The sequence below is a fragment of the Eublepharis macularius genome, chromosome 2, assembly GCF_028583425.1.
Source record: "Eublepharis macularius isolate TG4126 chromosome 2, MPM_Emac_v1.0, whole genome shotgun sequence".
Taxonomy (NCBI): Eukaryota; Metazoa; Chordata; class Lepidosauria; order Squamata; family Eublepharidae; genus Eublepharis; species Eublepharis macularius.
The window spans coordinates 223,783,231-223,927,409 of NC_072791.1; the positions used below are offsets into that span (position 1 = coordinate 223,783,231).

The 144,179-nt window shown below is 45.6% G+C and overlaps 1 protein-coding gene across 1 annotated transcript; it reads right to left on the bottom strand.

Annotated features, from left to right (window-relative positions):
• Positions 1-343: 343 nt before the first annotated feature.
• On the bottom strand, positions 344-59,032 carry NAB1 (NGFI-A binding protein 1). Its single transcript, XM_054972448.1, has 8 exons — positions 58,958-59,032; positions 46,401-47,234; positions 34,462-34,595; positions 31,343-31,394; positions 14,838-14,954; positions 7,697-7,838; positions 6,333-6,482; positions 344-4,260 (listed from the first exon to the last, which is right to left on the bottom strand). The coding sequence occupies exons 2-8, from the start codon at positions 47,217-47,219 to the stop codon at positions 4,169-4,171; spliced, it is 1,506 nt and encodes a 501-aa protein (XP_054828423.1). The 5' UTR covers positions 47,220-47,234; positions 58,958-59,032; the 3' UTR covers positions 344-4,168.
• Positions 59,033-144,179: the final 85,147 nt, after the last annotated feature.

Here is a 144,179-nt window from a genome sequence, read left to right on the forward strand (position 1 = left end):
AGACAATAAGCATGCCTGTATTGCCAATCAATATTTCTCTTTATTAACAGCTTTGCAGAAAAAACTTTTAATACCTGCAGTAGTAATCTACTAAGATCTGAGGTTTAAATAAATTACAATTTAAGAGCCTCGTACGTTCCAAAATGCTATGACCAGGGCTTTTTTTCAGGGGGAGCACGGGGGAACGGAGTTCCAGAACCTCTTGAAAATGGTCACATGGCCGGTGGCCCCGCTCCCTGATCTCCAGACCGAGGGGAGTTGAGATTGCCCTCCACGCCGCTGCGGCACGGAGGGCGATCTCAACTCCCCTCTGTCTGGAGATCAGGGGGCGGGGCCACCAGCCATGTGACCATTTTCTCTGAGGGCAACCCACTGAGTTCCACCACCTCTTTTCCCAGAAAAAAAGCCCTGGCTATGACATTTTCTGTCACAGTTTATAGGGGGGAATCCAACCACACATACCAGAAGTGCCTGCTATCCATGACGAGTTCTAACACGTCGTCACAATTTTGTCTGAATAGGGAAAAGTGCATATTTTCTAGCTCCGGAACGGCAAACTCATACCCTGAAAAATGCAGCATTCAGTTCGTGCATATCAGACCTTGAAAAGAGGCATGTTCCCCTATTTTGACAAATGGTGACTATACACAAGGATGGATTCCTCCAAAACGTAACATCGGAAAAGGCCCGATTTCCTCCACTCAGCTGTGCAAGACAAGAGAGAGAGGCGTTTGTATGCATCTCCACAACAAAATTGTTCTTTGTGTGTAAAGATAAATACAGCAGAGAGAAGTCCACCCGATAAAGCTAGGTTAGAAGGCTTATTCCTGACAGAAAGGCTTTTCACTTGTGAAAAGATTGGAGGGAACTTCCAAATAGTGCCCCTTTGTGCTTTCTAAGGCAGGCCAGTTGGGTGGAAGTCTGTACTTCAAGCCCTTCTGTACACTGAGATCATCTCTTAATTCTCCAACAGTGTATTTCCAGTAGGTACAGAGGGCCCTTAGCAGCTTCCGCTTGCTATGACAGTTTTTTAAAAAATTATATTCAAACTAAAAAGAGTTCTAAAAAAGAAGCCTGCTTATTGGGATTGAAATGGTTCACTGGACTAGTTTTAAAAAAAAAATCAAGTACCATAGTACTTACCACAGAGCTGAGTAAGGTCATTTACAACAGAAAATAAAAAAATAGATTTAATTTACAACTACATTACATTGGCCTTTATATAAAACAAGATGTTATGTCCTATGGCTAGTGAGATGCACAAACTTTGTAATTATTGTCATGTTTAATGAAACAACTCAGATACCAAACAGCCCGAGGAGACAAGGAAATACGCCCATGTTATTTAGCTCACAAAACAACAAAATGAGCTGCTTCAAGCTCCACGTTCACCTTTTTCTGACCCAGCACATTGCAGATTTTGCTCCTTAAAACACTTTTCTTCACCAGTGAAATGGTACAATGTAATTCAAGAATCAAGATTTTTTGAAGACCAAAACATTCATAGTATTAAAAAAATGTACTGATGTTTGTACTATAAAGCTTTCTTCTAAAAATCAAATGATACAGTTATTAAATACATTTTACGGTGATCCCAGACTGACTGTGTGAACATTTCACCTCACACTATGCCAACATGTTTCAATATGGCACATGGAATGACTTCAGTAATCACTAGTATATGAAGCAAAACTTTCAGATATGAAGAAACATGCCCTGCGTTGGCAGATTTAACAAGAACCGGGGGGAATTACTATTACCCTCTCTGAAAGTACTGTAGGCAAATTCAGATTTTATAAACTTAAGGCATAGACACCTCTTTGAATGGCAGTAATGCAACCACACACTTTAAGTGATGTTGATGTAAGAACATGCAGACAATGCAATGAAATACTGAAGAGGTAAAAATCCTAAAATGTCTGCTACAAGCCAGCCACTGAACTGTAGACAAAATGGCATCCGGAAGAATGAATCATTAAAAAAAAAAAATACCCACAACCCAAAGTCTCCCTATAAAATAAATAATGTTCGTACAAAAGGAAAACATTTTCAATATGTTGTATGCAAGTATACGGTTAAAGGGACTGAACATTGCTAGTTACTCATCTACAAGTAACGTATTCATCTTCTCATTCTGTTGTTTCAAAACTGTTCTCATGCCAGAGAGACGGTACAATTCTTAACAAATGACATGTGAACTCCATACTGTCCTTCTACCCAGGGCTTTTTTTCAGCTGGAAAGCGGTGGAACGGAGTTCCAGCACCTCTTGAAAATGGTCACATGGCCGGTGGCCCCACCCCGATCTCCAGACAGAGGGGAGTTTAGATTGCCCTCCGCACTGCTGCACGGAGGGCAATCTAAACTCCTCTCTGTCTGGAGATCAGGGGGCGGGGCCACTGGCCATGTGACTATTTTTGCTGGAGGCGATTTAAACTTTTAAAAACTCCCCCCCTTGTTCCACCCAAAGTGACGTCATTGTGTGGTTCTGAGAGCCGAAACAGACGTGACGAGAAACCTAGGTTCAACTCATGTCTCTTTACCTCAAGGTTTGTCGGGAAGTGTAGGCGTCCTTGCAGCTTAAAGTTTAGCATTTACAGAGCAGCAGGGAGGGAAGTGCAGGCGTGGGGCGCCTTTCCTTCCGCTCTCGAGGTGCATCGCGGCATTTTCCCTTCCCCGCTTACATGGAGTATCGCTTCATCTCCCCCCCCCTCACCCGGCCTGGCCCCTGCAGAGCGACGCCTGGCTGCCCCGGGAGAGCAGGGAGGAAAGGCGCCCAGAGCATCTCCCCCCTCGCTCGCCTGGCCCCTGCCCAAAGCCACATGGCCCAGAGCTGCATAGCCCGGCGTGCTCTGCCTTTACCCCGATCGCACGGACCGTCGCTCCACCCACCCCTTGCCCAGCCCCCGGAGAGCAACAGCGAGCTATGCAGCTCCGAGCCACGCGGCTTCAGGTGGGGGCCAGGTAAGGGGAGGGGAGATGCAGCAATGCTCTGGGCGCCTTTCCTCCTGCTCTCCCCGTGCAGCCTGGCGTTGCTCTGCAGGGGCTGGGCAAAGGCATCACTGCATCTTCCCCCTCGCTCACCTGGCCGCCACCTGAAGCCGCGTGGCTCGGAGCTGCATAAACTTTAAGCTGCAAGGACGCCTACACTTCCCGACAAACCTTGAGGTAAAAGAACCTGAGTTGAACCTAGGTTTCTCGTCACGTCTGTTTTGGCTCTGAGTTCCACCACTGAGTTCCACCACCTCTTTTCCTGGAAAAAAAGCCCTGCTTCTACCTCTTCTGTTTTGTCTTTTAAACATAGTAGTAATGCAGCTAGGAAGTGCTCCAAAATGTTGCCAGCATTTCAGTATCAGCTCTGCCAGCCAAAGTCATGATATCTATGAGGCCGATGTGTGTGTGTCTGTCTTTTTCTCATGTCTGAAGTGTACAGTGTAAAACCTTCCCCCCCCCCGTGGGGGGCCCCTGCTAAAAAGTCCCTAAATAGATGACGGAAATACAGTGTAAATAAATATATTACAGAGGTGCTTACATTACTAAGCATCAAAAGTGCCTGTTATAATACAGCCTGCTTTTTGCAAATGATCTATTCCCTGTAACGTTTTATGTAATTGCTTTTTTCGCTTGTAAAAAATAAACATCGCAAACTCTCTGCTGAAGTGTATTATATCGGATTTTGTGTGTGTCCCCCCCACCGCTTCCTTTCCTCACTCCTTTAACTAAGGATTTTTTAAAAAAAAATTCAGACTCCTAACTATCATATCTATGTTTCATACGTTTAAAGTAGACATTGAAATTTCAAGTAAAAATAATGGCAGCCACATCTACTGGACTTAGAACACATCCTGACACCTAGATATCTTTTTTTTTTAACGTTGATAAGTTATACAAATACATAATACATTCTTAAATAACAAAGGCCCACAATATTAATTTGTGACCCTTCCCAACATTACGAAGCCACTTTTCCGGAATGTTTGCACCCTCTCCCCACCGCAGACCGGTGGTCTTGTCAGTTCCCTGGTGCTGTTGGGGCATCCCAGCTCTTCGGCTTTGGCTATGAAATCTCTTATTTCAATGAGGCAACACTGGTTTATTAAGGCTTGTCTTGTTTCTCCATCGAAGCTTTATTCTTAAATAAAACACACTTTTTTTCCTCCCAAAATATGGCTATCTTGTGTCTTCTGGCTCTGTCTTTATGACTTTCCTTTCGAGGTTGCTGAACGCTGAGTGAGGGAAATCTTTCAAGATACCAAGGCCTTCTGCAATTAAAAAAAAAATCAAAGGCTTTAAAGAAATGGCTTGTACTAAATTACAGTCCTCTATTACACTAACTGTACTAAATGGGGTGGTGGGTACCTGCCCCAGTCCTACCAAGCGACTGAACAAACTTCATTTATTTATTAAAACATTTAATGATGGTTGTTGTGGATTTTCCGAGCTGTATTGCCGTGGTCTTGGCATTGTAGTTCCTGACGTTTCGCCAGCAGCTGTGACTGGCATCTTCAGAGGTGTCACACCGAAAGACTTAGGGATCATTCAGTGTCAAACTCATTTAACCTCCCCTTTTCATTTTGGCTCAAGTTTGAACCCTTGCTCCAATGTCAGAAGCCTCCCTCCACCGAAAGAAAGAAAGAAAGAAAGAAAGAAAGAAAGAAAGAAAGAAAGAAAGAAAGAAAGAGAGGGAGGGAGGGAGGGAGGGAGGGAGGGAGGGAGGGAAGGGCCACTTGGAGGAAGAGCCATTCAAGTTGGAGGAAGGCTCTTTAGGGCTAGATGAAGGCTACTTGGAAAGGGTGGAGGGATGGGGGAGAGGTTTTTATCTTGGAATTTTTAAACCATTTGTAAACCACTTTGAACGATGTGGAAAGGTGGGGCATAAATGCTTTAATAAAGAAATAACCACGCTGGCAAGTTTGGACTGGCCTTTTACTGGGGTAGTTCCTGGTGGTGGCCCCTGCAGCGCAGAAGGGCAGCTCAGCTTGGACCCAGGCCGGAGTAATCAGGCATGAGGGTGCAGAGCTGGTCCACTGGGGGCCACTTCAGATCACCTGTTTTAATGTCCCTGTCCACCCCAGTTAACGGGCAGCAACATGACAGATGGCTCCATGCTCAGGAGACTCCCCAGGGGACTGGCCAGACATCTAGATCACCGCCATCATCCGACACGCATCATGAAGCAGAGGGCCACGGCTAATCCAGCTGGTTCTTCTTGCACAGACTCCGCATTCAGACGAACTACGGCAGAACTCTGATAATGGGGGTTGCCCTGTTTCACCAGCTCTGGCTTCCAGCGGGCTGAAGACCAAGCCATGACTCAGTCTCTTAACATCATGCACAGAGGGGTAAAGGAATCGCAAGATGTTAAGCTGCTGTTCCTTGAAGCTGTTATGAATCATAGGCTGCCTCGTTTTGCATGTGATGTAAGGCAGGTCCCCTGAAGACTTGTGTGCTCCAAGCAGGGCTTTTTTTCAGCAGGAATGCAGTGGAACGGAGTTCCGGAACCTCTTGAAAATGGTCACGTGGCTGGTGGCCCCGCCCCCTGATCTCCAGACAGAGCGGAATTGAGATTGCCTTCCGCGCCGCCAAGTGGCATGGAGGGCAATCTCAACTCCGCTCTGTCTGGAGATCAGGGGGCGGGGCCACCAGCCACGTGACCATTTTCTCCAAGGGCAACCCACTGAGTTCCACCACCTCTTTTCCCAGAAAAAAAGCCCTGGTTGTAAGATTCCTGTTTCTATTCGTTGAATGAGTCTGCAAGATCCTCCCCCAACTCCCCGCCCCCAGCCAATGCAGCACTTGGGCAATTTTCTGCATAAGATTTTAGAAGAAACGGGAATCGGTTGGCATAGGCTGGTAAAACGTTTGCGTGGATTAGCCACACACGTACGGAGAACTATCAAAGGGCTGTTTCTCGAGATTAATGTTTAGGAGGCTGCCAGGTACCTTGACCCCTATTAAAAGTTTGCCCGTGATTATTCATCCGCAGGGCTGTAAACTTCAAGGCTGCCTGCAAGTACTTCTGAGCGGTCATAACAGTAACGAATACAAGGAGCAATTCCGTGGGCATGCTGGGTGACGTGGATGCTTCCCACATAAACTCTCTACCTGGGATGACTAACGCTGCTGTGGGATGTAACCATGCAACCTGGGCAGTCACACACAACCAGCCTTCGCATCAATCCCTGACACAATGCAAAGCCTGACCAGGTTTTTCAGGGGCTCGTGATGCATCTAATAATTCCCTACAAATCGGAGCTGTTAATAGGAAAGCGTCTCAGGAACTGAGTCTTCTCCTGAGGGAAAAAAATGCTCAGGCGAAGAAATGGATCCTTACCTGAAGACTGTGACTTTGCCTCCCCGCTGGAGTACAGCCGACTCAAGTCACTGCAGAGGGGCTTCGCCACGTGAGGCTCCCCGTCTAACGCAATGTGCGGCATCAGCCTGTTGGGCAGGCCTGACATGCGGAGATTTAAAGGCCTTTCGCCTGGAAAAGACGAACGCTCAGGTTATTTATCCCAAGTAGAGAGCCGGGGCTGCTCTACCTACTCAAGACACAAGTCCAATTTATCTCAGCAGCAGAGACGGCGTCGCTCCTGGGGCTGCTCTCACCTCCCCTAAACTCTACCTACGTGGATCTGGTGGCCTGATTCATTCCATACCACATCTGCAGTGGCTGCGTGACTCAGTAAGCCACTGTAGGCATGGTCCAGACCTAGCACAGAAACTGACAGGGGCAGTGATGTCAACAGACCTGGAGAAAAAAAGTCCTGTCCTTAGGGCTTATATTGGAATACGGAAGCTGAAGCTTTTCATGGCATGGAGGTAATTAACATTCCGTTAAGCCTGTATTAAAAGCGTCAGGATGTTTGTTTCCCTCCAGGCAGTTAGTAAGACTATAGACACGTGGGCGAAGATTTCACAGATGACCTCATCGAAGTGGTAATGTCCACACGAGTGGCCGTTCCCACACCATTTCACCATCTTAGAATCTGGCCATTCTAGTTTCAGAGGACTGTCCTAATGGTGACAGCTACATGGGCCACACGTATGCAAGTCACTTTTCATTCTCATTATAGAGAGAAACTCAAGAGTCCAATAAGTCATGTTGGACTTATTCCATGCCACTATAGCATAAATCCAGAGGAGTCAGCCATGTTAGTCTGTAGTAGCGAAACAGTAAAGAGTCCAGTAGGACTTTTAAGATGCATCTGATGAAGAGAACTGTGATTCTCGAAAGCTTATGCTACAATAAAGTTGGTTAGTCTTAAAGGTGCTACTGGACTCCTTGCTATTTCACTGCAGCATAAAAAAGGTAAAGGTAGTCCCCTGTGCAAGCACCGAGTCATTACTGACCCACGGGGGGGGGATGTCACATCACGTTTTCTTGGCAGATTTTTTACGGGGTGGTTTGCCATCGCCTTCCCCAGTCATCTACACTTCACCACCAGGAAACTGGGTACTCATTTTACCGATCTCCAAAGGATGGAAGGCTGAGTCAACCTTGAGCCGGCTACCTGAACCCGGCTTCCACCAGGATCAAACTCAGGTCGTGTGAGCAGAGCTTGGGCTGCAGTACTGCTGCTTACCACTCTGCGCCACGGGGCTCTTTTTACTACAGCATAAATACCACAAATTGAAATAACAAATTGCAAAAATCATGTTGGATGAAAGCGAACACAGGGAGAGAAATAGCCGTACCTTGCCCGTCTGCATGGTCAGATATCAAGCCATTGGGACTGTGCTCTTCGGAACTTTGCCTGTAAAGTCCCGTTGAAAGGCGTCTCTCCAAACTCGCTTGGGTGCAGAGGAATTCCATCTGCTTGGCCATCACCTTTTCGGGCTGAAACAAAAGCAAGCGCAAGAGTTATGCCCATGCGACTGCTCTGAATACTGAAGGCTGCTTTCAAAACTTCCCAATGCAAAGGACAGCGGGCAACACAGACAGGCCACGGCATGACGAGGAGGCATGGAAATGGAATTTCGCAGGCAATAGTGAAAGAAATAAATGAGAATCAGAGAGTCAGCATAAATAAGGATCAGTGATCAGCTATCATATAATTTACCACGTCAATGTGCACAGGTGTCAGAAGAAAAAAACCTTCTAGACCGGGCTTTTTTTCTGGGAAAAGAGGTGGTGGAACTCAGTGGGTTGCCCTTGGAGAAAATGGTCACATGGCTGGTGGCCCCGCCCCCTGATCTCCAGACAGAAGGGAGTTGAGATTGAGGAAACATGACCTCTACTATTCCTTAGCATACTTATAAGTTATGATACCGGTTGGTACATTAATATGATCATCGTCACTAAGCAGTAACCAAACCTGGAAAAATTTTGTTTAACAGAGCTTTTCCCTATATATCTTTGTCACATAACAGCCACTCAAATAACCGAATAATGAATACTGAACCATGTAACAGGAGGTGTACTTTTCTGATTGTTGTATGTAATATTCTACGTTGTTAATTTGTTATTGTTGTTTTAAAAAATTACTGAAAATGTTGAATAAAAAAAGGGCATTTCCATAAACAATGCCATACGGTAAATGAACGCAAGTTTACAAGACACAGTGTTAGCAGGAATCCAATACAGAGTTGGAGAAATGCTGAAACATAAGAATAAGCAATTCTAGGGCTGACATTAGACAACAACAAGCATAGGAGCACATATTTAAAGCAACAGAGAGTACATAAGGCAACACAGTGGTGAAGTCTATGGTCCCTAACTCATTAGTGAAGCTTCTCTTTGAGACCACCTCCTTACAGTACAAAAGCCTTTTTGAATAATTCAGTTTTGCATCGTTTGCGGAAAGCCAGGAGGGTGGGGGCTCTCCTGACCTCCTCAGGCAGGCCATTCCACAAGGTAGGGGCCACCACAGAGAAGACCCGTGTACAGGCTGCAGTTGATTTCTCCCATGTTTAGGCTGGTACCTGCAGGACTCTACATGACTTGGGGGCCAGAGTGGAGTCAAATCAGCCAGTCTTTCTTTGCTGTATCCATATCTATATTGTATCAGTTCCCTCTGGTCCTTCGTGTCCAGCCAAAAGATAGCTTTCCACGAATTCGTCCTTGCATGTATCCAAAAGCACCCTGCAGGATGGCCTGGACATTTTGGAAAAGCGATTCCGCCCAAGCCCAAGCATACTAATTTTGGGGAAACATTGCAAAATGCTCCACTTTTACGAGGACCTTTAATTACCTTGAGCGGTCTTCAGTTTACCTACACTTTCATGTGGAAGGGATTTACTAAATGTTGTACTTAGGTGTACATAATTAAATTCTAATTTTGACATGAGTGGAGGGTTAGAGCAAAAAAGCAGGAGACAGGTTTTTGCCTCTCCCTCCAGATAGGGTGATCAACCTCAAGGTGGGCCTTGGAGATCTCCCGGAATTGCAACTGATCCCTAGACTACAGAGATCAGTTTCCCTGGAGGAAATTGAAGCTTCGGAAGGTGGACTCCACGGCACTGCATTACCACTGAACTCTGGCTTCCCCAGGCACTGCTCCCCAAATCTCCAGGAATTTCCCAAAGAGGAATTGGCAACCCTACCCCCAAGCCAGTTTGGTGTAGTGGTTAAGTGCAATGGGACTGTCATCTGGAGAACCAGGTTTGATACCCCACTCCTCCGCTTGAAGCCAGCTGGGGGACTTTGGGTCAGTCTCAGCTCCCTCAGCCCCACCTACCTCACAGGGTGATTATTGCTGTGGGGATAATAACATACTTTGTAAAGCGCTGAGTGGGTGTTAAGTTGTCCTGAAGGCCGGTATATAAATCGAATGTTGTTGTTGTTGTTATCTGCTACAGGGTACTTAACCTCCCCAACATATGCCTAGAGCCCTTAAAGCGGGGGCAAGGTAGTTTAGGGTGGAGAAATGACAGGCTAAGCTTCTGCAGCTTCTAACTCTAAGCTGCCTTTCCAAAAGTTGCTCCCTCTTTTATAATGCTGCCCTCAGGTTTTAGTCACACACACCTGTGCGCAATGTTTAATCTGGAGCTAAGCTGGGAACAACTATATGAAGTTCTGGTCTCCCCATCTCAAAGAGAATATGGTGAAGCCAGAGAAAGTTCTGTATGAGCCCAGGGACGACAGCATTTTTCTGGTTAAGCACAAGCAGATGGGACTTGGTTGTTCAGATTCTGAACCGATTGCCATTCACCCAAATGGACTCAAAAGGATCCACCCAGGAGGCACAGCCACTGCGCAGCTCCAGCTATCACACTCGTTGACTTTGGCCCTGAGTGAGTCGAACACCTGGAACCAGCCCTAGCCCAGACTGTTACAACATTGTACTGTGTTGGTTTTAAGTTCTATTTTTGCATTAATATTGTAAGTTGTTTGGAGTTCCCAGGCGGGGAGAAAACGAGGGTAGAAATGCCTAAATGACTGAATAAAGTCAGAAGACAGGGTAGGTCTCTTGGAATGCATCGCAACAGGGACAGCTTGAGGTTCTCTGATACCAGGTCACCAAGATCAGATGGACCTGCTACAGAGCGAGGGAAGCAGGCCAGTTTGGTGACAGCAAATAAACAGCTTGACAGAAACACAAATATGGAAGAGAAGAGTCAACGAAAGGAAAGGAAGTTCTCCTGCTGTGAAAACACACAGGGCTAAGGGAATCGCTTGTTTACACAGTCTCTGCCGCCTCCCTCTCTTTTTTACTTTGTTGGCTTAAACAAGCACATTCCAAGTACTGCTTTGCAAATATCAAATCTCTTTACAAACATGCAGAAATATTTTGGGACCCAGCAATGCAAGAACGCACTGAATATTCTGTTTTGTTCAAAGTGCAAAGACCGCGCATCAGGAACAAAGCTGATTTTCGCTAAAAGGGAGAACAAAACGAACTATGCAGTAACAATAGAGCCTATATACAGAACTATGTCGAAATTATTAAGACCTTTTGAAGTCTTACTGAAATATATGTGAAATATATGAAATATATACATGTAAATATTTCAAGAGCAACAAGAACATCTGCTTCAAAAAACCCCCACAAATCCAATTATGCCAAGATTTCACTCAGATTTATTTTTGGAAACTGCACTCTCCAAGTTTTTTTTTTTTAAATCCCAACAATCTGCCATTCTGAAAAGTGTAGGATGACAGTATACTTGTGTGGAATAATGGTGTGAAAAAAATGTCTAGAAAAAGAACAAGGCTTTATCCACTAGAACAGAAAAACAATTATCAAGGCAAAGCAACCTGAGAGAGGTTGGTATAAATCACCAGGGTCAAGAAAATTCTGAACTCTGAATATGATCAACTTCTCATTACTGCCAACAAAGTATATTTTGAGAATGATAAAAAGGGGGGGGGGAATACCTTCCGGAAAAAAGCCTGTTTAAATGACCCTTGTAATATTTAAGGAAAATGAGAAAGAAAACATTAATTTACAATCAGCGTTTAGGAAAGTGTTTCTAGTTCCTAAGCACCACTGAAAGCCAAATTTTTACACGCCAGCCTTATGTTAGGTAGGGGGAGGAATTAATTTTTTTCCAGCTCACAGATTTTCCAAGCCTTGTGTTAAGTAATTAAATGTGGATCCTCTTCACACACTAGTCTTCAGGTGGACACGTAAGATATTCTGAAGGTACACTTAAGAAATATAAATGTAATGAGTGCAACGCACATCATTTGACAATGTGTGAATAGTACTCGTATCTTCATTAGGAAACCCAGGTCTGCAATGGGTGAAAGAGCTCTGTGATTGCGCTTTAATACATCTAATAATAAACGGGCTAGCACCTGTGAGGATGACGAACACGGCAAAAACAGATTCCTTTTCTACAGAAACCAAGGAGCTCCGCGGGTATGTAGAAAAAGATGACTTTTTAAAATGAACCAAACGGAAGAAGACAACAGCAAATGAAGTCTGGATGCTCCAGAAAGGACACAGAGACAAAAGAGTATAAATTAAAAGAAAAAAATGGGGGTGGGATGAGTTGGAGAGGAGAAATCAAAACTCAATGGGAAGATTTTAGCAGATGCAGTAGGATTTTGAAACTGCTGCCCCTTCCCACAACTCCTCACGGGTCCCCACCTTGTAAGCAATAAATGTAGAGCTTGTCTTTCTATAATGAGGTGTCGTGTTTTAGAGATAGTAGCACGTGTTTATCTAGCATATTCAAATGTTCTCCCTGAAAGGACCCCAAAGTAGCTAACAATACACAGAGAAAAAACTAAAGAAGAAAGGGAGAGGAATCTTCCAGTGATAAAGCAGGTTTCCACTTTCCAGGGGCACATCTTCTGCCCAGCTCTAGGGTAAGAGCCGAAAGACAAGAGCCCTTCGGCTCTTGCTCTTGGACTCATACCTCCAGGCACGTCCTTTGCATATAATCTTGTTTCTCGTAACAGGACAGTAGTAAGGATTATCGAGAACTTATGTGAAGTGGTCTGAAGAACATCTAAAAGGCTTTACATAAATGACAAGTGCTATTATCATTATATCTCTACTCCACAGCCGTCTGCACAGGGGTTAAAGTGTCAAACTAGGATCTAGGAGATTCGGGTTCGAATCCCTGCTCTACTACAGAAGCTCACTGGGTGACCTTGGGCCTGTCATACTCTCTCAGCCTAACCGAACTCACAGGTAGATCAAGATGGGTAGCAGGGTTAGTCTGTCTGTAGCAGAAGAAAAGAGCAAGGTGAGCTGTGGCACACGAAAGCTCATACTCTAGTGAGTTAATCTTATAGGTGCTACGGGACTCTTTGCTAATTCACTGGGGTTTTGTGAGGATGGAGGAGAGGAGAATGTAAGCCACTTTGGGTCCCACTTGGGGAGAAAGGCAGGATATAAATGAATAAGTAAATAAATATCCACCTTTGTATTTCTACAAAGGAGGGCCCAGTGACATCAAAAAACAAAAAGCAAGAATCAGAGCAGCAGCAAATGAACAGTTACTCTGAGGTGCCGCAAAGCGAGTTTCCACAGGCTGCATACGCACCCCGTATATCTTGCAAGGAAGATCCCGGATCACCAACAATCAAGGTAAAGCTACGAAAATATTCCCTAGCTGTTTCAAAAGTTAACATCCACATTCGGTCAGGATGAACTCACAGCTATGTCAGAAAGACCTTTCAAAAGGCAGACGTTCAGAAATATTTCCTTTAAGGAAAACTTTGTTTGATAACGAAGCCTTCTGGGAGGATATGTGGCCTTTTTAGGTGTGAACTAAGAGTCTCTCTATACGAGACATCTGACACATGAAGAGTATGTGTGAAGAGATGCAATGTTAGCTGGGAAGGGTAGTTTAAAAAGACAGATCTGGCAGCAGGGCAAAGGCTTTGCTAGACACTGGGGCTTGTGTGAAGGGGCTGTAGAATGCCAGAAGGGAAACTTCAGCCCATTATAACCTCTCCAGGTCCAAGCCTGGCTCTGGAAGGCAGCTCCAGCCCATTACCATTCCTTGGGGCCCTCTGGTTGTGATCCCACACAGTTTTAGACAGGAGAGGTGAAATTGACAGAGCCTTTGGGGAGGCGAAGATGAAATTGACAAACCCTCTGAGGAGCGATGTCCATCCGCTCTGTCTTTTTAAACTATGCTTCCCGGCTAACATTGTTTCTCCCTACACTTCACAAACACGCACCAAGCCATCTTGTGTAGAAAGACTCTAAGCTTCCACTGAATACTAATGCACCTCCAATGACAGGAAAGAAGCTATTGCGCTACTCACTTCACATATACAAGGTCCAACACCCGGCTGCTCTACAGATGAAGCATTATAACTAGCAGGGGTGAGAAAATTTTTTGCCTAAAATCTTGGGAGAGCTGCTGCCAGTAAAAGCAGACAAAGGTGTGCTACACACAGCCCGACAGAGCTGGACTCAATAAAAGACAGAGATATATATAACAAGGTCATTATAAAGAGTGTTGACACTTGCATGTGCTACAAAGTCAATTCCCCGTTCAGAACAGTGGAAACGATGCTACAGTTTTTTTATATCTAAAAGGCTGTATTTGTGGGATACAATGTTAACTGAATGGTTTTGGAAGGCTTCAAATCAACTTTAAGAAAATGTATGTATTTGTTTAACTAAAAAATTTATACCCTGCTTCTCTGCCTGAAGCAGCTAACAAATTAAAACGTACGTAATAATATCACATCAAAAAACCATTAACGCCAACAAAAACATCATTAAAATAATTCAAACCAAAGCTAAAATACATACAAAAACAACCATTAAAACATAGAGCAGGAAGGATGGATCAATGGGGGAACAGGAAATGGAAGAGAAAAGTCTTCACCCAAAAGTCTTTTTAAGCTTTCACCCAAAACTAATTCTGAACAAGTGTACTGCAGAACAAAATGCAAAAATGCCAAACGGATCTTGTCCCCCCATGAGAACAACATGTAAACCGGCATGCCGTCTACACGTGGCTAAACATGTAATTGAGCTCAAGTCTTCTGCTATACTTAGGATGTGCAGGAATTGCTCTGTGTTGCTTCCATGTTTTAATGACAGACATTGTCTTTGATTGTTGTCGGAAATGCACGTCATAAAGAATTCTAATGCCTGCTGTTTTATTTACTTCCTTGCCCTCCAGATGTTGATGCTGAAAAACAAAATTATTCCTTGCTTCCGTCACTGGATGCATATATGTCTCTTTAAAAAAAACCCTCTTAAATCTCCACTGGCCTACCACCAAATGAAATCAGTGCTGTAGCAATTCATAGCCATTGCAGGAGTTGCTCGCCCACATTCAAAGCGGCATCATTACTGCCAGGTCAGAACAACCTCTTAAACTGTGGGAGAGAGCGGCGCAGAGGACAGCAAAATGGAGGGGGGGAGATGGTGGGATTCCAAAAGAAAGCCTATTATAAAGCACATTGTCTGTTTACCTGTGAACCAAGCACTGCCAGGTCTTCGCATTTCCCCTTTGACAACGCCTGCTGAATTTTGACTGAATCCTGCTGATAAAAGCTCTGGACTGCGTCCTGGAAATCGGAGAAGCCATCCTGTAACCATGCAAAGGGGGAAGAGGTGGAAGCGTTACAACTTACACAGTCATTGAACTAAAACCCTTTTCAGAGTCGAAGATCATCACCACAGCCAACAGATGGGAGAAAATATCATTCTTCAGATTCTGTCCACAGAAGCTTAATTTCCAAACCAGGGCACAGGATTTTAATTGAGAGGGGGGAAAGATGCAAGTGTGGTTTTTTCTAGCTGCACTGTGTTTTTTCAGTAATTTTAATAATGGTTATTCATGAGTAGGGGTGTGTGCTTCGGGTTTCCAGTTCAGGTTTTCAACCCAAATTGGGCCCAATTTGGAATGATTCAGTTCTTCCAAATCGACCCCAGCATTGCCGAGCTGATTCGGAAATACCAAAGCAAAGCTTTCCGAAGTGCTTCGGAACACTTCGGGTAGAGTGGCAGCAGCTGCAACACTTTTCTTGCTGTTCACTACAACCCCCTCCTCCCCGCTTTCATCGGGGGGGGAAAGGCAGCGGGAAGCTTGTAAACAGCAAGAAAAGTGAAGCATTGAGCTTCCTGAAGCGGGAAACCTGAAGCAGAAAAACTGAATCTTTTGGGGTGCACATGAGATCTGTCTGCTACAGTTTAAAAACCAAAGGGATCAGGCGTGCTAACACTTCCAGGTAGGGCCTGAAGATCTCCTGGAATTACAACTGATCTGTACACTACAGTTCCACTGGAGAAAATGGCTGATCTGAAGGGTGGATTCTTCTGAGGTCTCACCCCTCCCCAAGTTCCACTCTCCGCAGTTCCATCCCCATATCTCCAGGAATTTCCCAGTGCAGAACTGGCAATCCTAACAGGGACTGATGAGTGGCAATGGAGTACTTTCATTACTGAATAGCTTTCAAACGCAGCACCTGCGGCTGTATTCTGTGGCAGAAATGCCTCAAAACACAACCATATCAGAAGGGCCACATTGCAAACTGACACCACTGAAGAGAAATTTCTGCAATGCATCCCATCCAAGTAAAGGCCGTAAGAAATAAACGGAACTGAAAACGATGCTAATTGAGATTCCACGCCTCTGCTCCTACCAGCACAGCTTCCTCGAAAATCCCAGTTACTGTCAAGTTACTTCAAGAAGCATCCTTTTAAACATGTAGGCCAGTCGGTGCCGTGCGAGGAGAGATCTGACTATTGCATAGTGCTGTACTAGGTCACTGTTCTTTCAGCCTTGCCTTCCTCACAGGGTTGTGAGAACTTTGGAGAGAAGGGCAGATAAGTATGAGCTAAGGACCATCAAGACAACAGACAGAAGAGAAGCAGCGAGTAGGTTGGAAGATGGGAAAAGCTAAAATTAAATCACTAAACTATTTTCACAAGATGGTTGGCATGTATATGTCCAAAGGACAAGGAGGGCTACCCCCGTGGTATACAATAATACACACGGTTATATACGATAGGTAAACATTTTAGAATAATTTTAAAATATAATAAAGTGCAAAAGTGCAAAGTGCTGAATACAATAAATAACAGTATCAAAAAGTCGTATATGAATAAATACGTCAATCACTATGAACGATGACGGCCAAGACATACAGTAGCAATAAATACGATCCTATTTACAATGTATATTCCTCAAAGATACAAGGTAACAATGTAACTAAATCCTTCACCTGCAGAGAATAGTATGACAAAGAACTCAGGTAAGTGACTAATTCATGTAAGAAGTCCTATTAATCTTTATAATTTCTTGTTTTATAGGTCACCCTCAGGTCCAAGAAAAGCTGGAAGAATCAAAGACGGCCCCGACAGGCTGCTAGCGGGTGGCCCGTTTGGCAGAGCTTCCTCAGGCAGCTGCAGTCTATCTGATAATGAAAGTGCAATATATACAAAATATTGCAATATCCATATATCAAATAAAATAAAATGAAAATGTTGACAACCGGCCTTAGAATAACTTACATTCAATCAGACAGTAACCAGCATGGACATCATCTCTCAAAGGTGCAACGGATAATGCCCGTAACTGACCCTGCAAATCACATGCATTAAGTACAAAAAACACAACCAGCTCATTAAGCCCTTAAAATGACCAATCACGTGCATGCTATATAGAGTGCAAAGATTATCACAAAAAACGTGGTCACGTTCTTGGTTTAAACCCCGGGGTTCCATAGTGCCCAAATCAAAAACCCAAAACACAGCACAGAAAATCTCAACTCTCTTTCATTCTTGTGATGTTGCTGGAAATGCCCAATCAGAGGTTGAGCAAAAAAGTAATCATATATGACTTTTTGATTCTGTTATTTACCGTATTCAGCACTTTGCGCTTTATTATATATAAAAATTATTCTAAAACGTTTACCTATTGTATATAATGGTGTGTATTATTGTATACCACAGGGGTAGCCCTCCTTGTCCTTACTGATTAGACCGTGGTAGCTTCTCTTGTGTTGTTTGACGTATATGTCCAAAGACAGTAGCTTTTCCTCCATGCAGGAGCCACCTTTCAGGAAAAATCAAGAGTGTAATATCTATGCTTCTGAATACGAACATGGAATAGGCCTACACAGAACGGTAACGTGTGTTTATTTGCCTCTTCAAATTAAGTCAAATGTGAGATGTAAGTGAAGCAACAGTGACTGCATGACTCAAGCTATCTATATTGTACTGAACTCATTCCACTGAAGACTTCATCACTCCATGGGCAGAACAGGTGTGAGGGTACGGAATGTTCATTAACATTCCAGCTGCACACAGAATAAAGCTATCAGAATGTGTGCAGTTCATTGCTTGATAGAGAAGGAGAACCATACCATCGTGGCTGATTCTGGGGAAAGGAATGTTATTGGGGAGCAAGCTAAGGTCTGGGAAAAGATCCCAGGCAATATGGAACTTAGGAGGCCGGGAGAAGGAACATTTTCAGGCAGTCATCGAACTTTGCTTCCTTGTCTGTCATATTCTATATTTATTAAGCTATTTTTACTCCATTCTCAGGATCCAAAGCACCCACAACGCAGCTTACAACAATAGAATAAGTGAGAACACATTATACCAGAAACACACACATTTAGAACCAACCCCCGCCCCCACAGATGCAAACAGTCAGAACAGATGACCATCCAAGAGAGAGACAGGGCGATCCACAACAAATTACCAAGCACCCACTTGAACGGCACACTCTTGGCCCACTCCAAAATCAAACAAAAACAGCAAGGATATGTAAAGAAGGGAGCACCACTGTTTCAGCACCACCACCGAAAAGGCCCTGCTCCTCACAGCCAAGCACTGAACTTCAGAGGTCCAGGGTACACAACCCAGGGCCCTCTCTGGATGAAGGTTTGGGTGTTACACCAAGACATCAGCAACTGTGGTCAGATCTGACTTCTCCAGGAAAGCCACTGCTGGCACGTCACCCCAAGGTGGTCCAAGACTCTCTTGGCCCCAGCTGCCATCTGGGTATCCAAGAGGGATGCTGGATCCAAAAAGATGTCTAAGCCACGCACAGGAAGCATTGAGCCACTTTCAGGAGCAACGGAACACGCAGATTCTGCAGTTCTTTTGCTGCAAATACTGAGCCCAACAGGAAGTTTTCCCTTTTGTTGCCAAATATCGGGAGCTGTCTAGGATGGCAGAAACAAGGACGTCGCCATTTTCAGACTGCTAGAATCCAAAAAGACAAAATGCAAGAGTCCTAAACAGAAGCACCCTACTAGTAGCAACACCCAATGTAAGCCTTTGGCCTTCCAACCTGAAGCCTAGAAAATTAATACTGCAGAGAAGCTTCCTAAAGTCTGTTGTACGAAGATGGGGAGAATGCCTTGGGTGGCCGGATTTGGGTATTGGGCAGTTTACTCCTCAACGCACCGCACTGCACAGCCAAGCACCCTGCAAGAATACCACCACGGCTATTAGAAGCAGCTCCAGAACTCGCTTTAACCTCGTTTTTTTAAAAAAAGGGCACTTCTTTCCAACTTTTCCCTAAATTGCCGTTTAAGAGAAAAACGGATTCACAGGTAGTTCTTCAGGGGGAGGGAAGCAAAAGGATAAAGCTCTTCTGTCAGGCTACAAGCCTCACCCCCTGCCTCCATGTGGCCTGCTCTGGGGAAGCGGCGGGGGGGGGGGGATCTCACACATACAAATGTTGAGCTTCCTTCCAACTTGGCTGTTCTTAAAGCGATTTCTTAGAGCAGATGTTCCCAGTCCCACAGGCCCTTTCTTCCCCTTCACCAACTCTTCTCCTACACGAACACCAGATTGAAATGCTTCTGTTCTTTTGATCTGCAGGGAATGAAAGAGAGAGAGAAATCCCACACTCTTTCTTTTCAACCGGGCTTGGCAGTGGCGTAGGTGGGCTCATACCCCCTTCTCTCTTCCTTCCCCCCTCTCATCCCACCCTACCTAGTACTGAGCCTCTTCCCCTTCAATTCCCCCTTCCTCCCACGAAGCCTTTCAAACTCTGCCCTCTGAGAATTCCCCCCACCTCTGTATTTTAAGTTGCCATTCACCTGCTTCTAGTCCACAGGAGGGCTGTAACGTCCCCCCCCCCCGCCCGCACCACCCCACACTTCCTCCTCCTGGCTGTCAACACTATATTTGGAAAGGAAACCTCTTCGAGCACACAAGGTCACAACGGCTGACGATGACAAGAGATGCTCGAGAAGCCACCGGCCCGCTCTGCTTTCTACAGCTTTGGCAATGCAAAAAAACCTCTCGGCATGTTTGCCACTGACTCATCAGAGGTGACAGCACAAAGGGGGAGACACCCACACCAAGTCCACAGCCAGGCCCTCCGGGGAACAAGGAGGCTGGTTTGACGAAGGACGACGGCAGCTCTTTGTCGGTGACGCTGCCAGTGGGAAGGCGAGGACGGACTTCACAGCAGTTCATACATATTTGCTCCCCGGCTGACTTCGAGTTCGCTGCATTCTTTTTGCCACCCACTCGACTCCCATAGCCTGTCATTTTCCAGGAATTCCCCCCTTCCCCTGTATGCTTCCCTCCCACGTCTTACCCACCCACTCCATCAACTGAAGGGGAAGGTTGCATGGGAGGGGGAAGCAAAAGGCTTTCACAGGTAATTGGATGTAATTTCTGATTCCCCCCCACCCCCTTCTTTGTATTGCCCATGCAAAACGCAGTGCTCCTGCAGAGGAGACGTTCAGAACAGTGGTTAGCTGGAACCAGGCAGTCGGTAGGTTTGCCCACACGGCTCTGTTGAGGTGCCTCAATCTTGACATTTTTTCTTTAAAAAAAAAAACACCCTCCTATTATACTGAAAAATCATTTCGTGCCTAAGGCAGTAGTCATTTCTACCTGTGAAAAGGAGGTGTTAAATGCCTGAAAAGATCAAAACTGGCAGTGTTTTACACCCACTGCCAGGGAAGGGTGGAGGACTGACATGGGGCAGGAGAAAGTCAAGACAGGTTTGCACGCGTTGGATGATGCACTTTCAGTGCACCTGAGTGGTTGTTTGCAACTGGATTTTCCTGCATGAAACAGGAAAATTCACTTGCAAACAACTGTTAAAGTGCGTTGAAAGTATATTGTTCAAGGTGTGTGAAAACAGCCACTAGTGGCAGGCTGGGCTCAGTCCTACCTTAATGAAAATAAATGGCACCGAGGGGAGGTGGGAGGAGGAACTTAACAGATTTCCAGAGACACAACAGGACACCTAAGCCAACTCTTACACAAGGATGCTCAAGAGGAGCGAGATGCAATGTTAGCTGAGAAGCATAGTTTAAGAAGAAAGAGCCTGAGATCATTCCTCAGAGGGTTTGTTAAGTTCATCTTTGCCTCCCCAAAGCGGAGGTGAAATTGACAGAGCCTTGGGGGAGGCGAGGATGAAATGAACAAACCCTCTAAGGAGCGAACTCCATGGGCTCTCCGAAGGCTCTGTCAATTTCACCTCTCTACATGAGGGTAGTTTAAAGACAGAGCTGGCAGAGATCATATTCGCTTCCCCTGAGGCGAAGGTGAACTTAACAAACCCTGTGAGGTGCGATCTCTCCCGGCCCAGTCTTTTTAAACTACTCTCCCTGACTAACACTGCATCTCCCTACACTCGAGTGACCCTGTGTTAGATGTCTTGTGTAGAGAAGACTCTCAGAGAGCCATTTACATTTTCTAAAACATTTATTTCAACATTTGTAGGACTATTTATTTCTTTACTTCATTTGTAGCCTGCCTTTCTCATGGAGACTCAAGGCAGATGCTACTACAACGTACAAAAGAAAAGAAAAAAAGGAACAAACCTGAAATAACCACAAAAACGTTTCCCTTCAAGGTCTGCACAGTCATCAAAATATTCCCCATTACTCTTCTCAAGATTTCTGAAGCTTTTTTATTTTTTAAAAAGGTATTTTTATTATTAACGCGAATGGCAGCGTTTACAAACTAGGTCCCATCAAAATGTATGTACAGAGCAGCTTTGTCATGGAGCATATTGCTCCAAAAGGTAACAAAAACGCAGACCGTTCCATAACAAAATTAACCAACTAGTTACTAAACAAATTAGCTTTTGCACAGTGAGTCAATTTTATCATTAAAAACTATTTTCTTTCTTTTTTTTAAGTCACAATCCAAATACCCAGAAAATACCTCGTGTCTACCCATACCCCTAGCGCAAATGTTATAGCCCTATACACCTAGTTTTAACTCCTAAAGGGAAAGCTAGATTAAACAAAGGTAAAGGTAGAATAATTAATAGACCCAGGGCTTATTTTGAGGGGGAATGCGAAGGAACGCAGTTCCCTAAAAAGGTCACGTGACAGGTGGCCCCGCCCACCTGACTCTCGGCCATTTTGGGCCCGTTTTGGCCTGGATTGGGGCCAAAACGGCCCAGATAGGGCCTCTGACGGGTGGTGGCTCACTCTCCCACTCAGCAGCGGCCTGATCCTGACCATTTTGGGCCCCTTTTTGGCCATTTTCAGCCCCCTTTTTGTCATTTTGGGCCCAATTTTGGCCCTGAATGGCCAGGATTGGGTCCAAAACAGCCAGGATAGGTGATGTCAGGGGGTGTGGCATCTGCAAATCAGTTATGCTAATAACACACTTCTGGTGATGTCAAGGGCCGTGGCATATGCTAATAAGTTGTGCTAAGGAGTTATGCTAATGAGTTCCTCCAGCTCTTTTTCTACAAAATGACCCCTGGATAGACCTAATATAACATACCCTCTAACATCTAGCTCTACTTAGTATTATTATTCTTCAGGCCCTATAAATATAATTTTCTCAATTTAAAACAAAAGCATATCTCTATTCCAGAGCTTGGATGGTAAAATATCTTTCTGTGACTAAGTTTGAATCATAGGAGCCCAGATGTTATCAAATTCATGATACTTTCTTTCTGAGAAAGGGTTTGCCAAATTCACTCTGATTTTGGACATCACAAAATATTTCCATATTCAAGTATACCAAGATTGGATATTTAAAGATGAATCGTGTTTCCAGTTTGCTGATATTACGCTCCTAGCTATAGATAACAGTATTGAAAACTATTTCCCATACCCTAGGAGACCTTACAGAAGGAGGGCTAGATTTCTTCCACTTAGCAGCCACGCATACCACAACAGATGTGAGCAAACTAAATATTACTTCAAAAACCTGACTTCTCTACAGGTGCTTTCATACATTTAGTTCAACAATCAGCTGACGTCCCACCATATCATTAACTAGAGTTTGTTCAAATATTCCTCCTCTGGATTCCCCCGTCAACCACCAAATTTCTTCCTTGTACTGATTTCCTACTAATCCTCCCAGTAACCCCAGCCTCGCTGCCTCTCTAATTCTCTTTCAGGTTCTTCCAGTCACGACTCTTTCTCAGTGACGTCCTCAGGCTGTTCCTACCACTAAACTACCCCTTCACATTGTCATCCCATCATCAATCTCCGATCAGTGCACTCTCAAAATATACCACTAAGCCCATTTTCTGGGGTTTCTTTTACAACATTTATGGTCCTCACCTTTCTCAAAAAAGACTCAAGGCACTCCTCCAATAAACAAAACTTCTCAGAACTGCTCCCAGCAAGCAGTATCTTCCTATTTTCTGTTTTCCTTCTGGACACAACACAGCCTCCTCAGGCCCTCCACAATCTCTCCTATTTCTCCACAGGTCCTCTTCCTACAGTTTAGGATTCCTACTCAGTAGAGCTTGAAAAATCTTTCTTCAGGGCAAATTTACCAGAGATGCTGGAAGGCATAGAGTGCTTTCCCCCACTGTGTAATGAAATGTGTTTTTAAATGTAATTAATATATTTAATGCAGGGCTTTTTTTCAGCTGGAACGCAGTGGAATGGAGTTCTGGCACCTCTTGAAAATGGTCACGTGGCCAGTGGCCCCGCCCCCTGATCTCCAGAGGGGAGTTTAGATTGCCCTCAGCGCAGAGGGCAATCTAAACTCCCCTCTGTCTGGAGGTAAGGGGGCGGGGCCACCGGCCATGTGACCATTTTCACCGAGGACGATTTAAACACTAAAAAACTCCCCCCTTGTTCCAGCTGACCCAAAGTGACGTCATTGTGCGGTCCTGAGTTCTACCACCTCTTTTCCTAGAAAAGAAGCCCTGATTTAATGGATGTTAATGTGTTTTTTACTGTTGTTACCTGCCCTGAGCCTGCATGCGGGGAGAGTGGGTTACAAATTTAATGAAATAAATAAATAAATAAAGCATGCACACAGCTTGCCTTCAGTCACACAATGAAGATCCTTGCTCTGTGGTGGCAGCTGCAAGATTTTTTTAAAAAACCTGCTCAGCCAATCAGATCTCCAATAGCCAATCAGAAACCCTACTGGGCAAAAGCCCCACCGATGTCAGGTCCAGAATGCTTTCTTGTGTACCTTTGCTTAACCGACTCCATTTTTAATCCTTTCAGTGTTTAAGTGCTTTCTTCACAGGTGCCAAGGTTCCCAGGCAGCTATCTCACAGAAAAGGATTGTTTTGGCTACCGATGTTCCACCAAGAACCGGCCTTGAAGAACTTTCGCTTTCCTAGCTTCAAAGGGATTTGTTTTGAGAACTATGGGGGGATCTGCTGGGATCTGTTACTTTGTGCCTCATGCTTTGCCTATCATTGGTAACAATGCATATGTACCATCCTGAATATTGTATTCAGGCCAGTGGACTATAATGAACTATTTCTTCAGTAAAAACCTTTTGGAAACAATGGACTGTTGTCTGATTGCAGAAGGTAGTCTGGAGTAAGGACATTATCTAGCCACAGCTCTGACAACCGAGTCCTGCCAAATTTCTAAAAACATGTGGCCAGTGCCAGGAAAGGTGTTGGCATGTGACATGATGCCCACGGGAATCACACTGGGGACCCCATCCTACTCCAACATTCGCACTATCACATAGGGTTCCCAGGTGCCCACCACTGGTGGGCAAACTCCTGGGGATATGCCCCCTTGCCCGGTGATCATCCAGCAATCGGTGGGAGGTAGCAAGCCCTCCAGAGGTTGCCCACCTTTGACAGAACATGTGCTGTGCACGCGCCCCTTGGGGGCGTGGCGACATCACTTCTGGAATTGATTCACTGCACTGGCCCTGGGAGTGTTCTTGCACTTTGTCTGGGACCAATTTGGGCCCCAAATGGACCAAATCAGCCCTGTGTGGAGCGCAGGAGCACTTGTGTGGCTGGCACAATGATGTCACTTCTGGAAGTGATGCCACTGCACTGGCCTCAGAGCATACGCATGCAAAAAGACCGTGTGCATGACACGAGGTAAGTGCCAGGTGCCCTCCCCTCCCCAGTGGGAGGGGAGAGGGACCTGGCAACCCTACCACCACATCACACATGACACTGGTGTATTGTGGAACATTTCCTTCAAAAGCTAATTTTTTTCTGCAATGCACGGTCCCGTAAGAAAGTACAGGAATTTTTGCACTATACATCAGTCATCTCTCACCCAACTGCAATTCAGAAACCTGACTGCATGCAGAACTCTGCCCCTCAACTCAAACTTTGTGTCCGGGGTCTGAGGCACAGCCCCCGGCCTCAACAGGAGGAAGCAGGGGGAGGCAGCCAGGAGACAGCAGTCCTGCCACCTGAGCCGGCAGCCAGGGCCAGAACCTGCCTACACCAGAGGAGAGGGGCAAAGGGCCAAGGCCCCAGAGGGCTAGAGGGGGCAGGGAGAGGCCAGCTAGTCCCACCCTCCAGGGGGAGGAGAGGGGGCTAAGCAGGACAGAGGGAGATGGCAGAGGCAGGAAAAACAGGGACCCAGCAGCAGCCCAAACAGAGCCCTTACCAGCCAAGGAGGAGAAGCAGCCACAGCAGCTCAGAGCCACGCCCTAGCCTCCACCTCAGCTTGAAGACAGCAACCTGGCTCAGGAGATGCTCAGAACCCAGCCCCTCCAGGTGGAGCTGCTGAAGGCATTCTGTGGGAAGAGCTGGGCAGCCAGCCAAGGGGCCACAGCTGGGCCTATCTTCAGTAATCAGCTCAGCCAGAGAGGCCTGGCAGCCAGCCAACATGACACAGCTGTTGCTGATCCAGGCAGCCCAGCCAGCTACCCCAGCTGCAGCAGCTTGAGACAGCCCAGGCCAATGCTGGGAGGCCAAGGAGGGGTGTGGCCTGGCAGGCAGAACCTGCAAGGAGGGCGGGGTGGTGAGAGAAAGCCCTGTAAAAGCTGGCTGGGAAGAGCTCTGGGGTGGTGGGTTTGAGTAGGAGTGATGGAGTGGAGCACAGCGAGAGCAAAGGTGAGGAGGAGAGTGGATGAAGGAGGAGGAGATGGCAGAGACCAAGGGGAGTGAGTGGCACAGGTTGAGCGGGCCAGCGAGTGGAGTGAGAGGGAGTCTGGGTGATGTATACCGCCCCTCCATCCACAGAGCAGGGTCCCGCAGAATCCCTGGCCCCCCTTTGACATCAGGAGCAGACCGCCCAGTGGTGGCCGCGGCAAGCCCTGACACTCTGTTATCGACAATGCGCCTCGAGAAGCTGACCTTATACCAGCAACCTTTTGGTCCACCAATGCAGAGCTCTTCTGGTGTCAGGCGTGGTTTTCCAGTAGCAACATTGAGGCGGCCCTTTCAACTGAAGGTGCCAAGCACTGACTCTGGGACTTCTTGCAATGTTAACCATGCATACATCCCTACTGATTTATGTTCCTGCCTAATAACAACTCCAAAGACATTTTCATGGGAACAGAACCAAAATATTCAGAAAGGAGGGAGACAAAATGTATCTAAACCCAGGGCTTTTTTTCAGCAGGAACGTGGTGGAAAGGAGTTCTGGAACCTCTTGAAAATGGTCACATGGCTGGTGGCCCTGCCCCCTGATCTCTGGAGATCAGGGGGTGGGGCCACCAGCCATGTGACCATTTTCTCCGAGGGCAACCCACTGAGTTCCACCACCTCTTTTCCCAGAAAAAAAGCCCTGTCTAAACCTTATTTATTCCCAAGTATTCATGTACTAAAAAAAATATATTAATTTCCTTCCAGAGATTGGTGCCGGAATTACTGAAGGAGAGAGAAGTATGTTTCAACAACAATTACAAAAGAAGACCAGCTGCCTGCCCCCAGGAGCCTGAAAAAAAAATGAAAAGTGTATGTATTTGGATCTATTTCAACAAGCATAAATAATTATAAGCTGTTGAAAAATACCAGTAGGTCAAAACGCATCTGGCAAATGTTCTGTAGCAACATACTTGTAGCTAATCAAAACTTGAGATTCTGGTATAGCAAATGCAAACGGGAGATTACTGGAAACAAGTCTGAGATTTAAGACAAAAAGAAAAACATGCTTGGGAAGATGAGTATATTTTATGAATTTTTAAACTTATTTTATTCATTTACCAGACATCTTATATCTTAACTCTTTTAGTGCACAAATACCATCAAAAGAACTATATCACAATTTAATAGCACTACCTCCTGGCTAATATTTCTCTAAGGGCATAAAATAACAGAGTCTTCTAAAAACTACTCCCCCGCACTCAAATGCTCTTAACCAGACCGCTGAGTATTTTCCAAATCTTACTTTATTTAAGGACATTTTTAGTTCACTGTTCAGGATTCTCCCACCCTCCCAAAAAAATGACTGAAGGCAGGTATGAAGAATTAATCAATTACACAAAAGCACACCTTCCCTTAATAATAACCTGCACTGCAAAAGGAAATGTTGCATCAGAACAGACCACGTTGTAAAATGTTAACTCAACTGGACAAAACCCAACTGACAAAACACACACACACACACACACACACACACACAATGCTGGTTGCAGAAGCACTATTAACTAATCTATACACAGGCTTCTACAAAAGGTTTCCAAATATTTAACAATAATTCCATACACAATTGCTGTCTATAAGTGAAAGGTTCAAATGTTAATAAGTTTAGAAGGTCCTCAATCCACTTAATTATGGGAAAAGGGCTTTTGTCTTTCCAGTGCTGTAATATAAGTCTTTTAGCAACTGTAAGGGCACATAGGGTCCATTTCTGCAGACAAAATAGATAAGATTCCAAAGACAAGCAAATAGTGTAAGTACATTAACAGTACATTAACATCCTCAAAAATAAATGAGTATTCTAAAACAAAATTAATACGAGTAAAGACTTCCTTCCAAAAGGACTAAATGCAGGGCTTTTTTTCTGGGAAAAGAGGTGGTGGAACTCAGTGGGTTGTCCTCGGAGAAAATGGTCACATGCGGCGTGGCATGGAGGGCAAGCTAAACTCCCCTCTGTCTGGAGGTCAGTGGGCGGGGCCACTGGCCATGTGACCATTTTCAAGAGGTTCTGGAACTCCGTTCCACCGCATTCCAGCTGAAAAAAAGCCCTGACTAAATGACTGAACTTGTCTAATGCATATGCTTAAGAGATGCATCTTATTTCAAAGGCAGATCTTAACGTGCCATGTGGTTGTGGGGACCTGCTGTTAAGAGTAAAAATCTCACTGCATGTGAACAGGCCGCTTGGATACGCCTAAAGTAGCTGTCCAGATCCCAGAGTGTATGAGCAGCTGGACAATAGAGTCAACTTTTCTTGAAGACTTCTTAAAAAGCTCACAGGAATACTTTAGAGGGGTCCCCAACGTGGTGCCCCAGGGCATCATGGTGCCCGCTGATGCCTTTCCTAGTGCTCACAAAGTGGTTTTAGGAAGTGGCGGAGGCCAAGTGGGGCTGTTGCACAGCAGGGCTTCTGATTGGCTACTGGAGATCTGATCGGCTGAGCAGATTTTTTAAAAAAACTGCTTTGGGCAGCAGCTGCCAACACAGCACACAGATTTTCACTTTGTGACAAGGTAAGCTGTGCATATATATTTTTAAACAACATGTTCATTTTAAAAGACATCCTGTTAAGCAGAGTTTCTGCTTGAATGATGAAGAGTTACTGTTAAGAGTTAACACGCAACCCAACTCCCTGACATTTTGTGATTGTCTCCATCTTCTGCCTTGCTGTGGTTGTGCCCAACACCCTGTGTGAGAACTCCAAAGGTGCCCACAGCCTCCAAAAGGCAGAGGCCCCCTGCTTTAGATATATGGTATCTCATTGATATAGACCTGGCGTGTCTAACAGTACACTTAATCCCATTCAATCCTCAAAATAATTTTCAAAGAAAATATCTACTGTTATTTGTGCAGACTGTTTTGTCGTCTCACTAAGAATTTACTAAGCAACTCCTAAGCCCCAAATTCCCTATTACACTAGTTAAAAGATAGCCATCAAAGACTTCTGCGCTACGGAATGCTAGTACTACAGAAAAGTTCTCCATAAGCTTCCTATGTTTAGTCACCCTCTTTGAAGTCAAGGGGGGGAAACGTCTGAATTCCAGGAAATTATTCCCTAACTGCACCAAGGTCCATGAGACGGGAAAGAACTCTCCCAAGAAGTACTTTCTGTGTGTTGCTGCATATGCTTAGGAAGATCTGAACAAAGAAACACAGTCCACAGGGTTATATGAAAAGAGTGAGATCGTTTCGACCACACACCAAACAAAACAAAATAGTTTGTGTTAGGTCCCATAATGCTCCAGCGAGGAACAAAACTTCCACCCAAGAAACCATTTAATTTGACACGACATGAAAAAACAGCTGTTGATGAGATATAAGTCCTCAAAGCAAATCAGTTGAGTAAAAGACCAGAAATTCATTAACATGGGACTCGTTTATTTTTATGGAACGGACCCTCAAGAGAATCCTAATGACAAATATATCAGACATAATAGCTGCTTTACTAATTTCATTTCTGACAAATCCCAGACAGGAAGCACGCCATATCTGATACAGCCAAAATAATGAAAGATCTTGCAGGGGTCTATTTCACAAAACCTTACACCGCAATACATTTCTTTTGTCTTTAAGACTCTTTGTTATTCCTAAGGAATATACCCAAGAGAAGGAATACTCCATTGCAAAGTGAAACGTTGACATTCAAAGTGACAGTTTCTTCCTAAGCCTTGTGCTTTGCCCTTAATTGTCTGGATATATCAACATTAACAGTGCAATCCTAAGCAGAGTTACTCCAGTCTAAGCCTGTTAAAATCAATGGGTTTAGACTGGCGTAACTCTGCTTAAGATTGGACCGTTAAGTCAATTTCCCTATTTCATAGAATCATAGAATCATAGAGTTGGAAGGGGCCATACAGACCATCTAGTCCAACCCCCTGCCCAGTGCAGGATCAGCCTAAAGCATCTCTGACAAGTATTCATCCAGCCTCTTCTTGAAAACCGCCAGTGAAGGGGAGCTCACCACCTCCCTAGGCAGCTGATTCCACTTTTGAACTACTCTGACGGTGAAAAAGTTTTTCCTAATATCCAGTCGGTACCTTTGTGCATGTAGTTTTAGCCCATTGCTTCGTGTCCTACCCTCTGCTGCCAACTGAAACAGCTCCCTGCTCTCCTCCAAATGACAGCCTTTCAAATATTTAAAGAGAGCAATCATGTCCCCCATTAACCTCCTCTTCTCCAAACTAAACATTCCCAAGGCCCTCAGCCTTTCCTCGTAGGGCTCAGTCTCCAGACCCCTGATCATCCTCGTCGCTCTCCTCTGCACCCTCTCGATTTTGTCCACATCCTTTTTGAAGTGAGGCCTCCAGAACTGCACACAGTACTCCAGGTGTGGCCTGACCAAGGCAGTACAGAGAGGGGCTATGACCTCCTGCGATTTCGATGCTATGGCCCCTTTGATACAACCCAGGATTGAATTAGCCTTTTTTGCCACCGCATCACACTGACTGCTCATATTCAGTTTACAGTCCACTCTTACCCCAAGATCCCTTTCACACATACTACTGCCCAGAAGTGTATCCCCCATCCAGTATTTGTGCTTCTCATTTTTGTGGCCCAGATGTAATACTGTGCACTTGTCTTTGTTGAATTGCATCCTATTCATAGCTGCCCACTTCTCCAGAGTATTCAGGTCTTGTTGAATTTTAATTCTGTCTTCTTGGGTGTTTGCTACCCCTCCCGATTTGGTATCATCAGCAAATTTAATGAGCAGCCCTTCCACTCCTTCATCCAGATCATTGATAAAAATATTGAAAAGTACCGGGCCCAAAACCGAGCCCTGCGGCACCCCACTGGACACCTCCCTCCAATTTGATGAAACGCCGTTGACCACCACTCTTTGAGTGCGGTCCTCCAACCAGTTTCCTATCCACCGAACTGTCCTATAGTCTACTCCACAGTCTTCCAATTTGCCCATCAGAATGTCATGGGGGACCTTATCAAAAGCTTTACTGAAATCCAGATAAATCACATCAACAGAGTTTGCAGGGCCGAATCCACACTTACCGGCACAGCGCTAAGCAGGCAGAGTGAGAGCGTCTTTCTGGCACGATTTATGACGTCACCGCACCATGATGCTACTCTCGTGGCGCGATGGCGTCATAAAACGCGCCAGAAAGACGCTCTCACTCCGCCTGCTTAGTGCTGTGCTGGGTAAGTGTGGATTCGGCCCTGGTTAATTGTAATATTTAATGTTTTTAAATGTTTTTAAATGTATTATTTAATGTTTTTAAATGTTTTTAATGATGTTTGTATTTGTTATCCGCCCTGAGCCTGCGAAAATGGGGAGGGAAGAATATAAATATAATAAATTAAATTAAATTAAAATTAAATTAAATTTTTAAGAGTTACAGGGCAAACTGTATAGAGAAACTGAGCATCATGTGGTTACAGTGTGGTGTAGTAGTTACGGGAGTTGGTCTAAGATCTGGGAGATTCCAGGTTCAAATCCCCACTACGCCATGGAAGTTCACTGGATGACCATGGGCCAATTAGACCTTCTCAGCTTTTGACTTGGGTTTCCAAGAAGCCTTTGACTCCACTGCTGTTCTAATGCTCCTACTGTTAGGCTCTCCAAATGCATGATATTTTAAGGGTTACGGGAAGGGTGGGAATTGAAGGGAATAAAGCCATTCTTCAAATTATGCTTTAACAGTTACAATGCCAGTCAAATTTTGCAACAGAGAAAAAGTTAAAACACAATACCTCTAGCTTAATTCTCTTTGGGGACAGCTCATCCCTTTCTCCACATTTCGACCTAGAAGATAAAAACATATATACATATTTACTTCAGTTACGGACACTGTTCAGGAACACTATTTTGAAAAATCTTCATTTCAACAAGTTCAGTAACCAAAATTCCTCGTTGAACTCGATTTATCTGACCGCCAAATTATGTCATCTGCAGAAACAGAAGGCTTTGCCCTTGCTGGACTGTACCAGCCTGCAATGATTTGAAGTTAAGTGTGTGTGTTTCTTTAAATACTTGAAGTGTTGCAGAAGAAGAAGGGGTGTGCGTGAAAGAGAGGGATGAGTGAACGAGGTGCCTGGTTGATGACTGAGAGTGTGGGTGGAGCTAAGAAGTGTGTGAGTCAGGAGTTAACCGTCAAACTGTCAGGAGTTAAGAGACTCCAATTTGAATCCAAAATAGACTTCGAAGAGACTTCCAATTTGAATCTTCCAAGAGACTTCCAATTTGAATTCAAAATAGTGCTGTGAAAGGCATTGGGATTCTTGTGGGGAAATAAAATACTCATAGGCTGATTCCGCATACGTTGGATAACGCACTTCCAATCCTCTTTAGAGATCATTTGGAACTGAGTTTTTTGTGTGTGAACCAAAAAATCCACATCCAAACGATAGCTAAAGTGCACTGAAAGTGCATTATCCAATGTGTGCGGAATCAGCCATAGAGGGCATACTGAGTATCAGAGAGAGTCAGATCTTGATATTGGGAGAGAGAGATGAATAAGCTAACAGAAATCTGAGTGAAAGGAAAGAGAAGAGATTGTGACACCTAAGTCAGAAGAGTAACATACCCAGTTTTATTTTCTGAAGAAAAATTATCCAACATCCTGAAACCAATACGCTTCATGTACTACTAAATGTTTATTTGGGGTTTTTTTTTGTTCACCTCAGAGTGATATGAGATTTCTATTTATCAGTCTCAACCTCAGGCCCACAAAGTCCCAATGAAGGAGCCTTAATGCTTGGACACAATATTCAGGGGGAAATTGGTTAACCAGATTTGAACAGAATTCCAGGCGGCAGCATTACCCACCCAGAGGGTGAAATAACGAGGCACCAAATAAGGCACCAAATAAGGCACCAAATTTAACCACACGATAAAAAGGGAGTCGTGACACAACCCAATGAAAGAACCTGCATGTCTGAACGCTCCTCCCTGCAAAAACTTCCTCTGCATAGAAAACCAGCAAGTTATGAGAGAGGATTCTTTTTTGGGACCCATTCTGATGAATCAAAGTTATCTGTAACAACGGTGAGATCAGGGCAGCAAAAACTGAGAGCAAAGGGTACAAAACTCTTGAGATCCGGGTTGCTCGAAGGCCTTGGATTGCAGGCCTGGTTTCCTCCTGGGAGAGAGAGACAGTACAGTGAAGGGGCCCCAATGATTTTGAGGACGAAACTTTCAGGAAAAAAGGAAGGAAGTATTTCTTCACACTCATGGAACAAGTGTCACGGGTTTCAGTGATGGCCAACAGCACAAATATCTTTAAATTGGGGAGGCCGGACTTGAATGTGCCCAATACACTTGCTTCATGACGTATGGCACTGATGTCTGCAAAGATGAACCGCTTGAAAAGGGGGAGAACGGTTGTGCATATCATATATATTTACAGCCATAACAAAGGTTACATGGTAGATATAATGAGAAAGCCCAAGTATTTCTGCTTCCTCACAACCCCCTGGGCTGTATTAAGGTCTATGCAGGGCTTTTTTTCTGAGGAAAGAGGTGGGGAAACTCAACCAGGGCAACTCCCGGGAGGAGGTGGTGCACCTCTCAATAAATGCGTGTGATTGCACCATGCACGCACTCCCAGGACTGGACGATGACATCATTTCCAGGAATTGATGTCATCACACAGGCGTGGCTGCCCAGGGAGTGCTCCTGTGCTCTATGGGGGGGGGGGTTCCAATTCAGCCAGGAATGGGCCGCTCCACCACGGGGGAGCACTCCCTCGCCCGGTAGTGGCCAGATCTGGTCCATCCCAGGACCAAATTGGGCCAAAATGGGCCCAAAACAGCCTGGATCAACCTGGAACAGGCTGTTGCCACACAGGAGAGCACACACCCGCAGGGCAGCAGCCCGAACCTGGCTGTTTAAGGTCCGATCTGGGCCGCTCTGGGCCCAAATTGGGCCAAAACAGGCCAGAAACAGTCCATGCTGCCACATGGGAGAGCATTCCCCCACCGGGCAGCGGCCCGACCCTGGCCATTTGAAGCCTGATCCTGGCCATTTTTGGCCTAAATTGGGCCCAAAATGGGCAAAAGGGGCCCAAAATGACCAGGATTGGGCAGCTGCCCAGGGGGGGAGTGTTCCCCCACTTGGCAGAGGCCCAATCTTGGCTGTTTTTGGTCCAATCCTGGCAATTTTGGGCCCCTTTTGGCCATTTTGCCAAAAGGGGCTCAAAATGGCCAAGATTAGGCCGCTGCCAGTGTTCTCCCGCCCAGCAGAGACCCAATCCTGGCCATTTCTGGCCCAATCCTGGCCATTTTGGGCCCTAAATGGCTCCAAAATGGCCGACATGGCCTGGATCAGGCCTGAAATGGTCTGGAATGGGCTGCTGCAAAACAGGGGAACCCTCCCCAGCCTGGCACTGGCCTAATCCTGGCCATTTCAGCCCCAATCCAGGCTGTTTTGGGTCCTAAATGGGCCTGGAACAGGCTGCTGCCAGGCAGAGGAACCCTCCCCCGGACATCACCGGCCCGATGCTGGCCGTTTCGGTGCTGATCCTGGCTGTTTTTGCCCGAAATGGCCCGGATCAGGGCCAAAACGGCCTGGATTGGGTTGCTGCCAGGTGGCCCAATCCAGGCTGTTTTGGGCCCGATCTGGACCCAAAACAGGCCATTTTTTAAAATACCCACGTGACTGGTGGGTATTAAATACGTGACCCATGTATTTCAAATAGCTGCCAGAACACCGTTCCCGGGTGTTACAGCTCAAAAAAAGCCCTGGGTCTATGTACAAACCAGGCCTCTGAAAAAAAGACTTGACTAAGCAATAAAAGCAAAAAAAAATACTTCACACTAATACTTCACACTAAACTCATGAAAATGAGTAGATTGCTAAAAACGTAGCTTACTTGGTGGTCCGGTAGGTATACTTGTACGTAACTTCTCGAGAGATCTGCCGTGCCAGTGCAAAAAGCTCATCCCTCCGTGTCAGCAAGGCGTTATCTTTCATACACAACTGGGCAGCTGCTTCGTTTACGGTGAGCTAGAAACAGGAGACAAAGTTTGGTTGCATTTAGCATTATCAATCCTGGCCAAAAATAAAATCTAAATGGCTGGAAGAAGCAACACAAACAGCGCTGCTGGAAATGTAGGTGGAAATGAGGAGAATTTTTCTTATGCCCCAGCACGTTTGATACTGTTACATGCCAGAGTTATCGTACCAAACATTTTTAATAAAAAGACATATGTATGTATGTATACAAAAACAAGTCCTATTTCAAATTATCTTTATGCCCAGATTCCCTCTGAAACGTGCCAGTACTGAGCAGTAGCTGTTAACCAGAGGTTTTGCCTAGAAACAAAGGTTACTTTTTAAAAATGTCCTGTGCATAGGGAAAAAGAGCATAGTTGTCTACACATGGCAGATTAACTTGTATTAAAATCATCCTGAATACTGGGAGATGTCAAATGTACCCCTTTATGCTGAAATCTTCAAAAACGAACAAGGAAAGCGTCATAAAAACTTTTTCTCTTGTGCAGCCAGTAGTCCAGGAATGTAACGGTTAGAGAGATGGACTAGGATCTAGCAGACCTAGGTTCGAATCCCCACTCGGCCAGAGAAGCTCGCTGGGTGACCTTGGGCCAGTCGCGTGCACTCAGACTAACCTACCTCACAGGGCTGTTGTAATGATTACCTGGAGAAGAGGGGAACTATATAAGCTGCTTTGAATCTCCATTGGAGAGAAGGGCAGGGTACAAATTAATAACAACAACAATAACAACAATAATAAAGATAGAAAGACAGACAGATCGATTGATCCCAGGTTCTGTGTATTATACCTCCCACCCTACAGAACAGAGTCCCTGAAGAGATGGGGGGGGGGGTGTCACCTCTATAAATTTTAAGGAGGTACTGCAAGGCCATTTTGCTCACTGGGGCTTTTAATAGGATGCAGGCTGCCGGGAAGGGAGGGGTTACTAGGGGTTTAACTGTCATTTATATGTTCTAAATTTGGGTTTGTGAGCTGCCTATTTATTTATTTAGAAAAATTGTATGCCTCCTCTCCAGGAAAACAGCCTGAGGTGACTCACAAAATAGAACATGATAAAACAGCAGTGTAGGATCCGTAAGAAAATCCAGCATTAAAAATCCAGTATAAGCATAGAGCCAGAAAAGAAAGATGGGATATACATTATTTTATTAAATAACTAAAAATATTTGCAACTGCAGATTTTTCCCAGTTTTCTTTCCCCCATAAAAAAGGGGAAAGCTCGGGGAAAATTGAAATACAAACATTTATTTTCCTAAACTTCTCTTACTCCTTTAACTCATAACATGCATCATTTATAACTTACTTTGCATATAAACTTGTACTATTTGTCATATTATAGAATTAAAAATATAAATGCTTTGTTTTGTCCAAGCCAAACTGCAAATACCAAATACTTGAGAGAAAGCTGCGAACTGCTGCTGCATAACCCTATGATACTTTAGCAAGTTTCTTAATTTATGCCATCTGATAGGCAAAAAAAAAAACCTGTTGAAATTTGAAAACAAATATTGTACTAAACTAAAAAATTGAGAGAAAACTTCTTAGTCTCAACATGCAACACCGAAAACATTGAATTGTTCAACCATGTATTACAAACACATTATAGCGTATTAATCGCTGCCCCAAACTGTTTACATTTAAACAATCCTTGAAAAATACATTGTCTATGTCTGTGCTATCTTATGCAGTGGAAAACAGCAAGAGATCAGTATCACCTATAAGTCTAACAACATTTGTGGTAGGGTATGAGCTTCCACGAGTCACAGCTCACTTCTTCGGATACAGCTAGAATGGGAGTCCATCTGTCCTTCTGTCTTGGTGAGTGGAGTGATCTCAGATGTGCTACCTTATATTCTCATAGCCTAGTGTGATCCCATCTGCAGATACTTAAATCCGTGGATCGGGGCCACAATGACACAAAACAGATACTTCTATAAATTTGGGGGAAACCCTCCCCGATTTACAGAAAAAATTGAAAATTTAAAAAAATACACTGGGGTGGGGGTAGGGGGGTTAAAGTTAGACAATACAGCTGCCACCAGGCAGCCTGGCCATGGCACTATGGCCAGGAGAGCTGGATGCAGTAAGGAGGCGGCAGGAGAGCTGGGCAGGCAGTGGGGCAAGCTGGAAGCCACTACCGCCACAGCAGCAACGCTGAGTGCAGCCAGGCCTGGGGGGGGGGTCACTGCTATGGCGAAGCTGCAGGTGGTTGAGCTTTCAGAGGAGCCGCCACATCAGCAACAAAAACAGGGGCGGGGGGCCACAGACGGACGGAATCCCCGCCCCCGGCAATTCTTCCAGGTTCCTGCTTGTACATATCTAATGTTGTAGATAATGGCTTATGTAAACATTTCCACATTACACATTTGAGTAAAACCTTGTCTTAAATATTTTATTTATTTTATTTTTAACCCACCCTCCCTGCAAGCGGGCTCAGGGCGAGGTATATCATTGATTAAAATACAACTTAAAATCAATCATAAAAACAGATAAAATACTGTGCCCCTTTTGGGGCAACCAGCGTCAGCGGACTATCCATACCCCTTGTAGAGGGAGACTAGTGGAAGGCTTAGCAATGATGGGCTAAAATTAGCCTCCACCATATGCCTGGCGGAACATCTCTGTCTTACAGGCCCGCCTAAATGATACAAGATCCCAGCGGGCCCAAGTGTCCTCAGACAGAGAGTTCCACCAGGTTGGGGCCAGGACCGAAAAGACCCTGGCCCTGGTAGAGGCCAGCCGAGCCTCCCTAGGGCCAGGGACCACCAGTAGATGTTTTCCGGTTGAACGAAGTGCTCTCTGGGGCACATACAGGGAGAGACGGTCCCTTAGGTATGCTGGTCCCCTTGAACTGGATCCGGAATTCTACTGGAGCCAGTGAAGCTGCTGCAAGATAGGCGTAATGTGTGTCCTACACAAAGCTCCAGTTAGGACACGCGCAGCAGCATTCTGGACCCGTTGAAGTCTCTGGATCAAGCCCAAGGGCAGCCCTGCGTAGAGTGAGTTACAGTAGTCTAACCTGGAGGTGATCGTTGCATGGATCACTATTGTTAGGTCCTGGGCCGAGAGGTAGGGCTCCAGTTGCTGGGTCTGCCGAAGGTGGGAAAAGGCCGCCCAAGCTACGAGGAATCCAGAATCACGCCCAAACTCCTAACCGATGGTACGGGCACAAGTGGTGCCCCCCCCCAAAGGTCAGGAGAAGGATTCCTGCCTCCGACAGTCCATGGCCCAAGTACAGGACCTCTGTCTTCACGAGATTCCACTTCAGCCTGCTGTGTTCTACCCACCCAGACTTGGCCTCCAGGGCTCTCAACAGGGTGTCAGGGGCAGAATCAGGTCGGCCTCCCATCAACAGATACAACTGGGTGTCATCTGCATACCCTTTTCAATCATTGCAAAAGAGAAAATATTCCGTAAGAGTGTTTTTCCAGAGCTTTTCTCAAATGTATCAAGTTGGGGAAAATGTCAAAATGTCAAACAACTACAGGGAAGAACAGTTTCATTTCGGGCCTTCATATCTCTATGAAGCAAGAACTGGACTCATCACACACACACACAAACACATGAAGCTGCCTTATACTGAACCAGACTATCAGTCCATCAAAGTCAGTACTATCGACTCAGACCAGCAGTGGCTCTCCAGGGCCTTGGGTGCAGCTCTTTCACATCGCCTGCTGTGTACTGCATGCCGTCAAGTCACTTCCAACTCATGGTGACCCTATGAATGAACGACCTCCAACATGTCCTATCACTGAAAGCCTGGCACAGGTCTTACATACTGAAGGCCATGACTTCCTTTATCAAGTCCATCCACCTCACATTCGGTCTTCTTTTCCTGTTGCCTTCAACTTCATAACCTACTACCTGATCCATTGAAACTGGACATGCCCGGAATAGAACCTGGGACCTTCTGCATGTCAAGCAGATGCTCTACCACTGAACCACACTGTGTTCTGTGGGTATGTAATGGAAAGGATGGATGTATGACATGTTATTACAGTAACAGCTTTGTTATCCGGCACTTGATTATCCAGAATGCTCATTTAAATAGCATCACCCAGAGGGCAACCTCCTTCCCTTGCTGTAGCATAGTGGTTAAGTGGTGGAGCTGTGAACCAGCACTCTGCTAGTTTGACTCCCACTACTTCCACGTTGCACTAATCTGTCCAGAAGGGCGGTATATAAGCACATTGTTACTATTATTATTATTTCCCTCAGCCACCACAGCCCTGTAGCTTGGGTTGCACATCCCCCCCCCCCGGCAAACGTAATTTCTCCAGCTATTGCTGGTCTTCTGACAGTCAGCAATAGCAGCTGACGTCATCTTGGATGCTTCCTTCCCTCCTCAACCTGTCTCGTGCTGTCAGGAGCTGGCTTCAGCAGAGAGGATCCGGGTAACTGGCCTCCTCGGCTGCCTGGTATGTAGGATGGCTCTGCAACTCCACCAGAAGGGGAAGGGTCCCGCCAGATGTGGGGGCTGTTGCTATGGCGTTCCAGATGGGGAAGGGTTTCGGGGACTTGACCACTATGGATTACTCAGAGTAGGGGGCAAGACAGAGCAATAAACCTGCACATTCAACACATCTGATTAACTGGCAGTCCCCAAATTCCCTATGACTACTAGACAACAAAACATGAACTGTTTCATTGTTTTTATAAAAAACATTCCTACCCTTTTGTTTGGCACAAATTTATCCCAAAGAGGCTTACAATACCTAGAAAAACACCAGTACAAAACACTCTAAAATGACATAGCAATAAACCTACAGTTGGAAATTAAAACACATCAAAAGTTTACGGAGCCAACAAACCATTCTCAAAGCAAGTAGATTCCAGATAAAATAAATACATGGAGAGCCATCCTAAAAGTTGTCAAGAAAAGCACAGGGTAAACTTGGGGGTGGGGTGGGGGTGATACCTTGGTATCACCACCCAAGACACTGTCATATGTTGCCACCAACTGAAAGGATGGCACATTAAACAGAGCGTTGCAACACAATTTCCTTTGCAAACTTCCCTAGAAATAAACATTTAAAACAGTGGGATTTCGCTCATAATGAATACTGCTAGAATCAGATCGCCAGGTGTAGAACAGCAGATAAAAACCTCTTTCGGCATCATTTATGGCAAAGGGTTGTCAGTTTTTGGAAAAGAAGGGCCAAACTACACACTATGTTTATGTTTTCCCCCAGATCCTCCCCGAGTTGGCACAATCACATGCGCTTGCCGGTTCTCTGCTGGGAACTCAACTCCCAAACATGTAGGGCCTGATTCATATCAGAACCATGGCACACACAAAGGGGTTTCAGCTCCCCCCACCCACACTGTTTCCCTGACCTGTAGCAACCGCATGGACAAGAGTACTGTAGGTTACTGTTATAGCTGGCAGAGGAAAATTGCCCAGCCACAGTTCATAAGTAGAGATGGGCACAGACCAGAAAAAAACGAACCATGCGGTTCATGGTTTGTCGCATTTCATGAACTACGAACTTTCACGAACCTGCCCCAGTTCGCAAACCAGTTCGTTTGGTTCGTGAAAACGTCACTTCCAGGTCAGTAAACCACCACTTCCGAGTCAGCAGAAGGTCACTTCTGGGTCAGCAGATGGTCTGCAGGAAGTCCATCCCGTTGCCTAGGAAAAGGATTGATCAGCACCAGCCTGTCTGCAGTGACAAACCAAAACACAAACCAAATGAACCAGTCGAAAGTTTGTGGCAGTTCGTCAGATATGGGCTCTGACGAATGGCCAGTTTGCAAACCGTGAACCAGCCTGGTTCGTCACAAACTTTGGTTCGTATTTCAGCCTATTCACAAGGTGGGCTGCAGGAAAGATTCTCTTTTTAAAAATCAAGTCATATATTTACTTTTGACCCAGTTGCCTGAGTTTTAAAAGGGTTCATAATACTAGGTGTTAGTATCGGTAATGGTTTTGAACAAAATACAAAAATGGATGTGCGTGCACATAGAATCCTAGGGTTGGAAGGGACCTCCAGCGCCATCTAGTCCAACTCCCTGCACAAAGCAGAAAGTTCACAACTACCCCCCACATTCCCAGTGACCCCTGCTCCAGGCCCAGAATCCATCCATCCATCCTCCCACCAACCCATCTAGTACTGCTCATACGGCTATTGCCTTAAACAGAAATTAAAATGGGAAGCACCTTACAATGTCATTTCTCTGGTGTTTAATTATTGCCCCTATATATTTTTCTGCAGAAAGAGTAACGGAATCATTTGTATCTGATAATAACCATGTCATCCCGAAGATGGCAAAACATGTGCGTGAGTGTTAAGGTATTTATCCCAAACTATGCAGACTGCTCACATTTCCTTCTTGGCCTCTTCGAAATCTTGAGCCTCTTTCATTATCAAACCCATGAAAAGCAGATTGTATTGCCAGATAACAGGGTGGATAAAAATCAATGATTTTTTTAAAAAAATCAAAAAAATCAGATTTTTTTAATTTAAATTGGATTTTTTTGATTTAAATCGGATTTTTTTTAAATAAAATGCTTTTTGAGGAAAATATATTACCATCCAAAAGTTATTCCATCATGAAATAAAGATTAGTTTTTAATTATGTAGAATAAGGCTGTATATGTTTAATTGTTTTGGTAAATAAATTCCATTAATCCATTCACAATGTCATGCTCTTCCAGAGGTTTTTGTAAGATTATTGGGCAGTTTCTCTGCCTACAAGATATTATCACAGATGCTTGGTTTTGCAGTTCTCAAAACTGAATTTGTGTCAGCTCAGCAGAGATCACATGCCTCTTCTTCACAGCAAAAATGTTATAACATGAACAGAGTTGAGAAAAAGACCTTAATCCTATTGTTCTACAAACCTATGAAGACAGAATCAACCCCTCCAGTGCTAAGTTTCAAGAAGTTCAGTGAATAGAAACAGTATTTTTCTGATTGTTTGGAGTGGAATAGATCTGCACAAGAAGAAACTTAAGTGTGAGGAGGGAGGGGCAAGCAGTACAAAATGAAAGTGAAACTTTTTGAGCACAATACTGCACAAGTCTTTGGATCTTTTGTGTGTATGACCTGAGGTTTATCACATTCTTTCCTTGGAGGAAAAAACCTGTAATGGCAGCAGGCCGTAAAAGAGACCCAGTTTGGGAATACTTTAATGAAGTTCCTTTACCTATCGGTAAGGCAGGCATCTACTTGCATATTAAAGTTATACCAGCAAGAATTAGTCTTTATGTAGAAAACTATGATTTAAATCAAGCCTTAATGACTAGTGATTTAAATCGTGATTTAAATCGTGATTTAAACGTTTGATTTAAATCAAATCCACCCTGCCAGATAAATTGTACTGCTTCCGTTTCCTGTGCTTTGGATCTCATATCTCTCCGTAATGGAAGGAAGGGCTTCATGTATTTTACATCCTGCTAAAACTAGTACTACACTTGATTAAAATCCATTCATTTCACTGATTTATTGAGCTTGTATATTCAGATGTAGGACTAGAACACAGTCCAGCCTACCTGGGGGACCAGTTGCATTGTATCTTACAACACAGTAAGTTATATGGTTTAACTCCCCATTTATGAAAGATAAATATATATTATAAAAAGGGCTGTGTATGTCAACCTCTTCTTGGCTGACAAAATGGTACCCCTGATCAGGGAAAAGGGCAAGGCACCCAATTTCAATATTACCGAAGAGACAGCCAATGATAGACAAGCATGAATAATCCTATCCAGGGTTTTTTTTCTGGGAAAAGAGGGGGTAGAACTCAGTGGGTTGCCAGCACAGGGGGCAACTCTTGGCAGGAGGTGATGCCCCTGGTACCACATGTGCATGTGCAAAGTGCGTGCATGCTCCCAGGACCAATGATGTCACTTTGGGTCAGCTGGAACAAGGGGGGAGTTTTAAAAAGTTTAAATCGCCCTCGGCAAAAATGGTCACATGGCTGGTGGCCCCCTGATCTCCAGACAGAGGGGAGTTTAGATTGCCCTCCATGCCTCCCAGGGAGGTGAGGAGAACAGTTTAAGGTGCTTTGGGTCCACACTGGGGAGAAAGGCAGGGTATAAATGAAGTAAAATAAAACAAATAAATGGTGGTGGGGAGGCTGTACTCTGTGGTACTGATCTGAATTCTGGCACGACATGTGCAGGAACTGAGCACCTGTAGCACACTTCTGACGGTTACATGGTGCGGCGTTCTGATCCCAGTTCACACAACAGGAGGTTTGCTGGAGCTCGTGCAGCTTGCAGGCTGCATATCGCACACCCTCCGATGTAGGCTTATTGGCAAGAGCCGGAGACTGTCTTGCCATCTTTCCTGATCGGGCAGGAAGCTGACTTTTACAGGAATATAGACAAGCTGAAATAAGTCTTCATGGCATTCGCCACAAAACCAGATTCTTTTATCAGCTAGCTGCAAAGTGCAGGTTTTTAATAGGTAGTATCAGTAAAATGTGTCCTTTACTTGGAAAACACCCCCCAACCCACTTTTTCTATTGTAAAATAGATCTCATTTGCCTGTTAGCGATGATAGGAGCAGGGCTTTTTTTCAGCTGGAATGCGGTGGAACGGAGTTCCAGAACCTCTTGAAAATGGTCACATGGCTGGTGGCCCCGCCCCCTGATCTCCAGACAGAGGGGAGTTGAGATTGCCCTCCGCGCCACTGGAGGGAAGTCACTACCTCACCTCCTCGATGCCTTTCTGCCTCATTGGCGCCACCTCACCTTGCCTCCACTGCTCCACCACTGGTTTTCACAGGAGGGAAAGATGGTGGCTGCCATCTTTCAGCATTCCTGAGGCAGGATAGCATCGCTACATGCTGGAAGGGGAAGAAATGGGGGAGAAAAAGTCTGATAGCAGGCAGCGACTGCATAACGTGTCGTTGTATTTGCTCTCTGCCTGCCCCACAGCATTTAAGGCCTTGCTATGCCCAAATGCCTTGGAAACAGCCAAAAAGCAAGAGCCTGAGGGTCAGAGACACCAGCTGGCAGTATTGTAAGTTGCTTTGGGTCCCCGCTCAGGAGAAAAGCAGCCTATAAATAAATAAATAAATAAATGGAAAGCAGGAAGCCCCATATTAGAGGGGGAACAGCCACACGATACTGTGCTCATTTTGAGCCCTTTAAACCGGAGGGGGAAATGAACCTGTTTTACACTGGCTCAAAGTGTAATCCGCACAGAGGTTGTGGGGGGAGCGTATGGGCAAAGACTCCCCTCCACTGCCACGATGATGGTGGCACGGGGCAGCTTGCACCCGTGTGCCATCCTCCGCTGTTTCTAGCCCATTAAAGGGCTTTCCCCCCCCCCTTTTCCCTGCCAACCTATGCCACGGTGTTAGAGCAGAGTTTGATTGGGAAATGGAAAGTGAGGGGAGGGGGCTTGGAGTCCTGATCCAACTGCCACCATGTCTGAGTTTCTGTACAGACACAGTGAGATGAAAAGGGGAGGAACAGAGGGTGAGGGCATGAAAGCCCTTCTCATGCCACTTGCTGCTGCTGTTGTGGCAAGGGTGCCTTTTTGCTCTCCCCATGGGGAAGCACCCTTCCCCGGACAGTGGCTAGCAGCCTAGAATGGACTGTGAGCTGCCAGAACATAGCATGAAATGGAAGAACAAGAACCGATTTTTAAAAAAAAATTAACCGGACTAAAGATATAGCCAAGGGCTATGAATACCTCTCTCTCATGAAATCTGATGGAAGAAATAAAGGTTTAAATCACTTCGAGGTTTGATCTAAGGGTAAAGCTCACGCAAGTGTCTGTGGGAACCTGGTTCTGTTCGTTCCAAGTCCGCATCATGGGAGGTAAACTGTATTGTACATGCAATCATGTTCGTTTTTTAAAAAAGAGAACAACTTTAAGTAATTTAAATATCCACAGACTAACAAGTCTGAGCCTAAATTTGAAATCTTATTTCCATGGGAAACAACTGTATTTCCCAACTACATAACCTGGTTTTGGTCATAGTTTGTGACTGCAAAAAGTAGCACCCCTGAAATGTTGACTCCTCTGCCGCTTAAAAATTCACTGTACTGACGGTACAACAACAACATCATTCAATTTATATACTGCCCTTCAGGACAACTTCATGCCCACTCAGAGCGGTTTACAAAGTATGTTATTATTATCCCCACAACAAACATCCTGTGAGGGGGGTGGGGCTGAGAGAGCTCCGAGAAGCTGTGAGTGAGCCAAAGTCACCCAGCTGGCTTCAAACGGAGGAGTGGAGAATCAAACCTGGCTCTCCAGATTAGAGTCCTGCTCTCTTAACCACTACACCAAACTGGCTCTCTCTAGCAAGCCAAGCATCCTTTATTATTTAGTGATTATCTTTCAAGCATCTGAATTGGCTAAATTTATATTAGTTATACGATGCAAGGCCAGTAATTCCTCGAAAAACGCCTATCTAAAGCACTCTTTTAAAACCCCATGAGTTTTAATTTATTGTATTACCCATGTTGGATATTATAAGAGTACTCTTCATGTAAGAAGTAACTAATCAGTAACTACTGATCAGGAAGTAACTACTCTCCATGTAAGAAGTAACTAATTACAAGAGGTTATAAACATCTTGTAATTTAATGGGTTGTATTCTGTTTCATTGTTATCTGTTATTAGCACTGAGTTCTTGTGTTTTGTAAAAACTTTAAAAAATTAAAAATAAAACCCCACGAGTATGCCCGGACTTTAAAAAGAAAAAAAGTTATCAGCTAGGCTTTGTCATTTTAAATTCATCCAAGCACACCCGTTTACAACCACATCAGGCCACACTGCCACAGAGATTTCAGCACACTTAAATCTTCAAAAGGTTTCGCATGTATTTCCCCCATTCTTCTTGCATTTTTCAAAAGGAGATCTTTAACTGGTGTTCTCCCAGCTGCAAGTGAAAATAAAATCGATACTGCAAAACTGCTCAAGGAAATAAATGCTAGTGGATCCAAAAAGCTTTTTTGAGAATCAAGGGATCTGCAAGCACAAAAGCCACACGGGAGGGAGACTATAGCATGGAAGCAAATTGGGTGAGATGAATGAAAAAGATCTGGATCCACCCCTACGTCTTTGCATGGCCAGTGTCCAGCTGAAATACTTCAAGAAGGCCAATACAGCCATGTCCACTCCATGGCATGGTCATCTTTAGTCTAGATTTAAAAGCTACAAAGCAAGGTATTTCTATACATGAAGCATGAATGTCCACATTCAGCGGTAACTATACTGACAGACATTGCTGCCCCTTTCCTTACAAAACAATTTGTTTTTTACTTGGGCTCTGTGATCAAGAATAATTACAATATCCTGGGAGAACTTTGGCCAAATGCAAAGAGATCAACCCAAACAAGAAAACTGCAGAGTTGAAATAAAGCAACTGATCTTCCCCAATTAAGCAGTTTCAAGAAACATTGTTTAATACACTGCCGATATCGAACAGAGGTTTAGCAGGAGCATTCACCTAGTTGTCTATTATGCACAAAACGGGGGGAAAGAGGTAGGAACCGAAAAAGAACCGAAAAGATTAGCCCAGAGAAGCTTACTCCGAACATCTCATTTTAACTGCCATTTTATTTATGTAGCCTGCTTTCCAGAAAGAAGGTATCTGGTGATTCACATGTCAGATGATGCATCTTTGAAAACTGCACAAGTACAAATAATCTGTAAAAAGACTTTCTGACTGGAGAATGGTTATTGCTCTGACAACCTAGGGCAGTGCTGACTTAAACACCTAGAAAAACTGTGATCTGTTGAGGGTGGGGGAGAGAAAAACAACCTCTGACAACTAAACGGAATATGAACGGAGAAAAACCGACCCTCGCTTGCATCATTTTACCTCATGAAGGGTGAGATGTTTGCCGTCTTTTCTTTTCGAGTCAAACCTGCCATAGATGGCACTGTACTTCCTGATTTCCTCCTCTTTGTGAGGGTCCTCGTCGCTCATATCAAAAATGTGACCAACCATCTTGGCCAGTTTCTTATTTATTTTCAGGAGTTCTTTCACTTCATTCAAGTCACTTTTGGGGAGTGTGGGGACCAGACGCTCAACACAGTCAGTAACCGACAGAGCTGCTGCTGTGTCCAAGGTTTCAGAGTTTTCCTTTGGTGAGGCTGGAGAGCCAATGTCAGCAGGGGAAAGGCTATGTTCACTCTCGGTCGCGTGGTGGCCTTGCCACAATCTCTGTTCGCTGCTGCTCTGCAGTGGCAGAGTCCCCAAGCCGTCAGATTTTCCTGCCCCCACACTCTGAACGCATGTTGTACCGGCACACTTTGGAATCTTCAAGTGAGGCTCACGTGTATTACTGTTCCTTTCGTAACTATTGCATGATATTCCCAACCAAGCGGGAGATCCTTCCGGTACCTTATATATTGGAATGCTACTGACCGGTAAGGAAGTAAGAGGCTGGTTAAAAAGGCCTGGATTCGTGACCCAGTCTCTCAAAGCCTTCTGAAGTCTTCGGACGTGAAGAGGTTTGCTAGCCATGCCGACAAGGGCCATGATTTCGAGAAACTCCTCCTCTCCCGCCTCGCATAACTGCTGAACATCATCTCCTCCCTGCTGAATAAAGGCATCAAAGTAGAACAAGAGATTGGCTTTCTGCAGTATTCGATAGAGCTGGAGTTCTCCAAGAGTTCTGGGTAACGCTGTGGCCATTGTGAAGGGAACACCCTGAGAGAGCAGAAAGAGAGTAACAAAAATGAGTATTAATTTACAGGAGTGTGTCTGATGACACTGTTTATTCCTTAAATTCATTGGGGTTTGATGAGGGGAAAACTCATTCACAAACAGGCAATTTTTCTTTGGGTCAAGAAGCCAGCCCCAAAATTTAGGAGTCATCTTTTAACTTCAGAGTTTTGTATTTTAAAGATTTGCCAGGGCTTTTTTTTCAGCGGGAACGCGGTGGAACGGAGTTCTGGAACCTCTTTAAAATGGTCACATGGCTGGTGGTCCCGCCCCCTAATCTCCAGACAGAGGGGAGTTTAGATTGTCCTCTGTGCCGCGTGCAGAGGGCAATCTAAAGGGGGGGGACCCCAGCCATGTGACCATTTTCTCTGAGGGCGATTTAAACTTTAAAAAACTCCCCCCTTGTTCCAGCTGACCCAAAGTGATGCCATTGTGCGGTCTTGAGTTCCACCACCTCTTTTCCCGAAAACAAAGCCCTGCTAATTATTGCTATCACAAAACCTACACCTATCCTCATTTTGCCATTTCACATAATTTTATTAATTTGGAGACCAAAATATGGCAGTATAAATCACCACATTAAAAATGTTAATCTAACCTCATCTCCAAATTGTCATAATGTCATTGATGCTTTTTTTAAAAAATGCTGCCAAATAGCACAATTGGTTAAGAAATGATTGAGATTGCCACTTCCGAATTGCGTACAATTAAAGTTTACATGTCAGTAAGCAATGACAAGAACGTTATGAACATTTATATTTACAGCATACCACAAAACATATCCTGTCACAAAACAATCACCAAGACAGACTACAACAAAAATCACTGTTAAAAATGTTGGTGCCATGATGAAAATTCTTAGTGCTATGGCAACCTGGTTCCTGGGATTTATTGAGCCCCGCTAATGCATGACTTCAATAATTATGGGAGTATATATAATGCAGGGAACTAGACAGGGTTCCAGAAACTGAAGTTCAAAAACCATCAACTCATTGGCAAAGTCCCGGTACCTCAATATAGCTCCCCCTCACAAAATAATTTGCTTTAGAGGAGCAAATAATTATGGCCAGGGTTTTTTTTCAGTGGGAACGCGGTGGAGCTGAGTTCCGGAACCTCTTGAAAATACTCAGCAATAGTGCGTGAAAATAACATTATTTCAAAGAATCCCATGTGTTTCTTCCTCATTTCCCTCTTGAGAGTTCCGCCACCTCTTTTCCCAGAAAAAAAACCCTGATTATGGCCGACTGGTGTCATGTCTTGGTTATGTTATGACCATTCTTACTGGAGGCAGAACAACGTTTAGCCTGAGAGCCGAAGATCTCTTCTCAATCTCATCAGCCGTCGTCCGCTGCTAACGGGAAAGTTTTTGTCCTCATGCAAACAACATGCAGAAAAACACTACAAAGGGAAAACAAACACTTTGTACAGCCTTTGAACCAACTTTTGTCTCCTCTACCGAGCCCAATCCAACTCCAGTAGCTTAGACGTGGTATCAATGGAGGGGGAATTCTGTTGATCTCCAAACACCACAGCCATACCTTGAAAGAGCCTTTCTCTACATACATCCTTTTGCAAACTTATCCAACCACTCTCTGAGTCAAAGGGTCAGCTACTGTATTTACACGAAAGGAAGACCAGGTCTTTTTCCCCCAGTGCGCCATCAAGAAAGGCACGAGGATCATCTTAAATTCATACAAAAGTTACAGATATGTGCAGGAATTTGTATATGACATGGGTTATCTTACATTCACGGTCCTATTCCCTTTGGGTAAATACCATATCTGGTTAACTGCGATGTATATTGCTCAGTTTTATGCCCTTGTACATTCACATTCATTTACAGGACTGGAAGAACAGTTATTCCTTCCATGTCTGTGGTCTTTAGCAGATATATTTACCTTCTAGCGATGAGGCAGATGAAAAATTACAAAATAACCATTCCAATGGATTCCATACTCCATTTTAATATATTCAAAGAGAAAAAAATGTGTTAAAAGGACATCACTAACTTCGTCTAGGCAGTTTTCTGCTAACATCAGGCCTCTAGCGTTGCGAATTTGCTACTGTTTAAATAGGAGCCTGTGTGACAACTGATGTTTCCATGACTTCTGTATAATCAAGCTCACTTAAATATTGGCAAAAGAGTTCATTAACCGTTCAACAATTTAAAATTCCAAAACAGCACAAGATGGTGGAAAACTTCAGAAATCCCTCAAGCTACACAGCTTTGCAGTTTGTGATCTTTAACAGCTAACAGTATTTTTAAGCAATATGTGCTTATGTGACGGTTAAGTTCTGCACTTCCCCAGAACATTAAATGGTTAAACCTAGAAATGTTTTACACAACGATACATAGCTGCAAGCTGGTCAAACAAACCTTCAGCAAAATATTAAAAAGCAAGCCAGAACCCCCCCTCAAGCAACACCATCTAGATATGCTAATACGTTTGATTAAAAAGACATGAGAAAATTAAATTAAGCTCAATGTGTTAACCGTAGAGTTGTAAAAACCAGAGTTGAAAAATCTACCCTACCATATCTGACAGCGTACAGACGACATCCAATTTCACATCAAGCTTGGCTACCACAGAGTTCACAAGTCTTCAATAAAGATAATCTCCCAGCAGAAATTCAGAGCTCATCAGTTAATTTCCCATTTATGAAATAAAGCTTAAAAAATAAATAAAAGTCAACTACTTCTGAATCGGATATTTATATCCAGGGCTTTTTTTCAGCTGGAATACGGTGGAATGGAGTTCCGGAACCTCTTGAAAATGGTCACATGGCCGGTGGCCCCGCCCCCTGATCTCCAGACAGAGGGGAGTTCAGATTGCCCTCCGGGCAATCTCAACTCCCCTCTGTCTGGAGATCACAGGGCGGGGCCACCAGCCATGTGACCATTTTCTCCGAGGGCAACCCACTGAGTTCCACCACCTCTTTTCCCAGAAAAATAGCCCTGTTTATATCCAAAAATAGAGTAAATAATGGGAAGCTCTACATTGCCAGGGAACAGAATTACAACTTTTTTTCTAAGATCTAATTCTTGCCTCTTTGGCAGGAAAATGGACAGCATACAGTGCTGGACTACTGTCAGTTGTACTGTTAGAGGGCACAAAGTTTAGCTTTCAGAGAGACATTCACTGAAAACTGGCCAACATTACTTAGCAGTAAATCCCACAAAATAAGTAGGACTTGCTTCTGAGAAAACATTAACATGATGATGAGATTTTCTCCCAAGAAAACATGCATATGGAAACAGGATGGACAGCCACAACCCAGCCAAAATTAAACAACATATTTATTTACTTTCTTATTTATAGCCCGCATCTCTCAACGCAGATTACAAAATGTAGGGGGGGAAATCAGACAGCACAAAACATCCAGTAAGAATACAATAGTTTCAGGATTACAGAAATTAGGAAATGGAGCAAAGAGAAAACTGTCTAAGGCAAGACATCTCATAAATAAAAGAGGAGAGATTACAATGCCACAGGCCAGTGTCGTAAAAGCAATATGGTACATACAAGAAATTCTGCAAGAGATCACAATCTTATTACCTTATAAAAGAATCCTTTGGGACTGTTTCATTATACTGCAATTCAGACCTCTTTATACAAATTCCCTCCTGAATATTTCTGTTTGCACATTCTGAAGAATGATAGAAGTACGGAGCCTTCCTGACCTGCCCAGAAAGGGTCATTCCACAAGGTAGGGGCCATCAGAGAATGCCTCTCCCTATAGGAACTCCTTCTCCTAACCCCACTGGGGTTGTCTTCCACGTTCTCTCTGCAAAGAGTGGAAACTGCAAAGAGAGGGACCTTTTCTTTGGGGCCTTTGAAAAGGCATTTGCTACTGGAGAAACTACTAAGTATTTTTAAATTATTGGCATCATTCTGTTGTCGTGAACATTATTACTGAATTATTTTTGCACTTCTTGTGTTTCCTTTTGTTTTGGCATACTGCCTTAAGTGTATGGAAAACTATGGGATATAACTGTTTTAAATAAACAAAATCTATTTTGATGGGAGAGATTTAAGCATGTGCTTAACTTTCTGCTGAGATTAATGGTGGTTTTTTAAAAAAAAAAACAGAGCTGATTAAACCATGCCGTAAGCTGTTTTTGTGACTAAATGGATTGGTTTATTAGCTATAGATATGCACTCTATCTGCTATTTTGCCAAGAGCTGAGACTCACAAATGGCCGGCTTTCCAAAACCCATCACCTTCTTTCAGATTGTAAGAGGTCTGCTCCAACTCAGTTTCTAACAGGACTTTTTTTCAGTGGGAACGCGGTGGAACAGCGTTCTGGCACCTCTTAAAAATGGTCACATGGCTGGTGGCCCCGCCCCCTGATCTCCAGACAGAGGGGAGTTTAGATTGCCCTCTGTGCTGCCGAGCGGCGCGGAGGGCAATCTAAACTCCCCTCTGTCTGGAGATCAGGGGGCGGGGCCACCGGCCATGTGACCATTTTCACCAAGGGCAATTTAAATTTTTAAAAACTCCCCCCTTGTTCCAGCTGACCCAATGTGGCGTTATTGTGCGGTCTTGAGTTCCACCACCTCTTTTCCCCCCAAAAAAGCCCTTGTTTCTAACATCACAAATGCCTTTTTCTGATTCTCAAAAACTGAAAAAAGGATCACTTCCCTTTTTTTAAAAACAGCCTAATGTAGACATTAACTCCAATTTACAATTCTGACAACTGATGGACTCCTTCACTTACCAGCTACATTTGACAGAAAGGTCCCACAGCCCAGGAAGGCAATAGTTTACGACTGGAACAGGGACTCTGGGAGGTGACAGGTAGCTCCATGCTAGGCCTGAAGTCATCATGGTTGCCTCAGAGCTGATGGCACTTCAAGTATGTCAAGGAAGACACAATGCCAAGATCCCTTGCATGTGAATACATCAGTTTCCCAGGTTATCTCTGGGTTGAGAAATCCCTGGATATTCTGGGGTGAAGCCTGGGGAGGGCAGGGTTTGTGGAGGGGTATACCTCAGGTGGGGTATACCTCAGGTGGGGTACCTCAGGAGGGGCATACCTCAGGTTTGTGGAGGGGTATACCTCAGCAGGGTATAATGTCATATTGTCCACCCGCCATTTTCTCCCAGGGAACTAATGTCTGTAGCCTGGAGATCAGTTGTAATTCTGGGAGCTCTCCCAGCCCCACCTGGAGGTTGGCAACGCTACTTATCATATACGGGGCTGAATTGTTATTGAGGACCCTATGGAGAACTATTTACCTCTGACTCAGAAAAAAAAATCCCTCTTGCCAGCATTCACACACACAAAAGCAGGCATCTTTCAGCATCTCTTATTCCCCTGCCTGTTCTAAACAGCAGGATATTTGAAATAAGCCCATCAGAACCAACCATTCAACGGACTCTCCCTTCAGGCCCAAAAAACTGTTCCTTGGCACTCGCTGTGGTCCTTGAGGCTGCACTGTCTGGTTCATGCCCTCCTCCTTCGTCTGCAATCTTTAAAATCTTTTGGAGTTAACGCCAGTGACAACTGGCAAGTGAATACGACTCCTGTGGAGCTGTTAAGTCTCCTGGCGCTGGTCTAACGGAACATGACAGTTTAACGCCTCGTCGCCCTCCCAGATTTTGTGGCCTTCCTACTGCTCTGATCCCTTCGAACCAGATACTCCCCTTCACGGCCAGCTGCTGTTCTTCTACTCAAAGCAGAAACACTCCCTCCAAAACTGAGAGAAGATGACTGGAAAGGCAGGACAGGGGAGAACAAGCCGAAGCCGCCTGAAGTGTAAAGGAAAGATGGCCGACAAGCAGCTCAGGCGGTGGAGCGCCGCAGAGATCTAATGGAAGAGGAGAGAGAGCCACAACTTTCAAAGGACTGGGTGAACACCACCCACCGCATCCACCTCTGACAGCAAAACAAAGGCCTTGTTCAAATATCCCAGAGGCCACAACATGGCTGCTATAAATCATAGAATCCTAGAGTTGGAAGGGGCCTTACATACCATCTGGTCTAACTCCCTGGCCAATGCTGGACCAGCCCAAAACATCCCGGACAAGCGTTCATCCAGCCGCTCCTTGAAGACTGCCGATGAGGGGGAACCTACCACACCCCTAGGCAGCCAATACCACTGCTGAACTACTCTTCACATGTTTTTCCTAATGTTTAGCCAGTACCTTCCCTCCTATAGTTTAAACCCGTTGTTTCAAGTTTTATCCTCGGTTGCCAACAGAAAGAGCTCCCTTTCCTCTTCTAAGTGACGGCCTTTTAAATACTTAGAGAGGAATCATGTCTCCCCTCAACCTCTTCTTCTCCAAACTGAACATTCCCAGTCTTTCCTTGTAGGGCTTGGTCTCCAGGCCCCTGGTCATCCTGGTTGCTCTCCACTGCACCGTTCCAACTTGCCCACATCCTTTTTAAAGTGAGGCCTTCAGAACTGCACACAATACTCCCGGTGGGGCCTGACCAAGGCAGTATAAAGTGGGATAATGACATCCTGTGATTTGGATACTATGCCTACAGGGAGCGCTGCTCACCTGGAGGTGGAAACGAAAAGGGGAAATTCAGATTTTCCAACACAACACCTTGACCTGTGCGGCAGAAAGTGAATATTCCATGCAGCAGCGCATTACTAGCTTCCTACATGTAGAGCAGCCTCTATGAATACTGGGTTTAATGCGATAACTGCACAAATGAGGGGCCATGAGCTAAGTAAAGGATGGTTTGCACATGCATGCGCTTGTCTGAATAATTTATTCCCGTAGGGCACTTCCTGGGTAGGGTGAAAGAAAGATTAGGAACAGTGACACTGCTTCACGTAATAATGAATGCAGCAACTATCAGACCCCAGGGAGAGTTTCTTTTTAATCAATTCTCGCATAATGCTCATCAACAGAAGCTGTTCATACATTCAGCTGTGAGACATCCCATGTCAAATAATGCAGAGATGAAAATCAGTATGTTAACCAAGCAAAGTATTTTCTCTTCCACTGTGATTTTATTCTGATTTAGAGACCAGCAAGATTTTCATATTATAAGCTTTGGAGAGTCACAGCTCACCTTCTTCAGACACAAGTAGATGGGAGCTTTGACTCTCAAAAGTCAAAGTAGCTCCACTCCCCCCACCCTCCACTAGCCCTTAACCTGCTTTTTAAACTGTCTCAAAAAGCTTGAAAAAAAGAAAGACAAGCTTGGCATGTCTACAAGGGAGCAAGCTTGGAATGAGGCACTGACTTTTCACGCAAGAGATTTTTCGGCCAGCTAGGAAGCACCATTAGAAGAACAGATGTACGGGACCCAACTAGGGTTGCCAGTCTCCAGGTGGTGGCTGGAGATCTCCCGAAATTACAACTGATCTCCAGGCCACAGAGATCGGTTCCTCTGGAGAAAATGGCTGCTTTGGAGGGTAGACTTTATGGCATTATACCCCATTGAAGCCCCCTCCCCTCCCCAAACTCCACTCTTTTCAGGCTCCACCCCCAAAATCTCCAGGAATTTCCCAACCTGGACCTGGCACCTCTAGGCCCAACCCACTGTATTGTGAGCATGCTCACATTCTTACTTTGGCTGGTACACAACCCTTTAGTAGTAATAAAAAAAGTAATCGGGCGGCGAGGGGGGAGTTGGTAGAGTTCTTAAACTGGGACTTTCCAGGCACCTCAATATTTTGAAGAAAGCTAATATTTTTCCATTGAAGGAATGGCCAAGGGCACCGCATAGTTCCCTCCCTCATTCCTCACAGCTTCAGCTCAGTAAATTTTTACTTCATTTATACCTCACCTTCATCCCCAATGCTTACATCATTCTCCTCTCTCTCGTTCCCCCCACCCCCCACCCGACAAACCCTGTGAGGTAGGTTAGGCTAAGAGATTTTGTAAGTGGCCCAAGGTCACCCAGCAGGCTTCCACGGCAGAGCGAGGAATCAAACCGGGGTCACCCAGATCCTAGTCTGTCGCTCGAGCCACTACACCAAACTAATTCTCAGTAAGAGCAACCCAGAATGACTTCTCCATCACAAAAACAGTTTGTTCGGACCCTACAAGATTGTTCTAAGAACTACCATGCAACATAAATCCTTTGACTTACTAAGCGAATTATTCTTAGCTGTGCTAAAGCAAGGATCTTCTTTTTATTTTATTCCACTCACCCTGGTCAAAATCAAGATGGAAAATCTTAAAAGTCTCCAATTTTCTCCATCTGAGATGAAGGGAATTGAAGGCTGTGCGTGAAGGTTACAGGGAGGAGGCTTTTCGCTGTGATGTGGCTCCACGTGGGCGAAGTACTAGAGAGAAGTCTCAGCGTGGGTTGCAAGGGTGGGATGTATATGCATTAACCAGTTATTGCCCAGATTCTGGGAGGAGGACAAGCGCATGAAGGACAAAGATGTTCCTCTAAATAGGCGGCACATGAAATTCCAAACCCTCTGAATTTTGCAGGGTGTCTTCAACTGGCATACACACCACATCTTCATCTCCCTCAATTAAGGCTAAGATGAAACATCAGCCTTTACTGTGATTTAGGGGGAATACTTCTGTATCATTACAACTGGGACATTTTCTCATCAGCATTTATCTTTTCCTAAATTAAGCTGTAATGTGGATTTCCACAGGGGAAAGGAAAGTAGGTGAAGAACCCATTTAAAGGTTTTTCCCATGTTTGCATTGCTAATCCCCTCCCCCCCACCCCCCACCCCAAATTCCATTTTAATTTGGCCAAGTTCTCTCTCGTTCCTCTTCCATTCAGACAAACACACACATTTGCTGGAAGCTCAGGGGCATGAAGTAATATCAAAAGACACAATCCAAGAGCAGCAACTCCAGTATCACATGCAACAGCAGGTTAAGTTAGGAAGTTAGCACAACGGAAACAAAATGTAAGGGCTTAGCATCAGTATTTTTCCTAGTTCTACTTGAAGAGCAAGAGAGTGCACATCAAAAGCTTTTAACTGTGAATGCTGTTATGCAGTGGTAACTTTCATGCTCCGATACCAATGGGACTCGATATAGCCAAGTCATCTATAGAGCGCACCTGGAGTATTTAGGGGTGAATGGGAATTGAAGTCTAATATTGTCTGCAGTATCCTTTGATGCTACCTCAGAACCTGTAGAGCACTGTCATTTTCACAAAAATAAATAGCACATATGTAAAGAAAGGACGTCAGTAACTTTTCTGACCGCTTTAATGTCTTTAAAAGATCACTTTAAAATTATTGGATACAGAGTTAATCTGCTAACGTGCTCACTACATCAGCCCCAACACTTGATTACATATTTTAAAGACTTTACATCCTTTAATATTCCAGTGTTAAATATGTAAATATATGGTTATTTTTGATAGAGCTGTACGATTTGTTTAACTATTAAATAGACTGCTGACATCCTGACGCTAAATCCACTTGCTCAGATGTCAGTGCCCGCTTTAACAGTAATTAAAACCATATTAATGTCAGTCACACTTACTTTGAAGTAAGAATCGCTCAAATTGATGTGATAGTCCCCAATTTAGAATCGGGGTGAAAGCAAATCATGTCACTTCTGTGCAAAAACAGTAATGTGACCACCACGCACAGCTTTTTATTTAGGTCTTTTTGCTTAAAGGTTTACGTACCACATGGCAGGAGGCAGCACTAATTTTTTTGTCAAACTATGCAATTAATTCTGGTGAGGAAAGCTGTTTAAACCTTTAAAGCTTTTAGACTGTAGATGTTACAACTTGAAGTTATCAAGACAACCCATTAATTTTTCTAAATTATATTTTGAAAGCACACCTTGAGTACAAAGGTGGGGATCAAAGTCTAATATTATGTGCTCTATAATTTGGTATGATCTGGGTGAAGACTCCTCTCAACATTTAAAAATATTTAGGGCACCTGAATGATCAATTACAGTCTAAAGATCATTACAGAGGAGACGAAAGATCGCCAACCTCTCCTTCCTCTTCCGGAAAATTAGCCTATTTAGAGCTCTACTGAAATCAGTAAGGAAAACACCCCTTATATCATTCACATTTTACTGAAATGCAATGATGTAATAGAAATAAGATCACCGATTCTTTTACAATCCTACATCTTTTTTTACAGTGGGTGGGGGGAGGGAGAGAAGAATCCTTTCAAAATATCGAGCTGTCTTTGATTTTCAATGAGGGCGTGACTGTGAAGAATGCAGAGCAGTTATTGTGCACATGGGTGTGTATGCTTGCATGTTAAAAACGTAGGCAAGGAAAAGGTGTTTAAAAGGGATCACTTGAAGGATGTTAAAAGTTGCCCTGAGATCTCCCTGAGTAGCACTGGGCACGTTGCGAAAAACAAAGGCGATCTACAGCAACTTCCCAGTATCTTTTAAACGAAGCCTATAATTGCAGCATGACTGGGGGAATCCAGCAGGTAAGCAACTGCAGGGGAAACTCGGTAACGCTCCCACTCAGGACAGGGGTTGGATTCTGACATTTATTTTATTTATTATAGGCCACCTTTCTCACCTAGACTCAAGGCGGATTACACAGCGCAAGTCAATACGATCGCCAACTGGGATAGAGGGCGGAGAATACAATAGAGCATGCACCGCAGTAACTGGAAAAGAAGCACAAATCCAAATGCAGACGCAGAAATGCAACCTCCTGGCCCCCAACTCTGCATGAGGGCAACGCAGGGAGGGCTCGGGCCTTTCCTCCCACGCGCTCACACGCCCCCTTTCCCCTCCCCGTTTCTGCGCACCGGATTTCTCGGGGAATCGCCCGCCCACCCACGCAGCCGCCCTCGCCTTCCGGCAAGCCCCAGCCGCGGGAATGAAGGGCCCCGCAGCCGCTCTGCAACCACACACACACACACACACACACACGCTTTAACCCTCTGCGTGCAACTCTCGGTCGCGCAGCCTCCGCACACCGAAGCAAAACAAGGAAGAATGCACACGTGCATATCACACACGGGTTTGCACGAGCCTCTACGCGCACGCACCCTGCGGGATGTTCACCCGCGGCTGCAACACGTCGGAATGCATCGCTGCCCCCGGGTTTTGCAACTCCGGCTAGGGTTTAGAACGACAGGGTGGAAAGATAGCAACCGCGGAGGTCGAGACCCCCACACGCCCGATGCAATCCTAAACGGAGCGACTCCAGTCTAAGCCCGCTGATGCCAATGGGCTTAGACTGGCGCAACTCTTTTTAGGATTGCACTGGCCGTTTAGTCCTTAACCGAACACGGCTTCTGCAGAGGGAGAGCGAAACTTCCCTGCCCCGAGATTGGCGAGCTGCTTACTCCAGAGGAACCCCATCCCCGCCCCCCAAGAGGACTGCTTACTCCAGAGGAACCTCCTTTCACGTCCCGAGGCAGACGCCTGAAAAAACCTGCTTACTCCGGGGAGTTTCGGGAGTTGCCCTGGAGAGATTCGAGAATCCAGCGGCGCTTTCGAGATCATTTCGAGGGTCCGCGCTCCGATTCTCGAAAACCGAGAAACCCTCCTGCTCCCGAAGGTGCAACCGGACGCGACGCTTACTCCAGAGCAACCCTACCCGCCCCGCCAGCAAGACGCCGGAAAAGTCCACCGCTTGCTCCAGAGCAGCCCCGTCCCCTCTCCGGAAAGGAGCCAAGGGCGCCGCCGACGCATCTGCTGCTGGGCTCCGGCAAGGGAGACGCGCTTGCTCGCGAGTAACACGCACGCACGCCCGGAGAAGGGGCGCGCCGCGGGCGCCGGGAAGGACATCGGCGCCTCCCCGCGCGGCCCCCGGCCCCGCTTACCTCCGTGCCGGCGCCGCTCCCGCTGCGCGCCCGCCGGGCTCCAGGCAGCCGCTGCCCGAAGTTGTGGCCGGGCGCCCCTGCAGCCGCGTCCACCCCCGAGCCCGGCTCCGGCTCCTCCGGCTCCGGCAGCGGCAGGGCGGGCGCAGCCTCCTCCCCTCCCTCCGCCGCCGCCTCCCTCCGCCGCCGCCCGCGCACCCCGGCCCCCTCCCGCGCCCCGTCACATGGGGAGGCTCCGCGCCCGCGTGACGCACAGCCGGGCGGGGGTGGCTCGGCCGGACGCCGCCTGGAAGGCCGCCCGCCTGCTGCACGGCCCGGCCCGGCCGGAGGAGGAGCCCCGGGCAGCCGCCCGCCCTGGCTCCCGAGGACACCCCGCGGAGCCTGACCGGCCTGCCTGCCTGCCTTGGAGGGACTCTACTGAGAATTGCACTTGGAGCAACTCTGTTTAGGACTGCGCTGCCTCCATTGATTTGAGTGGGCTTAGACTGGGGCAACTCTGTTTAGGACTGCACTGCCTCTGTTGCTTTCAGTGGGCTTAAGTTGGGGCAACTGTTCAGGACTGCACTGCCTCCATTGCTTTCAGTGGGCTTAGACTGGGGCAACTCTGTTTAGGACTGCACTGCCTCTGTTGATTTGAGTGGGCTTAAGTTGGGGCAACTCTGTTTAGGACTGCACTGCCAACCTCTGCTTTAGCTGTGGAGGGTCAGAAATTGTACTGGGGAAGAGTTGGAAAACTTTTGTTAAAGTTGGTCTTTGATTTTAATGCTTTCACGTTGTGCATTTTTCTGTCCTCTTGTTTTCATCCCTAGTCCAACTTCTTTTCCCCTCGTTCTGATTTCACCTCTTTGGACATTCCACCACCTTCCTTCCTGTCCCAGTTCCGGAATTCCTCCTCTCCGGATTGCAACTGAAAACGTTTCTCAGACAAAAGCAAAACACGGATCTGGAAACCAGACCTCCTTCAGAAGACGAGATGCTATCCAGCTCAATTAGGCAGTCTCTAATAGGTCCCTAGTGAAGCAAGTATTAAAGAATGCATTTATTGTTTTGCACGAGCAACAGTGTGCTCTTGATTGCAGTAAACATTGTGTGAATAATGCATTTTTAAAACCTTTTAAACCATGTAGGCTCATTCTCTCTGGGGAACGGCTGTACTTGCATTTAAACCAAATTATTCCAGCGGGTTCCATTGAGATGCGTAGTGTGATGTCGAGACAGCAGTTAAGCCATCATGGCGTCCCAGTGGTTCAGTGCGGCTTTCTCCCAGGTAGATGTGTATCAGAAGCATGTTTGCATAAAAATGACTTCAGGATCCAACCTGCTTGCTTAGTAGCCTGAGTTAATTGAAAGTAAAACTTCCAAGTGTGAATAACTGACTTAATTTTTTACAAATTTTCTTCATTTATTTTCTGACTTTCTCTCCTAAGGGAACCCAAAACAGTTTACAGCATTCTCCTCCGTTTACTTTCACAACAACCCTGCAGAGTAGGTCGGGCTGAGACAGATCGAATGACCCAAGGTCGCCCAGCAAGCACAGCAGGGAATCGGACCAGGGTGCCCCAGATCCTAATTCGACTCTAACCTGTACATGATTTCCTGGATCCTAGTCCAAACTCTAACCACTACCCCACACCGGCTCTCAGGAGTTCTGTGGACTCTTTATTGTGACATAGGATTTGGAAGGTGCATCCAAGCAGAGAAGTTGATAGGTACAGCTGGATATAAAGGTATGTTCAAAATTAATTAATCGTTTTATATTATTAATTACTTCAACCGGTATGTCAGATTGCAGTCTGGGAGATCTGCCACATAGCTGCCACATTCTGTCCCTGGCTATCCTGCCTCACAGGATTGTTGTGAAGATAAAACAGAAGAGCCCAGAACGATGTAGATCACCTTGAATTCTTCGAAGGAAAGGCAGGATGTTCAATATGCTAAAAAAAAATCGAGGAAAGTACAAGCTGGCCTTGTAACCCCTTTTTCCTTTTGCTTTTCTGCTCAATTGTCCTCTTCCCCCATCTGTTTTTTTTTCCATTTGGGAAAAGAACCTGGTATCAGTCCCTTGCCCAAAGGTTTTTTTCTCCCTCCCCCCTCCCTCTCCCCCCCCCCTCTCTCACACACACACACCACCACCACCCCTCGTGGTTAGAAGAAGCAGAAATTTCTACCACTCATTCTCGGGATGTTAAGCTTTCCTTACCTGCAAGCGCTTTAGCACAAATGGAGTTCCATACCAATCTCAGAACAGAGATACACAGTGCAATCCTAAGCAGAGTTACTCCAGGCTAAGGCCATTGTTCAATGAGCGTAGACTGGAGTCACTCTGCTTAGGATTGCGCTGTTATTGTGGTAGCCAGGAACATGTTCAAAACTGGCTCATCCGAGAGGGATGTTTCAGGATCTTTTAACATGCTTCTTGAAGTCCTTGTGGGAGGAGGGGCACGGCAGTGGCACATCTTTGCAGAATGCAAACTATATTTGAAAAACATCTGTGCAGAATGCAAAGTGTTCGCATTGGTTAAAGTGTCGGCAGACTACGATTTGCCAGACACATGTTCAAATCTCTCCTTGTCCATGGAAGCTTGCTGAATGACTTTGGGCCAGTCATGTTCATTCTCAGTCCAGCCTACCTCACACAGTTGCTGTTGTAGTAAAGATAAAATAGAGGAGATTGATGTAAGTTGCTTTGGGTCCCCACTGGGAGAAAGATAGGGTATAAAGGATCGAAAGAATTATGTATATGCGGGGGGGGGGGGATGTTTCTGGGAAAAGAGGTGGTGGAACTCAGGACCGCACAATGACGTCACTTGGGGTCAGCTGGAACAAGGGGGGCAGTTTTTTAAAGTTTAAATTGCCCTCGACGAAAATGCTCACATAGCCGGTGGCCCCGCCCCCTGATCTCCAGACAGAGGGAAGTTTAGATTGCCCTCTGTGCCGCTCAGTGACGCGGAGGGCAATCTAAGCTCCCCTCTGTCTGGAGATCAGGGGGTGGGGCCACCGGCCATGTGACCATTTTCAAGAGGTGGTGGAACTCTGTTCCACCGCGTTCTAGCTGAAAAAAAGCCCTGTGTATATGAAACTGGGGAAAAAATGTTAATATTTATAATCTAGTTTCCTCCCCAGAATCAAACGCTGGGTTGCAGATTTTTAAAAAATCATTGCACAAATTCCAGATGATCAAATCAAACGCCACCGTGATCACCCCAGTGGTTCATCATGCATCTTGCGCCGATATTTGCAAAGGCCTGCAGAGTTAAAGAACACTTTTATTCTTTTTCCAAAGGCCAATAACATTAAGGGTGGACAACTTATTTTGAACACAATAGGCCAATAACATTAGGGGTGGACATCTTATTTAGAGATACACAATAGTGTCTGTCTAATATCGCCTTGATATTAGAGATACACTTTATTTGTATGTAGCCTTTTTTGTCCACTGTGCTTGCATCTCTCTGAATATATACTCACACCCCCTTCTCTGGAGTACATTTTATCCTGCCTCATTTTATCCTCACATCAACCCTGCAAGGTGGATTCGGTGGAGAGAATCTGATCACCCAGGGATACTCGTTCAGTTTCATAGCAGGGGGAGGATTTGAACTCAAGTCTCCAAGATCATAGTCCAGCACCCTAAGTACTACACAATGCTGGCGCTACATTCCTTGTTCCCTGCAACTGATAATCTCTTGCTGAAGAAAGTTTGCACTAGAACAGGAACAGTGAAATCCTAAGAAGGGTTACTCCAGTCTAAGCCTATTGAAATCAATGGGTTTAGAGTGGAGTAACTTTATTTAGGATTTCACTGCAAAAGTGCAATAGACTGGGCAATAGACCCCATTAAACAGCTCTCAGTCTGATCTTGAGTAGACCTGCGTAAAGTTTGTCTCTAAATCAGAAAGGACCAACCTCATGTTCAGAGATCTCACATGGTGCACCTTTTCCTGGATTGCAGATTCTAAAGCGGAAATGCTTGTTTGAGAGATGTCCCAGATTAGAACTGCCAAACCTGTGGGAAACTTACAGGGCAGGGGAAAACGGTCTGAACGAAAATAGTCTTGCGTACAGATTCCCATGAAGTGTGTGGCAATAAGACTCTGTCGCGATTTGATGTGGCCTATAAACCCTAAAGGAATCAACATGTTCACGGAAGTCAGTTTTGCTAACCTGCTTCAAATCAATGCATTATCCCCCTTACACTCCGCCCCCCCCCAGCTCTCAATACTTATTTAAAACTATTTCCTTTATTATGACTTTGGGAGGGGAGACTGTGAACTACCTGTGTCCACTGATCACAGAATCACCGTCATCCCAGAGAGAATTCCTCTAGGTAGGACCCAGAATGCCTTGTTGTGACATATTCCACCATATCACACAACACAGAGATAACCATATCCCTCTATTTTTATAAGACAGAGCGGCAACCACTAATTGATCGGGAAGGAAGTGAAGTGGAGGCTGTTTGTGTGGGGCTGGTCGGCCCCCTTTCCCTGTTGGGGCCAGTATTCAGCCTACATGCGGATCAAATGCAGGAAAAGAAAACCGTGAGCGCCATGGAGGGTGAGGTTTTGTTTAAAAATCTAATAACTGGTCCCAGTTCTTGGCTATTCGTTTTTGAAATCCACCTTTCTCAAGGCAGACTGTAAAGGAAAATAATAAATGAAGAAATAAAAAATAAAACAGAACTAGCTTCTTTAGGTGATGATAGCAGTTCAAATGGCGATTACGTTCATGTCAAAGTTCTCCATAGCCCTGTTTACAAGGGAGGGAGGGAAAACGTGATGCGGAGACACCGTTTTTGGCCCTAGATTATAAGAAGTGATTCCCATTTAGGAACCATACTTAAGTTTCTTCCTCTTGCGCTGTTATTTCTTTTGTTACAAGGGCTTATATTTTTTCAGTACTAAATGCCTGGCTTTGGAAAAATAAATTCACAATGGCTGTTTCCTTTGTAGTTAGTATCATTATCAATAATAATAATAATAATAATGTTATTGTCCACCTTTCTCGCTGAGACTCAAGGTGGATTACGCAGTGTGAGATTAGTACAGTCAATATCAAGGGCATTTCCGTAAACAATGCCATTGGGTAAATAAACAAGTTTACAAAGAAATGCTGAAACAACAATCAGTTCTAGGACTAACATTAAACAACATGAAGCACAGGTAGCACATAGTAGCACATATCTAAAGCAACAGATAGTGCATAATGCAACATAGTGGTGAAGTTTATGGTCCCTAACTTACTAGCAAAGCATCTGAGACCCCCCTCCCGATAATACAGCCCTCCTGAGTAAAAAAGCCTTTTTGAATAATTTTGCATCGTTTGCGGAAAGCCAGGAGAATGGGGACTCTCCTGACCTCAGGCAGGCCGTTCCACAGGGTAGGGGCCACCACAGAGAAAGCCCATGTACGGGCTGCTGTTGATTTCACACATGCACAGAGTGGCACCTGCAGGAGACCCTGTTCAGATGAGTGACACTGGCATGGAAGAACATAGGCAGGGAGGCGGACACAGAATCACAGAGTTGGAAGGGGCCATACAGACCTTCTAGTCCACCCCCCTGCCCAATGCAGGATGAGCCTAAAGCATCTCTGACAAGTATTCATCCAGCTTCTTCTTGAAAACTGCCAGTGTAGGGGCGCTCACCACCTCCCTAGGCAGCTGATTCCACTTTTGAACTACTCTGACTGTGAAAAAGTTCTTCCTAATATCCAGCCGGTACCTTTCTGCATGTAATTTAAGACCATTGCTTCGCGTCCTACCCTCTGCTGTCAACTGCAACAGCTCCTTGCCCTCCTCCAAATGACAGCCTTTCAAACATTTAAAGAGAGCAATCATGTCCCCCCTCAATCTCCTCTTCTCCAAACTAAACATTCCCAAGACCCTCAGCCTTTCCTCGTAGGGCTCAGTCTCCAGACCCCTGATCATTCTCATTGCTCTCTTCTACACCCTCTCAATTTTGACCACATCCTTTTTGTAGTGAGGCTTCCAGAACTGCACACAGTACTCCAGGTGCGGCCTGACCAAGGCAGTATAAAGAGGGACTATGACCTGCGATTTCAGTGCAATGGCCCTTTTGATACAACCCAAGTTTGCCTTTTTTGCTACCGCATCACACTGACTGCTCGTATTTAGTTTACAGTCCACTCTTACCCCAAGATCTCTTTCGCATACACTACTACCCAGAAATGTATCCCCCATCTAGTATTTATGCTTCACATTTTTGTGGCCCAGATGTAATACTGTGCACTTATCTATGTTGAATTGCATCCTGTTCACAACCGCCCACTTCTCCAGAGTATTCAGGTCTTGTTGAATTTTAATTCTATCTTCTTGGGTGTTTGCCACTCCTCCCAATTTGGTATCATCAGCAAATTTAATGAGTAGCCTGTTTACCGTTTACGTTATAGGTATGCCAGACCAAAGTCATGAAGAGCTTTGGATGTGGTAACCAATACCTTGAACTGAGCACAGTAACTGATAGGTCGCCAACAGAGTGACTGGAGGATGGCGGTGATGTTCATGCTCCTGCTCGCTCCTGATAACAGTCAAGCCACAGCGTTTTGCACCAATTGGAGTCTCCTAGTTAACTTAGATGGCAGGCCAATGTATAGTGCATTACAATAGTCAAGTCTTGGTGTTACCATAGCATGGATCCAGGTGGCCAGGTCGGCCAGCTCGAGGTAAGAGGCTATCTTCCAAGTTAGGGTGGGGTTGTAGAAAGTATTTTTTGCAGCTGCCTTAACTTGTTTTTCTAGTAGTAGCACTGGATCCAGTATAACCCCTAGGCTCTTAACTGTGTCTGCAAGGGTCAGACGAACTCCATCGAAAGTGGGGAGTACAATGTCCTGCAAGATCTCTGCCTTTCCAACATGCATCACTTCCATCTTGTCTGGGTTCAATTTCAATGAACAACACAAATGTCTCTCCCCTCCGCCCCCAATTCACGGCATTCCATTTTCTTAATTCTGAACCCCGAAGCTGCAGCTCTACAAAACGTACAAGAAGGGTCTGCAGAAAGGCCGTGGGCATCTGGGCCACAGAACCTACAAGTGGGAACGAGCAGGAATGCAGTTCCGGCAAGTCCCCAAAGAGGTCACATGTCAGGTGGCCCTGCCCACCTGACTCTCAGCCATTTAGGGCCCGTTTCAGCCTGGATTGGGGCTGAAACGGCCCGGATTGGGCCCCTGACGGGTGGTGGATCAGCAGCAGCCCGATCATGACCATTTTGTGTCCCTTTTCAGCCCCTTTTTGCCATTTTGGGCCCAATTTCGGCTCTGAATGGCCAGAATTGGGTCCAAAACTGCCAGGATAGGTGATGTCAGGGGGTGTGGCATATGAAAATCAGTTATGCTAATTTTAACAGGCTTTTGCCTCGTTACTTCCAGAAGGTAAGAAATACAAAACCGGTAAGATAGCTTGTGGCATTAAATCATTTTTTTTAAATGAAGGAATGTGCAGGCTTCTGAGACACAGAGAACTCTGCATCACGTAGACTATAACGTTGCCCAATATACTGGCACAATGAAAATAAGGGTCTTTTAAGGTAACTGATTACTGCTGTTGTTGCCCAGTTGGTGCCAGGAATTGAGAAATATAAAATAGGCTAAATGGTGTATGCTGCTAAAAGAGGGAGTGGCAATGAAGTATTATGATTATTGTCATTTGACAGAATTATTAGTTCATCAGTATGGAGTTTCATAGTATTATATAAAAGCCAAGCTGTATTGGTGACAACTCACCTTTTATTCTGGTGTGCCTCCAGAGGGCGCCGTCATGGCGGGAAGCCCAGGTGAGGCAGCCCATCCCTTCAGAGGGCACGCCAGGGCGGGAAGGCCAGGTAAGGTGGCCCATCCCTCCACAGGGCGCTCCATTTTAAAAAAAAAATTTAAAAAATGGGCTTGGTTGCTAGTATAAGAATAAAGGTCAGCTGCCCCAAGAAGCATACAATATAAACTAACATAAAGGCCAAGGGAAGGGTGGGAGATGAAGGAGGGGGAAGCCAGGGGAAGAATGCTTGTTCATTCTGTTCACAGGCACTGAAACTTCGGTTTTAAGGATAAAGGTGGGGTTGGGCCAAAGCATTCACAAGGAATGTGGGTTTCAGGAAGCGTGAAAGGTGGGTGGCATCGTGTGGGAGTTCTGGGAGGTAGTTCCAGGCCGGAGGGCCAAACAGCAGAGGGAGAGGCCTCCTTCACGGAGGGAGCAGGAGATCCATTGTGGAATCTGGGTTGCCTATAGGTTGGGGAATCTGTGGAGATTGGGGGGCTGGTGAGGGTGAGGTTTGTGGAGGGGCCTCAGCAGTGATGTGATACCCTCCCAATTTGCTGTTTTCCTCAGGGAAAGAGCTTTCTGTAGTCTAGAAATCAGTTCTGGGAGCTCTCCAGGCCCCACCTAGAGGTTGGCAACCCTAGGTGGAGCTGAGGCAGACATCTTGGGCAGGTATGTTTCAGGATATGAGAATGGGGGGCAACTGAGGCGAGGCCATGAAGGCCTTGGAAGATAAAGGTAAAATTTACTTCAGTTCCAGGATGGGTCAGGAAACCAAAGGTAGAATCTGAGGAGGGACATCATATGGTCAGGCGAATGATTTTGGAGGTAGAGTGCTAGAGAGTCTGGTACTCAAAGAGATGGATCCAACCAGCTTTTCCAAATGACGAAAAAAGCCGGAGGGGGTTCTCTATTGGCGCCCCCCCCCCCCATGCAGGGGTTATGGGACCTGCATGCATGGATAAAAGCAAAGAGAGACAGGCTGTAGTAGTAGTAGTAATAACAACTGTGCTTATATACTGTTCTTCTAGACAGATTAGTGCCTCACCCAGAGCTGTGAACAAGTTAGTGTTATTATTATCCCCACAATACAGCCGGGTAGCTGGGGCAGAGAGGAGGGGCTTACCCGAGGCCACCTACTGAGCTCATGGCAGTAGTGGGATTCGAACCAGTAGAGTGCTGATTCGCAGCCGAACCACTTAATCACTGCTACTGTAAGGAGGGGGAATAGGGTAAGATGGCACCCCAAAAGCCAGTTAGCTCTAACCCAAAGATGGTGAAGAGTGCCTTCAAGTCATAGCTGACTTATGACAACCCTGGCAGACTAACAGAGGTGATTTGCCATTGCCTACCTCTTCAACCCTGGTTTTCATTGGAGGTCTCCCATCCAATTACTAACCAAGGCTGACCCTGCTTAGCTTCTGAAACTTGAAAAGATTGGGTTTTCCTGGGCTATCCAGGAGCAATAAAGCAATTTAGCAGGGAACAAAAAACATCAGTCATGAAACAATTTTCAAGCTAGAGGCAGGCAATGAAAACAATTTAAAAGGATAAGATAGCCCTTCAGCTAAAAAACCTGAGAAAAGAGAAACACGTTGACCTGGCACCTGAAGGACAAAGGCGCCAAACGATCCGCAGTGGGGAAACCGTTACTGAGGCGAGGTGCCACCACTGAAAGCGCGCTGTCTCTTCTAGACATCTGCTCCACTTCTGCAAGTAGAGCAAGACATCGTCTGTACATATGAGGCAATGAAAGCCCTGAGATTTGGCAAGGTCACCGAAGGATAGTCTGTATAGAGAAAATTGAAGAGGGCCAAGGATATATTCCTGCGGATAGCCAACGGACAGAATGTAAGCAGAGGAAGTGCTTCCCCCTGTGGAAATACTGGCGAGGCTGATAGAAAGGGATCCAAAGATGGAAGCCTTGAGACCTACAATGTTGTGGGAGGTGTGCTGTGGGAGAATGATTAACTGTATCAGAGGCCACAGAGGGGTCATACCAGTTCTACCAAAATTGGGTAGTTTGCCTAATGATGGTTGGCTTTGTTGTTGTGACACCTGGGGATTTCTGATGAAACAGCCGTGACCCATGTTGGGAAATCTTGATACGGAGCCGGGGTCACCCGTTGATAGGTCTTGGTCTTCGGGAACCCAACAGCTGTCCTAGAAAGTGTCAGCAGTATCTCCCCAGGAAGGGTGTTCAGTTCCCATGAGAAAATGTTGTAATGTGCTGCCCTGCGAAGCCACAAAGATGTTCACAGGGCTGCCTGCTCTCCTCCCACTCAAAACGTTTTTGCACGTACCTTCAGGCGCTACACTAATGATAATTACAGTTGTGAAATATCCTTACAGTCATCAATCCATGGAACTTTCATCTTCAGTGCAAACCACCTTTCAAGAGACAAGAGCGTCCAGCAGAGCAGAGAGGGACATAGACGTTTTGGCTGAAAATCCCCAGGCAAAGCTCTTTCCTACCAGAACATTTAGTTTTGTCCCTTGGACAGCTGTGATTATTAAGGCATTTTCAAAAACGGAGAATTTGACAATCCCTCATCGGAGCTTAGTCCAAGAACTTTTTTTGCTTTGTAAATTGAAATGTTGCCTCCCCCTTAACAGTGTCTTATCAAATGTGGAGCAGCATAAAAATTACACATTAAGTGATTAAGAGTTGACGGGGTCATTTTTTAATTCCAGTAATTTAATCATCCTACAATTTGAGTTCTATATGAGTTACTCCGAACTCGGCCGTTCTCCCAGCTTCTAGGGCATTGTCATGAGCATCAAGTGGATTCTCTGCTTCAGCTCTAGGCAGGGGTCCAAAAAGTGGATCCATCGTGAAGTACAGGCAACCGCTCTTTCTCTCTCTCTCCCTCTGTTTCTCTCTGTCTGTCTCTGTCTCTCTCTAAAAAAGCCCTGATCTTGGCTTCATCAGGGTGTCTCTAGGCCATAACCACCCCAACCTGGATGGCTCAGGCTAGCCCAATCTTGTCAGATCTTGGAAACTAAGCAGCGTCAGCTCCAGTTAGTACTTAGATGGGAGACCACCAAAGAAGACCAGGATTTATATGCAGAGGCAGTCAGTGGCACACAAGCTCTGTTAGCCTCTTGCCTTGAAAACCTTAAGGAGTTGTTATAAGTCAGCTGCAATTGGACAGCACTTTACTTACAGAGGCAGTAACCAGGATTGCCTCTATGGTAGGGTCAGCCCTACAAAACAGAAAATGCAGAAGGAAATAGTTGTTTTGGGGGAAACAACATTGATACAAGATTTCCCTGGCACGTTGGCATTTTATATAGGACTGGATTTTGTGTGTCACAGAGCCCCGTGGTGCAGAGTGGTAAGCGGCAGTACTGCAGCCCAACCTCTGCTCACACGACCTGAGTTCGATCCTGGTGGAAGCTGGGTTCAGGTAGCTGGCTCGAGGATGACTCAGCCTTCCATCCTTCCGAGGTCGGTAAAATGAGTACTCAGTTTCCCAGGGGCAAAGTGTAGATGACTGGGGAAGGCTATGGCAAACCACCCTGTAAAAAGGCTGCCAAGAAAACGTGATGCGACGTCCCCCCATGGGTCAGTAATGACTCGGTGCTATTTGGATGGTCCAGATTTTTACATGCAACTTCCACATACTGCCACAAGAATATCCAGATTTGAAGTTGGGCCCAAATACTGGATTCTCCTGACATATCTCCATCCCATGCCCAAAACCATTGAGTTGTACATATGCCCAATGACAGTGGGCTGGGCAAGGCATCAGACATCCTCTTTCGCTCTACCCAAACTGCCTTTGCCCTTGGCAATTAGACAGTCAGGACCTCTGACTCGGAACAAGGACATTACAGAGGTGGTGAATCAAACCACCACCATTACCAACTGCTCTTTCATGGCAGCTTCTTGGGGGTTCTAGAATGTAGAGGGCGCCGTACACCACACAGGCTCATCCATCAGCCGGAAGGGAAGAGACTGGTGTCACCTCCATGTTCTTATCTTGGACTCAGTGGTAGCAGTGCAAGTCCAGGAGTTGATTAGTACATCTGTCTTGGAGTGGCACAGTGTGTTGAAGCTGCCGTATTGTCAGAACACTCTGACCGCAATCCATATCAGGCTGCCCCTGTACCTACTTTAAAGGATAATGAAAGATAGTGATAAATCTCAGTCCCCTGTGGGAGATTTCTTGTTGACTGTTGTCTGGTTTGGCCCCATGTCTGCCTGCCTGCCTCTCTCTCTCTCTCATTTTTGATTGCTGCATTCATATGTTATGTGGGTCTCTCTAGATGAGCAGGTTTTTAAAGAGTTGGGTCTGGGTTCCCCAGCAACTGTGGGAAATGGCTGTTAAAAAATAAAGTATAGCCTCAAAATGCCACCATGAGGGGAGAAAGGCTCCTGCCTCCCCCCTCAAGCAGCTTTCCAAAATAGAGAGGGGGGGTCCTCTGTTTCTTCTGCTCCACATGGAGTGTTCTGTGCACGTGAGCAGTAAAAACAAGGAAAGACCCTCCCCTATTATGCTATTATGACCCAGGGAAATGGCTTGAGGGGAAGTCAAGAGATTGTCCCCTGCGGTGGCATTCTGAGGCAATTCGGACTGTCCTTTATTTTTCAACAGCCATTCCTCACAGTTGCTCTGTGACTGTGGGGAACCCAAGTTGGGTCTGGGGAACCTGGACTCAATTCTTTAAAAATCTGTATGTCTAGAGAGACTCTTCGAGAAGACAGAAAAGGCTGCCTAGTGTTTGCTAGGGTGGAGAAATGGTCTTTATTACCTTCACCCCACTTCAACTGTAGGACTACTTCTGGATACAAGCAAAAAAAATTATCTTTGTTTCTCCCCCCCCCCCCGAGACAATGCTGCTTATTGCAGGGCCGGATCGACGGGGGAGGTAGGGGGGTAGTCTGCCCCCAGCGCCGCCAAAGATGGGGAGCCAGGTGCAGCTGCCAACCCCAGGAGCGGGCGGGCGGCAGGACAGGTGAAAGGCAGTGCGGGTGGCTGAGAGGCAACCCACGCCATTCGCCTGCCCCACAGGAAAGGGGACGCATGGCAAGCTGGCCACCCCGTCCTGCGGGGCAGGCGAATGGCGTGGGCGGCCTCCCAGCCACTTGCGCTTGCCGCCGCCAGCTCCACAGCACGCTGGGACAGCCGGCTTGTCGCAGGGCGGCACGCACTGCCCTGCATGGTGATGTCATGGATGTGATGTCATCACGCAGTGCCAGGAGTGCGCGCGCGCGCGCGCACGCGCAAGTAGCCGGTCCTCGGTTGCCCTGGGCGCCAGCAACCGTAGATCCGGCCCTGCTTATTGCTGGGGGCAGGGAGTATACATTTCAGCCCCTTGGCCTCAATCCTGTGGCCGTTTCTACACATCCTTATACGGACGGCCCACGCACGGGATGCTAGCAGCTTTCCCCCATAATTCCAGATGTCTCTGTTTGCAAAATGGTTATAGGCTGCTTGGTTTCCAGTTTTTTGGTGCCTTTTCTGGGACCACACTTTCCCTGGTCTTTTCTTTTGCCACGGGCTGACGGAGCGCTTCTTCTGCATTCTTGGGCATGTGAATGGTTAAAGCACTCTGAGGAATTGTCTGATCACAGCCCAGCTCCTCCTGCAAAGCTCTCAGCATGTGATCGCGCATGTGCAGAGCAAAAAAGAGATTTGAAAGGGAGGCTGGCGATGATGACGAAAGTGCCCGACCTCCCCTCCCAAACCACTTTTTCTAAGAACTGTGGAGGCTGTCCTGTGATCTCAAAGCGCAAGGTAAGTGCTTTTGAGGAGTGTGTGTGGAGGCTGAGTTTTCGGAGCGACTCAGCAAAACACACACAAAAAGCGGGCAAAGGGCAGGAATGACCGGCTGCGTGGAAAGAGCCTGTATGCCAATGCACGCAAACAGAATATTTAACTCTGTGCCTAGCAGGTGCAACTCAACATTGTATATCTATGCTGTAAACTGCCCCGAGCACTAAACATAGTGGAAAGGTGATATAGAAGTCAAATAAATAAAATAAAAAACTGCTTGGGCAAACAGGAGTGACTGCATGGATAAAGGAACTTATAGAACTCCCCTGAGTTCTATAAGCTTGAAGCCAGAAAGCCAGACAACAGTTTAATATACAAATCTGAAGATTTCCAAATATTACTGCTTTCCCCCAACAAGTGGGTCCTTTTGATTCATTTGTGGAATACTCATGGCTATTCAACTTATTCTAGAGAATAAAATGGAATGCATTGTGTTAGAGGCATCATTTTCCAAGGATATAAATACTTGATACTTTCATCCCACTGACTCTTCTTGCAAACAGATTTTGAACCAGTATGAAACCCTGCAAATCCTGGGAACAGTGGGTGGAGTTTACATACTACTTTCCAGTCCTGAAAAAAAGAACTGCCTTCAGCCTCCAGATGTGTCCCCCATGGTACACTGAACAAACAGCCCATAGTTCCGCAGCATTTTCTCTCTCCTCAGTGCAGCGCTTCATTGTAATTCTTGGAACAGGGTTATAGAGACAGCACCTCTCTCTCATATACACATAGAGGTGGGAGGCTGTTCTTCTGATTAATGACTTTTTGGAGAGTTGAAATTGACTAATTATTATGGTATATATTGAATATAAATTACTTTTGAATTGTAAGTTTATTAATTTACGACCAGCTATTCCCACTCTGTCTCACCTGATCCCCCTCCCTGCAGCAGCCCCCTCCCCAAGTAGAGTCCAGCCATGTGGGTTCCACAATCCCTGGCATAGCTTTTTCTTGGGGGGGGGGGGCTCTCTTCTCTCTTTTGCTCGTGGAAAAGTTGGTAGGATCCTACCCTTACAGTGCAATTCCGAACAGAGTTATTACCTATTGAAATCAATGGGCTTAGACTGGAGTAACTCTGCTCAGGATTGCACTGTTAGTATTCCAAGTAGGTTTATTCGTTTCATTAAGATAATTCTTGAATTAATGGTGAATAGAACAAGCCTCCCAAGAAGTGGCATATAAATCTTCTAAAGAAATAAATATCTGGGAAAATATTCTTACAGTGCAATTGTAAGGACACTTTCCTGACTGCAAGCCCCATTGAATAGGCTTGAGTAGATCCACACTGTTCGGAATTGTCAACTGCTGTAAAATCATGAATATTTATTCTATAACGAGAGAGATCAAGGAAAAATGGATAATTTTGAACAATCGAGAACATCAGAAAAATAAACAGAGAAGGACTGGAGGAAATGCTTAAAATATAAACTTGATAACAGAACAAGAACTGAAGTTGAGAGAATTAGATCTGAGTAACTAATAAGAATGCGTTTCTTAAAATTTGATTCTGAGATACGTTGTGCTCAGGGCTTTTTTTTCTAGGGAAAGAAGTGGTGGAACTCAGTGGGTTGCCCTCGGAGGAAATGGTCACATGGCTGGTGGCCCCGCCCCCTGATCTCCAGACAGAGGGGAGTTTAGACTGCCCTTTGCACCGCTCAGCGGCGCGGAGGGCAATCTAAACTCTCCTCTGTCTGGCGATCAGGGGGCGGGGCCACCGGCCATGTGACCATTTCCAAGAGGTGCCGGAACTCCGTTCCACCGCGTTCCAGCTGAAAAAAAGCCCTGGTTTAACATAGTGTAATTTGTTTTCTTGTTTATGCATTGTATGTTGTTTTTAAAGTTAATAAAAAGTTTTTTTTTAAAAAAGCCCTGGTAGCGCTTCTGTGTAAGAAAAAAGTCAACTATTTGGATGCTCATAATTGGTAAAACTATAGAGTTTCTGGTGATTCCTAGGGAGGACTAACATCACGTCCAAGCTTTCCCTGGAAATGACACCACACTATCTGCCCAATGGCCATTTAAAAAATTTTTCTCCCACTGCTGCTTGGTGCTGGAGGCATGGAATCCTCCACCTCTTGTCATGTCTGAACCCCATCCATGCCAATGTTAACACTGAACCAATGTTTAATGCTGTACCTTAATGTCATTTTGCAAATGCTCTATCACTTTTGTTTCTCCAGCATCCTGAGAACACAGCTGGCTTATCTCCTTCCTTTGAAGCTCCCAGAAGCGACCTTGCACTGTCTGAAATGTTAGTTTAATCTTATGCCTTATGTCCTGTCTAGGCTGATGTATAAACCCTGGAAGAAATTCCCAGGACATTTCCCACGCAAACCTGTGGTTTAGTTGGGAGGGGGGGAATGATTGGGTATGTACTTTCTTCAAGTTTCTATTCCTGTCAAGGAACATGTACTGCTTAGATGCTCTCTGGCTTCTGAGTAACCCTATGGACATATATATGGAAATGATTTGATTTCTGAATAAAACCATTTAACCAAGAGCTTGGACTTCTTGTTGCGATGGTACAGGGATCTGTCTGCCATATCCTGTCACCTCATAGTCTGACACCTCTAGACTTGGCAACCTTGCCAATTGGGGAGGAGTTTGGTGTACAACATGTGAGGGGCATAAGCAGCCCCCCCCCTGAGGGAAAGTAGCGAAATATTAGTTCTAATGAAGCATCGTGTTGTGAAGGTTCGTCTGAATGTGAGGAAAGGCTGAGAAACTTCCTAGGTGCTAAGTTAAGATGACACAGGATATACAAAGTGGACAAAAATCTAGTTTAAAAGGGCTCTTTTTATGTGGTCTGGGGACTTTGGGGATGAATCACCACAATTTTAACAACAGAGATATGAGCTGTGGTTTGAATCGTGATCCATTCTGAATTGCCTCTTCTCCTAGTTGCTTTTTAACTTTGTTTTTATTGCATTCCCCCTCCCCTTTTTAATTTATAACGCGTATGTAGGCAACGGTACAATGCCCACACAGCAACGCTTGATGGTTTATCAGTAAATTGAAAACGACAACTAAATATTTAAGAAAAGAAAATGGCAGTAGGCGGTTTTTAACACGATTCTGGGATGGTTTTCTTTTGTATTTTGTGCACAGTGTTTGTATGAAAGCACCGCTACCTCAAGGAGAGGGGGGGAACTAAGCATCAACGAAGAGAAACAAAGTAATACGCCTCGAGTGATTTAGCTGCACACGAAATCCATGAAATTAAAGGGAAATCGGTCGCAAGAAGTGATCAGGAAGGAGAAGTCTGTGAACAAGATCCAGAGGCAGCGTCAACTCGGCTGCAGTGCCAACACAACAGCTGGTACAGCTCCCTGTGGAGATTCTTGAAGTACATCTCCCACGACAAGCTCCTCAGCTTCTTTGACAGCCAACAGAAGAGGAGGAGGAAGAGGAGGAGGAGGAGAAGGATATGGCACTCGAGAAGTATAGAGTGCCTCTCCCCCTCAGCACAGTCTGTTTCGTTCAGCGAGCTTACTGCTGCTTAGCAGATAAGGTCACAACACGAACAGAATTATTACTTTAGAAGTGTATGTTTAACCATATTTTCTGAAGAGAGGACTCATCTGTGTGAAGAAAACATTCTAAGCTGTTTGCTTTTAATACTGTGGGACGGCGATTCTTTGCCTAGGCACACAGTGCGCTTAACTTAGCATTTCTATAATAGTCCCAAAGGAGCCGAGATATTTTGCCATTGATACAAGGAACTTAATAAATGATGGAGGCCGCTGGAGAGTTTACAGTCTAAAATGGCAACCCTATCCAGCTGTAGCAACTATCACAGAGAGCCCAGGACGAATGCCATAGCTTTTTCCGACTTATTTTATGCCTACTATTACCAATGAGTAACTCCAGGGCTTTTTTTCAGCAGGAACGCAGTGGAACGGAGTTCCAGAACCTCTTGAAAATGGTCACATGGCTGGAGGCCCCGCCCCCTGATCTCCAGACAGAGGGGAGTTCAGATTGCCCTCGAGGGCAATCTCAACTCCCCTCTGTCTGGAGATCAGGGGGCGAGGCCACCAGCCATGTGACCATTTTCTCCGAGGGCAATCCACTGAGTTCCACCACCTCTTTTCCCAGAAAAAAAGCCCTGAGTAACTCCCATTTAACTCTGTAGATACTGAGAGAGTCACAAAAAAGGTCTGGAAACTTTTGACCCACTAAACAGAACCCAGCCCAACAGCTGTGTGTTACAGTTTGCCAGGTGCTTGATAAACTTTAAAGTCTAGGGGCTTACCTGGGACTGCAGAATCAAGAGGGTAGTCAAGCACCTAGCAGGCCCTAAAACAGAGCCTGTGGGCTGTTAGGCTTGCCAACCTCCAGGTGGGACCTGGAGACATCCCAGAATGATAACTGTTCTTCAGATGATAGAAATCAGTTCCCCTGGCAAGAATCAGGGATGCTCAAAAGTCTGATGCAAAGATGGTTGCACCAGCACGGAAGCAGTGTTTAAGGGTCCTAGGGATGATATATTGCTGGAGAGAACAGGCTTGTGGGACTTTATGTGATCAGGATAGTTTGGCTGCCTTTCTTTGGCATTTTCAACTAAATCACGCAGACTCAATATGGCTTTTAACAGATGTAACGCTGTAGTGGAGGCCGCTGAAAGTAGGTGCAAAATTAAACACCTTCACATGGTTTGAATATGGAATAAGAGTTCCTCGGATCCCAATGACTGCAGCTTGTGTGAGCAGGGCTTCAGCTGAACCAGAGGGCGATCGAGAACCCCAACAAAATTTCTCAGTTGCTCGAGATGAAATTATGTTTGCAGAATTCAAATGTATTTGTACAATGGCCTTCATGGGTATAATCTATTCTGGTTACAAAATGTGGGAGTGTGTTTTAATGACATTTTGCATCATTGGTGAAGAAATCCCTCCTCTGCTCCTAAACATATGGTGCTACATTACACTGAAGTCAGCCCGGGGTTCTTCTAGCACGGCCTAGTCTTCTCTGACGTGGGGCTCTCCAGCCGTATCCAGCAGCTGCAACTGGAGATTGATTAAGTGGAGGGGGCAGGAAATTAAGTGGGGATTTTCTACATGTAAAGCATGAGCTCTTCTATGGAGCTGTGCCCCTTTCTGCTTCCATTATTGCAAATGAATGACTGAGAGCCAAGCTACAAGTGACGCCTGACACTGGTTGGACACTTGTCAGCTTCCCACAAATGTAGGCATCTATTTAATTGAAGTTTATAGAGCAGCAGTCTATGGGAGGGAAAATGTGGTCAGGAGGGGAGTGCAGGCGTCAGACTCTTACCGCTGGGTGTGTGGGGAGGGGGTTCTGTAAACTTCAATTAAATGGTGAGCCAAGCTGCAAGACCAGGACGCCTACATTTCCCATCAAAACTTGAGGTAAGCTGACAAGTGTCCAACCTGTGTAAGGCGTCACTTGTAGCTTGGCTCTGAGGATTCAATCACAGGACCAGAAACTGTCATTGCACAGAAATCAAGTGCACTTTACCACGGCCATTACAGGAAATAATTGTTTCCACTCCCCTCTTTCCACACTGAATAATGCTTGAGGGCTTTTTCTGCTTCTTAGTCAAGAATCTGAGGGACCTAGTGGGGGAGGGGAGATCACCCACTTTCACTCTCTGCCCCCCCATACCAGTTACCTGGCTGGCAGAGGGAAAGGTATGGGAACGGGCCTCCCAGGTGCGCTTCCCGAGCGGCGCAACAACATCACTTACTGGGAGTAACATCGTTGCGCCGCCCGGAGAGCACTCCTGCACTTTGCAGCAGGCTGATTTGGGCCCCAAGCGGCCCATTTGGGGCCCAGATCAGCCCATGCCGGTCATTTCCTGGGAGTGCGTATGTGATGGGAGAGGCAAAAAGGTAACTACCGGGTTCCCCCCTCCCCCACTAATGCTAGGAGGGTAAGGGGACCTGACAATCCTAGATGAGGGACAAGTGACATTAGCAGAGGAAAAGAGCAAGAGTCCAGTAGCACCTATAAGACAACAAAATTAGTGGTAGGGTGTGAGCTTTCATGAGCCACAGCTCACTTCTTCAGACAGCTAGATACAAGTGAAGGCTTTTTGAGGTTTTTTTAAAATTGTTAATGGCACTGATAACTGATTTTTAAAAAAACAGCATGCCCTCCACAGGTGCAGCAGGGAAAATGGTGGCTGTGAGGGCAATTGCAGAGGAGCAGGGGGTGGGGGAACAGAGCCAGTGTGCTTGGGCCTTTTCTCCCTCCCCACAGGGTGACTGAACACACAGACAGGTCATCTCCTGAGGGCTCTTGTGACACAACACTTGGCATTTGCTAGCTGCAGCTGTGTCCTTTAAAGAGTTGCCCACCCACCAGTTGTTCTTCAAAGACCTAATGGTCATCTGGCTGGTGGTTCCACACACAGGGTGAGGAGCTGCCGGATGGGCCAGAAACTCTTCAGAGGTCTCCGCCGGCCTCTCACGGAGCTGGTTGTGCCCCATGAGGGCTAGTCAATGAAAGGAAGCCATAGGATAAAGCTCTTAAAAGGCTGGTGGGAGGTGGACTTACCCCCTGTGGCTCTCAGACCCATGAGGAACAACGCTACGGCACAGGAGGCAAAGTAGGGTGGGTCATAACCCCACCTCTCTGCAGGGCCGTATTATTCATAAGGCTGACTAGGCTGAAGCCTAGGGGACCCAAAATACCTGAAAATCTAGGGGCACAGCCATGGGTTGATGTGGCCCTGCCTCTCTGAGTCTGGAGCCGGAGGAAGGGCAACTGTATGGTGCCTAGCTGTGGCCCACAATGGCCCAGGATCACGACCCTGTCACTGACCAGACAGCCGATATATTATCTTTGATTCAGACTTACACAGTAGAGAAAAGTGCAGGACAGTCACGCCCTCCAGAGAAATATACAAAAACAAGTTTTAAAGAAGCAAAACTGTTAATTTATTCCTTATGACATAATACATGAGCAGGACTGATTAGAACCAAATGAAGCGCCACAAAGGTCGCTGAAAACCTCCCACACACTCTGCCAACCCGCTTCAGTTCTGACCCACAGCAACCTTCTAGCCACTTTCGGGTCCCGCGCTTGCATGGAAATAGGCAGCGGTTCAATTGGGTTGTAAGAATAACAAATGAGAAGGGTCAAAGGGGCCTGCCAAATGAACGGTAGATGTCTGAGAAGGAAAACAAGGAATGGGGGTTTCGATTTTTTTCAAGAACAGAACGAACACTGTTGAATGCCACTTTAGATGCCCTTGAGGGATGCTTCGTATCATCCTCGCTAAAAATATTTATTTGTTGGATTCCTTGATTGGCAAAAACACAGGGTAGCAACCGAGAAGGAGAGGGAAACTGGTTTGACTGACGGCGAGTATGTCTCTGTACCCTAGCTGTGGGTGTTTGGCTTAGCAAGCAGTCATTGCGATCTCGCCAATACCCTGAGGTGATTTTTTAGTTTGTAACTTTAATCTTTCCAGGTGTCTCTCTCCCTGTGTGTGGGGAAGAAGGACAGGCTGTGATGGAAGCTCTGGAGCCCTTACCTGTCTGTTTCCATTCGGTGTGTGTACAGTATGTTTTATGTACGCTAGAGATAAGACCTAATACTAACAGTTGTGGTTCAAACATTACCATCCTATGCAAAATTACATTCTTCTGAGCCCATTGGCTACCGTGGACTTGGAAAGACGTAACTTTGCTTAGGATGGCACTGTTGGAGCTATAAGCACGCAACGTCCTTCCATATGGAATGCAGAGAAACAGCCTCCAAAATCCAGTAGGGTAATGCTATAAACCCTAATCTCTTATGGGGAACCTGAAGCAGACAGGATTAGAGATGGGCACAAACAGCAACACGAACCCAAAAAACCCACAAACAGCCCGCTGTTCGTGAGGCCCCATTCTAAACGAACAGATGGTCATTGCAAGCCTCCTTTGTTGCTGTTCGTCAAGCCAGACAGTCTGGCACCTGCAATCAATTCCCTTGGCAACTTAGGCAGGGATTGTCTGAACTCTGTCTGAAATCCTGCTGTTGCCCTGGAAACCCCAATCGAAGCCCAATTTAGCTTGATAGGCAGGTCTTCCTTTCAAGTGTGGAGCTCCAAATTTGTTACAACAAGGGAGCAAAGAGCAGGGGGGAGGGGGGCTCCCAGCTCTGGTTTTGCAGCCAGTGGACAGGGAGAGACAGTTCCTGTTGGCATTTTGATAGAGTGCATAGGGGCTTGAATTTTCTTTGTGTGTGGTGGGATAGGGATCTACCCCTTCAGGTTCCAGGGCTGCTGCCAGGCTCTGGGCCAAGCTATTATTTATTATTGGTACCTTTCCTGCTGCCTGCTCAGTTAAGGGTTCTGGGAGTGGTGCGGTAGGGATCTACCCCTTCAAGTTCCAGGGCTGCTGCCAAGCTATTATTTATTATTGGTACCTTTCCTGGTGCCTGCTCAGGTCAGGCTTCTGGGAGTGGTGCAGTAGGGATCTTGACTTGGATGATGGCTGGAGGAGAGCCTGCTGGCCCCCACGAACAGCCAACCACGAACATGTTCCTGAACAGGGCCATGTTCGTGGTTGTTCGTGAGTCCCTGTTCGTGGATGGCAACGAACAACGAACATTATGTTTGGGGTTTTTTTCTGTTTGTGCTCATCTCTAGACAGGATTGGTCGTCAAGCAGGGCAGCCCTTCCCATTGAGCCTTCCCTCCTACCAAGTGCCCTAAGAGGCTGTCCGTCTGGCATGCAGGGAGAGTGGAATATAAGTTTAATAAAATAAAATAAATAAACAAAGGGATGAGAAAGCAGCCCTCTGCACTGTCAGGCTGGTTATCAGAAGTGGCTTGTCAGTGGTGCCGTCATGTCTTCTCTGTTGGAAATACGCCTTGCGTACAGAGAAGGCAGAAGACACAGAATACCTGCAGGGGGCAACAAATCGGACACTTAGATAGCAAAATAAGATCCTTCTTTCTTCCTCTCTTCTGTGCTTCTTGTCTCCAGGTTGGTATTCTTAGGCTACTTCCTGCTTCCTCCCAGAACTCTCTCCCAGTTTAGTAAGGTAGTTAGCATCTATTCTATTTCTCCACTTTCTATCAGAGTTGTAGTTCCTGAATAAACTCTCTTCATTCACTCATTAATCAGATTCAGGATCATTCCTAAGACATACCAAAGCCTACATTCTCACCAAGATGGACAACTGACACTGCTCGCTGAGATGGCCATACTGCAGTCCCTCCGTTACTGCTGGCCTTCTGGAGCTCTCTCTGCCTGTCTTAGTTGGGGCTCGGTCCCCAGGGGTGCTAGTGTTGTACTTACAAGCCAAAGGAGGTGGAGAGATGCTGCTGCTCTTCCTCCAAGTTGCCTGTTTGGAGGAGTAGACCCTGACTCCAGAAAACACGACTTGTATGCAGTTCTGTACCCCTGAAATTGTCACCATTCACGATTTGACTCGACAATGCTCTTTGAAGGAAATGAGACGACTGCATTTACAACCAGAGTTGTGTCACCTCACCTCTTAGGTAAATCTGCCAACTAGATTACTGAATTAGTAGTATATTATCACTAATATACCACTATGTGGTATATTATTAGTGGTATATTATTATATATTATCCACTAAGTGGTATATATTAGTGGTATATTATTAGTGGTATATGATCGAATTCTGCTACATGGCCATTCTCTGGTTTGTATTTAACTATCTCTGCTGTCAGATCCTAAACATGTTGACTTGGAAATAAACTGTATCAATCTGGGATGACTTTAATTCTCTTTAAGCTTTTCAAGAGTCAGAATGCAAAAGTGCAGCATATTTCAGAAGTGCTCATTAATCCTGATCCCATTCAGGCTTACTCCCAAATAATGCCATGGGCTAGATCCTACAGGATTTCAGCCCACTATCCAACATCTCCTGTCCTGTGATATAAGGTTCAAATTTCAATACTTTCATCCTTAACTGTGTTTGGCCTTGGTTTATGCATTTGGCATACACGTTGAGAGTATCACTGCTTCCAAGAGAGTGGGAATCCATAATGCTTTTCAAACAGCTTGATATCTTTGAGGAGTCATAGCGGCAGATTTGCAAAGATATCTAATATATTCCAGGGTCCTATTGTAAGTAATAATGAGAAGGTGGCTTACGTTCCAGCATCTTCTCCTTTTCCTATGTTTTCAGCGTAGGCTGTGGTCATATCAGGAAGTTCCTCCCCCTCTTTACAGCTGGTATTGCCACCTGTCTTATCTTATTCCAGCGTTCCATGCCCACTTCTGAAAAACAGCAGAGGATCTGTAATAACAATGACAAGTGGGAAAGAAACTGGAGACCAGGGAGTCAAATTTAATGGCCTTGCATATTTCCCCCTCCGTTTTCTTCTCTTGCGAGGTATTATTTTGGATAGTTTTGTAACACAGTTTCCTTGACTCTTTTAAGAACTTGAATAACTGTTCAAAAATGCAGCTGCTCTCTTGTTACCTGTACAAAGCTGAGAGTTCTTAATAAAGACCACCTGAATCAAATTGACTTGATGAATTAATGAAAGGTCATACCCTTCTAGATAGTCATACCCTTCGTTTGAAAGTCAAGATTTTGAAGGACGTTCCATTTCTAGTCCGGAAACGGCGTTTTAAATATAAAAAGTTTGCAGCTCTTCTGAGGGACCATGGAATAAAGTACAAATGGTTATTCCCGGAAGGAATATGGTTCAGATATAAAGATCAGGCCTATAAGATATTATCAGAAGATCAACTAAAGGATTTTGAGAATAAAAACCCAGAACTCTGCTGCACCGAGAACGAAGAAAAGGAGGAGCCGAAGGGGGGGGGGGAGGAGGAGGAGAGCACCGCAACAGCGGTTGCACAGAGAGAACTGCGTCCGGGACCTAGAAGGGGGAGGAAAGTTTAATTAGAATTTGAAATGTTTATTCTCTGTATGATTAACCACTCCATCATTATCCTATGGAGCTATTTTTGTATTATGACAGTATGAAGGGAAACATTGAAGTGTAGTGTTTAGTGTTTGTAGTTCATTCCCCCCCCTTTTTTTCTTTTTTTTCTTTTTCCACCCCCCTTTGTCCCTTCCCTCTCCCCTTTCCTTGTGATAGTCTTGTGTAGTGCTGTGTAGTGTTTTGTAGTTATGAAAAATAAAAAAAATTATTAAAAAAAATAGATAGTCATACCCTTCTATGAATAAAATAAATAATAAAAAACAAAAAAAAGATAGTCAATTTTTTTAAAAGAAAGGCACATTACAGAAGAGAAGAGTGGAAAAGATAAGACAGAAAGGAGGAAAACAAGCTTGCATTAAAATGCAAATTCACCCATCTTTTTGAGTGATAAAGTGTGTGCCCCGATGAAACTAGTAGCAGAGTTCAACACAGAAATATTTCACTTCCATCTGTCAGCTGTGCATTGCATGCTGAAGGTGTGTGTTTGTGAAAGTTTTGAAGATCACCTGGGAGATATGTTGAAGCAGCCCAGCTGGAACAGGTAAATCCCACTGTGATCAATTAAACCCCTCATGAGTAAATTTGCATAGATGCATTTTAGTGAAGAACCCATCAAGAACTCAGTATTTGTGGTGAAGAACCCCTTATTTTCTTAAATAATCTTTCCTGCATGGACTAGGCAAATCCCATTACAGCAGCGAGATATATTGACCCTTCCTGACATAGTTGTAATTAGGATTGCTAGCACTGCCTCGGCAAATGGTAGATTTTAAGGGTGTCCGGGGCAGGTACAGTTTGGGGAGAATGTGACATCACTTCCAGGTAATGCTCTAAGAAATTGTACTCATCTCTATGGTAAGACATGGGGAAATTCATAGAATTGCTTACACTTGGTTTCAACAGTTTTTCAGCTCTGTATTGGATTTCTGCTGGTTTTTAAATCTTTGCAAATCAGCATGTATATACTCCTTACTGTGTGCAAATATACGGCTGCTGCAATTAAATGTCACTTGTTTTTAATGAATATTGAACATCAATAACTTTTTAGTCACATTGCTGTCTTTTTCTGGTCAGACAGCCTATTGGCTTTAAGACCTAGGCTGTTTTCACACGTTCCGGGAGTTTGGTGTGATGTTCCGTGGGTGGTAAATGGCCCTAGATGGGATGAGATATACTCCTTACATGTTTATTGAGTTATCTTTGAAATCGACTGTACTGACTCACCGTGTAGTCTGCCTTGAGACTCAGGTGAGAAAGGCAGAGTATAAATAACGTGAATAGATAGATAGATAGATAGATAGATAGATAGATAGATAGATAGATAGATAGATAGATAGATAGATAGATAGATAGATAGATAGATAGATAGATAGATAGATAGATAGATAGATGCAGGGCTTTTTTTCAGTGGGAACGCGGTGGAACTGAGTTCCGGAACCTCTTGAAAATGGTCATATGGCCAGTGGCCCCCACCCCCTGATCTCCAGACAGAGGGGAGTTTAGATTGCCCTTCATGCCGCTGGCGGGGCCACTGGCCATGTGACCATTTTCTCCTAAGGCAACCCACCTCTTTTCCCAGAAAAAAAGCCCTGGATAAATGGAATTGTACAACATCACTGAGGTCATTTTTTTCCTCTTGCTCTTCAATTTCTCAAGGTCAGGGGACTGGGCCAAGAGGATTACCCGCTGTGCGGTGGCAAAAGGCAAGCCTGTGCATAGCTGAATATCAATACTTTATAGAATCTTCTCTTTATTTAATTGGTTATGTGCGAATTCAGTCTTCTGGAGCAATATATATATTTTTTATAGAGTAGCTTTGTTACTCACAGAGGTCCTACTTCAGTGACCCCCGAAGTGGTACCTAGTGGTGCCATGGTATGCTCTGATATGCTTCACGGCACCCTCTTTTTCCCAAAGCAAAGAGTTTTGCCACTGGAGTAGAAGGTGCTTTAGGCCTTTGTGTGTGCAGGGAACAACCTTTTGGGAACAACTGCCCCCCATCATAGGAGGATGTTTGGCTTGGACTTCCTAACATTTTATGGAACCTCCCAACTTTATGTGATTGGACCCATCTCTCATGGATGGCTACTTTTTGATTGGATGAAACTGTCTTGGGCAGCCTTTTTGTGACTGGTTCCTATCCTCCATTTTGTTGTGGTGCCCACAGACTGTCCTTAAAATTCTCAACATACCCACAGGCTCAAAAAGGGCTGAGGATGGGGGAACCCATGTACTGGCCTGTCGATATAATGTATTCACGTGTGTATTTGTGTGAAATTGGACTGTCTCCAATAGGAAAGGCAGAAATGATCAGTATTGCATTTAGAGGCAAAAAGTGATGTTGCAACCGGTAAATAAATCATTATGTAGACTCCAGAAACCTAATTAAAGGATTCCGTGTTTGGACCGTTAGCAGAGTCTATCGTTTGGCATAGGAAGCATGATTATAGGTGGTTGTGAGCTCGTTCTGCTGGCTGGTGGGTGTGCAGGAGAGAAAATAACAAATCATATACTTGCCTTATATTTAGAAAAGAAATAAGAGTTCTTTATTGTAGGAACGCCATACTCTGATAAAGGAGGAGAGACAGATCCTAACTACCTATCTAGTCTAAGGATGGACATGGATGCTAGGACAAGTCCTGCATCCATGCTGCCAAGATGGAGGGAGGAGAAGGAAATAGGTGTTGCCTGCAACAAAACCAGGAAGAGAAAAGGTGAGAGGGAGGAAGTTAGAAAATCCTGAGAATAGCAATCTACATATCAAAGGATAGTCAGAGAAGTGTAAACACAGTGCCTTGGCCTGTCTATCTTTCTAACTCTGGTTTGTCCCCCTTTGAAACCTGTGGAAAGGGACAGCGATGAATCCTCCTCTTCCAACAGCAACTGCCTCCATAACTGTTCTTTTCTTTAGAGTACAGGCCTAATTCTTCAGTTGATTTCTTTCGGTAAAGAATATTCAGAACATAACACTATCAAAGCATCCCCTGAAGTCTTACAGCATTCTGTTCCTCCCAAACTGGATGTCACAGACCTCTGAATCAGAGAGGGATTAGCAAGCCATTGACAACTCTTGGGCTAAATCCAGCCTCAGTGGATCCATTGCTTCTGTACGACACCCCCAAACTCAAAAGGGGATGGAGTTGATGGCCAGCTGCAGCAAGAGGAATTGGCTGGTGCAAGCTATTGTGCCAGGGCAAGCACCTGACTAAAATGTCCTTTGGGAATGGCACTCTTCCTCCCACCAGATCCAGTCTGGTGTAGTGGTTAAGAGCGGCAGGACTCTAACCTGGAGAACCGGGTTTGATTCCCCACTCCTCTGCTTGAAGCCAGCTGGGTGACCTTGGCTCAGTCACAGCTCTCTCAGAGCTGTCTCAGCCCCACCCACCTCACAGGGTGATTGTCATGAGGATAATAATAACACACTTTGTAAACCGGTCTGAGTGGGCGTTAAGTTGTCCTGAAGGGCGGTATATAAATCGATTGTTATGATGTTATTATTTCACACGGGGGGAAAAGTGTAATTTTTATGAAAATGGATTCATGGGATGACAAAGAGCAATCCAAATGAATTAGTCATTTCCATGAAATCTGGTGCTGTGCCCATCACAAACATTTTTCAAAATACTAAGTTTATTAAATACATTCCCCTCTATCGTGCAGGTCACGCAAGTATCCTTGTCTTGTAGGGTTGGAAGGGAAGGGGAGTACGTGAGTTTTCTTACTGAATAAATGTGTGTGTAAAGTGCCATCAAGCCACAACTGACTTACGGCAACTTCAGCAAGGGGCTTTGAAGGCAAGTGAGGTGGTTTGCTATTGCCTTCCTCTGCAGAGTCTTCCAAGTACCGACCCTGCTCAGCTTCTGACAAAATCACACTATACCATGCCACCTTCCCTCCCACCCAATAAATATATAGGAACAGGGCTTTTTTTCAGCAGGAACGCGGTGGAACGGAGTTCTGGAACCTCTTGAAAGTGGTCACATGGCTGGTGGCCCCGCCCCCTGATCTCCAGACAGTGGGGAGTTTAGATTGCCCTCCGCACCACCCGCATGGAGGGCAATCTAAACTCCCCTCTGTCTGGAGATCAGGGGGCGGGGCCACCAGCCATGTGACCATTTTCTCCAAGGGCAACCCACTGAGTTCCACCACCTCTTTTCCCAGAAAAAAGCCCTGTATAGGAATAAATGTAAATGTGCATAAAGAAAAAACCTCCCGGAAGACAAGAAATCAACAACAAAAGATAAATAAAATATAATCTAGACAAGACAGAAGCAGAATGACTTGTATGAAAGGCTCTCATGGCCTTTTCTTTCATGCCCTGGGTAATGCTGATCGCCACTTTGGGGTCAGGAAGGAATTCTCCTCCAGGCTACATTGGCTGGGGATCCTGGAGGTCTTTTGCTTTCCTCTGGGAGACAGTTGCGAATATCCTGCATTCCGTAGGGGGTTGGACTAGATGACCCTTAGGGTCCCTTCCAGCTCTATGTTTCTTTGAAAGTGATGCACTTTAAAAGATGGGACAAATTATGATTTGGGCCATTTCCACAGACATTATCTGCCCTGGGTTCAATGCTGATTGGAAGCGGGGGATGGGGGGTCTTGCTTCACTGAAGCATCACAGTACATTTTAGAAATGAAAGCTGGGGATTCAGAGACCCTGTTGCACATATTGTTATCATATGACATTTATGTAAAAATATTCAATTACCAGCTTGGAACAGAAGCCTGAAAAAGGTTCAATGGCCATGGGGAGGGAAATGGCTACTGCTGGGGGTCTGAGCCATTTGGATGCTGTGGTTAAGAGCGGCAGGACTCGAATCTGGAGAACCGGGTTTGATTCTCCCTTCCCTTGAAGCCAGCTGGGTGACCTTGGGTCAGTTACGGCTCTCTCAGCCCCACCCACCTCACAGGGTGATTGTCATGGGAATAATAACAACATACTTTGCAAATCACTCTGAGTGGGCGTTAAGTTGTCCTAAAGGGTGGTATATAAATTGAATGTTGTTGTTGTTGTTAAACTTCAGGGAAATCTTCCGTGTGGAAGCCTCATTGCTGCTGCGCAATGGGAAACTACATACACCTGTCCCTGTGTGGAAACCACAGGGATATTTCTTGTATTGACAAGAAATGTAATAAAGGATGGAATTAACTAGGCAGGTTTATGTCCCCCCCTCAATTTTTTCTTCATATGCATGAGTAAAAATTGATTCCACAATACAGCACCCACTTCTGCATTTTTTGATCTATGAAGAAGTTTTAGGAGATGAGTTAACTTTCCATTTGAAGATACTGCCCAAATATTTAGATATTCTTCAGTTTTCCAAAAATGGCCCACAGTGCCTTCCAGTCTTGGGCAATTGTCAATCTATCCACCAAGAAGATTTGTGATTTATGAAAAAATGTCACTAACTCCTTCGAGAAAAGGACCAATGCTGCTGATTTAGTGGTTAGTTTAATTAGTATAATTTTACAGTGTTCCCTAAAAACTTATTGGTCAACCACACCATATATGATTGATTATATGAATCAATCACGCTTCATCCTCTCTAGCAAAGAGAGAATGTACTCTTAGATATTCTCAAGTTTTTCCTAGGCTTGCCATTTGCCCAAAATCAGCAGGCAAATTCCCACGGATACTTCCCCAACTCCACTGGTGGTCGCTCCTGAGCAGCAAGGTGAGATTTGGGAGAAGGACATCAAAGACACATTGATGATATCACTACTGACTGGGGCACAGAAGTGATGTCAGTGATATACTCTAGGAATCTTCCCAATCTTTGTGGTTTTTGAGAGAAAGAGTGAAAAAATCCTAGCGTGTCAGACAGTGATGTCACTTCTGGGTTGTAGCTGGAAGGGACATTGACTCATTACCGACGTCCTTTTCCCCTCCCCCCACCAGGGCTTTTTTCTGGGGAAAGAGGTGGTGGAACTCAGGACCGCACAATGACGTCACTTTGGGTCAGCTGGAACAAGGGGGGGAGTTTTTTAAAGTTTAAATTGCCCTTGGCGAATAGTCACATGGTCGGTGGCCCCGCCCCCTGATCTCCAGACAGAGGGGAGTTTAGATTGCCCTCCACACTGCTGGAGCATGGCGTGGAGGGCAATTTAAACTCCCCTCTGGAGATCCGGGGGCGGAGCCACCGGCCATGTGACCATTTTAAAGAGGTGCTGGAACTCCATTCCACCGTGTTCCAGCTGAAAAAAAGCCCTGCCCCCCCACCCAAAGTCTACTAGTGCAGTTGTCATGCAGACAGATGTCATCTTTGTATTCATTTAAATTGTATTAATTTAAAGTACTTTCTTCAGTAGAAGCTCATATTGAGTACATTGGTGACACAACCCACAAGGACTTCCATTCCGCCTGTTGAATATCCAGAGAGAGTTCAGTTTCTTGTATGGAATGAAATGTGCTTGCAACTATAAAGTAAGTGTCTAAATCTATACGGTATACTGAGGAAGCAATCTTCTAGGGGCTGCCGGTAGCTCTGAGAGACAAGCTACAAGTGACGCCTGACACAGGTTGGACACGTGTCAGCTTCCTTCAAGTTTTGATGGAAAATGTAGGCATCCTGGTCTTGCAGCTGTAATGGAGAGCCAAGCTGTAAAACCAGGACACCTACATTTCCCATCAAAACTTGAGGGAAGCTGACAAGTGTCCAACCTGTGTGAGGCGTCACTTGTAGCTTGGCTCTGAGTATTTGTTTTTCAGTCCCAGTAAGAGGCCGTTTGTCTTGTTCTACAATAGTTGGATTAGAAAGAAATGTTTTTGAAGAAGAAAAATTAAACCATTTGATTTTGTAGAACGTGTGGTTGGCTAGTTCCAGGATGATTTGAAGGGAAGAAATCTCTTAATCCACACCGCCCACACAGCTCTCATGTACCAAATCGTCTGAATTTATCTTTGTCAAAGAAAACAAGTGTTCAAATAAAGAAATCCTCGGAGACAGAGAAGCAGAAGGTACATCAGGTTAAAAAAATATGTAATTATATCAATAATATTCCAGGATTGCCACTGAGATCTCTGCTTCATCTTCTGAAGCAGAGGTTTTTTTCCAGCAGGAACGCGGTGGAACGGAGTTCCGGAACCTCTTGAAAATGGTCACATGGCTGGTGGCCCCGCCCCCTGATCTCCAGACAGAGGGGAGCTTAGATTGCCCTCCGCGCCACTGAGCGGCGCAGAGGGCAATCTAAACTCCCCTCTGTCTGGAGATCAGGGGGTGTGGCCACCGGCCATGCATAGGTGTAAACTACGGGGGGGCTGAGGGGCTCGAGCCCCCCTGGATTTGGCCAGAAGGGGCTGAGTCCCTCCCCAGGCAGCCAGTGAACTACATGGGGGCTAAGGGGCTCAAGACCCCTCAGATCTCACATGAGGGTCTCAGTTACAATAGCTGATGAAGCACAGGATTGTCCACCCTTCCTGTTATATCATATTATAATTTCTATGATTCTTTGGGGCTTTGTTCCTGTTTTTTGCTTGTATGTATTAGTGTGTTTATTAAGAATTTATCATTTTTAAAGGTATTGTGGTTTGTATAAACGATTTACAAATAAATGTTACAGAAGAATTAAGAGACTCTGATAGAAGATATTTGATTTTGAAAATCAGGCTCCTGGAAGGCAAGATTTACACACTAGCAACAATATATGCCCCAAATAATGCAAGAGAAAGATTTTATGAAAATGTTTTCCAATCCATTTTCAATTTTCAAGAAGATAATGATCTTCGGAGACATGAATGGGGTAATGGATCTAAGAAAAAGATAGGTGTGTGGGCGGGGGGGGGGGGGGACAAAGAAGGCAAACTTCCCCAAAATGTGATCTCTCCGCTCCTGTCAAGAAACTATTTTTTTAAGTAATATCTTAAATTAGTATATGATGGCTTCAGTGGGTTAAACGTCTAAAAGATTTTTGATCCTACAAAGGGAACACAAAGCTTACAAACTATCAACCAAGCTTGTGTCTCTTTTACATTGTGGGCGACTGAAGCAGTTTACATAAATAAAAGGACCAGAGAGCCTGTGAGATTTTGGCAGCCATAAATCCAGAGAGCATTTACCTCAGAAGTCTCTCCCCTCTCTTCATTTCCTCCCATCTTCTCCAAAATGTGTTTAATTATACGGAAATGTTACAACTGGAAGATGCTTGTAGGATCAAAAATCTGAATATTGGAGACTATACTTTCTTTTCTGACAGACACCAAACACATTAAATATCCAGCACATTGATATGTGCTGGATATAAAAAACATGAATTATTTATATTGTTTGTTATATTATGTTTACTCTTTTTCTTTTGACATCATTATAATTGTGCTATTTTTTATTTGCTTTTTTCTGTTCTGCTTATATTTATAAAAATAAATTTTATATAAAAAAGAATTTATACACTGCCTTAAAATACCTTTGACTATGACACACTAATTAGCTTAGTCCTTAAACCTTGGCTGGCTCCACCCATTTTCAATGTAGCAACAGTCAGATTGCAAGACCTCTGTTGGATATAAGTGCAATATAAGTGCATGGCTACAATTTACATTCAGGGAACGTTAGAAGATTCCACTTCTAATGCTGTCCCATTCCTCAGGTTTCAGAGGGGGATAAACCAGAGAGTTAGAAAGATAGACAGGTCAGAGCATCTGTTTACTGTTTATTTCTTTACTGCCCTTTGATGTGTAGATTACTACTCAGGAGTAGAGATGGGCACGAACCGAAATACGACCCCAAAAAAGCTGGTTCGGGGTTCGTGAACCAGGATTCATGGAAGCTCCTTTCCACGGAACTTCCATGAACTGTATGCTGGTTTGTTGGGTTGTATTTACAGGGGCAGTATTTCCCCAGTTAAATGGCCATTTAAACTGCCCCTTTAAGGGCCCTGCTGCAGCAGGTGTCCCCCCCCCCACCGCCTGCTAGCTGATAGTTTAAAGTTTAAACTGCCCAAATCCCAGCAGCCTTCCTGCCCTTCAAATGGCTGATGCAGCCATTTGAGGGGTAGGGAAGCAAAAAATGGCCTCCCTGCCCCTCAAATGGCTGCCGTGGCATTTGAGGGCCATTTGAGGTGCAAGAAGGCTGTTTTCAGCCTCCTCCGTCGCCCTGCAGGCCCCCAGAGAGGTGGAGGGGGCCGAAAACGGCCTTCCTGCCCCTCCTGGGAGGAGAGGAAGGATGCTGCACTGCAGGATAAGGTAAGTGTGGGGCTGGGCTGGGGCTGGGGGGGTAGGAGGGCTGGGGTTTGGGCAGTTTAAAGGGCAGGTCCCTTTAAACTATCAGCTGGCAGGCTGCGGAGGGGGGATCCCTCCTGCCAGCTGATAGTTTAAAGGGACCTGCTGCTTGCAAGGCAGGAAAGGGCCCTTTAAACTGTTAAATGCCCCTTTCCCTGCCGCTGTTAAGGCCAGAAAGGGGCATTTAAACCCCACGAACCACGAAGTGGTTCATAACTGGTCCAGTTCCATGGTTCGTGGTTCGTGAAACCCACGAATCACGAACCTGCTGGTTCGTTGGGGTTTTTTTGTTCCATGTCCATGTCTACTCATGAGGACTTCCTCCTCAGAACAGATCTGTAGGTAGGAAGCTCTCTTCACTTTCCTATCAAAGGATGGAGTTTCTATAATAAAGAACTCTGACTTCTTTTTTAAAACTAACATTTTTCTAAAACTGCTTCCCTTTTAAAACTTATACACTCACACGAGCCAGCACGCTCCAGCCACCCATCATCATGTTTTCTCTGCAGTCAATGCTACTCTGTTAAGGACCAGTTTCTATTCCTTTTAATAGGGAAAAAAGTGAGCATCTATTTTACTTTCCAGTAACGTTATCATTACATTGTATTTTGGAAGTGGAACACTGGGAAAGCGTAGGCCTTATGTTTCCTTGTTGAAATAGCTTTGTTTGCGGCTTTTTTTTTTTTTGCTGGGTGTGGGAGAACAATTAGTTTTTTTCATGGTAATGTATGGGGGGTGGGCTGCTTCAGCCACTCCTAAACTACTCTTTCAATTTCCATTCCATGTTTAAATGGAGAGGTGGTATCTATTGCAGAAAAGGACAATTCCTAAAAATGAGTGCTGTGTCTCTGAAGCAATAAGAAACCCTATCTGCATGAACAAGATTGGAAGAGGGGGGTGGGGGTGCAGATCAGAGGCCTTTTCAAAATTTCCTTTTGCCCTGTGTCCAGGCTGTGATTTGGTTAATAATGTCTTTTAAGGTGGAGTTTAAGCAGTGTGCTAAGAAAACAAGGTATATAAAGTCCTAGGTAGTATAACTGTGAGTTTTCTTTGGGGTCATGACTAGCGCTGTTCTGAATTGCCTCAAAATGTGCTTGTATTCACTTATAGGATATGAGTTTGAAGTGAGAAGATGGGAGTTTGCTACTACTTTGCACTCTGTACACTGCTCAGAAATCGAGTACATGGCAACTGTTTTGTATTCTGCCCTGGTTCAAACTTCAACTATGCATTTACCAAACGAAGGCATCTGCAATGCCATAATTTAGTAAATTTCAGTACTAAGTCACCCTTATGAATAAGGCAGAATCAAGACTCCTGTAAATGAACGTCCAGGAAAACTTAAAAAATGTTCCCTTACAGGCTTTTCTGTGTTGCTTTTCTTAGTGTCAAATTTATGACCATTAGTTTGTCCTATACACATGGTATATATAATTATAGATCATAAAAGGACTATCCTAAAAGTGAATTTCAAGAACAGGACACAGCAGGAGATTGCTGAGATACCACTATAACCACTGACCAACTCTCACATTTTCCTAGGTTTGGCCCAGCTCAGGGGCATTGTTAGGGGGGTCCCCAAGGGTGCCTGGGTCCCCCTAAATTTGTGCGGACCCCCTCCTTAAATCTCCCATGGCCCCGCCTCCATAGATGGTGGCAATGAAAGCCCCTCCCTGTGATGTCATTGGCTCCTCCCTGTAATGTCACTGGCATAGCAATACCTCTGGCCCAGCCCCAGCCCCCCCCCCGGGAAATTGGAAAGTCTACGCCCCTGTGGCCATGTGACCATTTTCTCCGAGGGCAACCCACTGAGTTCCACCACCTCTTTTCCCAGAAAAAAAGCCCTGTTCTGAAGTGTGTAAGAAATAAAACATTTGATGGAGCTGAAAAACATCATAATAATGCCACATATCTTATCTTGGATTGGAGGAATTTCCTCTAGCCTATGGAGTCTTCCTCCAACTTAAGTGGCTCTTCTATTGAAGGAAGACACTTAGTTTTGAGGAGCTTATTCCAGACTTTGCTCACTAGAGTTGTAGGAGACACGCCAATATCAAATGTCCAGTGCGCTCCTAAGAAGAGTTACTCCAGTCTAAACCCTTTGAAGCCAATGGGCTTAGACGGGAGTACTCTGTTTAGGATTGCATTGTTAGTTCTCCCAGCCTTTCATTCCAATAAAATTGTACAGATTCTAGATTTTCTTATCTAGCTGCATAAAAATGCAGAAGATTTGTTTACATTTTCTGATCATGTAAGCAAGCCCTTAGAAGTCGTTAAACAGAAATGGGAAGATTAAATCATAGAACTGTGTATGGTCAACGAAGAAGAAACTGATTTAGTAAAAGGAAGTGGAGATACGTGAAACGGGGTGGTGATAACTTTTGCTATAACCAAATGAAAATGTACCAACCGCAAAAACTGGGAACATATTAAAGGGAGAAGTACTGAGCAGCTCTTGTTTACTAAGATACAAACGTACTCTGAATAGCTGCATTTGAAAAAATATTTATTTTCTTGCAAAAGGTAGAATTCTGTAGAGTAGTGAGGCCAAACTGTTTCTTCATACTTGTAGATTGTTTGCAAAAAATGTAACTGAAAGATGAGAGACTACCCACGGAAATTTCACAGACCACCATTAAGGGTATAGTAAAAATGTTATCCCCCTTCCCTTAGACACTTGCTAGCAAAGACTTGAAGTGGTCAAATGGGCCTATTCAGCAAATTCATGGTAAAGAGAACAAAGGTTACCCAAGAAACAGCTTTGAGGTTATATCGGGTGGGCGAAATAATATAGACAACCAGCATTACAAAAAAGGGGGAAGCATTGACTAAAACAAGCCTGCTTTACTCCATCTTACAAAGTTATCATTGTTGTTTGTTTTGTTGTGCCTTTTGTTCTCTTTCCATTGGATTTTTTAGAAAATGAAAATAAGTCGTCAAATACTCTCAAGCAGGGTTATTGTTGGAAAGGGACTGTTTCAGCTGTCTATCAGCTGTTAGTGGGAGTTTGTGTCTTTCCCATGGCATTGCGAAGACAGCGAAAAATCACTCTGGGCAAATGTTTTGAGTTTGCTTTAATATTGGAATTGGATCCATAACCCATTGATTTGGAGTTTTTTCCGCTCCACAACTATCAAACTTCAGTGGTGAATTGCTATTGTCTCTGCAGAGGCAGCAAGGGATAAATCAATAAGCGTTCCACATGTATTCAGATGTACGTGAATCCATCCAGACAGCATTCTTTGAGGTACAATAAAGCCAGAACACAAAGGCATTTTGTATTGACAGATTCTACTGCTTAGAAATGGAGTCTGAACTCTTTCGTTTGTTTTTCTGTCTTGCAAGTTTGGAGACACCTGCCAAACTTATTTTTGCTTATGCGAGTTTGACTAAAATCTGATAGGGTAATTCATCAGCAGAGGAGCTGGACTCCTGTATTAACGGACAATGGCACTGAAAGGAAGTAGACTGTAAACAAGTTTTAGACACACACGTCCAAGGCATGAGAGTCACAAAGAGGGGTGAGATAGTAAGCAAGACGGACTTAAGCCACAGAGGTGAGAGGGATTTTTTTAAAGATGTGGGCATGATTTGTGCTCAGGCTCATGATCCTGTGCTGTCACATTTTACATCTAGAAGAAATTTTTCCTAAATCAGAAAGTCTCATATTCCTATCGGATTCACAGAGTCTCTCTACATAAGACATTTGACATGTGAAGGACACCTATCAAGAGATGCAATGGTAGCCAGGAAGGGTAGTTTAAAAAGACAGAGCTGGCGGCAGGGCAGAGGCTTTGCTATACATTGGAGCTGTGTGAAGGGACTATGAATTGCTAGAAGGGAAACTTCTGCCCATTATAACCTCTCCAGGTCCAAGCCTGGCTCTGGAAGGCAGCTCCAGCTCATTTCCATTCCTGGCTGCCCTCTGGTTGCGATCCTGCACAGTTTAGACTGGAGAAGTGAAATTGACAGAGCCAGAGATGAAATTGACAAACCCTCTGATAAGCTGTCTCCTCCAGCTCTGTTTTTTAAAACTATGCTTTCCGGCTAATGTTGCTTCTTCCTACACTTCATGAACAAGTGCTGAGGCGTCTTGTGTAGAGAGACTCATAGTGTGGGACTAAAGAAACTTCTTTTCAAATCCCACCTCAGTCATGAACCTCATCAAATGACCTTTCCTCTCCGCCTCACTAACTGTACAATTTCTTATGAAAATCAAATAGGATGACACCTATTTTTCCTGCACTGAGTACCTTGAAGAAAAGATGTGTTTCCGCTGTAATTTAATATTATTCAGAATAAAACAGATTATATTTTCTCTACATGAGACATTTTACACAAGGACGCTCAATGTAGGGAGACGCAATGTTAGCCGGGAAGCATAGTCTACACAAGCCAGTGGAGATTGCTCCTCAGAGGGTTTGTTAATTTCATCTTCGCCTCCCCAAAGGGGAGGTGAAATTGACAGAGCCTTCCTGGAGGCGAAGATGAAATTAACAAACCCTCTGAGGAGCAATCTTTGCTGGCTCTGTAGAGGGGGTGAAATTGACAAAGCCTTTGGCTCTGTCTTTTTAAACTACACTTCCTGGCTAACATTGCGTCTCCCTGGACTTGAGCATTCTTGTGTAAGATGTTTCATGTAGAGAGAGTCTTAGTTTGTTCGGTTCACACTCAGCAGTTGTGAACGCCTGCTGAACCAGCTTGTATCAGATTTCTTCAAAATTGCACATGTGCAAAGAGGCTGCTGGTTCAAACATCTGCAGCCATTAGCATCACTAAGGACTACTTAGTCGAACACTGAAAGATAGGATTCATTGAAACACAGCATTTATAGATGACTGATTTATTTGATTTGTGAGTAATCTAATCGTCTATTTAAACAATTGTCTGCTGAGCAGAATAGAGCCATTATGCAGCAAGGAAGGGGAAGTAGTAGACTTCCATCGGGCTGTGAGAGAACTTGCATGCACGGACAGCCAACTGCACTGTACTGTGCGGTTAGTAAGAAATACAGTGAAACAAATGGTCAACCCTAAAACAGATCAACAAACTAACAAAATGATAGTTGAAAAATCAGGATTCTCTTTACAACTGGTGAACAGGGCACAAACCAAAGCAGCACATGTTTGAGCATCCCTATAGCCTACATGTCCTGAAGGAATTAATTCTAAGATAATTTAGGTGGGTAGCAATATTGGTCTGCAGTAAAACAGCATTAGAACAGCTCTGACTCTTGAAAGCTTACACTCTGAAAATCTTGTTGGTTTCTAAGGTGCCACTGGACTTGTATCTTGCAAATTGTAAGATAGAATATTTTTTAAAAGTTTATTTCAGAAAACACTTGTAAGTAAAAGAGGCAAGTAAGTTGTATTTATTTACTTCACTTATATCCCACCTTCTCCCTGATGGGAACCCAAAGTGGATTTTTCTACTCCCGTCCATCTTATCCTCACAACAACCCTGTGAGGTAGATTAGGCTGAGAGTATGTAACTGGCCCAAGGTTACCCAACAAGCTTCCATGGCAGAGTGGAAATTCACACCTGAGTCTCCTGGGTCATAGACTGACACTCCAATTGCCACACCGCATTGCTTTCAGTTATTATTGTCAGTTCTAGGAACGGCAGTCCATGGCAGATAGACCCCCAAGCCCCTCACAGCAAGCTCTCCAGTGCATTGGTTGAAAGACTTTTATTTAGAGATCCATTAAGATCATAGGTACATCCATAGATGGGAAAGTTGGCAGGAATGATTATACAGGCAAAAGCACTATTGATATAGGGAGCATCTTTTCCCCCCTCCCCTTGAGCAGTTTGCATTTAGGCGCAAAAACCTACAAAGTTACATGAGAACACAATAGCTTTGTCTAGGCAAGATTACAAAGAAATCGAAGTCTCTTCCTCTCCCCTGTGAAATGGTTACATTCTTGTTTTGCAGCTGCAAGGTCAACAGACAGCCTACAGTTTAAAGATAACAGGCTGAGCCCATATCTTTGTGAAAAGCATTAACAGCAAAGCACTTTCGGTTTTAGACAGGCTCACTTTGGTATGAACTTACTATATGAATGCAATGCAACAGTATTAACGTGGCATGAGATCAGAACATCAGAGAACACATAAATGGCACGGATGGGTGCATACATGACAATTATACAATTAACCACTTGATATGCTAGGACAGAAAGAGGTCAGCATTGCTATCCTGCTATTTTTTCCTTCCGGGACGTTCTTCCTACACATTCTTTTTTTAATTAGTTGGGTCCAGGTCCAGTTTGGGTTCCCTGAAGATACAACAGCAGCTGTGGGGAATGGCTTTTAAAAAATAAAGGAGATGGGGGGTGGAGCCTGGGGAGGGCGGGGTTTGGAGAGGGGAGGGGCCTCAGTTGCGTATAATGCCATAGAATCCACCTTCCAAGGCAGCCATTTTCTCCAGGGGAACTGATCTCTGCCACCTGGAGATCAGTTGTGATTCCAGGAGATCTCCAGCTACCACCTGGAGACGGCCAACCCTAAAAGGAGAGCCCAAATGAGCTCAGATCACTGCAAGAAACTCCTGCCTTTCCTTCATGACATTTCTTCTCTGTGTGTGTGTGTGGGTTGGGGGGGGAGGCGTATTTCCCCATGGTGCTTCATGTGGACTGTGGGGAAATGGCTGCTGAGGGGCGGGAGCAGGAGTCCTTCCTCTCCACTCCCCACCATGGTGGCATTCTAAGCAGAGACGTCAAGTTGAAACTTATTAAAAACCTCAGTTAACAAGCTAGAATGCAGACTAACTCAACCCTTGCCCAGGATGCTCCAGCTGCCAGGTCATAATATATGGGTCCATCTGACAGGACATATCAACACACCATTCCCTCGGTGTCTTCCCTGCTCTGTCTCATTGCAATCCTAAGCAGAGTCATACCTTTCTAAATCCACTGAAGGGAGCAACTCTTTTTAGGACCACACTGTCTGTCATCACTACTGCTTCCAAATAGCTTCATCTCAGGTCCAAACACCACAGCCTAACCTTTGAGGGGGTGTTGTTCGAGAACACAGTGTGTCATGCTGCTATATATATCAGAATTTAATTGTTAGATGTACTGGAGAGGAACAGCCCAAATGGCCTCTGTAAAAAATGCCGTAAAGAAAATATCACCCATGAGTCTTGATGTTAAACAAACCAAAAAAAACACCATCTTTCAATCATACGAAGAGTATAGCATTTTTAAAATCACGGAGATAGTGGCTGTCAGGTGCTTAGCACCTGACACCTACCACACACATGTGCACACACACACTGTTATGATTGTTGTCTAATGCTTTAAGTTATGGTTAAATGCTAAGGCTATCCTTTGCTTGAACTACAGATGTTACTTGCCTTGTCTTTCGGACCTGCGATGTGAAACTGTGCAAGGGAGTTGTTTATTCCTGCCCTATCTGAATTGCGCCAGGGGCCTCTCTCCCTTTAATCTGGGAACATTTTAACCTGCACAACCTTGGGAAACCTGCTGTTTTCCCACATAGATGCTTTCTAGCTGAGCCTAGATGACATTAGACTTGTGGGGGGGGGCGCAGAGGTTAAAAGTTGGTTGCTTTGGAAGTCTATATATCTTTGATGTTTGTGTGTAACCATTATTCCTGACAAAGATGCAGTAAGATCCTGACACTAGAGTGCAGGACTCTAATCTGGAGAGCCGGGTTTGATTCCCTACTCCTCTGCTTGAAGCCAAGTGGGTGACCTTGGGTCAGTCACAGCTCTCTTAGAGCTCTCTCAGCCCCACCCAGCTCATAGGGTATTTGTTGTGGGGATAATAATAACACACTTTGTAAACTGCTCTGTGGGCATTAAGTTGTCCTGAAGGGCGGTATATAAATCTAATGTTATTGTTATTATTATTATTATCAGTAAAGTTCTTCCACTGTCTGAGTGAAGTCTTTTGAGAGTTACTTGGCAGACTTTCATAGTGGCTAAGGGAAGACCACATCTTTTTAGGTGCTATTTTAAAATAAAGCAGAATTAACTATTAGGCTAAAATACTCCAGAATAAGGTCTAAATTAGGCCTGTATACCATATTTAAGAGTTGCCAGTTAGCAGCAAAAGAGGGAAATAACTCCCCCCAGCCTTTTGCACACAAAAATGGTGGAGCGGGGTGGGGGGACAAGAGTCTGTCCCCCTCAGGCTCTTCCTTGTGGCTGTCTCTTTACCCCTTCATTCCTTTGGTTCATCCTCTTTCCATTCCAGTCTAAATCTTGTGCCTTCCCACTTCTATGCCCACTCCTTGATACCCAACATGGCTTAGAGGGCCAGGCTAGGATCTGAGAGACCTGGTTTGAACCTCTGCTCTGCTATGGAAGCTTGGTGGGTGACCTTAGGCTAGTCACAACAAACTCGCAGCCTAACCTGCCTCACAGCATTGTTGAGAAGATGAAATGGAGGAGGGGAGAATGATGAAAGCCCCTTTGGGTCCCTACTGGGGAGAAAGGCAGGGTATAAATGAAGCAAATAAATAACTGCAGCTCAGTGAGTTGTAACCAGAGGTGGTTCTGCTTGTCCAGGGCTTTTTTTCAGGGGGAACGTGGGGGAACAGAGTTCCGGAACCTCTTGAAAATGGTCACATGGCTGGTGGCCCCGCCCCCTGATCTCCAGACAGACGGGAGTTGAGTTTGCCCTCCACGCCGCTGAGCGGCGCGGAGGGCAATCTCAACTCCCCTCTGTCTGGAGATCAGGGGGTGGGGCCACCAGCCATGTGACCATTTTCTCCGAGGGCAACCCCCTGAGTTCCACCACTTCTTTTCCCAGAAAAAAAGCCCTGTTCTTGTCTATCTGTTGCATTCCAGTCTATTAGAGATGAACCCTTTTTCTGGTCCCTCTGACTGATAAAGAATTGTTTCCATTTTGTACCAATTTTTGACTCATTGTTACCTTTGAAAATTTTCTTTATTTAAACTATAAACTATACACCGTAACATAATAAACAATAAACATATAGAATAAGAAAAAAAACAGTTCTAAACATGACACACTAACAATACATATATCTATATAATTAAAAGGAAAAGGGAAAAGAAAAAAAAACACCACCTAGATTACACTACAGGTTGAGTTCCAATTTTCTCTGCAACAAGTATATATCATCTCTAGAGTCACATTCTAGGTTAGTCACAAAACCCCTCTTTTTTCTATTGTTCATGTTTCTTAATTCATAAATGCGGATGTCATCAAATCCTTGTTATCCATTTCATGCAAAAAGTCTATTAACGGTTTCCATTCAGTCAAGAAGTTAACTAATGTCCTTTCTCTAATCAATGCAGTAAGTTTTGCCATTGACGCAAACTCCAAAACTTTTGTCAACCATTCCTCCACTGTAGGCAATGTTGTAGTTTTCCACTTTTGTGTATAAAGTACTCTTGACACTGTAATAAAGTATAAAAACAGTGTTCCAATGCTTTTTTCCAATTGGCTGTCCGTTATTCCCAACAGAAAAGTCTCTGGTTTCAGCTGAAGTTTAATCTTCAAAATCTTCTGAATCGATGATTGTATCTGCAACCAAAAACCCGTTGCTTTCTTACATGTCCACCACATATGGAAAAATGTCCCTTCTTGTTTGGCACATTTCCAACATACATTTGACGCCCCCTTATACATTCTAGCCAATTTTTCAGGAGTCATATACCAATGATACATCATTTTGTAAACATTTTCTTTAATACTGGAGCTTAATGTAAATTTCAGCCCCCTTGTCCACATCTTTTCCCATGGCCCGATTAATATATCATGTCCACAATTTTTCGCCCATTTAATCATACATTCTTTTACTTGCTCTTCTTCTGCCTCAAACCTCAACAAAAGTTGATACATTTTAGAAATAACATGTTCATCATTTGTACAAAGGGCTATTTCAAATTCAGTTTTAGATTTCTCAAAATCATAATGACTCTCGAATTTTTGACTCATTGTTAATGACTAAGAAACGCCTTAGATAATCTAGTATACCATTCTAGAATCTTTTGGTTGTAAAAATGTGGACCTTAATTCCTGCAAAATCCACGTTTAATCTGGTCAGTCAACCATTTAACATTCAGTCAGCAGCACGGATGATTAAATTAATCTCTTACTTCCTTCCCTTTATTTTTTTTAAATGTCCCATGTACTTACTTAGACTGAAGGCAGTTTTTGCATTATCTTTGCAGTAGGAGTGTTTGTGAACCTTGACTGTTTTTGACTGTGCCTATTCAGTGAAAAGTTGGATCAAAGTCCTTTCATTTTAAAATGTCTCTTTTCTTTAATTTATTTTCATAATAATGATTGTTATATGGTGGGAGGAAAACCCCAGTAATATTATTGATAAAAACCTGATAAAGCTTGAATGACGAACTATGACTGACACTTCAACCTCAGTAGATGGAATGCTCATGAACATTCTGTTGGAGCCAACAGGAACTTCAGCTCAGCCAATAGAAGCCTGAGGTTTTGTTACTTCCCACATCTGATTGCCAAATATAACGATTTGGACTTGGAATGCTGGGTAAACCTTGATACCCCCAAAGTGCAGTTTCTGGTCTACTGATACCTCTTGTCATATATGGCCCCTGCATATCTGCCATGAATGTATATGGGTCCTGCGCCTCTGGCTTCTGAGAGTGTGCAAAGTTCTTTCTTATTCCATGCCAAGGGGTTATCTTACAAATGCTTACTTTCACCTTCTCGCTCCGCTGAGCCAGTGTCCTTGACAGCCAGCCGAAGCTGGCTCGTGGTGTGCTCCTCCTGAGAACCAAAGATAAGTTCCTCTTTCTCACTGTCTGTTCTAAAACAATGTTTCACTACAACCCCCCCCCCTTTAATGGTCCTCTGTCCGAAGGCGGGAAGATTCCCTATAACTAACATTGGTAGCCCCACATTCGTGACTTCTGCCAATTTCCAACTGTCAGTGCACCTTGTATTGAATGGATCTCTAATAAAGTTACTTCAACTGGAACACTTGTGTGTTAACTGTGGAGAACTTGGGGACCTAACTGCCAGGGACTGACACCTCTGATTATAAGCTGGGCTCCATCTGAAAAAAATGGGTGTGACAGAATCTGTAACAAAGACTTAAAAGTGTTTATTCTAGCTTTTGTCTATCATTATTAGCTCTTTTGTGAGTAAAATGACGGTTGTTTTCCACCCAGCCAGCTCCACAGTGGGATTCGGCAGTTTCCTCTTTTCTTATGAACTTCATATCTTCCACCCACAGAATGCCCACTGGAAAATGTTCTTAAGCAGAGTTAGAAAAACAATAAAGAACTCAGAAACACCGCCATCGAGTGGCTTCATTCCAAAACAACAGAGTATCGACTATGACGGAGCATTCAAGTAGCTCATGAAAGACTTTGCACTAACCTATTATGTTGAACAGACTTGCAGGCTCTTTGCAAGCTCTCAGCTTTCCCATGCCAGAGATGACTCGTATCTCTTTATCTAGCTTAGCTGTATTCCAGATGATTCATGTTGCACATTGCACAATCAGCCATATTCTGGAAACCTATAATAGAAATATCCACAGTTATTAGACAACCTATTTCATGTCTGATCTGTCCACGCTCACTCAGACAGGCTCTCGTAACCCCTTCTGTGTTCAGAAAAACAGGAAGCACTTGGCCAAACCGATGAAAACGATAAGACATCGATATGATCTTTCGTATCAGGATTGCTATCAAACTGCTTCATTACTGTTGTATTCTTCCCCTCCCCCCGTATTTTTAATTACCTCCTATGTGTCAATTGTGGGCTACTGTTGTTGTGATCACAGATACCAATCTCTCAACACTAGGGTGATTGTGGTATTTGTAGATCTTGTCCACTGCCTTCCTTCCGATATCGGAACCCTCGGTAGAATGCAGCACAAATTTGTATAAATATTCATCTTCCACCACTAGTGAAAAATACAAGGAATAATAATTACTTCTTAGTATTCAAAGACACCTTGGTTACATGGATCCAGGTCCAACCCATCATAAAGGGATATTTTAAATATTTCCAGCTAATGGCTGGTTACCAATAGTCCCTTTTGCACACGATGCTTGAGCGGATGGTACCATCCCAGTTCTAGATGTTTGTTCTGTTACTATAACCTGTCTTGAATGTCAATCGGGATAGAAGGAAAACATGCAGTTCTTTAAAAATAAATAGACAAACTGGATTCTCCCCTCCCTGCTGGCTGCTGCGGTCGGTTGGGAGGAGGATAAAAGAACCCACGCCCAACCCCGTAGCTCCCTCCTTCAGGATCAAAGGGTTACATCAGATGCTTTCTAAAACAGCATCAGAACTGGTGGAGGTGTCTTCTGGACATGATCTCCCTATAAAGAAGCTGATGTACAGATGTGGAGGGTAAGCAAGGCCAGGACCGTCAGCATTCAGTTTTCTCAAGCAATCTGTTAATGCAAACAAGTATGGCATAATGAGCCGCACGTTGAGAAGTCCCTGCTTCAAATTTTATCTCCACCATACACTCAGTGGGTGGCCTTCAAGGTGCTCAGCATTGCCCCAGCACACCTGCGTGCAGCAATATAGGGAGAAACTACTGGCTTGTTTCTGAGGCAAATTGTTACTAAGACCATTTTTGTGAAGCACTTGTATTTTATACAGCATATACCACTTTCCCTAAATATTGGTCACTACATAATAATAATAACAACAACAGCATTTGCTTTATATACTGCCCTTCAGGGCAACTTAACACCCACTCAGAGTGGTTTACAAGGTGTGTTATAATTATCCTCAGGACAATCACCCTGTGAGGTGACAGTCTGACAGGTGGGGCTGAGAGAGGTCTGAGAGAGCTGTGACTGATCCAAGGTCACCCAGCTGGCTTCAAGTGGAGGAGTGGGGAATCAAACCTGGCTCTCCAGGTTAGATTCCTGCTGCTCTTAACCACTACACCAAACTGGCTCTCATATATACATTTATTACATTCACATATATGTAACATTCAACATGGTATGGAGATTTCAAGCAATCTACCGCAGAAAATGCTGGGCCTTTTTGCAAATGACATTAAGAACACCTTCATTTCTTTTAATGTTATGATAAAAAATGGATACCATCTCATTATTATGATCAGGGCTTTTTTTCAGCTGGAACGCGGTGGAACAGAGTTCCAGAACCTCTTGAAAATGGTCACATGGCTGGCGGCCCCGCCCCCTGATCTCCAGACACAGGGGAGTTTAGATTGTCCTCCGCGCCACCAAGCAGCACAGAGGGCAATCTAAACTCCCCTCTGTCTGGAGATCAGGGGGCGGGGCCACCAGCCATGTGACCATTTTCTCCGAGGGCAACCCACTGAGTTCCACCACCTCTTTTCCCAGAAAAAAAGCCCTGATTATGATGATTGATGAAGAAAGATCAGTGCAGATGGGACTTTACTCAACGAAGAGAACCCAGCCTCAAGCATGGGCACCGGGTGGATGCTTAAATTGGTGATGCACCAGAAAGCTTTCTGCCATGCTGACGCTCAGAACCAAAGAAAATGTGGAGTTCTTCAGGAGCAGCCACGTTCTGTTCACTGGGCTACAACCAATGAGAGATGGCTTTGAAGTTCAGGCGAGGACTCGATGCTGACTATGGGAAGCAGTGTAGAAATACTAGAGTTACTCCCATCTTTATAACTGGGTTATGTGAGTATGGAAAATTGCTGATTTCTATGTATCTTCTTGATTCGTAATTTCTGTTTTGATAAAAGGGCAGATACATTCATGGAAAGATGGGCTTTGTTTATGTCACAGGACAACGAGGTTAATAATGGATGGTTTAAGGATGGCATCACGTGGACGCTCTGTAAAAACATTGCTTCAGTCTGGGAGCCACAGAAGGGCAAAGTAACAACAACATTCAATTTATATACCTTCCTTCAGGACAACTTAATGGCACACTCAGAGCAATTTATACCGTGTGCCATTTATAGGCTGAGAGAGCTCTGGAAGAGCTGTGACTGACCCAAGGTCACCCAGATAGCTTTAAGCGGAGGAGTGGGGAATCAAACCTGGTCCTCCAGATTAGAGTCCTGCCGCTTTTAACCACTACACCAGACCGTCTCTCTATGTGGATGCAGGTGGGGGCATTTCAGGATCATATCAATGAAAAATGCAAAAAAAAAAAATCAACTTAAATCTCACTTGAGAAAAGGTCCTGAAGCCAAGACCAAACACAAAAGGAAAGAAGAAGCGCAATTAAATGGGCAGTTTTAGCATGATACTGGCCAGATTTGGCCACATGGTCAAAGTTCTGGGGCAAAGGGCATTTCTCAGGAAGGCAGGACCTGCCAACAGAGCAAAGATTGCAATAGACCGGAAATGGCAATGGTTTTGGCAACGTGGATCACCCGCACCTGCCGACTGCTTACTGCGGATCTTGGCCACAGGCAACAGGCCAATGGAATCTGCCTTATCTATTGATCAGGCCAAGCGAAGGAGTCGATGGGAAGATTGATATGCTGCGAAGAAGTGCCACAGCTGAAAATGAAATTCAGCATTTCTTCCAGCTCTCACTGGAAGAGCGCCAGACAAACGACGATGGGAACCTTACGAACGCCAACCCGACTCCTACACTCACTCGCAAAGAAATCTTGTTTTATTCCGTTTATAAGAGATGATGCTCTGATAATTAAAGGCAGAAAGGAGAAGGAAGAAAGATCAAACGGCGTCACTCCTGTGGGGGCGTGCGCAGTGGCTGGTATGGCTCCAGCAGGATCACATGCTGACTACTACAGAGCAAAAGGCGCAAGCCCAGCTGCAGAATTTTTTAAGAACTGATTCTTACCTATTCTATGTGGGTTTAATAGTTTCCTCAGCAGATCACAAAGGAACCGCACGTACACTTAATGGACCACAACCCCCCGCCCTCCCAAAGACACCCTGCCAGAAGGGGGCAAATAACATCTGCCTTTTGCTGCTCAGGGAGTCGCTACAACTAGCAGTGCCAGGATTTGAACCTGGGTCCTCCCTCCCCCCAGCTGCAGGCCCAATAATCTAGAATCTGGAGCACAGCTTGATGTAGGCTGCCATGTTTTATAGGGCAATAAAAGTACCCACATTTACTTGCAACAACTCTAACATGAGGCAGAGTCCCATATTCTTGTCCAGGGCTATTCACAAGACACGTACAGTAATGCACGGCATGTCCTGGGCTCTGAATCAATTCACACATTTTTAAGTGCTTCTCCTCCTTCCCCCTTACCAGATAGTATCCGTTTCACAGCACGACTAAGCAGAGCTCTGTATATCTCCAAGTCAGAAATAAAGGTCAGACCTTCCTACGGCAATCACACTGACTTGGTGAAATTATCTGCTGATGATTTACGTCAAGGCCAGCTGGCTGTTTGGGTGATGCTGGACTTCAGAGATGCATTCTTGCTGGTTGGCCATGAGCGTCTGGGGTTAGGACTGTAACCCTGTACCCATTTACTTGGGAGGAAGCCCCACTGCGCTCCGGACCAGCCCACCCACCAAGAAGTCCTATGGAGCCAGCAGGGGAGGGTGCCATCCATCTCCTGGCCACCCCCCCCCAGCTGCCTACTGTCAGACTAGGATCTAGGAGATCCAGGTTCGAATCCCCACTCTTCTATGGAAGCTTGTCTGGGTGACCTTTGGCCAGATATGCACTCTCAGCCCAGCCTACTTCACAGGGTTGTTGTGAGGATAAAATGGAGGAGAGAAAAATGATGTAAGGCTTTTTGGGTCCCCTCTGGGGAGAAAGACAGGGTAGGAATTAAATAAATGAATACATAAAAGAATCCAAGGGGGCCCCAGTTGAGCATCTGGCTGCCATTTTTAGGAAGCAACCAAAGTTTGCAGGCAGCCCAAGTCATGTGTGACTAAATCTGCTCTCCCCGTCTGTTTTTTGAATGAAGAACCACAGCATTTTTAAATGGCAAAGCCCATGTTGCCATTCTCCCAAAGTCTGCATGTACCTGCTGTCAGGGCTTGCCGCAGCTGCCACTGGGCGTGGCACTGGGCAGTCTGCTCCTGACATCACAGGGGCGCCAGGGATACTGCAGGACCCTGCTCTGTGGAAGGAGGAGCGGTATACATCACCCTGACTCCCTCTCAATCCACTCGCTGGCCTACTCAACCTGGCCTGCTTACCCCCTGCATCTTCCACCATCTCTTCTTCCCAGTACTCTCCTTCAAGCCTCCACTCTCCTTCTTGCCTTTTCCTTGGCTTCCCTCCGCTCCATCACTCCTCACTCACACCCACCACCTCAGGGCTCTTCCCAGCCAGCTTTTATAGGGCTTCCTTCTACTGTCCCACCCCTCTTCCAGCCTGGTCTTGGGTTGCACCAAGCAGTTGCAGCTGGGGTAGCTGATCTGGCTCCACTGACCAGCGCCAGCTGTGCCTTGTTCTCTGGCTGTCCAGCCTTCCTGCCTTGGCTGATTGCTGAAGGCCTGTCCAGCTGCAGTCCCCTGGCTAGCAGCCCAGCCTCCCTGGCAGAGCTGATGGCTGAAGGTGTGTCCAGCTGCGGCTCCTTGGCTGGTTGCCCAGGGCTTCCTGCAGAGTGCCTCCAATAGCCCCACCTGGAGTGGCTTGGCTTTTGGCAACTCCTGGGCCCGGCTACTATTTTCCAGCTGGGGCGTGGCTTTGGGTTGTTGGGGCTGCTGCTGCTTCTCCTCCTCAGGTAAGGGCTTTGAGTGGGTGACTGCTGGGCCCCCAATCCCTCTGCCCTTGCTCCCTTCTGCCTTGCTTAGCCCCCTTTCCTTCCCCAGGGGAGTGGGACTAGCTGGCCTCCCTCTGCCTCCCCCTGCTGTCTGAGGCCCTGGGCCTTTGTCCTTTCCCCCTGGCACAGGCAGGTTCTGGCTCCGTTTGCCCGTGAGAGGGGTTGATCTGCTGTCCCCCGGCTGCCCCCTCTGCTTGCCAGTCAGGCCGGTTGACCTACTGTCTGCTGGCTGACCGGTTGACCTGCTGTCTGCTGGCTGCCCCCTCTGTTTGCCCGTCAGCCTGGGTGACCTGCTGTTCCCTCTTGTCAAGTCTGGGGGCTGGGGCTCAGACCCTGGACACTTGCCAATGTCTAGATTCTAGGGAAAGCAAGTTCATCAGTACGTCACTTGCCATGCCAGCCCTGGCTGTCCCCCATTTCGTGGAGGGACACCTGGCCGGGTGCATCAGAGCAACCTCGTACTCATTCAGAGGAAGGCTGGCAGAGGGGGCTGGATGGCTGAGGCAAGAATGCTTCCAATTTTCTAGATGGGGCTGGCAGGTTGAGTACAGAGCCAACTGAATAATTTGGGTGTAACTGTAAACCACACCCCTCCCATTTCATCTCCAGAATCGAACACTTTCAAGATTGTTTTCTTTCCAACTTCTATGTTGTGCAAGCTCCACCCTTGCTTGGTCCCGGATGACCTTGTCAAAGTCACCCAAGGATTTCTGCTTCTCCCTTCAGATGGTTTTCTAGCAATATTTCTCCATCTCGGGTATCTTCAAGTGAGGCAGTCAGATTGCATAATTGTCACCCGATCTGTGACTTTATTACCCTCCCACCCCTGGTGGTGAAAGCTTAAGACAACTGGGCACTTTCTTTCTTAGCGTTTTGCCTTTATATCCTTCGGAATATATTGTTTTAAAGATTGTATTGCTTGAAGCAGATACTCTTACGAATTGTGTTTCTCACAATCAGTGAGAGCAGTGATTGAGCATATTTTCAAGGGGGCATTGTGGTGAACTAAAAGTGGTATCCACTGCAATTGTAGCAGGTCCATGCCACACAACACAGGCTCATGAAAAACGTCATATGTGAGTTGGATGAAGCTGAAGAATTACATCCTTCCCTTAGGTTGTATCTAGATTACATATCTGGGTGTTGCCACCCTAGTCGGAATGAAGAGACAGACACCAAGTTTGGATATAAGGGCCACTTTATTAACTTCATACAACTAGAACAAGCCAGAACAGCGGCAAGGGCCTAAAGCGGTACAGGTCAAGCCACGGGGACCACCCTCAACTGCCGCCTTGACCTGTCTGGGCGAGCCCCAAAGCCCCGGGTGCGACCCATCCATGGATGGTGCGGACCTGGCCGGTCAGGCAATTTGGTCACCCCCCTTTCAAGCTCCTGAACACCTCAGCTGTACAGCAGTGAGGGAAGGACTTGCACGCGGGGGTTCCCGAAGGCAGCCTGCCCCTGAAACTGGCAGCCGTCAAAGCAGTACCAGCCCTTCAGGCAGGCCCCTCTTCTCACCAACAGGGAAGTGCCAAGGGTGCTCACCGGCCCGCACCCTATCTCAACCTCAAACCTGCCAATGCCAGGGCCAAGCCTCTGCTTAGGCCCTAGCGACCCCACTGGTAGCCTAAGTCTAACCGGAGCCCTTGCCGCAAATCCTCCATAAAAATTTTATTGCCTGCTGAGGAAGATGTCTTTGCCCTTAGTGGCCAGGTGAACCCCCATTACCTCGGCAGAGGTTGGCAAATTCAGCCTAGTATGTGGAGGTGTGGCAAATAAAGGCCCATACCATCTTTGAAAGCTTTCTCTATGGCTCTGTTAGCCTTTCGTCTAGCCCTCTCAGGGGCTAACGAGTCCCAAGCTTCCTGCCACACAGACACGGAAGCATTATGGACCAACATACCAGGCCACTACTTGCCTATGCATTGCAAGTCTGTGTGAGCCTGTAACAAAAGGGCCATGCCCTGCAGCCAAGGTCATGCCCAGCAAACCAAGGTCAACACTATGCAGCGAATGACCAGGATGTGAGGCAGAGGTCCACACCTCCCCTCAAACTATCAGGCCACCACTTTCCTGGGCGCTGCAAGCCTGTGTGAGCTTGTAAGGAAAGGGCCATGCCCTGTGACAAGGTCAACGCCATGCAGCGAATGACCAGGATATGAGGCGGAGGTCCGCACCTCCCCTCAAACTATCAGGCCACTACTTGCCTGGTTGCTGCAAGCCTGTGTGAGCCTGTAAAGAAAGGGTCATGCCCTGTGTGCCAAGATCATACCACCTAAGTTCAGGCAGCAGGCCCAAGGCCACCTCAGCCCTCCATCCCTCCAAGGTCGGCAAAATGAGCACCCAGCCCCTTGGGGTCAAAGTGCAGACAACTGGGGAAGGCAATGGCAAACCACCCCGCACAAAGTCTGCCAAGAAAATGCCGCGATGCGACATCCCTCCATGGGTCAGCAATGACTCGGTGCTTGCACAGGGGACCACCCTTAACTTTTTCAATAATAATAATAATAATAATTTATATATATATATATATATATATATATATATATATATATACACACACCGCTCTTCGGGATGACTTAAAATCCACTCAGAGTGGTTTACAGAGCATGCCATTATTATCCCCACACAACAAACACCCTGTGAGGTGGGTGGGGCTGAGAGAGCTCCCAAAAGCTTTGTTTGACCCAAGATCACCCAGCTGGCTTCAAGTGGAAGAATGGGGAATCAAACCTGGTTTTCCAGATTAGAGTCACACGCTCCTAACCACTATACCACACTGGCTCTCACACCAAACTGGCTCACCAAAACTGTGGGAGAGATCTATCAGCTCAGGCCGAACTCCTACGGACCAACTGGTACCCCAGCCTAGAGACTGCTGGCCACTTGGTCATAGGTTCACCAGATGCTGGGGGTGATCCACCCGGTTGCCAAGCAACAATAGCCCTCCCTGGAGGCATAGCTCAGAGGAAATCTGAGGGACAAGCTCCACCATTCCATCTGCAGGCAATACTGGGCACTGCCTTAAAACCTAAACACCGGGAGCAGTCTCCAGAACCCACCAGGACCCATCTCAAAATCCTATGCCACTTAGATGAAAGAGGGTTAGGTATGGGCACCACTGCCTAATTGTATACATGAAGTGAGTTGAGGGGTTATCTAGTTCCCTCCCCCACAATCCATCTGCCATGAGGACTGGAAAATTCCAATCATATATGATTTATTTTTTTATTTATTTTATTAGATTTTTAGTCCGCCCTCCCCGCCAGGCAGGCTCAGGGCAGAGTGCAACATTTCAGTTTATGTAAATACAGATAAAACAGTATACAAAGAACATTAAAACAACTTTATACAATACAGCTTCTCTTCAGATGGCGATGATAAAATACTGCTTTTCAAACCCTGTCTCATATGTAGGGTGGTGGACAGATCTTTAGTGTGGCCAGTGGGGGCCCAACCTAGCCTCCACCATATGCCTGGCAGAACATCTCTATCTTAGTTAGACTCCCGTGCTGACTGGTAAATGGACCACTTCTCAGCCTACCAGTCCCCTGAAATAAACCCAGAAGCCATTGGGCCCCAAGGCCACATAGACTCCAAGGAAACTCCTCTTCTAGGTGCCAACACCTTGGAGACAAGGCTCGGTGCCCCGCCAGCTGCTGGAGCTCCCATAAAGGCTGGCCAGCAGCCGACTGGCCCAGGTGCAGTAAACCTTCTTAAGTCTCCTTTACTTGTCTCCCTCCTCAGGTTCGCCTCATCCTTCTCCTCTACTTCCTGAAGAGGAAAGTTAACTCCTGACATGCTGCTCCCTTTATGGCTGTCCCTTTATGCCTGAGTCAAGTAACAGCCCAATGGCCAAACTGCGAAACTCGAAGGCAAGACGCAAGACAATGCAAATCAGGAATCTGAACATGGGAGTCAGGAGACTGTTACCTGACCCACCCCCCTGCCAGAGCCCCCACAGTCAAGCACTAGGGGCCACTGGACTTACCTACCTTGTCAATCATCCACTGTCACCTCAACCTGACTGGATTACAGCAGCCCAGGCCAGATCCGCTACCGGCCGTCAATTGTGCTAATCTGGTAGAAAGATCAGATCACATCTTAGACTTCAGTGCCCTGCGTGACAGCATTGCAGATTTCAGCAGATGCAATAACACAGCATGTCATTGGATGGCCTGAGTGACAAAACCTGAAAAACAGCTCTTTAGGCCCACCAAGGCTGCAAAATTGAGCAGGGAAAAAGGAGGAGGGGTTTAACCCGTCACCACTCTGGGACTGTATATCCTTGCTACACACTCAAAATAAAGTGTGCCACAAACCACTCTTCAAATAACTGCAAGCCTCGCCTCACCCAGCCTCAGCCAGGCCTTCACTGTTGCTGCTGCTGTAAGTAAACTCTCCAAATAAAGTGAAAACCGTTAGGGAGGCCTAGATAGGCCAGGAGACCTGCAGGGGCTGGGCCTAACCCTGCTTCAGCCCACCTGCCTGATGGACACTGATAGCCCAGTATTTCCCTCCTCCCCTTGGCCACTTCATCATCCTCAAAGGAGGAGTCTGCAGGGCAGCTTTGCAGGAGGCCTATTTTCTGGCTGCTGCCCTTAGCAGGGCTACTACCCTTTTTGGGTGGCATGATGGAAATGTATAGTAATGTAATGTACTGTAAAATAACTGCTTTTAGAGCTTCAAAGCCCAATAGGAACACAGCACCCCCCGAATGGCAGCCCAAACGCTGTGTATTCTGTAGAGGCCTCTATAAAATGGCCACCAGTGCAAGGAGGCTAAGCAAGCCATCGAGAGACACACTCAAAATGGTCACTGCCAGCACAGGATAAGCTGTAAAAAGCCCACAAAAATGGCCACTACTGCCAGTAAGCAAAAGGCAAATCAGGCCACACAAAGTCCACAAACAAAATGGCCACCCCTGGTGCTATGCAGATTGTAGATGCCTTCACAACATGGCCACCATTGCCAGGAAGCTAAGCAGAGCTGCCGCTCTCAAAATGGCCACCCTACCATATGATAAGCTGCAAAAGCCCCACCAAAATGGCTGCTACTGCCAGTAAGCAGGAGGTAAATCAGGCCACCCCAAATGCCACACTCAAAATGGCCACCTCCCAGAGCACTGCATATTGTAGATGCCTTCACAACACGGCCGCCACTGCCAGGAGGTTAAGCAGGCCGCCAGGTTCCACTCTCAAAATGGCTGCACCCAACTGAATAAACTGCCAAGCCCTCCCACAAAATGGCCCCTGCCGCCTGAAGGCCTTAGGCCAAGCTATTGCCGCTGGCAATACTCCCTCCCAAGTAAGTGTAACAGCAGGGGAGGGAAAAAACCTAGACAGGGGGAGGGGGGCTACCAGCATCCACCCTGCTAGGCCAGTAGCAATAATATATAAATTAATGCACCCTTCAGATGGCTGCATCTCACCCCTGTGGCCTACAGCTAAGCCTATTGCTGCTGCTAGAAGTCCTCTCTCCCAACAAAGTAAAATTGGGGGAGGAGGAGAGAGGTGCATAGGTAGGCCCGAGGCCTGCAAGGGCTGGGCCTCACCCTGCTTCAGCCCTCCTGACTGATAGACAACAGGCCCCAAATGTAAATAAGAAAAAGTCTCTGCCAAACCAATCAGCCTGGCGCTGGGCCCTGGCTCTCCTCCTGGAGTCTGAAGGGAGCAAGCAGGGGGTTGTGCTTCATGCACAACCAGGAGGGCCTTCCCTCAGAGGAGCTCGGCTGAGAGAGCTTGAGATGGGCTCTGCTCAGGCCGAGTGCCTCTTCCCACCTGCGACTGGGCAGGGCGGAGCAGCCTCCGAAGGCCCTTGTCTCTGCCCTCCCAGCCAAACCCTGCATTGAAAGGAAGGGGGGGGGGTGCTGCCTCCCTCCCTCCTTCCAGGGCGGCAACTAATGGCCCCCAGCTTTATCAGCGTAGCTGCATGTCGGGAAGGGGCCATACTTCTACACCGAGGGTTTTTTTTTTCTCCTTTGGCTTCCAGACTGGATTGCTTTTTGAGGGCCAGCATCCATATGATGTTGTCCTATAATTGCTGTGCTTCCCAGTTTTCTCCATCCTCAATACACTGTCCATCACCTTTGCTTTACTCCAACTTGTAGGCCTGGAGTTGGCACACCACACAGTCTACATGCTGGCTCTCTGCATTCCTGCATTTTTGATTCCTGGTCGATTGGCACACCAACCGGGAGAGTAGTGTCAATATGTTTCATCTGAGCATAGTAAGTCTCTCATCCTTCTCAGAGCACAATATTCCCATACACTCTAAGTAATACTCTTACATGTCTTAAAGGTCCACTGTGTTCCTCTCGCTATGCTTCATAGATAAGACAGAAGCCTGATCACAGCATATTTGCTTAGTTGGCTGCAACTGGTCTGGAATGTGTAACTGTTGCTACAATTGTTGCTATAGACAGCTTCTTAATAAAGCTGGAGGGGCAGCTTTATTGGAGGGGCAGACTTTGCATCCAGATCTCGATCTCCTGTCGTTACTACACAACTTTATTTGAATGAAAAGAACACAGGTCGTTGCCACACGCTCTTAAAGGGATGGCCACTCATTGAACAAGGGCAGCTTTCCCCCAGGGATCCATAAGGCTCTGTTTACAAAACAGCTGCGGGCCGTTTGGCTTCCCTTTTTTCGACATCATTTCCACATGCCCCCAAAAGCGTGCTGAAAAAACAGAAGCCAAATGGAAGTCAAACAACCTGCAGCCGTTTTGCAAATAGAGCCATGTGGACTCCTGGGGGAAAGCAGCCAGCGTTTGGTGAGTGGGTCAGTTTCTACACCCTTTAAGAGCGTGTGGAAACTGCCAATTGCATTGGCATGCTGTCTGGAAGGAATGGTGTGCATTTTCCTGCCTTTTAAATGTCTCGTCCACTTGGAAGCCATTTCCTCACCGTCAGCCCCTCGCAGCCACCGTCTTCTCAGATTTTTTTTCCTGCCATGGTACTGGAGGACTTTTTGAGGTCCTAAAATAATTGAATTGAATCGATAATTGAATGAGGACTGTTTATGGTATGTATTATCTTGTTTTTATTGCATTTTATTCCAATTCGTGTAATCCAGTTATTGCACTGATGTTTTGCATTATTCGTCTTCTATTTTTATTGCATTGTTTTCTAATGATGAAATCCATCTGAAGCCTCAACATAAAAAGGGTCTACAAATAGATTTTTAAATCTTTGCAAATCGGCATAAATATACCCCTTATTGTGTGCAAATATATAGCTGCTGCAATTAAACGTTGCGTGTTTTTAATGAATATCGAATAGCAATAACTTTTTAGTCACAATGCTGTCTTTTTCTGATCGGATAGCCTATTGGCTTTAAGACCTAGATGGGATGAGATATACCCCTTACACGTTTATTGTCTTTGAAACTGACTGTACTGACTCACACTGTGTAATCCGCCTTGAGACTCAATGAGAAAGGCAGACTATAAACAATGTAGATAGATAGATGGACGGACGGATAAAGTCGCTCTATAATGATCTACTGCCAATTATCTATTTCAAATTTTAATCGCATCATTATATTGCTACTGAACCGCAGCACCCACAAAAAGAAAAAGACTAAAAAAAGTAAAACCACTATGACTACATCCTGAGTCACTGCAGCGTCACTGCAGAGTATGCGGGGAAAAGTTGGGAGGTGTCAGGCTATGGGTGACAGGATATGGCAGACAGATCCCTGGACCATCGCAACAAGAAGCCCAAGCTCTTGGTTAAATGGTTTTATTCAGAAATCAAATCATTTCCATATATATGTCCATAGGATTACTCAGAAGCCAGAGAGCATCTAAGCAGTACATGTTCCTTGACAGGAATAGAAACTTGAAGAAAGTACATCTCTAAATACCCAATCATTCCCCCCCTCCCAACTAAACCACAGGTTTGTGCGGGAAATGTCCTGGGAATTTCTTCCAGGGTTTATACATCAGCCTAGACAGGACAAAAGGCGTAAGATTAAGCTGTAACATTCCAGACAGTGCAAGGTCGCTCCTGGGAGCTTCGAAGGAAGGAGATAAGCCAGCTGCGTTCTCAGGATGCTGGAGAAACGAAAGTGATGTTTAAGACATTTACAAAGTGACATTAAGGTACAGCATTAGCAATGGTTCAGTATTAGCATTGGCATGGATGGGGCTCAGACATGACAGGGGGAACATAAGCAGAAAACATCCATGTGTGGAAACTAGGGATGCCACTATGGTGGGCGGTCTCCCAGGATCCTACCTTGGAACTGGTGGGAGGAAATGGGAGGGTTGGCATACCAACATGGCCCCAGTATACCTACATAATTTCTGGTAAAAACCAAAAGTAATATAGTGGATGCTCTAGCATTTTGCAAAAACTCTATGGTTTTGCCCTAGAGGTTCTGCAAAATGCTAGAGCATCCACAGACCCTGCCCCACATTTCCTCCTGAGGGGAGCTGCCTGTGGCTTGGCTATCCTATTGAAAGACCTTTCTATCACCACTGTACATGCCTTTGCATGTACACCCATAATTATCAGGAGGTGTTTTTTTTCTAGTAACTTTTTTCGCTGCTGGAAAATTCTGCATTTAGCTGTAAGTGGACTTGAAATGCAGGTTCCACACAGCGATTCATGTAGCACATCTCCCATAAAAAACAACCCTAAAGGCAAGAACCTATTATATCTACTTAGAAGTAAAACCCTTACAGCAAAGATCCTGCTTTTCCTTGCATTTTCCTTATGTTCCTTTGTTTTCAGCTTAATTAATTACCTCCTGCCACTAATGAATAATTGGTTAATTATCAGCTCTTATTCCTTGGGAGAGTAGGACATAAGCACTGCCTTTTACTGCATAGAAATGCAAAGTTTCTGTTCAGTTTTGTTTATCGCAAAAGCATGACTACAAAATGAACAGTCGCAACTTTTTGAAACCAGATGAGCTTTGGCTCTGGCTGATTGTGAAGCACAGTACAGTCCACCATCCACAGGAAGAGCTGATAATTTTCCATTGGTTGATACCAGGGGGCAAGAAAACAAGAAGCAAATAATTAAGCTGGAAGGAGAGGCAAAAGATGAGAAAACAAGGAAAGGCTGGAGCAAAACAGGAAGTGAATGATTTAGGAACGACATTGAGTGGGTGCTCCAGGGGGGGCAAAAAAACCTGCTCCAGTTTAGATGCGAAAACGTCCATGTGGAAGCACCCTCGTTCTTGTCTAAGGCCACCGCCTTATCCTTAAAGAGTTCACCATCAGAGAATCAAACCCAAAAGGAGAATACCTGAAGCCATGTCTGAAAATCAACTCTACTGCCAACAGTGCCTTTACTAGAAGTAATAATATCGCCCAGTGTGTCGATTGTGCATTTACTTACATATCTACTAATATCACAAAAGCAAACCACACCCACTGCCAGCAATCCTTTTTCAACAATTTCATCAGTTAACCAGGATACCATTGCTGAAGAAGACTAAGTGGATGTGTTTGTTTCTTTACACCCTGCCTTTTCTCCCCAACGGGGACTCAAAGTGGCTTATATCAGTCTCCTCCGTTTTATCCTCACAACAATCCTGTGAGGTGGGTTCGGCTGAAAGAGAGGATCAAGGTCACCCAGAGAGCTTCTGTGGCAGAGATTTGAATCTGGGTCTCCCGGATCCTAGTCCGACAATCTAACTGCTACATCACAACACGACACTGGCACGCTGAGTTCAGATCAGAAATTCCATTGAGAGCATATAGAAAGAGCATATTTTTCAGACTTTCCTTTTTTGACCTTTAAGGTCACAAAAAAGTACAGTCGGGCAGTTGTAACTGGAGGCTGTACCATTGGAAACAATATATATGATTGCCTCTCTCAAAGCTGACATAACAAAGGTTATATGTGGGGTAGGCAGTTCTCCCATTGCAAAAAGCAAACATTTGGATTTGATTGTATATTGCATTTGTTATGGGCATGACCCAAAGTCCCTCATTGTCACAACAGCCTGCATCAAACAAAGGTGCAGATTGCATGGCTGGGACAATGGGGATAAAACAACAACTTTAGACACACCTGATACCTGAGATGACATATAAAGGGTGTAGCTAACAGGTACATTTTATGGGCCTCCGTCTTGCACAGGTGAAACATTCTTTGCATCATACGAGAGAGCTGGGAAGTTCCATGTTTGCAGCACAGCTATGACTCATATATTTAGCACTCCAACCACCAGAGCATTCTGTAGCCCATCGACCTTTATTTTCCCTTGGGCGTCCACACACACACCCTTGGCTGCTTCCCCAGCGCAGACAACTTGACCTTACCACCTTCTTCGTTCATTTGATAGCAATAACTGTTGATTTCAGGGAACCTTTTTCCTCCATGTCTAACATCTGAAGAAGGGAGCTCTGACTCTCGAAAGTTTACACCCTGAAAATCTTATTGGTCTCTAAGGTGCCACTGGACTCAAATCCTGCTATACTACTGCAGGCCAACACAGCTACCCACCTAAAACATTTCCCTCCATGAGAACTGACCTACACACAGTAATTCCCACACTGAAACCAGCACAAACAATTCCTATGTGGTAGCTGTTCCACATCATGCTGCAGCGGAATGCCTTACAAAATATACCACCCATTGTGGCTTGCACAGTTATGGCAGCATCAGTCAGTCCCCAACTGGCAACGTCAGTAGGGGTACCAAGTCTCCATGGCATGTGGGACAGTCACCAGAAGCTGCCTCAAGTGGTACACCCTTTCAAGAATACCCCTTTAACAAAGACACTTCTGTTGATTTAGAGTTCTCTGAACAAAGGAGTTATTAAGCTTCCCTTCTACCATTGTGTTTATTATTCAATCAGTCAGTCATACCACACCCTTCCTCCAAGGAAGTGGCACGTAGATGGGATTGTCCCATTATTTCTCTACTCACTGTCAGTCCCTGGCACTCAGGGCCCTCAAGCCCTCCACAGTTAACAAGCCGGTGTTCCAATTGAAGCAGCTTTATTGAGATCCATTCAGTACAGGTGTTCACCTGTAGGTGCAGAAATTGGCAGAAGTGACAATTCAAACAAAGGTCTGGCTATTATAGGAAAACTTCCCACCCTCCCGGGTCCATTGGCATTCTGGCGCGAAACCCCACAGAGGTTGCATGGGAACAGAGGGCCAAGCTACAAGTGACGAATGACACTTGAACGGCAAGTGTATTTCTCCCTGTTCACTTGCCCTCCACTCAATCCACTTGCCAGGCAAGTGTCATTCGTCATGTGTAGCTTGGCCCAAAGTAGTTTAGACTACATGAAGCACAAAGGAACTCTGCCTCTGGGAAAGTTACAGTTTTTGCTGCTAGCAGCTGTTCCCAAGGACACTTGCTAGAAAAGGGAAAGTGCATATTTTCAACAGATACTGGAGGGGCCCACTGGCTCTCCTGCAATGACTATCAGACGTTAAGACACTCCCAGATGAGCACACAGAGTTACAGCATGCGATTCAGGCAAACAGAACCATACAAGATTGACCATTATAAAATGCAGAACACAATCATGGCATGGATGCTGGCACACATGACACTCCCTACAACCCCTTAGGTTAGATCAGAGTGTGTAACTGACCCAGTGAACTTCAAGGCCTTAGCAGGGACGGAAACCCAGACTTCCCCGGTTTTAAGTCCAACCATTCTGACCCCACTTTCTCCTCAAGAGTCTCCAGAGCAGGGGTAGACAATCTATTGTGGCATCTCCTGAAGGAAACACTTTTTTTTTAACCCTTTCCTAGAACTGACTAGCCCACATGTGGTTTCCCATAGGGGTGCTTTCTGCTCTAGTGGAAAACTAATATGACAATGGCCTACATAGTAAAAAACCAAATTCAAAATAGCAACGAAACTAATATGCAGCTTTACCTAAAATATACACCATAACCATTACTAGAGAGTAAAAAAGTATACACTAATGGCATTAAAGACTACTATAATATTTTAGGCAAGAATATCATTATCAATACCGACAACGGCCTGTCTCTCATACGGTTGCCAACAGGCAAAGAAAATGCCCAGTCCCGGTTAACAGAGGTTTCATGAGTGGAAATGGACAGCTGAAGTTTTTCCACAGCATGGAGGTAAACAACATCACCCGATAACATATTAAGGTTCTATTAAAGGGAATTCGGCCCACGCAGCCAGCAGTGTAGCTGCTTAAGGCTGGGGGCCGCCTCTTGCCTCCCTGCAGGATGAAGAGCTGACAGAGAGCTTCTCAGGGATTAAGGAGGGGGCAGAGCCAAGAGCCTTATAAGGTGGCTGCTCCCCTGCAGTTGCCTTGATCTCGACCTGAGCAGAGCGCGCCGCAAGCCCAGCTCCTCTGAGGCTGGTTTTACTGAAGGCCCTCAGGGCTAGGCAGCGGGAGCTGCCTTGGGGAAGCTGTGCTATCCCCCTGCTTGCTACCTTCAGACTCCAGGATTGGAGCCAGGGCCCAGCGCCAGGCTCACGGGTTTGGCAGAGGCTTTTTCTTATTTACATTGGGGGTCTGTTGTCTATCAGTCAGGAGGGCTAAGCAGGGTGAGGCCCAGCCCCTGTACCTAGCAACCCCCCCTGCATTTTTACTTCCAGCAGCATCAGCAGGGGCTTTGCTCTAGGCAGCAGGGGTGGATTGCAGCCATCTGAGGGGAGGAGTGCTTCATACAGTATTGCTACTGGCTGAGCAGGGTGGATGCTGGGAGGCTCCCCCTTCCCTCTTTAGACTTTTCCCTCTCCCTCCTCTGTTTACACTTACTTGGGAGGGAGTATTTACAGCAGCAACAGCTCAGCCTAAGACCTTCAGGCAGCGGGGGCCATTCTGTGGGAGGGCTGGGCAGTGTATTCAGTTGGGTATGGCCATTTTGAGAGTGGCACCCAGTGACCTGCTTAGGCTCCTAGCAATGGCGGCCATGTCGTGAAGGCATCTGCAATATGCAGAGCTCTGGGAGGTGGCCATTTTGAGTGTGGCATTTATGTGGCCTGATTGGCCTCCTGTTTACTGGCAGTAGCAGCCATTTTGGTGGGGCGTTTGCAGTTTATCATGTGCTGAGGGTGGCCATTTTGAGAGGGGCTCCTGGTGGTCTGCTGAGCTGCCTGGCAGTGGTGGCCATGTTGTGGAGGTATCTACAATATGCAGAGCTCTGGGAGGTGGCCATTTTGAGTGTGGCATTTATATGGCCTGATTGGCCTCTTGTTTACTGTCAGTAGCAGCCATTTTGGTGGGGCTTTTGCAGCTTCTCCTGTGCTGGAAGTGACCATTTTAAGAGTGGCACCCAGTGGTCCGCTTAGCTTCCTGGCAATTGTGGCCATGTTGTGAAGGCATCTACAATAGGCACAGGCCATTTTGAGTGTGGCCTGATTTGCCTCCTAAGCCGGTAGTAGTAGCCATTTCGGTAGGGCTTTGCAGCGTATCCTGTGCTGGGGGTGGCCATTTTGAGTGTGTCACATGGTGGCCTGTTTAGCCTCCTGGCACTGGTGGCCATTTTATAGAGGACTTTGCAGCCTACACAGTATTTAGGCTGCCATTTTGTGGGTGCTTTATTCCTGTTGAGCTTTGGAGCTCAAAAAGCAGTCATTTTACAGTATATTTCATTACATTACTGTACATTTCCATCATGCCACCCCAAAAGGGTGGTAGCTAGGGTTGCCAGGCCCCCTCAATCTCCCAGCAGGAGATTGGGGCCTGGCTCTTACCGGGGGGGCGGGGGCGCTCGCTCCTGCAAGCGTGATGACATCACTTCTGGGAAGTGACGTCATCATGCAGCCCCTGGATTGCGCCGTTGGGGGCTGCTGCAGAGCAGCCCAAAATGGGCCCGATCCGTGCCAAAACGGGTGTGGATTGGGCCCGTTTTGGCACAGTTTGGCCCTGTTTTGGGCCCCTGCGGAGCGCGGGAGCATTCCTGCACTCCGCAGGGGCCCACAGCGGGCCCGATCAGTGCCAAAATGGGCCCAATCCGCACCTGTTTTGGCACGGATCGGGCCTGTTTTTGCACGGATCGGGCCTGTTTTGGGCCCCTGCGAAGCGCAGGAATGCTCCCACGCTCCAGAGGGGCCCCGATCCAGGCCAAAACAGGCCTGATCCTAGCGGCTGCTGTGCGCAGGGGCGCGCAGCACCACAGGGGGGCGCACATGGAAGGTGTGCGCCCCCTCGCTGGCCAGGTAAGTAGGAGCGGGGGTGGAAGGGTAGGGGTGGGGGATCCCCCGCCCCCACCGGGGGTCTGGCAGCCCTAGTAGTAGTCCTGCTAAGGGCAAGCAGCCAGCCAATAGACCTACTGCAAAGCGGCCCAGCCGATTCTTCCTTTGAGGATGATGAAGTGTCCAAGGGGAGGAGGGAAATGCTGGGCTATCAGTGTCTCTGTCAGGAGGGCTGAAACTGAGTTAGGCCCAGCCCCTGCACGCCTCCTGCCTATCTAGGCCTACCTCATTGTTTCCTTTTATTTGGAGAGAGTACTTGCAGCAGCAGCAGCAGCAAAGGCCTGGCTGAGGCAGGGGTGGGGGGCGGGGGGCTTGCAGTCATCTGAAGGGCGGTTTGCTGCACACATTGTTTCTACTGGCTTAGCAAGGATCTACAGTCCCAGAGCGGTGGCTGGTTAAATCCCTCCCCCTTTTCCCTGCCCAATTTGCAGCCTTTGTGGGCCTAAAGAGCTGTTTTTGTCCCTCAGGCCACCTAATGGCACGCTGTGTTATGGCATCTGCTGAACTCTGCAAAGCTGTCACTCAGGGCACAGAAGTCTAGGATGTGATCTGATCTTTCTACTAGATTAGCACAATTGATGGCCGGTAGCGGATCTGGCCTAGGCTGCAGTGATCCGGTCATGTTGAGGTGACAGTGGCACCCAATTGACAAGATAGGTAAGTCCACTGGCCCCTCGTGCCTGGCTGTGGGGGCTCCACGGGTCACATGACTGTTTCCGGGCTCCCATGATTCCACTCCTGGGTTATCTCATCTTGGGTCTTGCCTTTGGGTTTTGCAGTTTGGCCACTGGGCTATTACTTAACTCAGTCCCCCAGGGACAGAGTCATAAAGGGAGCAGCATGTCGTGGGTTAACCCTCTTCTTCAGGAAGGGAAGGATGAGGCAGACCTGAGGAGAGAGACAAGTAAATGAGACTTAAGAAGGTTTACCTCACCTGGGACAGGCAGCTGCCATCTGGCCTCCTTTATGGGAGCTACAGCAGCTGATGGGGCACCGAGCCTTGTCTCCAGCGTGTTGGCACCTAGAAGTGGAGTTTCCTTGGCGTTTCCACTACCTTGGGGCCCGGTGGCTTCTGGGTTTATTTCAGGGGCACTGGTGGGCTGAGCAGTCAGAATGTGGGTCTTACTATAGACCGTATATATTTGGAATTTTCCAATCCTCGTGGCAGTTGGATTGCGGGGGAGGGAGCTAGATAACCCCTCAGCCCTCTTCCCGTGGACAAATAGGCAGTGGTGCCCATACCTAACCCTCTTTCATCCACGTGGAATAGGATGTTGAGACAGGCACTGGAGACTGGCCCTGATGTTTATGTTTCAAGGCAAGGCCTGGTCTTGCCTGCAGATGGAATGGGGCAGCTTGTCCCTTGGATTTCCTCTGAGCTATGCTTGCGGGGAGGGCTGTGGTTGCTTGGCAACGGGGCGCCATTGCCCCCAGCACGTAGTAAACCGATGACCAACTGGCCAGCAGTTTCTGGCTGGGGTGCAAGTTGGGCTGTAGGAGCTATGGCCGAGCTGGTGCCTCTTTCCCTCAGTGATGGTGAGGGGAATGTTAAGGGGCTGGCCTCATCTCCAGTGGCAGCCATCAGGTGGCTTAGGCACCTTTAGGTTTGCCAGTAAACCTCTCAGTTTGATGTAAGCCCAGGTGATTTCTGGGGTCGCACAATGTTAATGGTCGTCATGGGAGTTAGTTCCTGAGGGTTAGCGCAGTGAGGGCCCAAGCCCTTAAGGTAGGGTCTGGCAACTCTGCACTTAGCCTCTGGGCTGGTGATGGACAGGCTGCTGCTACTACTGTTTGGTGAGAGGTGGGGTCCTTTGTCTCACTCCTGGTAATTCACCTGGGGGTAATGGGCTGGGCTAATCCAGGGCACAGCCCTTCCATTACAGGCCCCATTGACATGCATGCACAGGCAAGGCGGCTCGGTGTGCTTGAGGGGAAGAGCAGTCCGCCGCCTCACATTCTGGTCATTTACTTGTGCTGTAATGACCTTGGATCCGGGGAATGTCCCTTCTGATATAGGCTCACGCAGACTTGCACACATAGGCAAGGTTGCCTTGTGAACTGGAAGTGAGGAGCGGCCTCCGCCTCACGTTCTGGTCATTCAACTGGGGGGTGGGGTAGGACCTTGTCTCCCAGGGCATGGCCCTTTCCTTACAGGCTCACACAGGCTTGCAGCGCCCAGGCAAGTAGCGAACTGATGGTTTGAGGGGAGGTCCAGTCCTCCGTCTCATGTGTGGTCATTCACCTGGGTGGTAATGACTTTGGTTCTAGTCTTTGCAGGTGCACTTAAGACGTGCAGTGATGGGCAAGTGGTGGCCTGGTGTCTTGATCCAAAGGGCTAGGTGTGAGGCCAGTAGAGCCCTGTTTAAGGCATTAGAGGGTGGGCTAGGGATTTGTCTGCCCCACCCGCAAATAAGGGCCAAATTTACTGACCTCTACAGAGGGGATGGGATTCACCTATTGGTGAAGGGCAACAACATCCACTTAGATAACCTGTCCCAAGGGCTTTGGTTGGCAGTAGGCCACTTGTGGGGCGCAAGGGCCTAAGCAGAGGTTTGGCCCTAGCGGCGGCAGGATTAGGAGGGGTAGAAATGAGCGGGCCGGTGAGCACCCTTGGCACATCCCCATTTGGGGGGCAATTGGGGTCTGTCAGGATCACTGGTACTGCTTGACGGCTGCCAGCTGAGAGGGCAGACTGCCGTGTGGATCCCCAAGACAAGTACGGCCCTCCTGCTATGCGGCGAGGTGCTGTAGGCTTGGAGTGGGGAACCATTTGCCTGGCCGGCCGGGTCCCAGCCATGCGTGTGGATGGCTTGTGCCCGGGGCAGTGGGGCTCGCCCAGACAGGTCAGGGCGGAGGTCCAGGGTGACCCTAGGGCCTGACCTGTACCGCTAGTTAGGCCCTTGCCGTGTATATATGTTCAATGATACGTTGTTGCCAAATAAATATGGCCCATTAGTTCCCAGCATTTGTGTCTGTCTCTTTCCATCTGGGGTGGCAAAGGTTTTTTTCCTCTCCAAGCAGTTGGGAAGCTTAGTTTACTACCATGCCACTTAGTACAGTTTGAGGCCTTCCTCCATCCTAAGTAATTTTTCCACTGGCAGATGAACCACTTAAGTTGCTGGAAGACTTCTTGGACTGAAGGAAGTTTTCAAAATTTGTTATGTGGTAGAAAGATGCAGTCCAATATTGTGGTAACAATATTGTGCTCGGCGGCGCGGAGGGCAATCTCAACTCCCCTCTGTCTGGAGATCAGGTGGTGGGGCCACCAGCCATGTGACCATTTTTAAGCGGTGCCGGAACTCCACAGAGGGCAATCTCAACTCCCCTCTGTCTGGAGATCAGGGGGCGGGGCCACCAGCCATGTGACCATTTTCTCCGAGGGCAACCCACTGAGTTCCACCACCTCTTTTCCCAGAAAAAAAGCCCTGCTCCTAAGTAATGGCTACTGGGCAAAGAATGTGTGGAGATTCCCCTCACGATCAACTGTCTTACATAAACGGTTGGCCAGGATTTACCTCAGAACTTTCAGAAAGTGAGTAGCACAACAACTGATGCATTTTATCCTGATGGAAAAGGTGTGTACATTAAAATGTAGCCTTGGTGTGATTATCTTGACAACTGTTGAAATTTGTTTCTGACAGCTTGGTTCTCAACTGGTATATTCCATATTCATTGACAGAACATCAGAGATCATTAGCCTGTCTAATCAATAACAGTCCCATTTTGTTTTTATTTAAAATATCACAAAAACCAAGTTACTTATATATGAGTGATCATTGGCAATTGCCTCTGTTGGCTTTCTAAAAGCAAACTTCTGACCAGGGCTTTTCAAAAATTTATGTTTACAAACTGAATGCATCAATACAAAAAAACCCTGTTATCTTCTTCTTGGTGTACATTCTCTTTAAACCTGTGGAAATTTCCATTTTCAGAAGCACTTTATTTTGAGAGTTTCCTATTTTTATCTCAGGGGTTTTTTTTAAATCGAAAGAGGATACCACTCAGCCCTTGATGTGGAAGATATGAATACAAAATATTTATGCGCATCAGTGGGATTGATTTATTCTTTCTTTTGCATCGAGCTGTAGACCTGACACAACCATATCTCCAGCCTCCGCTCCATTTTGTGGATGTGGCGATGGATTCTTCCAAGTTAAGGTTCTGTGACTCATAACAGGAAAAACAATTAGCTCCCTGCTGAAGTCAAAGAAACAGAGACAAGAGGAAAGGCCAAACCTGCCCTTCAAGTGAGAGAAGTGAACTTTTCCCTCCCCACAAAAGTACCGATTATCTCACACTGGCCCTTTTCACACTACTCACCGGCTTCCGAAACGTCGCAAGATGTAGCACAAAACTCGCGCGAGAAGATGCTATCTTCCGCGTTTTTTGCGCTACATCTCGCGACATTTCGGAAGCCAGTGAGTAGTGTGAAAAGGGCCACTAGTTGACTTTAAGGCAGTCCAAACTGAGAATTCGCCAATGATCTTTGACAACCTTTTCAGCGACTGAGATGTCTCTGACTCCCCCTGCAGGTAAGGATACACTATTTCAAGCAGCACGTCAACAGAAAAAACAATCCATTCAATGTCAATTCCTGATTCAAGTTGCAATCTAGTGCGGTCTGGGGTCTTTTTTGAACAGGCGATTTTTGCCATGTTTGGCTCCATATCTCTTGGGGTTTTCTTCTGAATTCAGGATGATTAACTCCCCCTTCAGATTTCAATGTGGAGTTTCCAGGGCGCTCATCCAAGTTTTCTGCCTGCGCTTTTTCTGTGCAGGGAGAAAACTCGGAAGAGAATCCTTAAATGGCACTCCCCACCACGTTCCCACCTCCAACTCTCCCTTTTGTTGCTCAGCCTGGCAACCCTAAGGACGACTGATTCCTGTAGTCTAGAAATCAGTTGTAACTCCAGGAGAACTACAGACCGTGTATGGAGGATGGCAATCATACCAGTTGTTCAGAGTTGGCTGTCTACATGGCGGTCCAGTCCTTTGCTATTAGATACAGCAGTAGTGGCTGTTCGTAATTCCTGCCATGGTTTCCACTGACTGTGACACAGTTTCCATGGCTCCCTTGCGGCATTCCCCACCAAAATGCATCTCGATGAACCAGCTATCTTAGCAATCATTATAAAGTATTATTTCCAAATAATAGAAAGTCATTATTGGAACCTCTTGAACACACACAAAAGCCTCTTTTCATTTCAGGAAGCTTGACAACCGCCTTAGATCACACAGAGCTTAATTGTTAAGGCACCTGAACACTTTGGGGCTAAACTGTAATTCTAAAAAAATAAAAGGACATATTGCAATACAATTATCTCCTTTTTAAACCATTTCCAAGCATGTGCGTCCCCCCAAATTATCCACAGATGCTGCAGACGCGACAACCGTGAGCATCTACTGTTTATAACATATGATGAAGAGAGAAAGGCAGGTGAGCGCGTATGAAAAGATAAGTTTGGTTCAGAAATAAGGTAAATCCCACCCTTCAGGCAATCTAGATTTGGATTTGCTTATCAGAGGGTTCCTTTTAAAAACACTTTAAAGACAGTGCTGCTGATGAAAAGCAAGTATGAAATCCTAGATCCCTTGAAACCAAAGGAAGTGGTTGTCACTGATTTCAAAGGATTTTACATTTTGCTTCAGCGTTCTTTTGAAAGTGTGCTTGGCAAAACACCCTGCCTAAGGAACTTCTCCCTGCTGTTCTAGTTTTCCATGTGCAGGGCAGTTTTATGCGGGAGACAATTCCGTCACATCATTCCTTATCCCATACATTGTTAAACCTGCTTCCTAATTTGTACACAAATAGTCAAATATCCAGAGATTAATAGAGTTGCTTGCGTCATGCAAGAATCAAATCTTTGCTCAAGATTTCAAGACAAACGCGATCCGCTGTTGAACTAACTGTGTTTCACTGTGACGACGATCATACATGAAACAATCTCCAGTTCTGTTCCGGTTGGCACTGAACCATTTCCATGTCTGCTGATTCCATGTGGCATTAGGTTTATTCAGAAATGTGCGCATATGAAAACACTGCTGATCCAAAGAGATCAGTGTCTATTATCATAACCAAGCACTATTTAGATGAATGCCAAATGTTAAGACTTTTAAAAATACAAAGACTGATTTCAATGAACTGTGGTTGATCTAACTGTTGAAACAACAGTCTACCAGGAGGGCTGGTGACACAGCAGGGACTGGGGGAGAGAAGTCCGTTGGGCTGTGTGAGAAGGCGTATGCCTGAAAAAGCAATGGCTCTGTGCTGTTGGAAAGGAATAGCTGGAGCAACCTGCTGAACAGCCACAAATGGATTGATGAACCCAACAATCTATGGACAAATTGGATCTCTGTTCACTGCTGGTGAATAGGGTGTGAGCCTAACTGGTGTTTGAACATCTGTATTGGGGGTGAGGTTTAACACTGAATCTGAGGGACCAGTTCTTCAACAACAACCATCCACTTTTATTTTCCTTCCCCCTGCCCTCAATATATTTATTCTGGTACTGAGTCAAATAGCATTAGCTGGGCCAAAGTGCTGCCATTTCTGTCCTTTTTTATTATTATAATTTTTTATTGATAATTAACAAACGAACTAACATATAACGGTAGTATTTTAACAACAAAAACAAATTTCTTATCTACATCTAAAGCCAGACTTAACAAATAGACAAATAGAATAAAGGATAACTAATAACACTATGGACATTATTACTATAGGAAGTAACCAGAATTCATAATTGATTGAATTATTTTTGATTTGGGTTGTACGTTGTTTGTTTCTATATAATCGAGGAAGGGTATCCATTTTTCAAAGATGTGTACTATTTGGAAAATGTTCCTTATTATACAGATCATTGTTTATTTTTTCTAAAATAAAATGATTCCATATTTTCAAAAACCAAATCTCTAGTGCCGGTGTATGTTTCGATTTCCATAATGACGCAATTACACTTTGCTGCTATAAAAAATGAAACAATTAGTTCTCTCTTAATCTTAGGAATACATAAATCCTCCCATTGGTCTAAAAAAATTATTTTGGGATTAAAGGGGAGTTGATGTCTTTAATTAAGTCTATCACTTCATTCCAAAACTGTTTAATGTATTGACATTCCCACCAACAGTGGGCAAACGAGCCCTCTTTCCCACAACCTTCCCAGCACATTGGGGATGATGAAGAGGAAATTAAAGATAGCTTTTTGGGAGTCAAGTACCATCGATGGATGATCTTAAATGTTTGCAATTTGGTTACGATAATGTTTGAATTAAATATTCCAGATGACCATATCTTTTTCCAATTCGATGTTGATTGGTCTATCTCACAGTCATTGAACCATCTAACTTGACAATTTAATTGTTTTTTACTACTAGTGGTGCGTAACAAGATAGCATATATTTTAGGTATTAATCCTTTCTTTTGTAATGTAGGGGAACTTAATATTTGTTCAAACTCTGTTAACGGGGTATTCATTATAATTTTTAACTTCATTTGTTCTGCCATGTTCTTAAGCTGTAGGTATTTAAACCAGTATAATTTTTCTTTTAACTTGCTTTCTAGTTCCAATCCATATGCAAAAGAACCTCCTCAGGATACAGTGAAATCTCCCTCCATTAGCATTCCACACCCTGGGAAACCCTTACAGGATGACTCAGCCCAACCCCACCTTCCTGAGTAGGTATAAATTACCTGCCAACATCTTCTCCACACTGTGACACTGAGAGATCTCTGTCTTTTGGTGCTACACCTCTGAAGATGCCGGTCACAGCTGCTGGCAAAACGTCAGGAACTACAATGCCAAGACCACGGCTATACAGCCCGGAAAACCCACAAACAACCATCAAACCCTTCTTCAGTGCACGTATCTGATCATTCAGGGGTGTTTTCACATTGGCTGTCTACAGTTGGATTGAAACTAGGGTTACCAGCCTTTTATTGGCAACTAGTGGGGGGGGGCGGGATTCATGGAAACCATGTCACACAATACTGCTTCTGTGCAAGCACCTGAAATTGACATCACTGCATCACACAACACTCTAGGAATTTCCCTTAGCTCTATAGTTTGTACCCAGAACTGAGTAATTAGAAGGGACAGCACCATATCACACAACACTGTAGGTATTTCTTGCTTTTACTATAGAGATTGAGGATATTTCTGGATTGTCACATGACATGGTGACCTCACTTCCAGATACTTGCACAGAAGTGATAGCATGACGTTGTGCAACATTGTTTCCCCCATTTTCCCCCTGTTTTGCCAGAGACTGAGGAGGCAAGTTCAACCTGGCACCCCAAATGAAATTGAGTCTACAGTGTCAAAAGATTTAAGCAGGGGTCATTTCATAGAAAAAGAGCTGGAGGAACTCATTAGCATAACTCATTAGCATATGCCACACCCCTTGCCATCACTGGAAGTGTGTCATTCACATAACTGATTTGCATATGCCACACACCTCTGACATCACCTCTCCTGGCTGTTTTGGACCCAATCCTGGCCATTCAAGGCCAGAATTGGGCCCAAAATGGCAAAAAGGGGTTGAAAATGGCCGAAAAGGGGCCCAAAATGGTCAGGATCAGGCCTCTGCTGAATGGGAGAGTGATCCACCACCCATCAGAGGCCTGATCCGGGCCATTTCAGCCCCAATCCAGGCTGAAACGGGCCCAAAATGGCCGAGAGTCAGGTGGGTCCATCTGACATGTGACCTCTTTGGGGAACTGCCGGAACTGCGTTCCTGTGCGTTTCCCCTTGAAATGAGCCCTGGATTTAAGGACTCATCCAGCACTCTGCCGTGACCACTAAAAACAGTGCACAGACATTTTGAAATTCTTTCTTGAAAAGTCAGCTCAGCATTAATAATATTGTGCTGAAATCTATGTGAAATTTGTAGACTGCCTCTCATCCTTCCTTTACCCATAACAATGATCAGCTGCCTAATCAAGGTCAAAGACAGGATGTTTGATTGGTTAAAATCCTTTAAAAAGTTAATTAAATATCAATCATCATCAACAATACACTCCAAGCTGCTAACTAAAACACTTTCACCTTTTTTTTGCCGTGTTCTCTCACATTAGAAATAGATGTGAGTCTGTTCGATAATCATATTATTTTTGAGATGCAATAAACAAGTTTCCAGATAATTGTTTCTGGCAGATCTTGAACTGCTCTGAAGGCTTTAACAGAAAGTCACTGACAGTCCGCTAGACTGCCTGCCATCCAAAGGCTGTATAATTTTTCAGTTAAACGAGAACCTCACACTTCTCTATCCGATGTTATCAAACTCCTCATTTCTGTTCTGCTCATGCTGTTCTTCAAGCCCCATATGTACAGTAAGCAGGGTAATATTTTAAGCTGCCTTGGATCTTAAACCAAAGTCTTTGACAACAGGATATCGGTGATTTACTCTTTGGCGCCACCACTGAGCGACTTCTTATGACACAGTCATGTAATCTGGGTAATTCAGTTTTCCATAGTTTGCAGAAAGCCATGGCCTCAGGGAGGCCATTTCATAAGGTGGGAGCTACCACAGAGAAAGCACAGGTGCTGGCAGCTGTTGATTTTGCCCACTCCAGGGGCAGGGGGGGGGTAGCTACAGAAGGCCCTGTTCAGATGAGCGAAGCTGTTGTAGAATAGAGGGGTGAGGCAGCCTTACAGACCTGAGGTCATGAAGTGCTCTGAATGGGATAGTCATGACCTTGAATTGAGCCCAGTAATTGACGGGAATGACTGCAGAATGGGAGTGATATGTATGATCCATCCACTGCCGGTGCTTCCGTTGAGGCGGAGCCAGCCCCCGTCTCGGGCGCTGAACTCTGAAAGAGGCGCCATGCTGGCCCCCCAACGATCGATCGGCATTTCCTGCAGTGTGTGCGCTCTTGTGTGCTCGCACAGGAATTCTCCTCTCTTGGCGCAAGGCATTTCTTCTGGAGTGCAGAAGGGCAGCCCTGTCTTCCTGCTCGTCCAGCGCCCGAGGAGCTTCGAGTTCAGCCCCATCAGCGGGGACATTTCTCTCTGTGTCTTTTCCCCCCTCCTCTCTCTCTCAATTTAAGCCTTTGACGAAGCTTCCGCAAGCAAGAGAGACTGTAGCTGGCTGGGAAGCAGCGAGCTCCTGTCTAACCTTTTGTCCCCCTTGTCCCCTCTTTTCTTTCTTGCTCCCCCCCCCGCCATGTACTAAAAGGAATGACAGGAGGATTGCCCACTGGAAATAATAGGAGAGGCTTGAAGGCCCATTGGAGATAATGGGAGCCAGGGATGTCAATATTCTTGCATTGAAATGCATCACAACACAAAAAAAGTGTTGTGGAATGAATTTTCCATAAAAGTCTCTTGGACCAGATGGAATACTCTGGGAGTGGAATGACAGCCCCCAGAGTGGAATGACCGTCTCTAGGAACAGAACCTGTGCTCAGGGACTGGAATGACAGGTCGAAGAGTGGAATGACAGCTCCTGGGAATAGGGTCAAGGCTCTGGGACTAGAATGACACCCCCTGTCATTCCACACCCACTGCCATTCCAGTCCCAGACCACTGATTCTTCTCCCAGGGACTGTCATTCCACTCTGGGGCCTGTGTTGATAGATCAAGATGGGTAGCCGTGTTTGTCTGTAGCAGTAGAAAAAAGCAAGAGTCCAGTAACACCTATAAGACTAACAAAATTTGTGGTAGGGTGTGAGCTTTCATGAGCCACAACTCACTTCTTCACTACTGGACTCTTGCTCTTTTTGTGTGTTGTAATGCATTTCAATGGAGCCCATGCAAGTAAATTGGCATTCCTGGCTCCCATTTTCTCCAGTGGGCCTTCAAGCCTCTCCCATTATTTCCAGTGGGCAATCCTGTCATTCCTTTTAGTACATCCCTTTCCCCTTCCTCAGCTGGCATCAACTCTACTTCTCACCTTTCCTCAGGCTTTTGAGGGGGGGGCTGCTTTCAGTGGAAAGCGTGGCTGGTTGTGTGTGCACCGCCACAGAGGAAGGAGAAAGTGAGGTGAGACACACCCTTTCAGTCTCTGTGCAACAGGTAGGAGCAAATCACTTGTTGGGTTTAAAGTTTTTGTTTTAAATTCTATTACTTTGCTCCCCCTTTCTCCCTTTCGTTCTGCCCCCCCTTTGCTATTCTCCGATCTCAATGCTGCTTCCCCTTCACTCCAGCAGAACAGCGCCCCGCACTGCGCCCCCCTCTTTATCACCTCCCTTCTCTCATTCCCTAGTTTACATATATCACCTCACCTTCCCCTTCTCCCCAATAGTTTATTTTAATATTTATACACCACATGTTTAGTTGTCAGCTGCCGTTCACTTCAAACCCAAGTGGGGGGAAGAGAAGGATGAGCATGGAGGGTAGTTCCTGAAAGGGATCTCTGACAAAGGTGATCAATATTTTAAGGCTTGGAGAGGATCGGAGAGAAAGAGAAGGCTTCAGCTCAGTCTCCCCCTTCCAAACATCTCTCTACTCCACGCAGGCCCTGTAAGAGAAGCCCTCCTTCTACTGCCAAGAGTCTCTGGGTTCAGAGAGTGGTGGGAAGAGGGGGAAACTTTTTTACACACACACAAAAGGAAGTGTGCTCAAAACTTCAATGCAAATAGCTGTTTCGGCTCACAATAAGAAAAACAAAGATTGTTGTTATTCTCACACTTATTTTAAAATTTAAATTAAAGAAATAAAAAATTAAAAATGTAAAACGTTTCAAGTTTTGTGCTTTTCATTTTTCCTACATTTCTTCTGTTTTTTAAAATTGGTTAGCGGGAGGGGGGGGAGGCAAGTAGGTATCTCGCCTCAGGCACCAGAAACCTGGCACCGGCACTGGATCCATCTAGCTCCTGAGAGTAAACAAACTGTGGGTTTTGAACCAGCTGGAGTCTCCAAGTCAGCTTTGAGGGGAGGTCTATGTGAAATGCATTACAGTAGTCTAGTCTCAGTGTTACTGTGCCATGCATCTAGGTGGCCAGATAAGCTGTGTCAAGGTAGAGGGCCATTTTCCAGGCTAGTCTGAGTTAGGGTCACGCTAACTCAGTTTGGTGTAGTCGTTAAGAGTGCGGGACTCTAATCTGGAGAGCCGGGTTTGATTCCCCACTCCTCCTCTTGAAGCCAGCTGGGTGACCTTGGGCTAGTCACAGCTTCTAGGAGCTCTCTCAGCCCCACCCACCTCACAGGGTGTTTTGTTGTAGGGATAATAATAACATACTTTATAAACTGCTCTGAGTGGGCATTAAGATGTCCTGAAGGGCAGTATATAAATTGAATGTTGTTGGTGGTGTTATAAACATTACTTTCTTCATGAGTTTGCTACAGAACCAATCCAGGCTCACACAAACACACAGCAACTCTGGGGAATGGCTTGCATAAAAAAAGGAGAGCCCAAATAATAATAACATTCAATTTGTAATAATATTTGATTTATATACTGCCCTTCTGGACAGCTTAATGCCACACTCAGAGCGGTTAACGAAGTGTCTTGTTATCATCCCCACAACAATCACCGTGTGAGGTGGGTGGGGCTGAGAGAGCTCTGAGGAACTGTGACTGATCCAAGGTCACCCAGCTGGCTTCACGCAGAGGAGTGGGGAATCAAACCCGGCTCTCCAGATTAGAGTTCTGCTGATCTTAACCACTACACCAAACTGGCTCAAAAAGCTGCCACTGGGGGAGGGAAAGCTTCTGCTTTTCTCCCAAGCTTTTTCCCTATGCAAAAACAGTGTGAAGGTGACAGTTTTTCTGTTTCTGCTGCTGCACGTGATGGTATTATGTGCACATGCAGCAGTAGCAATGGAAAAACTCTCCTTTAGAGTGATCCTTAGGAGAAGGCCTTTTTTGCAGCTATATTTACTTGCTTCTGTAGTAGCAGTGCTAGCTCTGGTATAACTCTTAGGATCTTAGGGTTATACTGAACCCCATCAAAGATCGGCAGCATAATGTCCTTCAGGGATCATTTTGAGGGGGAACGCGCCGGAACGCAGTTCCGGCAGTTCCCCAAAGAGGTCACATGTCAGGTGGCCCCACCCACCTGACCCTCGGCCATTTAGGCCTGTTTGGGCCTGGATTGGGGCCGAAACGGCCCGGATCGGGCCTCTGATGGGTGATGGATCACTCTCCCACTCAGCAGTGGCCTGATCATGACCATTTTGGGCCCCTTTTCGGCTATTTTTTGGGCCCCTTTTCGGCTATTTTGCCATTTTGGGCCCAGTTTTTGGCCCTGAATGGCCAGGATTGGGTCCAAAACAGCCAGGATAGGTGATGTCAGGGCGTGTGGTATATGCAAATTAGTTATGCCAATGACACACTTCTGGTGATGTCAAGGGGTGTGGCATATGCTAATGAGTTATGCTAATGAGTTCCTCAAGCTCTTTTTCTACGAAATGACCCCTGATGTCCTTCAAGATCTCTGCTTTTCCAACCAGCATCACTTCCATCTTGTCTAGGTTCAATTTCAATTTGTTTGCTGTCACCCAACTGACAACAGCTGTCAAGCAGTGACTCAGTAACTCTACTGCATCACCAGGGGATTTTGATAATGAGATATAGAACTGAGTATCATCTGCATATTGGTGGCATCCAGTTCCACAGCTACAAATGAGTTCTAAAGGTTTTACATAGAGGTTGGATAACATGGGGGATAAGGTTGCGCCCTGTGGAACCCCACAAGATTAGTCAAAGTATCAGAAAGCCAGGGGTGGACTGGCCCTTTAACTTTCTGAGAAAGTTCTTGGTGGGCCACTGCTCTGGACAGCCACAGGAGCTGAGCACCACAGGGTCCTCTTTGCTCAGCTTGCCCCAGGCCTGTTTAAACATCCTAGTCTGCTCCTGCGGGCAGCCTTTGCCATCCAAAATTCACTGGAGGTACAGAAGAGCATGAAAAGAGTATTATACGCAATCCTCTGAGCATACAATATCCCCTCGCAAATCACATTGGAATGAATAGAAGCTACAAAACGAACACATCCTCATGCTTAGCAGATTGCCCTCAAGGACTGTTTGCTACCCGTTTAAACGTTCCATCTCACTTTGCTTTCAAATAAGCTCCCTCCGCTCCATTCCAGGCTTTCACAATGAAAGTGCAGCACAGCCTCTCTTAGGTATCACAGTAGTTTAGAATAAGTATTCTGAACAACAGAACAGGCTCCATCCCACTATCGGTTAATGTCAAGCAAAGCATAACATTTAGCATTAAAGTACCATAACAGTAAGCGCTGCCACCTATTTCCTTGTAGGTCGTACTTTTCTCCAGCAAAGAGAGAGAGAGAGAGATCCCCAAATTATTTGGCTGGCAAAATATTTTCCTCCAATGTGTTTCTCAGCAAGAGAGGAACCCGAAAGAAGTTGGCTCTTTAAATTGCTGGATCCCTTGATATTCAAAATAACAAGAATGCCAAACTTAGTTTGAGAGATACCTGGTTAGACGCACAGTGCAATCCTAAACAGAGTTACACGCTTTTAAGCTCACTGACTTCAATGGGCTTGGAAGGCTGTAACTCTGTTTAGGATTGCACTAATGAGGAGAAGCCCCCTACAACTCTAGAAGGTCTTTAAAAGGGATATATATGCAGCAGCTCATATCTGCAGGTAAAAGAAAGCAGAAGAACAAATAGAAAGAAGCACTGAAGCTTGATTAATTGTGTGCAGATACTGTGCCATTTTCATGGCATGGGGGCCAGCTAAAAACAGAACGGCCGCCTGCTCTGGTCCTCCGCTCTTTCTTTTTCAGGAAACCAAATATTAAGTACCTGGATGACAAAACGCCTCTAAAAGTCAAGCCCACTTCCTTTTGACGTTCACCTCCCACAAATGACACACAGTCCAACGCCCACCTGGCAGCCCTTGGAGAACGGCTAAAGATCTCTTCAACCGGCATCCACTTGAGCTCCAGCCAAAGATAAAACAGCCTCTCACTGGCAAAATAAATATAACGAGCACTGACGTAAAAGGGAAAGAAAAAGACCAGGGGGGAAGTCCTTAGTCATCGGGAGGCTATGCAGCAATTGAAACCACTTTATTATCTTTTATTACTATCTTTCAAAAAACAGATTAAAAACAACCATGGGAAGAGATTCTTTGAATCGGGGGGGGGGGCGGGGGGGAAAACCTTTATCGAATTCATCACCAATTATATCATTAGTTGTGTTGACAATAAGCATGGACGGCTTTAAAAGGGGATTCATGGAGGTCCATCAGTGGTTATGAGCCTCTGGGAACCTCCACCTCCAGGGGCAGTCAATCTGCGAATGCCCGTACCCAGAGACAACATTGGACCTAAGCCTCTATTTTCTGTTGGTTTTGCCTTCCAGGGACTAGCCCGACTTCTGGTCTGATCCGGAAAGGCTCTTCTTATGTTCACAGCCGTGCTTGGGTTGTCAAATGGGCAAAAAGTGATTGATGGAGAAAGTTGTGGGATACTTTTTTGTGTAAAAGCCAGTTTCTGGGATTCTGACACAGTCCACTGTCACGGTCAATGTGATCAAGAAGTAGAACATAGGTGGGGCAATGTCAAAAGGATTGCGATTGGGTTTGAGTGTCTCCTCTAAAGTTTTAAGAGAAATAGGGGATCTGAGACACAGAGGTGAAACTAGAGCCACACCCAAGGCTCTGGGGCTACCAGTGGGGGCACTGCACACACAGGGCTTGAGGAAAGGGAATAGGTATACTCACAGGCAAAGCTTCAGTGGTGGGTTACCAAAATTGGACAGCATGTACCACCAATCATGACTGGCTGCACCCATCACATTTTGCCACATTTTTTTTTTGCTGGAATTAGGGCCTTACTGGGCAGATCGAGAGGAAATCCATGGATTTCCCAAATCAAATTGGAAGCCAAGCGCTATGTGTCAATGGCAGTATTTCTGTGAGGTAGATTTTCCCTCCAAAACCAATGAGGTTGTTTGTTCTGGCTGGGAAGCCTCTGGTAGCATGCATTTGAGTGTAACTTAGAATTCCTTTTTTCCCACACTTCAAAAGAACATATATTTGTTTGGTTTATATCCCAGCCCAAATTAACCAGGGGAAAAGCAGAAGCCAACGTCTTCTTTAAAATGAAATGGTACTAGAGGCTAAGTAAAGTTCAAAAAAGGTAACAGCAGGTTTGTTCAACAGGCAGGGTTGGTATATGGATAGGCAGGGAAAGGAAAGCTGAGGTAAATTTTGATTGCTGAATACTTCATAAGCACTAGGTACAATAGTCTTCTTAAAGCTTATTGTCAGTGGTTACAGATCTTTGAAGTGAGAGGTGAGTAGTTTCAGACTTAAGTTACTTAAACAAGGTCCCTTCACAGATTTCACTTCACAGCTTAGGTGTTCTGACCTCAGCACAGCACTCTTTTCCTTTTGCTCCAGACCCAGGGTAATCCACAGAGCCAAAAAAAACCTCTTCCAGACACTGGGCAGGAATTATTCTTCTCCAAAAGACATAACTCTCAGATCTTGGCTGAAGGGGAGTCTCCTTACTACCCGCTTCCTCTGCCAACCACACGCTCCCAGTTCTATCCTCTCTGAGTAAAATTAGCGCTGGCTGTCCCACTTCAGTTCATCAGCTAAAAGCTTTTTATTAACCTTAAGCTGTCCCAGCAAGGGCAAACTTTTCTTTTCCTCACACAGAGGAATCTCAGTCTGGCCCTCCCTGGTCATATTCCCAGTTTAGATTCCCTCTCGACAATCCTGTCAGCTTCAATTTGTTACCTTTCTCCCTTCCGGCCCGTAGTTTTAACCCTTTACCATCCACTCTCTGGATGCAGCATTTGGTAATCCTTGCACTTAAAACGTATTCCTTCACACCATGGCCATTTCCACATGGCTCCCCGCTGCTCGTAACAACCCGGAAGATCACGCAAAAACCGCGGAAGATCGCGTTTCCTCGCGTGAGATTTGCATGACGTCACATGACGCCGCGCAAATCTCGCGCAAGAAAACGCGATCTTCCGGGTTGTTACGAGCAGCGGGGAGCCATGTGGAAACGGCCCATGTTTGTTCCCGTACTCAGCATCTAAACTCTACCCCGAATCCCATCCCTGCCTCTTTATTAGTGGTGGTCAAAGCAGGGCACCAGAATTGTAGCCCTTCCAAGCCAGGTTTTATTTACAGCTGTCTTTAGGCAAACCACTATGGAGGTCGTTTATCTTTGTTCAGGTCCTTTTATTCTGAATCAAGTCATATTGTGTTTGCCTAAGAAGGCCCTCTGTGCATTTCTGAGTCACTCCAACACCTTACAGATTCCAGCTCTTGTTTCTTTATGTGTGTCTCCATTTGTGAGCAATAATGTAACAGAAAGCTTCCTGCTTTCCTTAAGTCATCACTCTTTGCCCAAAGGTAAACTATCCAGGTGCCTGGCTATCTCAAGAGGCCTGACCCAGACTACAAGCCCTTTACCATGACATGGTCTGATTTTATCATGTCAAATACAGAATAGATTTTCTTTCTCTTTCATGACTCATGAGATATAGGATAAGTCTGCCGTGGGAGGAAACTTACAACTCTGAACTTAGCTCAGAAAAATGATGCTTGGGGTCTGGGGACACACAACATCTTGAGATGTACTGTCATCCCCCAGGGGCCCTTGATATTTAAAGAACTTCCACACAAACACCCCCGGAGAGACATCAGGAATTATACCTTTTGCTTTTCTGCAATAGCAAGAATATCCAAATTTATTTTTCTTCTTTGAGGAAGAATTGGAGACAATCCAAAAAAAAAGAGGAGAGAATGGCAAAGTTATGGCAAGGTGGACCGGGTCCTTTAAAGGAGAAAAGCGGTATTTATCAGACTATTTAGAAAAAATAATTCACCATTGCAAAAAATATCATTCTTAATTGACTACGTGTTTTGATCAATGAGCAGTTAGGTGATTTTTTGCATTGCAATCCTACGCCTGTCTACTGGGAAGTAAGTCCATTATGTTCACTGGGGCTTACTCCTAAGAAAGGGGGTAGGAGTATGGAGGATTGAAGCCATGGTATCCTACCTAGAGCCACACTTAGGATCATGACACCAAAACTTTCCTGATCCTTAAAAACTGGGGGTGGGGGGTGGGGAGCTGAAAGAGACCTGAAGCCTGATTTAAACTGCAGGATGAAGTGTAATGTATATTTAACAGAATAAACAGTAGTAGTGCCTGTGTAGGATAGTGGAGACCCAGTTCCAAATCCCAGCGCCACTACGGAATCTTGTGGGTGACCTTGGGCCATCACTCTCTTTCAGCCCATCCAACCTCACAGGGTTGTCGTTGGGAGAATAGAACGGCACAGAGGGAAATGATAAGTGGCTTTGGGTCCCCATTGGGGGAGAAAGCAGGGTATACATCCACACACACACACACATCTGAAAAAAATAATTATAATACTTATAATCTAGAGCAGGGGTGGGCAATTGTTTTGGCTCAGGGGCCACTTTGTGGGAGCGGAGGTTAGCGGAGGGCCGCACCTTTTAAAATGATTGCATTCATTAGTTAACTCTGCATTTCAGAAAAGGTATAAATTGTATCATAAAAATCGATAAATATAAATTAAATAAAATAGTGGTAGTTTTATTCAATTTATTTATTGTGCTAATTTCATATCATCTATAGCTGCAAGCACATTTAATTTTAGAATCAGTTTAATGAGACAAATGTACCCTATCACACTTTTCTACTGTCTTGGCGGGCCACAAAAAACTCTGTAGCGGGCCGCATGTGGCCCGCGGGCCGCAATTTGCCCACCCCTGATCTAGAGTGTTCAAAGCATTTCATTTATATCCACAACTCTGTAAAATTGTCCAAGTAATTTGCCACAGGTCCCTTAAATGTGAAAAACCTGGAATGGGCAAAAGGGAACAAAGAGGAATTGGGCGGGAAATGATTCCATGAACCTCTTCCCTACCCCAAATTGCCTGTAATTCCTCCATCCCCGGTTTGGGGTTTTCAATGTACCCATACTTCTTATGTGCAATTTGTACCTAAGAGACGATATAGCAAAGCTTAATGTTAAAGCAGACTCAGTTCTCTCGACTATATAAATATACGTTTTACAATTCCCTCAAGGATTCCTAAGCCTGTCAGGAGTAATTACCAGTAAAGTTTGGAAGTGGAGAGTTATTCCAAGGGCATGTGTGTATGTGAAGGAGGGTGGGTGGGACGAAGTGTAACACTGGGGCTGTAATACAGGGCTTCATGCATGACACGGAGTTTGCCTGTCAGCCCCCATGCTGGGTCGCTAAGCTTTGCCTCGCCCCTTCCGTAGGTGAAGTGAGTGGATTCTGTATGCTCCTAAGGAAAGCTTCTCGTACTTTTAATGAGTGTGACACAGGCTTCCCCCCCACACACACACACGCACGCGCTTCTTGATTAGAAGTGGAGACACATTGATATTAATACATCTATTCAATCATCTCCCGGAACAAAGAGCAGATGCCCTTCACCCAACGTGTGTCAAGCAACTGAGTCACAAGTTACGTTCCCAAGAAGGTTTATTTTATAAGCCTTTATTATATGCACAATAACAGCTGCATCACATGACCAAAGGAGTCTCAGGGCCAAGCTACACGTGACGAATGACACTTGAACGGCAAGTGAACAGACTCACGTGTATTCCTCCCTGTTCACTTGCGCTCCACTTGCGCTCCACTACGTGATCAAATGGAGCGCGAGTGAACAGGGAGGAATACATTGTCTGTTCACTTGCCGTTCAAGTGTCATTCGTCACGTGTAGCTTGGCTTTCAGGCCAATCTCTTCCTCCACCCTGTTACTCCCCCCGCCCCGTCCTGCGAGACTATCAATGCAATCATCAGTATGTATGCTCCAAAGTAAATGCCATTGAATTCTGTGGGACTTCTTCCCCCACTTGGGATTGCCGCCTACATCTCCCAGCAAGCTGTGCTTCTTCCAATGCTGCTGTTGATAGCCGCAACTAAGTCTAAGAACACACAAACACAGGACAGCCCAGTAAATTGTTTCCTGGCATATTATCTCCTATGTATGCGATCCTGCTCTCTGGGCAATGCCCATTTTTTTGGCAATTGCCCCACTCTCTATTATGGAGTGCCCTTGGGAATGCTCAGTGCCTTCCCATTCTTTGCCTTGAAATGACGTCACTATTTGCAGGGGGAAGATCAGAACTCAGCTCTGTTCAGTCGTACTTCTCAAACGTCTCGTAGCGGAATCCACTTTTAACCTTTCTCTACCGTTCAGGACTCTCTTGGAAAGTAAAATTCCACCTTGCCTTTCCTCTCCCCAACATAAAATGTGGGAATCTCTGATTAGTTTACACTACACCAGGTTTTATTCTGCTTTTCATTTTTTAAAAATTTACAATTTTACATTACTGAGCAACAGGTATACAGAAACAAACTTAAGCAGGCCATGGAGCCTTTTCTTCTTGCTAGCCTTTTTCATCCTATAACAACAACAACAACATTCGATTTATATACCGTCCTTCGGGATGACTTAACATCCACTCTGAGCAGTTTACAAAGTATGTCATTATTATCCCCACAACAATAATCACCCTGTGAAATGGGTAGGGCTGAGAGAGCTCCTAGAAGCTGTGACTGACCCAAGGTCACCCAGCTGGCTTCAAGTGGAGGAGTGGGGAATCAAACCCAGTTCTCTAGATTAGAGTCCCGTGCTCTTAACCACTACACCAAACTGGCTCTCCTATTTCTTCTTGGCCTACCTGCAAGAGAGTTGTGACCCACCCTTTGGTCCCAATTGCCTAATCCAAGGACCATGCTCCAAGGAATGCACGCAAGACGGGGATTTTGTTTTTCAGGGCACATTTAAGCTC

Coding starts and splice junctions, on each gene's coding strand:
- NAB1 (XM_054972448.1), bottom strand. CDS start 47,219: ATGGCCACAGCGTTACCCAGAACTCTTGGAGAACTCCAGCTCTATCGA. Junction 7,839..14,837: donor TGGCAGTGCTTGGTTCACAG/GTAAACAGACAA, acceptor CTTTTGTTTCAG/CCCGAAAAGGTGATGGCCAA. Junction 4,261..6,332: donor GGCAAAGTCACAGTCTTCAG/GTAAGGATCCAT, acceptor TTTTAATTGCAG/AAGGCCTTGGTATCTTGAAA.